Source organism: Bubalus bubalis, chromosome 6 (assembly GCF_019923935.1).
Source record: "Bubalus bubalis isolate 160015118507 breed Murrah chromosome 6, NDDB_SH_1, whole genome shotgun sequence".
NCBI classification, from domain to species: Eukaryota; Metazoa; Chordata; class Mammalia; order Artiodactyla; family Bovidae; genus Bubalus; species Bubalus bubalis.
In genome coordinates, this window is record NC_059162.1 from 113,211,185 (window position 1) to 113,345,639 (window position 134,455).

General features: G+C 45.6%; 1 protein-coding gene across 2 annotated transcripts; it reads left to right on the forward strand.

The window, feature by feature from the left end:
* Window positions 1-17,934: 17,934 nt before the first annotated feature.
* TRPM8 (transient receptor potential cation channel subfamily M member 8) lies at window positions 17,935-109,671 on the forward strand. Of its 2 annotated transcripts, XM_006053728.4 has the most exons (25): window positions 17,935-18,114; window positions 21,980-22,053; window positions 27,359-27,515; window positions 29,664-29,841; window positions 33,732-33,904; window positions 34,740-34,914; window positions 36,462-36,529; window positions 38,169-38,366; window positions 47,181-47,283; window positions 48,600-48,718; window positions 52,986-53,276; window positions 55,077-55,172; window positions 56,176-56,305; window positions 57,742-57,887; window positions 58,678-58,790; window positions 59,671-59,887; window positions 67,658-67,749; window positions 72,887-73,028; window positions 74,299-74,470; window positions 76,304-76,481; window positions 87,500-87,690; window positions 96,264-96,363; window positions 97,445-97,478; window positions 103,823-103,915; window positions 106,946-109,671. In XM_006053728.4, exons 1-24 carry the CDS (start codon window positions 17,998-18,000, stop codon window positions 103,871-103,873), a joined length of 3,315 nt encoding a protein of 1,104 aa, XP_006053790.4. In that variant the 5' UTR covers window positions 17,935-17,997; the 3' UTR covers window positions 103,874-103,915; window positions 106,946-109,671. The 2 variants fall into 2 exon arrangements, with proteins under 2 accessions (XP_006053790.4, XP_044801259.2); XM_044945324.2 differs by lacking the exons at window positions 17,935-18,114; window positions 21,980-22,053; window positions 27,359-27,515; ... (1 more) ...; window positions 97,445-97,478; window positions 103,823-103,915 and having other exon boundaries at window positions 29,493-29,841.
* The last annotated feature ends 24,784 nt before the right edge of the window (window positions 109,672-134,455 follow it).

A 134,455-nucleotide genomic window follows, 5' to 3' on the forward strand; every position in this document is an offset into this window, starting at 1 on the left:
TTCAGGTTGTACTGAAAACATTTGAATAGAACTTGTTTAGGCCAAGTGATATTTTATTTGCTGTGGATATAAGTTTGGAATTACGATGAAAATTGGGATAGAGCAAAGAACTTGATGGTTTAATAATCAGAAAATAAAGGAGAAAAGTCCTTTGTTGCTTCATTAATCTCACTCTGAGACCAAGACAGGGTTACTTGGCCCCCAGTACTCCTATCGGTTACGATAAAAGCCCATATTAGCTCTCCTCAGAAGGACATGCTTGCTGTACAGTGCTGAAGATGGAGACTGGAGGTGCGGGAGCCCCAGAGTCTCCCCTGGGAGTTCTCTGGTCTTTCTATGGGTATCTGCAGTGGTCCTGGCTTTCCCCAGGGAAGGATTGACAAGTCCTCCTACATCTGGCCTGTAGGAGTTTGCTGGGGCTGCCTGAACAAACCGCTCCAGGCTGGGGGGCTTAAATAACACATTTCTTCAGTTGTGAAGGCTGGAAGCCCAGGGTTAAGTCTGCAGGTTTGATTTCCTCTGAGGTCTCTCCTTGACGTGTTTTTTTTTCTGAGTCTTCACATGGCTTTCCCTCTGTGTCTGTCTGTGTCCTCATCTCCCCTTCTTATAAGGACACCAGTTGATTAGGGTCCACCCTAACAACTTCATTTTAACCTGATTAATTCTGCAGAGATCGTATATCCAAATACAGTCACATTCGGAGGTCCTGGGAAAGTGAAAAATACTCAGTCGTGTCTGACTCTTTGTGACCCCATGGACTATACAGTCCATGGAATTCTCCAGGCCAGCGTACTGGAGTGGGTAGCCTTTCCCTTCTCCAGGGGATCTTCCTGATTCAGGAACTGAACTGGGGTCTCCTGCATTGCAGGTGGATTCTTGACCTGCTGAGCTATCAGGGAAGCCCCAGGGTCCTGAGAGGTAGAAGTTTAACAAAGATTTGGAGGGAGACACGATTCAGCCAATAACAGGGGTAGGCAGCGTCCAGGCCTGTCTTGCCCTCTTCATGCTCAGAGAGCCTGGCTTGTCCGAGACCTCAGAGGGCCTGCGTTTATTTGCCTGGGGACTCTCGTCTCCTCTGGTCTCGACCCCTCCAGCTCCTGCTTCTGTGACTCTCGCTGTCACTGTCGAGGACCACAGGAGATTGCCCTGCAAACCCAGAAAACCCAAGTCTAAGCCCTGCAGCCTGGCGCTCAAAGCCAGGTCATTCTTTGATTCCTCAGGACCATGACATTCCTGCAGTGTCAGCCCGGTTGGTTCTCCAAACACAGTCCCCCTCTTTCTAGCATCAAGGTAGCCTCCTTCTCTTTTGGTTCTTTCTCCCTCAGTTCAGTTCAGTTGCTCAGTCATGTCTGACTCTTTGAGACTGGACTGCAACACGCCAGGCCTTCCTGTCCATCACCAACTCCCGGAGCTTACTCAAACTCATGTCCATCAAGTTGGTGATGCCATTCAACCGTCTTATCCTCTGTCATCCCCTTCTCCTCCTGCCTTCAATCTTTCTCCCTAGGTATATTTTAAACCCCAGATGTAATTGTACACCCTGTTTTGTAACTCACACCAATTACTTGGCAGCATGTATATATATATACATTTTTTTTAGAGTTTTTTTAATGTGGACCATTTAAAAAGTCTTTATTGAATTTGCTACAATACTGCTTTTGTTATATGTTTTGGTTTTTTAGCCTCAAGGCATGTGGGATCTCAGCTCTCCAACAAGGGATCCAACCAGCACTCCCTGTGTTGAGAGGTGAAGTCTTAACTGGACCATCAGGAAAGTGCTGGCAACACATATTTTGAACCTTTCCCCGCAAACACAGCTCTACATCCCCACGTGCAATGGCTCTACGATGGTTCACCTGAGGAGCGCCTCCTCCTTCCCCCCATCTCTCTCATCTCCCCCGACTCTGCGCTCATCCCCCTCTGCTCTCAGCTTTCCTTCTGCCAGCCTGGGGTCTCTGCTTCTCCACCTTGACAAGGATTATTCCTCCACAGCAGAGCAGTATGCAGTTGGTACTTCAGTCTCTGTAATTTCCTAGCTTTGTGGCCTTTTTCAGTTCATAGCTTGGTTTTCAAACTAAATGTTAGGCTCTGCTTTCCAATTCCTTTGCATCTCTAAAAATACCGGGAAGGATGCTGTGCAGATTGCAGTCTGAGGACAGAGAGGAGCAGATCCATGGCCTTGTCTGTATGTGCGTCTACATGGGTTGTATGTCAGGAAGGAAATTGTGGGGGTTAAGGGTGTTAAGAGTCTTTAGTCCTAGGGTCCACATTTATGGCGATTTTGAGATTTCTCTGATTCTCTCTCTGCTTCTGGCTAGATCTCTTCTTACATGGGTCCTCATTCAGATGCGACCCCAATGTTCCCAGTTTTCCACAGTCCTCACCCTTCCCTATTGCTTCACACTAGGTCACATTATTCATTACCTGTCTGACCCTTGGAGTATTTGTGGCCTCATCTTAAGCTTTTTCTTAAAGATTTTCTTTGTCAACAGGATTTCCTCCCTGAATTGAATAAGCTTTTTCTAGGAGTTACCACTATAATTAATTATGTCATATCCCTCCTTTCACATCTTGATCAAACCCCTCTGTCTTTACAAAATTGCCCCTTGACTTCCATTATATTTAATCTCTAGCCTCTTGGCATTCGTTTGACCCTTTAATCAAATTTTAAATTATACCATCCTGTTTCTACTTACCTGAAATGTATACTTCATATATGACTACATAACAGAATCTCTCAGTTGATAAAGAATCCACCTGCAATGCAGGAGACCCCACAATGCAGGAGATTCCTGGGTTGGGAAGATCCGCTGGAGAAGGGGTAGGCTACCCACTCCGGTATCCTTGGGCTTCCCTGTTGCTCAGCTGGTACAGAATCTGCCTGTATGTGGAAGACCTGGGTTCAATCCCTTGGTTGGGAACATCCCCTAGAGAAGGGAAAAGTAACCCACTCCAGTATTTCTGGCCTAGAGAATTCCATGGACTGTAGTCTATGGGGTTGCAAAGAGTCGGACACGACTGAGCGGCTTTCACTTCACTTTTCAAGGAACATTAACTATATCAAAACTGTTTAAATTGTGCTTGTGGTACATCATTTAAATAAAATACTGAGAATTGTCCACCATTGATTATTATTTTATTTCTCCTAGTGGAGCTGCCACAAAGACAAAGTACAGTTTAAAGGGGATGTGGAAACGACTATGAATTAATAAAGCCAGCCTTGCTGAGTTTTTAAAGAATATTTATTTATTTATTTGACTCTTGCAGCATGCAAGTGTGGCATGTGGGATCGAGTTCTGTGACCAGAGATGGAACCCAGGCCCCTGCATTCAGAGCAGGGAGCCTTACCCACTGGGCTGGCTGGGGAGCCCCCGGCCTTGCTGAGATCTCTTGTGACTTGCACCTCAGCCCTGCCAGCCATCCTGAAACTGAAGATATGTCGGTGTGGAGAAAGTTAACAAAACCGACGAAAATACATGTGTTAAGTTTCCTCTACTTAAGAAATTTTCTTAATCTTGATCATTAGCTCTTAATCTATTAATTAATCTTGTCATGACTTTCCATAATGAGCATTTCCTATTTCATTTGTGGTTTTTCAAATGTGCCATAATTGTAGAAATTCAGCTTTAGTGTGTTTAATACTATGATACAATTGGCAAGCCAAGAGTGGGGATTTGGTATTCCGCTCTATGAGCATTTAAAATACTCTGTTCTGTGAATATAAATTCTTTACTCCAAGTCAATGACTACACTTCCATTGTATTTGGTGCCTGGAGGTTTTTTTTTTTTTTTGGTTCCTCCTCTTAAAAGAACTTCAGAGAAGAGGGCGGGGCTGAGAAGGCTCAAGTTATAAAAAGCCTCTTCCTTTTGCAAGTGTATCAGAGGAGCAGGATCCTTGGAGTAAAGCAAATCCTGTCTGATAAACTTCCAGGGGTAAGGTACCAACTTTTGCTTTTCATCTTTCCATAAGTGTTGCAATTGTGTAGCTTGTAGAATTGATGTGAGTTTAGTGTCTCTGAGGAGGATACCCTTTGTTTTTTGTATGAAGGTAAGAAACTGAAGGAAGATGAAATTGGAAATTTCTCAAAGATCTGCGTGGATAAGCAAAATGCTAGTGCGCAGGTGTCTTTAGTCTCATTCGGGTTTATTTAGAAATGTAGAAATCTGTGCTGGATTTTTGAGTGATTTAAAATAGATCTGCAGTATTTTCCCCTCTGATCGGCAGAGTCAGAAACGTCCTCAGATGAGTTTTACTAAAAAGTTGCCAGCTTCTTACATCTGCAATTGACTACCTTAACCAATCCTATGTTTCCAAACCTATTGGGAGCTAAACAGGTTGTTCTTATTTTTTTTAATTTTTATGACTTCAATTTTTTAAAACTTTTTATTTTGTATTGGAGTATAGCTTATTAACAAAGTTGTGATAGTTTCAGGTGAACAGGGAAGGGACTCAGCCATGCATATACCTGTATCCATCCTCCCCCAGACTCCCTTCCCATCCAGCCTGCCTTATAACATTGAGCAGAATTCTCTGTGATATACGGTAGGTCCTTAAAACAGGCTGTTCTTAAATTTAGACTATGGTGACATATCAATGAACATTCAGAAAGTTTGCATTCAGATGGTCAATGGTCTTGATAATAAAAGGAGAAAGGTATGTCTGACTTACTTTTACACACTGTGGTTCCTTTAGTTTTTTTTTTTTTTCAGCTTCTGAAACATGCTCATTGCTTGTCTCATTTAGAAGCAAGAAAGAAACTGAGGAGTTGTATGAATAATTAAAGCTTTTATTTCTGCTTAATTTTGAAGCCATTATTGCTAGTGCTGACTTTTTCGGTGTAAAAATTCTTAAGCAGAAAGTAAGAGAATGGTTATTCCTCAGGTCTGTTCTATATGTATGCCTACAAATATGCTTATTATGGCAGGAGTTTTAGCTTGTCAGTATCGTAGAGGATAAAGAAATTTCTTCCAAGGTTAGGGCTTTGGATGTACAATTGTTTAAAATTTGGAACAAAGTTGTTATCATCCATTATTAATTTTTTTTGGTTTTGCCTAAGAACTGATGTGATTCTTGGCATCACATCAGACAACAGTTCCAGGCACCACAGGGACCCTCTGCCTGTCTCCTTCAAGCATCATCTGCTGCCCTGTCCTGCCTCCTGTCTCTTTCCTATTACCTTTGCTTCAGAACATGTGGGGCTTCCCGGATGGCTCAGATGGTGAAGAATCTGCCTGCAATGCAGGAGATGCGGGTTCAGTCCCTGGGTGGGGAAGATCCCCTGGAGAAGGGAATGGCTACCCACACCAGTGTTCTTGCCTGGAGAATCCCAGGGACAGAGGAGCCTGGTGGGCTACAGTCCACGGGGTTGGATAAGAGTCAGGCTTACCTGAGCGACTAACACTATTATTTCCCTTCACATGAGATTGATGACTTTAGGAGCCTCATTGGCTTCTGCCATTTCCCCAGTTTTTAGCCATCTATTCAAATCACAAAACATATGGTCGACAGAGGCAATTAGAAAAGCAGGACAATTCCTGTAACCAAACAAACCTCAGTTCTCCTCTAAGGGGGAACGAGGCGTGGAGACAGAGCTGTGGACAGACCTTGCAGGCCACTGTAGCTTTGCAGGCATCGCTGCAGCACTGTTGCCCAAATGAGAATTAAGGAGATTTCTCTGGATGGTGTCATTTATATTTGAAGCCTCTGCAAATGTCACACTCGTCATTACAATGAATAATTGACGGGAGGGAAGAGTGGAGACGGCTGGGCTTTGGTTGGGGCCTTTTGGGACATTTTCAACAGAACATGAACAGTTTACTTCCTCTCTCATTCAGGGTTAGTAAGGAGAAATTCTTCTTCTTCTTTTTCTTTCTGTTCTTTTAGAAATCAGAGAGAGACTTCGAACTTGAAAATGGCATCTTAGAACTGGTTTGAACATGGTGATAGGCACGCTGAAACACAATTTTAAAAACATGCCAAAAGCCACTCATGTGTTAGAACAATAACATAGCAAGTTGATTTTTGTTTTCGTTTTGGGCTCACAGGACGAAAAGAGTGTTCTGTTGTTGATGGGTGACCATTTGAAATTTCTAGACTATTTGAAATTATCGTGATTGTCAGCGATAAAAGTAATGTCAGCCTACTCCCCTCCATCAACAAAACAAGGTTTTTAATTCTTTAAATTTTGATAGGGTGTTGATACAGTAAATGTGACAATCTTTTCTTTCACAAGGGCTTAGTAAAGTGGTCAAAGGAGCTTAAATTTTAAGGATTAGATTCCTAGGCCAGGCTGCTTTGGTGTGAATGTTGTATACCCTACTTATCAGCTGTGTGACTTTGGGGAAGTTACTTTACCTCCCTGTGCCTTGGTTTCCTCATTCATTTAAGAGGGAAAATAATAATCCGTATAATGCATGGGAGGATTAGAAAAGTTGACTCATGTGAAGAGTGTAGCACTGTGCCTGGCACGTAACCAGCTTCACATAAGACAAAGCTGTTATTTATTCTGAGCTTCATGAAGATATATGTGTCATATGCCGTCAGGACAAATCGTGTCGTTTATAAACTCAACTTGCAACCACGAAAGAACACTCAGCCCAAGTTTTCTTGAGAATAATTTTATTTTTTTCTAGTCAAAGATTCTTTTATTTTCTAAAATTTCTGTACCATATTTCATTTAGTCATATACCCGGAATATTTTCATTTTAACATGTAACCAATATAACAATTATAAATGCCATGTTTTACGTTATTTTTTTTTTCATTTTAAATCTTCAAAATCCACTGTGTATTATACACTCACAGAGTATCTGTTACACCAGCCGCATGTCACATGAGCCCCAGGCACAAGTGGCTTGAGCCTGCTGGACTGAACCACTCAGGTCTAGAGCCTGTGCTTCTTAGCAATGCAGTGTTTAGTAGAAGCTTCCAGACAAAAATGCTAGGATTATTGTTTGTAAAAATGTTATAACTGACCATAGAACTTTAATGGATAGAGCCAACATAACAAAATTAAAGGTTGAAACAGGATGAAAAGAGGAGGGTTATTGGATTTCTTAATTCCAGACTATTTCCAGAGAGGTAAAAATCTCTTTCTTAGGCTTCTCCACGTCTTGCTCCAAAAAGTCCCTCTTCCCCTTCCCAGGTCTCCTTTTTTTGTGTGTGAATGAAAAGAGGTGGCAGAAGGTGGATGAATACACTTTTGCACCCAAGGCTTATGAATCTAAGGTTTCTCTAAATACAGACTGAGGGCTTTCCTGATGGTTCAGTGGTAAAGAATCTGCCTCCCAATGCAGGAGATGTGGTTTGATCCCTGGATTGGTAAGACCCTCTGGAGGAGGAAATGGCAACCCACTGCAATATTCTTGCCTGGAGAATCCCATGGACAGAGGACCCTGGTTGGCTACAGTTCATAGGGTCGCAAAAGATTCAGACACGGCTGAGCGACTCAACAACAAAAATACGCACTGAATACATAACACACGACCTCCTCTGAAGTGTCTAGCCAATTCCATGCTTGTGCTTGAAAAAGATTCCAGTACAAGCTCTGATTGGTGTTATTGGTTGCCTCCTGGCTGAGCTGAGCGGTTCTGCAGCAGCCTCAGCAGCCTCAGGAAACATGTTAGAATTGCTGAATCTGCGTCCCACCCCAAATCTGTGGGGTCCCTGTGGGTGGGGCCCACAAGTCTGAGTTTGAGTGAGGCCCCCAGTGATTTTATTGCCCAGTGATCATGTGTTTTCATGTGGGAAATTGGAGAAAGTGGGCAGTGGTTAGCACAGAGCTGCTGCTATCCTGATGTGGATGGTAAGCAGTATCTTCACAATCTATTGTAAAGCTGGAAACCATGAATGCTGGTTCAGAATCCACTGTGACTTTAATTGTCACTGAGATAATCTTCTTGGTGGGTATTAGGACTCCATTAATTTAATAAGAGTCATCTGCAATCTGAGAATAAGGACCATAAGTAAAAATAATTGAGATATTAATGAAAACAAGAAAGATTTTACATCATTCCACAAGTAACAAGGAAATCAAACCTAAAAGAAATCAACCCTGAATACTCATTGGAAGGACTGATGCTAAAGCTGAAGCTCCAGCACTTTTGCCACCTGATGCAAAGAGCCAACTCATGGGAAAAGACCCTGATGCTGGGAAAGATTGAGGGCAGGAGGAGAAGGGGACAACAGAGGATGAGATGGCTGGATGGCATCACCAACTCCATGGACGTGAGTTTGAGCAAACTCAGGGAGACAGTGAAGGACAGGGAAGCCTGGTGTGCTGCAGTCCATGGGGTCACAAAGAGTCACACACGACTGAGCGACTGAACAAGAAGTAAGTCCTAAATCTGGCCAAACTCTCAGACATTTCTCTGCTGCAGCCACCATTAGTGCCTACAGAATTGCCTGCACTGAATCTTACCTTAGTCATGCGTCTTCCACTGGCATTCGGGACTTTCCACCAGACGGCCACACAGTTTGGTGCTGTGGGTATTACAGGGTTATATCAAGAGGTCTCCTCGCGTGTGGCCCGGGGTTCTTTTTATACAGGTTTATTTCCTTTAACTTATTATTTTGAGATAATAACAGACTCAGAGTAGCGCACCAGTCAGAGTCAAATTGCTGCCTCTGAGGCCCTCTTAAATTGTAGTTTGGAAACTGTCACTGCTTTTCCACATGCTAAGAGTCAAATTGCTGCCTTTCATGCATACTCAAATATGTATGAAACAGTCACAGAGGATTATCCATTTGAAATTGCAAAAATAGTACACAGAGATCCCAGGTCACCTTCACCTGCTTCCCCACAAAGGTTACATCACACATAACCAGAGTATAATATCAAAACCAGGAAACTGACCCTGGTATACTCTGCAGCCTTTATTTATTCAGATTTTTCTCACTTGCATGTGCAGTGTGTGCCTGCGTGCTCATTCATGTCTGACTCTTTGTGGCCCCATGGACTGTAGCCTGCCAGGCTCTTCTGTCCATGGGAAAAGCCAGGGTATCGTCCCATCCTGGGGATCGAACCCTCTCCTGCACTGGCAGGTGGATTCTTGGCCACTGAACCACCTAGGAAGCAGGTGTAGAGTTTTATGCAATTTTAGCATGAGTGGACTTGTGTAACCACCACCACAATCACGTTGTGGAACTGTTCTACTGCTACTGCTGGAAAAATACCCCCCATGCTGCTCCTTCACAGTCTCGCCGTCTGCCCCATCCCACCCAAACTGCAGGAGCTGTTTGTATACTGGACTCTGGATCAGGGAATATGGGTTTGATCTTGCTTTATGGACTCTGTGAAACGTGAAATGGACTGTGTTCCCTTGCTTTCAGTTCGGTTCAGTTGCTTAGTCATGTCTGACTCTTTGCAACCCCATGAACCACAGCACTCCAGGCCTCCCTGTCCATCACCAACTCCCGGAGTCCACCCAAACCCATGTCCATCGAGTCGGTGATGCCATCCAACTATCTCATCCTCTGTCGTCCCCTTCTCCTCCTGCCCTCAATCTTTCCCAGCATCAGGGTCTTTGCAAATGAGTCAGCTCTACGCATGAGGTGGCCAAAGTACTGGAGTTTCAGCTTCAACATCAGTCCTTCCAATGAACACCCAGGACTGATCTCCTTTAGGATAGACTGGCTGGATCTCCTTGCAGTCCAAGGGATTCTCAAGAGTCTTCTCCAACACCACAGTTCAAAAGCATCAATTCTTCAGCACTCAGCTTTCTTTATAGTCCAACTTTCACATCCATACATGACCACTGGAGAAACCATAGCCTTGACTAGACTGACTGTTGTTGGCTAAATAATGTCTCTGCTTTTTAATATGCTGTCTAGGTTGGTCATAACTTTCCTTCCAAGGAGTAAGCATCTTTTAATTTCATGGCTGCAGTCACCATCTGCAGTGATTTTGGAGCCCAGAAAAATAAAGTCAGCCACTTTTCCACTGTTTCCCTACCTGTTTGCCATGAAGCTATGGGACCAGATGCCATGATCTTAGTTGTCTGAATGTTGAGCTTTAAGCCAACTTTTTCACTCTCCTCTTTCACTTTCATCAAGAGGCTCTTTGGTTCTTCACTTTCTGCCATAAGGGTGGTATCATCTGCATATCTGAGGGTATTGATATTTCTCCCGGCAATCTTGATTCCAGTGTGTGCTTCCTCCAACCCAGCGTTTCTCATGATGTACTCTGCATAGAAGTTAAATAAGCAGGGTGACAATGTCTCTTGCAATTAGGTTGCAATTTCTAGCCATGCCCCACAAGCAGGCTTTCCATCCTCTGCAGGAGCCCTTCGCCTTACGAGTTTCTCTTTCATTTTAATCTCTGCTCACCTCTTTCTCTCTGGTTCCTTTGTTTTCAATAATATCTTAGTAAGTCTCTTCAAATATTTGTGTACTGAGATAGAATACGAAAAAACTAAAGTGCAAAAAAAAAATAAAGTTCCAATATCTTCTCCATTTATTCTTTAAACTCATCACTCCCTTCAAAACCCTTTTTTTGAATGGCTGCAAGTTGTGTGGGTGCCTTCTGACCTCCTCCTCCCATTCCTGAGGGTGCTTTCTGCTGCATTCACATTTGTATTGGCTGAGGATGCAATTCCTACATCGCAATCTTTCCCCTTATATGCAATGCTTTTTGTTATCTTGAATGCTATAACCAATAACAAACTTAATTAGAGGAAGAGACAGAGGGAAATTTCAGATACTGATATGGATTTCTGGGCAGATTTAAAACCTTTAAGGGTTGTTCACAATGTCTTTTTTTTAGATGTAGGGCTTTCCTCTCACTGGGCAATTTTCACTTAACAGTCCTTACATTGTGAAGTTCAACCAGAGTCTTATGCCTGTAAAGTTTCCAAGAACATCTGTGTACATGTATCTGCTGCTGCTGCTGCTAAGTCGCTTCAGTCATGTATGACTCTGTGCGACCCCATAGACGGCAGCCCACCAGGCTCCCCCACCCCTGGGATTCTCCAGGCAAGAACACTGAGTGGGTTGCCATTTCCTTCTCCACATGTATCTGGGTCATTTTTAAAGCTACTGTAACCTTTAATTCAAAAAAATTCATTGTCTTGAACATTTTTAAAAGTAAAAAATCAAGACATCCTTAATAAAGTTTCAAATTTAGACATTAAAATGTATGTGAAAGTACAAAGAACACAAACCATTCCTAACATCCATACATACCAAAGAAATTTTCTATTTTAGCTGATTGTATGGCTTTATCTTTTTATCCTTAAATAATTTCACTGGGTACCTTTAAGCCTATTAATTTCACCTGGCATGAGACTTTGGTTTTTTTTTTTTAATATTGAAGACTTAGTTGGCAACCCACTCCACTATTCTTGCCTGGAAAACTCCATGGACGGAGGAGGCTGGTGGGTTACAGTCCATGGGGTCGCAAAGAGTCGGACACAACTGAACGACTTCACTTTCAGTTCTTTCCCTACTCCAGGGAAGAAGATTTATCCTATTGACTTTTGCTACATCTGCTGTGTGGAACTTTTTCTTCTTTTCTTTTTTTAAACAACTGATTATCAATTTATTAAAAAGGTTGATTTAGACATTGGCAATGGCAGCTTCCACCTTGACTTCTGGCTCAGTCTTGATAGAAGGGATCTGCTTGACAATCTCAGAATTGTGGGTCCATGAGTCACTTGTGGATCCTCATCTGGAATCAATCCCAAGTCTTAGAACCATCATGACAAGGAGTTTTCCTTGTAGTTATTCTCCGAGTCTTGGGAGGCATTCAAACAGGTCCTTTCACTTTGAGATTCTTTTCCTTCATGCCTCTGCAGGTCAGCACATGCCTTCTTCAGAGACTTCACATTGAAGCTGGTGAGGGTGATCCTACAGGAATCAACATCTGGGCTTCCTGGTGGCTCAGTGGTAAAGAATCCACCCACAACGCAGGAGATGTGAGTTCGATCCCTGGGTTGGGAAGATCCCCTGGAGAAGGGAATGGCAACCCTTTCCAGTATTCCTGCCAGGGAAATCCCATGGACAGAGGAGCCTAGTGGGCTCGTGGAGTCCATGGAGTCACTAAGAGTCGGACACAGCTGAGCATGCACGCTTGGTGTGTTTATGTGAATTCCTCTTGACATTATATGTTTCATTATTGAAGAAAAGTACATCTTTCATTTTTTTGCCTGAACTTTTGGTAAAGAATCCGCCTGCAATGCAGGAGACCCCAGTTCAATTCCTGGGTTGGGAGGATCCCCTGGAGAAGGGAAAGGCTACCCACTCCAGTATTCTGGCCTGCAGAATCCCATGGACTGTGTAGTCCGTGGGGTCACAAAGAGTCGCATTCAACTTGCACTTTCACTTTCACACTTTCACTTTTGAAATTCTGGCCTGTGTTATGAAGCCAGTGCTTTCCTGATGCATTGGCCAACCCTACAGTTTTTTAAGAAGTAGAATAATAAACTATGTGTGTGAATACATGAAATCCACCTTATCGGACACCATACCCACATTACGGAGCATGTTTGGTGTCATTTTACTGGCGGGTTCTTACTTGGGGAGGTCCCCGGGTGGCGTCAGTCCACATCTGGTGCTATCACTTTCCTGACTCCATTTTCCTTCTCCTCAGTGAGAATTTCATTAATTTAGAGAACTACACCCAGATAAAGCAAAAAGATGGTCCTAGGCTTGAAACTCATGCTTGACAACATTATACTCCACTGCCCTCCAAGGAGGTGGAATGTGTCTTTCATGTGGATACCAAATATCTCATTAAAAAAAAATAATTTATTTACTTTACTTTTGGTTGCTCTGGGTCTTCACTGCTGCATGCAGGCCTTATTGCTGTGAGCGGGAGCTAGACTTCCTTGCGGTGGGAGGGCTTATTGAAGTGGCTTCTCGTTGCTGAGCACACAGGCTCAGTAGTTGCGGCTCACGGGCTTAGTTGCTCCTCGGAACCAGGGATGGAACCTGTGTCCTCTCCATTAGCAGGCGAATTACCACTGGACCACCATACCTCATTTCTGAAGTCCCAAACATCTCACTTCTGACCCAGAGAAAGCAATATCCAAGAGAGAACTTTGGCTAGGCTTTAAGACCATAAGAGTTACATATCATGCTTATGTCGTGTGCCTCTGTGTTGTGTTACAGTTTGGGAGGTACCTGGTCATGTATTCCAAGACGTATGTGAAACTCCGACCCCTAAGTGTTGGGGTTTTGGGGAATCAGCCCATCACCTTTAACTTCTGGAGCTTGGCAAACCATTTACAAACTCACTTCTCCTCGAGTAAAGTTGTTCTTTCTTCTCCATTCCAAGAGACGGAATCCGCAGACGTCTCCTGGCTGCCCGTGTGGTTGGGTGACCGGGAGCAAGTGTGCAGCCAAGCTCCAGAGCAGATGTGTGCAGATGCTTTTGGGCAGCACAAACGCTTCCCCAGAGGGAGCCTGTTAGGACCCTGAAGATACAAATCTGAAGGAGCAGCACTCTTCCCACAGGTGTGGGGAGGGGTCCTTGAGCCCCTCACTGCTGGGAAGCCCTAAGCTCCACCTTTGAGACCACCACTCTAAACTTGGCTTTTTAAACGACTGCTCTAGAGTTTCATAGTGTGCAGTTTCACATGCGTGCAGTGTCCCCAGCCAGCCTCCTGTCTGGGGCAGACTTGGCATTTCTTCTCTGGAGTATGTGTCAGACAGTCCAGTTGAGACCAAGGACCTGGGGCCATAGGAAGTTAGCGTTATGTCCAGGAATAACTTCAAAAAATACGATGCGAGAGGGGAAAAATAGAGATCCCCCAAATTGTCATCAGCATTTATTATGTTATTCTCGACTCTGTTTTCCTTTTATCTTCGATTTATCATTTACCCTCAGTTGATCAGTTTCCATCTGATAATCTTACTGCTCCCAACTACCCCACAAAGTCCTACTCTGTGCTCTATATTGTCATAACTGTTTCTCTCTCTGCTAGTTTTCATCCCCCAAGATTTAAACACGACCCCACCCCTTTGGAGTTAACAAGTCAGCCTGTGACCTCCGCTCCCCTGTGGCTAACCCCACCCATGTGCTCTTGTGGATGGAGAGGTCTGTCCCATGGTCCTCAGTCTCTCACCCCCACTTACTGAAACGTTATCACTAAGGTCATCGGTTATCTTTGCCTTACCCAGTCTCTAGACACGTTTCCTGTTTATTAAGTGTGTTTTCAGGATTATGTAAGGAATACGTTTAATTTTCCCAAATATAAAAAGTGAAAGGATACAATTAAAGTCACTCAGTCCCACCCACACATATAGCAGTGGTTACCATCTTGGTGCATTTGCTTCCATGTGCCTTATACACGGCACCCCACTCCAGTGCTCTTGCCTGGAAAATCCCATGGACGGAGGAGCCTGGTGGGCTGCAGTCCATGGGGTCGCTAAGAGTCGGACACGACTGAGCGACTTCACTTTCACTTTTCCCTTTCATGCATTGGAGAAGGAAATGGCAACCCACTCCAGTGTTCTTGCCTAGAGAATCCCAGGGACAGGGGAGCCTGGTGGGCCGCCACTCAGTGGTGTCGGACTCTGCGACCCCATGGACTGCAGCACGCCAGGTTTCCCTGTCCTTCAGTATCTCCCAGAGTTTGCTCAGACTCATGTCCTTTGAATCGGTGATGCCATCCAACCTTCTCATCCTCTGTCATCCCCTTCTCCTCCTGCCTTCAACTTTATAGGGAAGCCGAGAGGGTGGAAGGCCCACTAAAGGTCACAGGGTGAGTGATTGAACCCAAGCTGACTGTCTAAGGTCAGAGCTCCTGACCACTGGGATTTCTTGCCTCCTGCTTTTCTTCTGCTCACAATAAATCTTATTAATTTTTCTGTGTCATTAAAATACACCTCATTCATGGCACCATCTTCTTATTCCTTCTGCATGTAATGTTCTCCTATTATTGGAACTTTAGGTCATTTCTAATTTATTCTATGAAATGAAGATCTTCTGAGTATACCCTTTAATGTCTTTCTGATGATTTATTCTAGAATTTTCCAGAGCCAATTCACTAGGTCAACAAGGATAATATTTGAATTTTTGCTACATTGTTGCCATGTTGCTTTGCAGACTGGAAAATGACTTTTACCTCCCTCAGCCCCTCAACCATATGAGAGAGTTTGCACTAAGCTCTTTTCAGCATCAAACGCTGTCATCTGAGACTGTCTCCCCTGGATGCTTCATTGTCCCTGGAGGTTTATTGTTTGTATTACTAGGAAGGCATAGCATATGTTTGTGTTTATTAGTGACTTGTGTTTCCTTGTTTGATGGCTTTGGATTCTTTCACCCATTTTTCTACAGGGTTTTGTATTGTTCGACCTGGTGGTATGACTTTATGGCTTTTCCTTAGTATTTGATGCATTAACTGGTTTCTCCCTGGTGTGACTTTCACTTTCTCCTCCTCGTGGCTGTCATTTTGCTTTTCCAGTTCACCCCCTTTCAGGGGTGGATGACCCTCTTTCCAAGGATCCTGGGGGTCCCTGTAGACCCTCTCCTCTCCTCTCCTCTTCAGACCTCCCTAGAAGCCCTTGGTCCTTGACCCTATGTCCCCTCTCCTAATACCCCTTTCACACCCAAGCCTTAACTCCCAACTGTGTTTAGGAGACGGATAAACGGTGTACCTGGAATACCTGGCATGTGAGGCAGTGTGAAGGTGGTCCAGACCCATAATTAGTCACCTAGAATATCAGCTGACCTCAGAAAACCAATTAGAAACTAACATGGAATAAAGGCCCCTGAAATGTCAGAACAGGACTGCTTCCTGCCCTTTTTACACAGCCTTCCCATTTCTTATTTGAACTGTGATTAAAAAGCAAAAATAGACATTTTCTGCTGCAATGAAATAAGCAGTTTTTTCATTGCAAGCAAATGAAATCACTTGCTGACTGTTGGTGCCCTACTTAGAAGCCATTTGCTGCTGTATGGGAATCGCAGTAAATCCCTGGCAGGATTGATTTGTGGTTTTACAATAATGTATGTAAAGTACCAATTAATACTCCGAGTCTCTCTGTAAAACACCTAGAGAGAGAAGTAAAAGAAGCGCTTGTTGTTTTAAACAGCCTGGCCTGAGGGTTCTCAGCGGGCTTTAAAGAGGCGTCCAATCTCTGTGGCATGGGAGGGTTTTGAGGCTGGAACTGGCGATTTGGGAGGAAGAGCCAGGCTGAGAAGTCAGGAGCCGAGTGGCTGAGCCGTGGGTCTCAGCCTTTCCACTTACAGGGTGTGTGTAAGGTGAGGTGGAAGTAATTTGCAAACTAAAGGAGGATTTTGGGGGTGGGGGGAGTGTTATATAATTGCTTATGTATTCCCTCAGTCTCGGTATTAATACATTCTGCTTTGGGCTCTGTGCCAGGCTCTGGGAATACAGTTGGTGTTCAGTCACTCAGTTGTGTCCAACTCTTTGAGACCCGATGGACTGCAGCATGCCAGACTCCTCTGTCCTCCAGTATCTCCTGGACTTTGCCCAAATTCATGTCCACTGAGTCGGTGACGCTGTTTAACTATCTCATCCTCTGTTGCCCCCTTCTCTTCCTGCCTTCAATCTTTCCCAGCATCAAGGTCTTTTCCAATGAGTGGGATCTTCGCATCCAGGGGCCAAAGTATTAGAGCTTCAACTTCAGCATCAGTTCTTCCTATGAATATTCAGGGTTGATCTCCTTTAGGGTTGACTGGTTTGAGCTCTTTGCTGAACAGATAGATCTGGTTTTAGTCTTAAGTAGACAGACAGGGGGCCAAACAGATCATGAAACATATCAGGGTACTCATGTCTTGGTGGAGAGTAGACGGTGCTTCCAGAATAGGCCACTGGGCACCTGTGCCAGCCTGGGCATCATTGGTACATCCCTGAAGAGATGGTGCATAAGATTGGCAGGATGAGCAGGATATAACTAGCTGGATGTAGGGGGAGTTGGGGAAGAGGGCTGCAGACAGACTGTGGGACTCACACGGCTAAGTCGGGGCCCAGTGAGGAGCCTGGCCCAGAAGGAGAGGGAGGCAAGTGAGGTCAGGCTGAGGTACCTGGGTCTGGGGGCCAGCTGTGGGCCACTGGAAGAGCTAGAGAGGGGTGAAGGGGTGGGACTACCCCTTGGATGTGGTGATGACAGAGGCGAGGGTGGTGGGGGGAGGTCACGGGAAGCTGGGGGAGCTTGGTCCCAGGAGCAGACAGAGGGCCGGGGTGGGGGTGGAGGGAGAAGGCTGATGCCTTTGTTCTAGGAACCCCATGTTTGCTGTGTCTGCTCGACCGCCCAGGGATGTGGTGTAGCTGTTGGTGAATACAGGTCTGAGATAATGTTCGAGAGACAAGAGAGACAGGTTGCTCCTGCAGCTGGGATGGGAGACTCGGATCCCCAGAAGAGGAGAGGTACCCCAGAAGAGGAGTGGTATCCGGGGACATCTCCATGGCAACCGAGGCTTCTATGATACCCCGGGCTCAAGGCCTGCTCCTGGAGCCTGGGAGGAAATTGTCAGGGGTCCCTGGGACTCATGTGCTGGCTCCAAGTGTCGGGGTGACCCGGAGCTCGCTGGTCCTCAGGCCCTACTGCCTTGTCGATCAAAGTCCTCCTCCCCCTTTCTGTGACTGGATCATGGCAGGAGTCCTCTCTCCTGCCTGTCAGCTGGTCTTCTTGCTGCAAGCCGCTGGTTACAGCTCTCTCCAAAGCCATCAGCTTGAAAGGAGCCATCCTTTCCCCTCTTATGTGGTGGTCAGGGATGCTGGATCCCACCCCCCAGACAAGAGGGTGCACCCAGAGGGGCCCTGCCCACGAGGGAAGGGCCAGGGAAAGCATACGGAGGGACTGAACTCAGGCTGGGTCCCGGAGGAGAGATGAAGCGAGGAGAGCAGAGGCGGGGGGACAACTACCCCGTTAGGGGGGCCGGGGTGGGGGCGGGTAGGGATGGGGCTCTGGGGGCAGCAGATGGCGAGACTGGAGGGGCTCGGGGAGGGCACTGCGGTGAAGCCTTCAGTGAAGCCTGTCCACGTTGGTGACCCCATCTTCCCCACTCCGCTTTGTTCACAGGAGAAGAGATGTCTTTCAAGGGCGCACGGTTCAGCATGAGGAACAGAAGGAACGGCACCCCGGACAGCACCCGGACCCTGTACTCCAGCGCGTCCCGGAGCACCGACGTGTCCTACGCCGAGAGCGTGAGTTAACCGCGTCCCCTCCAACACGCAGTTAAGGTTCTTTGGGGACCCGTACTCCTTCTTTAAAAAGTTCATGTCTCATCTCACTCTTGTCTGTGGATTACTTTTGTCGAACGCAGAGATGTTTTCTTTTCTGTGTTGTTTGTCAAGCATTCCTGTTTTAAAGTTTGTAACTGTAACCTTACGTTGTTAAAGAATGCATTTCTTTTGGCCTTTTAAAAATAGATTTTATTGAAGTGTAGTTGATTGACAATGTGTTAATTTTTGCTGTACAGCACAGTGATTCAGTTAACACACACACACACACAAACACATATATGCACCTTTTCATATTTTTCATTATGGTTTATTACAAGATATTGCATATAGTTCTCTGTACTATACAATAGGACCTTGTTTATCCATTCAAGAGTGCACCTATTAACTGACTTATATAACATTTTAAATACTGCACTTTAAAAAATATTTATTTTTAATTGGAGGATAATTGCTTTACAATATTGTGTTGGTTTCTGCCATACAGCAACATGATTCAACCATAGGTACATATGTCCCCTGGCTCTGGAACCTCCCTCCCACCTCCCACCCCATCCCACCCCTCTAGGTTGTCACAGAGCACCTGTTTGAGCTCCCTGAGTCGTGCAGCAAATTCTCACTGGCCATTTTATATATGGTATCTATTTTACACATGATATACACACATGATATTCATACTATGAATATTTGTTTGTTACTACTTAATGCTTGGTGTTTTTGCTTCCAGCCCTGTGGGTTCACCTTAGAAGTGAGTTTTGAAGTCCTTTTATTTAATTCCGTGGTGGGTGGCTCATTCTGTGTCTGCGTTTGTTCTGGCTGTAGCTCCCTTCTCTTTGGTACCCGTCTCACCTCTCGCCATTCTGTGTCCCTGTACACTGAGTTGCTGCTTAGGACTCAGGGTGGGGAGGGGTGACTGGGCAGAAGGCTCCTCTCTGCATGCCCCTCCCATCCAGTCCCACCTGCAGCTCCAGTGATGCCTGCAGGCTTTCCGCTCACTCTCAGGTCCTAGCGAACACGCTCATGTGTCAGGAAATAAAGACAACATTCCAGTCTGATACCAAGGTCCCCCTCAGCCAGAGTGATAAAAGTCGGGGTGGTGGCTGACTCTGGAAAAGGGAAGGGGGAGGAGGGACTGGGCTGGGGCTTCTGGGGTGCTGGGCATGTCAGTATTTTTTTTTTTTAAGCTATTTATTTATTTATTTTGGCCTACCCCCTGGACATGTGCGATCTTATTTCCCTCCCCCAGGGATTGAATCTGTGCTCTTTGCATTGGATGCTCAGAGTCTTAACCACTGGACCACCAGGAAAGTCCCCATGCGAGTATTTTGATCTACGGGGTGAGGTTCTCTGGGCACCCAGGCTCTTGCCATTCCCACCACCCAATGCCCACTTAGATTTTTGTAACTGCTGCGGTCACCCTGGCCCTGTGAGAATTACACCATGGGCAGAGGACCCTGGTGGCTTCTCCAGTGCCCTCTTCTCTAGCCTCCAGCAGTGTGAGACCCCTGGGAGGGCAGAAAAGGTCTTTCCGGATCCCACGTGGAGGCAGGCATGGGTGCTGTTGGCAGTCGGAGACTGACTCTTTCCTGTTTTGCTCCTCTGGGTTCCCCCAGAATTTCTGGATGGATTTCCCACTCTGCTCAGAGATGCCAGCAGTCATGTGGGTAGGATTTCTGAGACCACACAGGTACATCCCAGTTCTGAGGGTCCTTTTTATCCCTGAGAACACACACCTCTGCAAAGTACATTTTTCAGAGGGAATTATTAGCAACAAGATAGTTTTTATCCCCAACCCTTCTCCATCGATTTAAAAAGCTTATACATATAAGCTTATATATACTGTGGAGTTTTCTTTATCTGTGTGAAGTAGACTTAAAACTAGTGAAGAGCTAGAAAAAATTATGAGGAGGAAAGGACATCACAGGGCTTCAAAACTTATTCATTCTGAGGATATAAGATTTATTTTTGCTTTCTACATTTTTATCATTAATACTGGTAGAAAAGAACTTACAAACCTAAATTCCCAGCCTAAGGAAAAACAATACAACTAACACTCTTGCACCCATCGCCAGCACTTTTCAGGAGACTCCCATGTGCACCCCATGTCAAAGCCCTCCACGCTCTCCTGAGTTTTGTGTTCCCCATTCCTTGCTTTTATTCATAAGCTTATGGTTTGAATATACGTGTGTAAATGGTGGATGGTTCCGTTTCGTCTGTTTTGACATTTGTGGAGCCCCACCATCAGCTCCTCTGTGGGTTCGGTTTCTTGCTAGCGTCCTGTGTTCGTGGTTCTCTGAGTGACCAGGTGTAGTGGCTGTTGATTTAATCCTGCTGGGCTGGGCTTTCTCTCGAGCTCCTTTGTCCAGCTTAAATGGGATGAACATTTGAGTTTCTGATTTTGCCCTTAGGAGCAGGGCCATTCTGAACCTTCCTGGATGTGTGAGGTGGTCCCTGGAGAAGGTTCTCTGGGTTGAGGCTGCTGGGTGAAGGTGAACACCTCTCCCTAAGGGGAGTTGGGGTTAAGACACAGGATTTATGGCGAAACATCATTTAAAGGGCCAGGTAAAGGGGGCATGTGGTTCCCATTCTCTGATGTCTCAGAATGTACAGTGGTGGGCGCCAGATGGCTGAGGAGACTGCTGAAGGCACGGTGGGCCTTTTCCCAGGACAGGGACTGTCCCTTCCCTTTTTGTGGTGGCCTCGCTGTGGGGGATGAGGAGTCAGGCTTGGCTTTGCTGCAAAGACAGGAGGAAAACCCACAGGACACTGTCTGAGAACTGTGGGTGCCCAGTGACCTGACGGAAGTGGGTTTGGGCTGCCAACCCCACCTCCATGGGGCAAGATAGTCCCCTAAAGCTGACAGCCCTGTGCCAGGCATCTGAGCGTGCAGGGCATTCCCAGGACACAGGGACTATTTCGAGGGGACAGCGGTGGCCAGTTTCTCAGAGTTGTGCCAATTTGCTCACTGCCCACAGTGGGTCTGAGGCCCCCTGCCTAGCCCTTCCCAGGCCTTTGGCGTCAATACTTTCTTAATTTTTCCAGCCTGGTGCGAGTGTCGTGGGCATCATTATGGTTTCCCTTCATGTTTGCCTCATTTCTGAGAAGGCTGAGCACCTTCTCACACATTTATGGTTGTATATCCACTTTTATTTAATGCCTGTTCTCGTCTCCTTCTGTTCTCTTATGACGTTGTCTGTCTTATTCTTGGTGTCTCATCGTCCTTTATATTTTCGATTTACCAAGCCTGTGGTGATCAATACATGTTGCAAATATCTTCTCCCACTCTGAGGAGTATACATATTTTCAAAGTAGTTTTCAACCTTTGCCAATTGGTTTGCTTCTGCCACCTAAAGGGAAGTTTTCCATCATGTGTCAGAATTAGGTCCTGGATATGCCTGACCACCTGCCCGTGGGGAGACAAATGAAAGTCTGGAAAGAGCATTTGTACTTTATCCTCTTTGGAAAAGCAAGCATTAGAGGAATGGGAATCTGCAGTAATACATTATTTACGCTAAGCTACCAACAGATCCTTATTTTCCCCTGGTTGTTTTAGAGTTGAAAAAACATACTTTGCATGTGTGACATTTGTTACAAGATAATGCCAAGTAACTGTTAGAAAAATTTACATTCAGTTATAAAAATTTAAATGTATACCTCTTTTTTACAAGCTCTGTATGCTCTAAAGGTATGACGGGATACTGGGTGCTACTGATCTGCAATGAATCAATGAATCCTTAAACCCTTTGAAGTAGGTTTAGTTCATTCATGAAGAGCAGCAGGGGTTAAGAGCAAATTAGTGACGTGTTGTTCCCATGTTCTCTCTCCAAAGGACTTGGTGAGTTTCATCGAAGCAAATTTTAAGAAACGGGAGTGTGTCTTCTTTACCAAAGATTCCAAGGCCACGTAAGCACCTCTTTTGCCTCCGATTTTGCTAGTATGTTCAAAGATAAATTATTAACAACCACAACAACAGACTAGTTCATTATTCAAGTTATTTGCATCTTGCAGTTCTCAGAAATGGTGTGCGAGCAGGAAGAATTTGGCAAGCAGCTTGTCCCTAGAGAGGTATCATTTCATATTTTAAGCTTTGGCAGGAGTGGGTGAAGGTTCCAAGACAGGCTGTCAGTCTCTTGGTATTCCCATGGGCCTGGGAGTCCACCCGAGTGGCTGTGGCAATCAACCTTGTTATTTCATAGCCGTTGGCAGGCGACAGCAGGCATGCGCACTCATGGCAATCTGACTGGCTCCTCTGTCTGGCTGTTGACTGTGGCTATACTGTAGGACTTTGTTGTTTATCCTTTCTCTATATAGTAGTCTAGTTATTAATTGATTGTTTAGTTGCTGCCATAGTTTATGTTTAAAGACTGACTCTCTGTTGACCAGAGGCAGTTACAGCAAGATCAGGAGTGTTACGATCAGCCTTAGATCCAACCTTGGCTTGGCTGCCTGTTCGCTGCATGAACTTGAACTAATTATTATCTTCTGAACTGAATTTTCTTATCCTAGAAATCCAGCACAGTATACATTCTGGGTTGTGGTAAGGATTCAGTGGGATGTTTCGTAAAATCCCTACTCTAGTAAGTTCTCAGTCAGTGTGCTTTCTTTCTTTGTATAAGTTAGAAAACGAACATCAGAAAAAATAAGAGATTTCTATTTTGTCATTGGTATAAACTTAGTCATTATGAAGCATTTTGACAGAGTATAAATTCTGTGAGTCAGCTATCTACCCCCCATATTTCCCTGAAAGATTTTGTGTTAATTTGTTTGACTGGTAGAACACACCATTTGGATTCATTCACTCATTCAATCAATATTTATTGAGCATCAGCTGTATCAAGGGGACTTTACATACTTGATCATGAATTCTACAACTGCCCTGCAAGGTAGCTGTTATCATTTGACTGACAAGTCAAGTGAGGCCTGGAGAGGCTCAGTATTTTACCCAGGGTCTCATCACTGGGCTTCTCTTGTGACTCAGATGGTTAAGAATCGACCTGCAATGCAGGAGATGCGGGTTTGATTCCTGGGTTGGGGAGATCCCCTGGTTGGAAATGGCAACTCACTCCAGTATTCTTGCCTGGAGAATCCCATGGACAGAGGAGCCTGGCAGGCTACAGTCCATGGGTGGCAAAGAGTCAGACACCGCTGAGGGACGAACACTTTCACTTTCATATTGCTGGTAGGAGAGAAATAAAGGATTGAACCCAGTTTTCTAATCTTCTTTGTGCATTTTTTAAAATTATTTTTAAATTGGGAGAAAATTGCTTTACAATGTGATGGTTTCTGTCATACAGCAATGCAAATCAGCCATAATTATGCTTATATCACCTCCTCTTGAGCTTCCCTCGCCTGCCTCCAGACCACCCCGCTGGATCAGCACTATTTGTAATAGCTAGGACATGGAAGCAACCATGTGTGCATTCTTTTTGGGCCCAGCTCCTGCCCCTTCTAAGAACGACCCTGCCTTGGCCTGACTATATTCATCAGTACCTTGTCATTTGCAGATATCCAATCTAATTGGCTGAAATGAGTGGTGATTGTAATGGGACCTCATGGCTGGAAAGCACAGCCAGATCCAGGGCTTAATATTACCAAGACCTTGCCTCTTTTTTTACCTGTGAGTCTGTCCTTCTCTGGGTGTGAAGTCTCCTCCTTTGTAACGCAAAATGGACACCACAGCTCTGGCTGATACCATTTCAGCTTACCACTGAGGGGAAAGAGGGCCTGGTACCTAGCAATTCTCCCCAAAGTCCTGGAACCTTGATCTTGGAGTTCATGGCTCTTATTGGCCTGGCATGGGCCATGGACCAGCTCTAATCCTTGGGAAGGTGATGGAATATGTAATTGGCCAGTCTTGGGTCATTGGAAGGACTGATGCTGAAGCTGAAACTCCAATACTCTGGCCACCTGATGCGAAGAACTGACTCATTTGAAAAGACCCTGATGCTGGGAAAGATTGAAGGCAGGAGAAGAAGGGGACAACACAGGATGAGACGGTTGGATGGCATCACTGACTCAATGGACATGAGCTTGAGTAAACTCCGGGAGTTGGTGATGGACAGGCAAGCCTGGTGTGCTGCAGTTCATGGGGTTGCAAAGAGTCGGACACAACTGAGTGACTGAACTGACTGACTGGGTGTTGTGTCCATATGGACCTGGTGTGGGAAGGATGGGTCCTCAAAGGAAAGACAGGGTGTTTCTACTAGCTGCAGCAGAAGTGGATGGAGGATAGGGAAATCTACAACTGCCCAGCTGATGGTGTCTGACTGCAGCTCAGGTCTGACCCCAAACGAAGGGACTTGCTGTGAGTAGCTCTCACCCTCCACAACACCAGCTGAGGACAGGAACACCTCGGGGTCTCCCAATGCCTATCTCAGAGGAGACCCAAAGTTACAGACCAGAGTCAAGACTCCATAAGCTTTTTGACTTCTCATATTTGTTATTTTCATCTGTCTATCGGCAGCGGGGATGCTCTGTGTAATCTAAATTACTCATCAGACAAAGGAATCAAGGGAAGTGACTGGTAACAGTGATACTGTAATTTTGCTGCTGCTTGGCACACCAGCTGATGTAAGCTACTGCAAATCTCCCCAGAGTTGTCCCTTATATGCTAAGCCCAGACCATTCATGTTTTTCTTCTTTAACCCCTTTCGGATGTCTGTTTCTTGTGTGGTCACAGGAAAGTGATGCCTGACTATGGCCCCTGTTGCTGAGGGTACCCTCTGAAACACTGCTGCCCAGTTAGGGGTCGCCTCCTGGCACTCCCGAAGCTGTAGGTCCCTGAATCTGGGTTTGTTCTCTTCAGTTCTCACTGCCTCAGCTATCCTGGATTCTAGGTAGAGATAGGAAGAACTTTGTTTTTGCTGTAATGGGCTCTGTGCGATGGACCTTTCTACTATAATGGGAATATTCTTTATCTGCATCAGCCCATATGAGCATTTGAAATTGGCTAGTGCAACCAAGGAGCTGAATTTTCAAATTAAATTAAATAGTCACACATGGCTAGCGGCTACTATATTAACAGTGTAGTTCTGTAGGCTTCTGACTTGTCCCAAGGGGTAGAACTAGCATGCTGACTCTCTCCTAATCCTCTCCATCTCCCTTGTCTGTCACTTCTATGCCTCCTCCAAGTATCTATGCTCTTAACGCCTTCCTAGCATTCTTCCCACCTCCTCTCCATTTGTAGACCAATTTACGTACATTGGTGCTCAGATATGCAGATGACACCACCCTTATGGCAGAAACTGAAGAAGAATCAAAAAGCCTCTTGATGAAAGTGAAAGAAGAGAGTGAAAAAGTTGGCTTAAAGCTCAACATTCAGAAAACTAAAATCATGGCATCCGGTCTCATCACTTCATGGCAAATAGATGGGGAAACAGTGGAAACAGTGGCTGACTTTATTTTTCTGGGCTCCAAAGTCACTGTGGATGGTGATTGCAGCCATGAAATTAAAAGACGCTTGCTCCTTGGAAGGAAAGTTATGACCAACCTAGACAGCATGTTAAAAAGCAGAGACATTACTTTGCCAACAAAGGTCCATCTAGTCAAGGCTATGGTTTTTCCAGTAGTCATGTATGGATGTGAGAATTGGACTCTAAAGAAAGCTGAGCACAGAAGAATTGATGCTTTTGAACTGTGGTGTTGGAGAAGACGCTTGAGAGTCCCTTGGACTGCAAAGAGATCCAACCAGTCCATCCTAAAGGAGATTAGTCCTGGGTGTTCTTTGGAAGGACTGATGCTGAAGCTGAAACTCCAATACTTTGGCCACCTGATGTGGAGAGCTGACTCATTTGAAAAGACCCTGATGCTGGGAAAGATTGAAGGCGGGAAGAGAAGGGGATGACAGACAATGAGATGGTTGGATGGCATCACCGACACAATGGATATGGGTTTGGGTGGACTCCGGGAGTTGGTGGTGGACAGGGAGGCCTGGCGTGCTGTGATAACATGGGGTTGCAAAAAGTCGGACACAACTGAGTGACTGAACTGAACTGAACCCAATCATCAAGATGGAGCCAGGCAAGCTTCTTATTCGAGGTCACCCAAAACACACCCCTCTTCTTGGAAGGGAAAAGGGTTCGAGAGTCACTCTTCAGTTGTAGCAAAGACAGATGGGACAGGGGCTTCCCTCCCCAGTTCTGCAATGAACTCGGGGGGGGGGGTTGTGTGGAAGGACCCCAAAGGATAGTGGCACAGAAACAGCTAAAGAGAGAGGGGAGGAAGCCACCTTGGACCACAACAGTGGGGAGGATCCTGAAACCACCAGGAGCAGCCTCAGCTCAGGAAGTGCTCCAGGGCTAGTCAGAGAAAAGCCTAAAGCAACTGCAATCAAGTCCAGTTGACTTTTTAAAATTTTTCTTGGCCAAACTGAGTGATGCCTGAGAGACCTGTTCCAAAAAGAGAGGCAAGGTTACTGGTGGAGGAGTGATTTTGGATTCTAGGTTCTAGCTCAATTTTTATAACTCTAGAAAATAGCGAATGTTATGATATCAATACAGCTAATTTCTATACCCTAAAGTAATTAAGATTTGGGCTTCCATGGTGGCTCAGTGGTAAAGAATCCACCTGCAATACAGGAGACATGGGTTTGATTCCTGGGTCGGGAAGGTCTTGGGGAGCAGGAAATGGCAACCCACTCTAGTATTGTTGCCTGGGAAATCCCATGGACCGAGGACCCTGGCAAGCTCCAGTCCACGGGGTCGCAAGAGTCGGATGTTACTGAGCGACTGAACATACGTGTGCACACACACATACACAGTGTTAGTAGTTAAGACTTTCAGTTACAAGGAACCCAAGTTATTTTAACCTAAATGAAGAAATTTACTCTAAAGAAAAGGAAGTGCCTTGCAGAACCTGAGAGATAAGTGGCTGGGATCTAGAATAGATAGGGCTATGGCCAGAGTGTGTGAAGGCTCAAGAAGTCTTCTCTGTTGTCATTTATTCCATGCCTCACTACATTCCTGCTTTCTTCTTTCTCAGTGGAGATGCAAGTGAAGTGTATTGCCTGAATCTTCCACGTCACAGGGATAAAACATCAAGATAGTTTTTAAACAACCAAGATGATGAAAACAGTCTGGAAATTAGATGTGATGCTAAAATCTCTTTTTGTGTTGATTTAAGCTAATCATGTGTGGTCTACGAGACGTGATGAAACATTAAAGTAGGTTTAATGAAATCTGTTCCTTCCTGTCAATATCCTCCTGCTCAGGGAGAATGTGTGCAAGTGTGGCTACGCCCAGAACCAACACATAGAAGGCACCCAGATCAACCAAAACGAGAAATGGAATTACAAGAAACATACCAAGGAATTTCCCACCGATGCTTTTGGAGATGTTCAGTTTGAGACTCAGGGGAAGAAAGGGAAGGTAAGCAATGGTTTTCTACTTGAACTAGCTAATCCATATGCTAACATGGTAGGTTACTGAAGTACCTTGAGTTACTTCAAATTGTCTGATAGTATGTATGAAAGCAGAAGAGATGGGTTGTCACCCAAAACATGATTGCAGAAAAAGATAAATCTTGTGAAAAATCAAGCGCTGTGATTAGATCACGTACCATGGCAACACTCCTCAGGTGATTGTTAAGGCAGTAGTGAGTAGCGAGGAAAGAGCAGAATGAGTTCCATCTGTAAGGTGTTGGTAACGCCAAGGTGGCGGGTTCAGTTCCCATATGGGCCACCAAATGTTATGACTGTCTGGGCATGTGCTGGAAAAGAATTTCCAGACACAGAATATTTTAGAAGAGAGGATTCATTGAGAACAAAGGACTGAGGTAGTGAGAGGTGCTGCAAAGACAGCAGGCCGGCTTTCTGACAGACCAGGGAGAGATGACCACCAAAGAGAGAATAGAGCGGAAGATGCAATTAGACCAGCAGGCCGATCCTGAGGTGTTTTCAAGGGAGAGCTGATGCTTTTGTGGGCTTGCAGCCAGTTTTTATAGCCTCAGGACAAAGAAAATTCCTAAGGGAAGGGTTGGCATTAAGCCATTGGTTCTATATGGTACACGTGTTATTTAATATAGAGATGGGAGCTGGCTGGTTAGGGACAGGCTGGCTCTTGACAAACAAGATGGCTTTTGACAATGGTGGTCGTGGAGCTTGGCTCATTCTGGAAATATTGGCCTGTGACTCAGGATGGCTGGCTTGTCACCCAGTGTCCTTTCTCCAGGCACAGCGCAGGCTCATGTGATATCCTTGTTGACCCTCCCTGCTACAGACAAATGCATTTATGGTTTAGTTTGGCATATGACATTCTTGACAGTAAATGTGGCCTTGAATAAGGCAGCATTTTCCTTTGCACACTCACACTGCAGGCTCTTACACAGCATTTTACAAAGCTGTTTAATGGATTGTGTCGAATGGAAACAAAAAGGATAATGTGAGAGTTGTGAGTTAAGTTTTATTGGGGGCAAATGAGGACTATAGCCAAGGAGACAGCATCTCAGATAGCTCTGAGGAGCTGCTCCAAAGAGGTAGGGGGGCAAAGTCAGTGTTACCTATGATTTTAGTGAAGGGGGTACGTGCAGTCAGGCACCCACTTTGGTAGATGCTTGCTGCTGGTCATGAGAAGCAGGTGTCTTCCATGAATGATTTTAGTGCTTTTGTAGATATGAGAAGATGCAAGAATTTGGGCTCATATAATATGCTGAAAATACCTAACTGTCTGAAGCCCAGTTCTGTGCGTTTTCCCCAGAGCACGAGAGTTTTATTCTTGATCTCCACCCTGAACTCATTTCATGATGTGTGGAATGTCACTGAGGACAGTGATTGATTGCATCCTTGTAAAGGCAGCTCCCTGGTGGTTAGGATCCGGTGCTCTCACCGCTGCGGCCGGGGTTTGATTCCCCATCAGGGAAGCCTTTCTTCTTCCTCTCCCCCTGCCACCTACCGACCTCCCCGGTAGGTCCCTTTAGGTCTTGAATCTGCCTGCAATGCAGGAGACCTGGGTTCGATCCCTGGGTTGGGAAGATCCTCTGGAGAAGGGAATGGCAACCCACTCCAATATTCTTGCCTGGAGAATTCCAAGAACAGAGGAGCCTGGCGGGCTATAGTCCATGGGGTCACAGAGTCGGATACGACTGAGCGACTAATATTTTCCCTTTCAGAGGCAGATGGCAGGTGACCGTTTTCAGTTGGCCATTATTAACAGTTTCCTTAAATTCTCTTCTGTCCACTCTGTCTCTTCCCAAGGCCTCTGTCTCGGAATGGGCCACCACTGTCTTGCCTCCCTGCCTGTCTTGGCTCACAGTCTGTAGTTAGCACTCCTGCTGGAGGGCTCCCTAAAATGTAAATCCCTTCTGGCTTCTACTCTGCTTAGAACACCTGACGGGTGCTCCACTGCCTTTAGGACGAAGTCTCCAGCTCTCCAGCTGGCTTGGGTGTCCCCTTCCACTGCCCCAAGGGGACCTTCCTCACCTGCCATGCGCTCCCGTCCCAAAGGCACAGGTAGACTGGGCCACGCCCCCGCCATCAGGAGAGCACCTGCGGATCCTGATGCTTCTGTCCTTCCCCACAGTATATCCGACTGTCCTGCGACACGGACGCGGAGACGCTGTACGAGCTGCTGACCCAGCACTGGCACCTGAAAACACCCAACCTGGTCATTTCCGTGACTGGCGGCGCCAGAAACTTCGCCCTGAAGCCGCGCATGCGCAAGATCTTCAGCCGCCTGATCTACATCGCGCAGTCGAAAGGTGCGCGGGTCCCGCGGTGGCCGAGGGGACCGGCCCGGGTGGGGACGTGGCGCCCGCGGGTTTGTCCTTCCAGGCTGCGCCACGTCTTTAGAGACTGAACGAAATTGTCCTCTGCCATTCATGCGCAAGACTGCAGATACTCTAGGGCTGTATGATTAATCCTGATCTTAATTAGAAACAAGATCCTTAAATGAGGAAACAGATCCGGAACTCTGGAGGGTGGGATGGGGTCGGGGAGGGAGGGAGGATTTCCTTAATCAGAGCTCAGGAAATTGCATGTGGGTAGTTGCATGTTTCTCTTAACCTAACGTTTTCATTTAGTCGTTTTTACATAAAACACTCAGAGTATTCTGGCCAATCAAAAAAAGAAAGTTTAATTTTTGCTGTTTCATTTGGGGACCATTCACTTTCATGCATTGGAGAAGGCAATGGCAACCCACTCCAGTGTTCTTGCCTGGAGAATCCCAGGGATGGGGGAGCCTGGTGGGCTGCCATCTATGGGGTCCCACAGAGTCGGACACGACTGAAGTGATTTAGCAATAGCAATAGCAATATGCTTTGAAAAAAGTGACCGTGCCTGGCAGGTTGTGAGCGCCAGGTGAGTGTCTGATAGGGATCAAAACACAGAACCCTGGCTTTGTTATTTGAAATATTTTGCTTATTTTTTTCTATTTTGATTTTTTGTTATGATAAATTTTAAACCTACAGAAGAGTTGTAAGAATAATCTAGTGAATATCTGTACAGCCTTCACTTAAATTCACCAGTTGTTAACAATTTCTCATGTTTGTCTTCTCCCTCTCTCTAGATATTCACATATTATGATTTTAAAAATCGTTTGACGGATTCCCTGGTAGTCCAGTGGTTATTGTTGTTATTGCTCAGTTGCTAAGTCATAGCCGACTCTTTGCAATCCCATGGACTGCAGCATGCCAGGCTTCCTTGTCCTCTGTTATCTCCCGGAATTTGCCCAGGTTCTTGTTAATTGAGTTTTGTTCTTGTTCAGTTGCTCGGTTGTGTCTGACTCTTTGGTAATGCTATCTAACCATCTCATACAGTGGTTCAGTTCAGTTCAGTCACTCAGTCGTGTCCCACTCTTTGCAACCGCATGAATCGCAGCACGCCAGGCCTCCCTGTCATCACCAACTCTTGGAGTTCACTCAGACTCACGTCCATCGAGTCAGTGATGCCATCCAGCCATCTCATCCTCTGTCATCCCCTTCTCCTCCTGCCCCCAATCCCTACCAGCATCAGAGTCTTTTCCAATGAGTCAACTCTTCACATGAGGTGGCCAAAGTACTGGAGTTTCAGCTTTAGCATCATTCCTTCCAAAGAAATCCCAGGGCTGATCTCCTTCAGAATGGACTGGTTGGATCTCCTTGCAGTCCAGGGGCCTCTCAAGAGTCTTCTCCAACACCATAGTTCAAAAGCATCAATTCTTCAGCACTCAGCTTTCTTCACAGTTCAACTCTCACATCCATACATGACCACTGGAAAAACCATAGCCTTGACTAGATGGACCTTTGTTGGCTGCTTATCAATATGCTATCTAGGTTGGTCATAACTTTTCTTCCAAGGAGTAAGAGTGGTTAGGATTCTGAATTTCCACTGTAGGGGGCACAGATTCAACCTCTAGTCAGGGCATTAAGATCCCCCAAACCGTGGGGCGCAATAGCCAAAAAAAAAAAAAATCCTTTGCAAGTAAATTTTAGGTATCATGAGCTTTAGCCCTTAAGCACACACATTAGCACATGTCTCTGAAGAACAAGCCTGTTTTCTCATGTAACTGGTATAACTTTCAAACCCGAGGAAGTTCACGCCGACCAATACAGTCATCTAACAAAAGGTTCTTGTTTTAATTTTGCTAAGTTTCCCAACAATGTTCTTCAGAGCAAAAAAATGTTTTTTGTTTTTTTTCTCCACCTGGATTCCAATCCATTTAGCTTTTCATATCATTGAAAGCTGAAAAGCTTTCTTTGCTCTGGAAATGTTCTTTAATCTTTTTGGCCTTTCAGGACATTTTTGAAGACTATAGGCAACTTTTTTTTTTTTTCCAGAATTGCTTTCATTTGAGCTTGACTGATATTTCCTTTAGTTTTGATTCTGTTTATCAAAGTCTAATATTTATTTTATTAGTTTATCTAATGCTAAGATTTTAAAAACTTAATTTTTTTCATCATGGATTTTTTGGCATCAATTTTTGCATTTATTTATTTATCGGCCATGCTGCATAGCATGCAGATCTTAGTTCCCCACCTGACCAGGGATTGAACCCTTGCTCCCTGCAGTGGAAACTTGGAGACTTAACCCCTGGACCACCAGGGAAGTCCCTTGAAAACAATTTTATTAAGAATATTGGTTGACAGAACTAAGGTAGCATGTCTTATTCTAAATATGCTTTTTCTTAAAATCAAGAAGAAAGGATGGTTTCTCCCCATATTTATTCTTAATTTCCTGATCAACCAGATGGGACCACAGTAGATACTTTGTTATGAAACCCAGCAGCTGACTTCCTCACCACTAAATCCGAACATGCATAATGCATTCCTTCAGCAAATACTTCTTAAATGCCTGCCATGTGTCAGAAATTGTTTTAGGTACTGGGAATACATAAAGTAGAACAAAGCAGACAAAAGCGCGCAGGCCGGGATTCTTCTTAGATGAAGTGAATGGCCGGAGCTGGGGGTTCATTGTCTTCTTGTACTCTGGGTCAGCCATGTGGAGAGCTGCTTTGTCTCCTATTGCCTCATTTGAAATGGGGGTATTGACAACTGAAATCTGTCTGCAGGAAGGAGACTGGGTGCCAGGGGGTCTGGAATTCACATCTTGTGAGAACTGGCCAAAGGAATGGGATCTGAATGTTCTAGGGACTACATCACATTTACCGTAAAATATTGGAAGGACTTTTCTGTGGGAGATGACTAAAGTAGCTCCCTGTCGGGAAGTCAGTAACAAAATTGGAGAATGGAGACAACAATGAACAAAAGGACTTTCTAACAGTTGGGGGAGGGGGCTGCCTCAGGACTCCTCAGAATTCAGGGAAACTGGTGGCCAAGCCTCAGGCTAGATTCCTGCCTGGGTGGCACACTGGCCTAGGCACATTTTCAGCTTTAGATGCCATTATTACGTGAAATCATATTTTTAGGTATTTTGTTTACTACAGTTTTGAAAACAAAACTGTGAAAAATTCTTGGCCTTGCAAAGATCATCAAATAAAAACCTTCAAACACCAGTGTGCAAGCTTGTGCAATTTTAAAGTTAAATTGTAGGCACCAGGGTCATGCTAGAAGACCCCATGGCCTGTAGCCCACTAGGCTCCCCTGTCCACGGGATTCTCCAGGCAACCTGGAGTCGGTTGCCATTCTCTTCTCCTGGGGATCTTCCTGACCCATGGATCAAACCCAGGTCTCCCACATTGCAGGCCGATTCTTTACCATCTGAGCCACTAGGGAAGCCCAAAGTTAAATGGTAGGCACCAGGGTCCTGCTAGGAAGATCACTCCAGATCCATGGGGCGGGAGGTGTGGGAGCAGAGCGTTCCACCGTCCATGATGACATTGCTTAACTTGCTCAACAGCTAAGGGCAGGTGCTTATTAGCCCTGAAAAGATTTACCTGAGAGATGATTAAAGGGACAGATTTCTTGGCCCCACTCCCCAGAGAGTCTGATGATGTGAGTCTAGAGTCGGGTCTAGAATCTGTATCTTTTTAAGCAGCATCTCTTAGACACGCGGACATCCTCTTCTCTTTCCTAAGTCCATGTCTTAGGTTGAACATAGTCCAAAGTGTGGCCAGCGATGCTGGGTCCTGGTGCTCACGGGTGGGGCTTCTTTAGGGATTGAGCACAGGATGAAAAACTTATTCAGAGCCTCTGTTCTCCTCTCTTGTTGGCAGGTGCCTGGATTCTCACTGGAGGCACCCACTATGGGCTGATGAAGTTCATCGGGGAGGTGGTGAGAGATAACACCATTAGCAGGAATTCGGAGGAGAACATTGTGGCCATTGGCATCGCCGCTTGGGGCATGGTCTCCAATAGGGACACCCTTATCAGGAATTGTGATGTGGAGGTACGGGCAGGACATGAGGAGGTCTGCGGGGTCACGGGGGAGAGTGGCCCTGGCATGGGGCTCTGGGATGCCATCAACTTGTAGAAAGTTGGCCTTACAAGGTTCCTTTGGAACCTCAGGAATTAAAAACAAGGATGACATAATCAAAGCGATTCTGTGAAGGAATTACCAATAGATGTGTTTTGTTCATGAAAATTTGTTCCTGGCAAATCCTGTTAGAGTCAGTTCTTTAGTTTTTTATTCTCTGGAACTAAGTCTTATGACAAAGTATATGTTTAATTACCTCTTTTCATAATCCTGTAACTATGTGCTCCTCAAGAGCTAAGACTCCATTTTATTCATTTTCTAATCCCTAGACCCTGGCATAGGTCTTGGCATATGATGGAGTCTAGACAAATATGTGTATATCAATATCTACCTCTACCATATCCACACGTACACAAATATGTATGTCTGGACACACACACACACACACATACACACACACACTCTTTACCGAATGCTTCAGGGTGATGGAACAAGAACTGGATTGGGAATCTGATTCTTACACTGCCACCAGTCATTTATGTGACAATAGGCAAGTGATCCAACTATTTTGAACCTTCATTTCCTCAAACTAATACAATTATGTAAAGTTTAAAAATAAAATTAAAAAAAAAATAAAATGATGGCCTGAACTATAAGATTTTTAAGACCCTTCTGCACTTAGGAATCTGGAAAGAGGCATCAATATAGTTGAACCCAAAGAGTCAGCCTTTCGTGAACCCATAAAGATGTCATCAGGCATTTTGGCCAACAAGCAAGTCTCAAAGACAAGTTGCTGTGTGCCCTTCAGGGATATTTTTCAGCTCAGTACATTATGGATGACTTCAAGAGAGACCCTCTGTACATCCTGGACAACAACCACACCCACCTGCTGCTCGTGGACAATGGCTGCCATGGGCACCCCACGGTGGAGGCAAAGCTCCGGAATCAGCTGGAGAAGTACATCTCCGAGCGCACGATTCAAGGTCAGTGCTTACGAGATGGGACGTTAGAAAAACATATGAACAAAAGCAGCAGCAGCATCAACAATAGCTCCAATTATTGAGTGAAGCGTGGTAAACCCATCCTATCAGATGCTCTACTGCCAAAGAAGAGCCGTTGTATCTCTTCTTTAATATACTAGAAATGCCTCTGCTCGTATGATAGGTACCCTCCAGTGTGCTAGAACATTGATGAATGCTGCCTTGTCCCACTCTGGATTGGCAATAAAGAGACCTGCTGTCCATTCTGCTTGACAACATTTAAGACCTGGTAAAATTCACGGTAGCAAATTGCACTGATGAAGCAATGGGGTTTGCTAGAGTAGAAGTGATAAAAAACCAACCTGCTAGCTTCACAGTTAGATGATTTATTTCTTTGACTATTGGCTACTTCTCTATACCATTTTAGTTATTTAGTTGCTAAGTCCCGTCCAACTCTTTTGTGACCCCATAGACTGTAGAATGCCAGTCTCCTCTTGCCCATGGAATTTTCCAGGCAAGAATACTGGAATGAGTTGCCATTTCCTTCTCTAAGTGATTTTCCTGACCCAGGGATTGAACTCGTGTCTCCTACTCTTTACTACTGAGCCAACTAAAACCTCCTAAAACATTGGTTTCAGGGGGAGAATGCAACCATGGAGTGAAAGCCTTTATTTCCTATGGAAAGTGATAAATAATGTCTTCCTACTGCTGAGATGTTGGTGTTGAGATGTGTCCTGTTGTGGAACCGGATTACCACATCATCTAGTGACAGTCTCCATCACAGAGACTTGTTGGAGATAATCTCAATCTTTTCTTTTCTCAATGGGAAGTCTGTGGAGGAAGACATTTGTATATGCAGTCATCTCTCTGGAGAAGACACATAGTTATGCAAAATTTTCATGCATAGATTATGCAAATGAGTGAAAGTATAATTATTGTCAGGATAAATTTGAACCTGGCTTAATATATTCAGGTCAGTTCAGTTCAGTTACTCAGTTGTGTCCGACTCTTTGCAACCCCATGGACTGCAGCACGCCAGGCCTCCCTGTCCATCACCAACTCCCGGAGTTTACTCAAACTCATGTCCATTGAGTCGGTGATGCCATTCAACCATCTCATCCTCTGTCTTCCCCTTCTCCTCCTGCCTTCAATCTTTCCCAGCATCAGGGTCTTTTCAAATGAGTCAGTTCATTGCATCAGGTGGCCAAAGTATTGGAGCTTCAGCTTCAGCATCAGTCCTTCCAATGAATATTCAGGACTGATTTCCTTTAGGATTCACTGGTTTGATCTCCATGCAGTCCAAAATATTTATTAACAAGAGTCAATCATTCACAGACTTTAGCATTTTAAATAAATGTCATGCAGTGTGACTCATGTCATGCTACTGCTGGTTTGGAGCCCAGAGATGATCCATTGTGATCAACTGATTGTCAGGTTCATTAGGTCTGCAGCCAGCACCCCCACCCTGGGCTCAAGGGGCAGAAGTTCCCTTGAGGTAGGTGAGTATTTCTGATGAGCCCAAAATATATTTTATGTTTTATATTTTACAGAGTCCAACTACGGTGGCAAGATCCCCATTGTGTGTTTTGCCCAAGGAGGTGGGAAAGAGACTTTGAAAGTGAGTCTTGGTTTGGTTTTCTAGAAGATTGGTCAACAAGTTTGCTCAACCAGTTTGTATTTTCATGGCTTTTGGGGCTCACCTAACCTAATCTGGTTGCTTTCTTTTCTACAGCAAGTAAGTAGCATTTTTCCAATCACACAGCCTGTTGCCCTAACAGACTTATGTTGTCTCCTCAGCTGAGAAGATTTAGGAAGAGACTTTGTAGCAACACGAATAGTCTGTGTACTCACTGTTGGCTTTGGCCATCAACCAGCCAAATAGAAGGGCTTGACCTGAACTCAAAACACTCAGGGATGGTAATCAACACGTATGTTGGAAAACCATGGCCACCCTGTGATCACACACACTTAGAATTACATGAAATTTCTGGCAGAGTTAGTTGGAATCATAATCTGATGCTTCTCTTTGTTTATTATTTTCTGTAACAATGATCCTTACATTTATTCCTTCATCAGCAGGTATTTATTATGTACCTTCTATGAGACCTACTGTTGAAAACATTATTAAATAAAGATTTTTCAGGGAAAGACTTTTCAGAGAAAAATTAGAGATTTTTTTCAGGGTGAAATAGTCAGTATGGAAATGCTTGAAGAGGCAGTCACATTAAAGAGGAAGAGAGATGGAGAAAAAGTAATTGAAGATGGTTGCCTCTATTATCACTCAGATTTTAGATTTAGAATTAAGGTTTCCAGCGAGGTGCTGCCGGTCTAGAGTATCGTATTTCTGTAGCATTTCCCTCAAAGTCTGTTCAGGCAATTCACAACCCACAGATGCTACAGGAGAGAGGAGAAAGGGAAGAGAAACTACCCACTGAGCTCTTCATCCTTCAGCTCACTCTCCTATACCCTCACTCCCGCCCAAGCACAGCCCCAACACCCACCTTTGGCCCAGGTAGGGAGGTGAAGATGGATCCCAGCCTGATCTGGTGAAGGCTCCGCACTCTGTGGGCAACGTCTTCTGTAAGGGGGACAGCACTCCTGGCTAAAGGAAGGGGCTGTGCTCACATGTACATTACTTTGTCTTGTCAAGTGATTAAAATTCTTAAGACCTGATTCCCCTATGCTGGTCTCTGTGGGTTTTATTGGGGGAAATAAAACTGTGGTACGTGTTTATCCAGAAAACAAATATATTTTTCTTTTCTTTTCATAAAAGGAGAAAAGAAAATTATTTGAGGAGGGAAATATGTGAGTCAAAAAAGTGTGCCAGCTTCTGGGAAGGTATTTTCATGCCTTAAATCTATGCATATTATTCACCTCTGGCAGATAAGCCATCAATGACAATGTTGGGTACCATCTTAAGAGTTGTCATTTAAATCTATGATGTCAATATTTGGAATGATCAGTTTTGTATAGAGGGATATTTTGAAGCACTTATTTATGGAAAACTTGCCAGCTGCACATGTCCTTACTATCGAATTTGATACTAACACAGGATGTAAGACAACTGGCTTACATTTTTGATTCTTAAACGGTTGCAAGTATTTGGTTTGCTTCTGATTGAAAATGAACCTCCCCTGCCCCCACAGAAGGATACAGTGCAGAGATATGTCCATGTGATTAGTTCACCAGCTTGATTAGAGCCTCGGCCCCGGGCCGGGTTCTGTTCATCTGGTCGACTCTTACCTCCCTTCTCGCAGGCCATCAATACCTCCGTCAAAAGTAAGATCCCCTGCGTGGTGGTGGAAGGCTCGGGGCAGATCGCCGATGTGATCGCGAGCCTGGTGGAGGTGGAGGATGTCCTGACGTCATCCATCATCAAGGAGAAGCTGGTGCGCTTCTTGCCCCGCACGGTGTCCCGGCTGCCTGAGGAGGAGACCGAGAGTTGGATCAGATGGGTGAGTTGCAGGGGGGGCAAGTTCATGGGAAGGGAGGGGGCGGGCGCCGCCACTGCCAGCCTCTGCTAGCAGCTCGGGCGTTTATACTTTCTCGGGACTTGGAAACTGCACTCCAGCCCAAACAGGTTTTTCCTTGGAAACTGAGGCTCACATACATTAAATGACTTGCCTAGTCTCCATACCTCAGGAGGTGTAGCAGATGGGGCTTAAATTCCAGTCCGCCTGTTTTCAAAGCTGATACTCCTTCTTTCATACCCTGATGATAGGCGTTGAGCTTCTGTGTCTCGTATCAGCAGTGGGGGGTGAGGGGGTGGGGGGTGAAATCCCTGTGATGATGTTTTAGGAATGCAGATTCTAAATTGAATCTGTATCTAGTGGAGAAGCTGTTACTACAGAAAGATTGCCTTTCTAAGTTAACTGGCCTGTGATTCATTCACAATCTCTCCTCTTTCCTATTGGATCATGTAAGAAATGTGTACTGATTGAAATACCTCCGGCTTCTTGTTGCTAAGCCTGTAAAGCATTTTAACATAGTGCTGTGCTTTCTCACCTTTCTCTCTGAATCATGACTGCTGTTGATCTGAAATGACATTCATCCTGTTGACTGTTCAGTTTGTGATAGAGTTCACATTGGCAGGAGTGGGAACGTTCCCATCAGCTCCTCTGAAAGTGGCCTTCGATGTTTGGGTATTCTTAGGAGTGTGTGTTGCCACTTGGAAAGTTTGCCATAAAGGAAATAACAGGATGTAGACAGCAAGAGTTATTTTAATCATGGAACCCATTTCATCATTAGAGTGAAAGGTTGAATTTAGTATAAATAATTTTAATAAGTCTTTTAATTAACTTCAGCAGCATTTCATTATAGAAGAATCTCGAAGTGTCAAATTTGGCAAAATTTGACACTAAAATCTTGGAGTAGTGAAGACAATCTTGCTCATGGTAGCATTTGTCATTATGTTTTTTCTTTTATCTAAGTGTAGTTGATTTGCAATATTGTGTTCATTTCAGGTATACAGCAAAGTGATTCATATATACATGTATGTATGTGCATACACACATGTGCACACATGCATACATATATATGCACGTGTATGTATATGTATGCACATATATATGTATATGTATACATATATGTATATATATGCATATGTATGCATATATATATATACACATATATATGTGCTGTGCCCATTTACTCAGTCATGTCTGACTCTTTTGTGACCTCATGGATTGTAGCTCACCAGGTTCCTCTGTCCATGGGATTTTCCAAGCAAGAATACTGGAGTGGGTTGCCATTCCCTTCTCCAGGGGATCTTCTAAACCCAGGGATCAAACCCTCATCTCCTACATTGGCAGGCAGATTCTTTACCACTGAGCCACAGGGGAAGCCCATATATTAAATCAGATCAGCTCAGTCGCTCAGTCATGTCCGACTCTTTGCGACCCCATGAATCGCAGCACGCCAGGCCTCCCTGTCCATCACCAACTCCCGGAGTTCACTCAGACTCATGTCCATCGAGTCAGTGATGCCATCCAGCCATCTCACCTCTGTCGTCCCCTTCTCCTCCTGCCCCCAATCCCTCCCAGCATCAGGGTCTTTTCCAATGAGTCAACTCTTCCCATGAGGTGGCCAAAGTACTGGAGTTTCAGCTTTAGCATCATTCCTTCCAAAGAAATCCCAGGGCTGATCTCCTTCAGAATGGACTGGTTGGATCTCTTTGCAGTCCAGGGGACTCTCAAGAGTCTTCTCCAACACCACAGTTCAAAAGCATCAATTCTTCAGCACTCAGCCTTCTTCACAGTCCAACTTTCACATCCATATATGACCACAGGAAAAACCATAGCTTTGACTAGATGAATCTTTGTTGGCAAAGTAATATCTCTGCTTTTGAATATGCTATCTAGGTTGGTCATAACTTTCCTTCCAAGGAGTAAGCGTCTTTTAATGGCTGCAGTGATTTTGGAGCCCAGAAAAATCAAGTCTGACACTGTTTCCACTGTTTCCCCATCTATTTCCCATGAAGTGATGGGACCGGATGCCATGATCTTCGTTTTCTGAATGTTGAGCTTTAAGCCAACTTTTTCACTTTCCACTTTCACTTTCATCAAGAGGCTCTTTAGTTCCTCTTCACTTTCTGCCATAAGGGTGGTGTCATCTGCATATCTGAGGTTATTAACATCTCTCCTGGCAATCTTGATTCCAGCTTGTGTTTCTTCCAGTCCAACATTTCTCATGATGTACTCTGCATATAAGTTAAATAAACAGGGTGACAATATACAGCCTTGACGAACTCCTTTTCCTATTTGGAACCAGTCTGATGTTCCATGTCCAGTTCCAACTGTTGCTTCCTGACCTGCATACAAATTTCTCAAGAGGCAGATCAGGTGGTCTGGTATTCCCATCTCTTTCAGAATTTTCCACAGTTTATTGTGATCCACACAGTCAAAGGCTTTGGCATAGTCAATAAAGCAGAAATAGATGTTTTTCTGGAACTCTCTCGCTTTTTCCGTGATCCAGCAGATGTTGACAATTTGATCTCTGGTTCCTCTGCCTTTTCTAAAACCAGCTTGAACATCTGGAAGTTCATGGTTCACATATTGCTAAAGCCTGGCTTGGAGAATTCTGAGCATTACTTTACTAGCATGTGAGATGAGTGCAATTGTGTGGTAGTTTGAGCATTCTTTGGCATTGCCTTTCTTTGGGATTGGAATGAAAACTGACCTTTTCCAGTCCTGTGGCCACTGCTGAGTTTTCCAAATTTGCTGGCATATTGAGTGCAGCACTTTCACAGCATCATCTTTCAGGATTTGGAATAGCTCAACTGGAATTCCATCACCTCCACTAGGTTTGTTCATAGTGATGCTTTCTAAGGCCCACTTGACTTCACATTCCAGGATGTCTGGCTCTAGGTGAGTGATCACACCATCATGATTATCTGGGTCATGAAGATCTTTTTTGTACAGTTCTTCTGTGTATTCTTGCCATCTCTTCTTAATGTCTTCTGCTTCTGTTAGGTCCATACCATTTCTGTCCTTTATCGAGCCTGTCTTTGCATGAAATGTTCCTTTGGTATCTCTGATTTTCTTGAAGAGATCTCTAGTCTTTCCCATTCTGTTGTTTTCCTCTATTTCTTTGCATTGATCGCTGAAGAAGGCTTTCTTATTTCTTCTTGCTATTTTTTGGAACTCTGCATTCAGATGCTTATATCTTTCCTTTTCCCCTTTGCTTTTCGCTTCTCTTCTTTTCACGGCTATTTGTAAGGCCTCCCCAGACAGCCATTTTGCTTTTTTGCATTTCTTTTCCATGGGGATGGTCTTGATTCCTGTCACCTGTACAATGTCAGGAACCTGATTCCATAGTTCATCAGGCACTCTGTCTATCATATCTAGGCCCTTAAATCTATTTTTCACTTCCACTGTATAATCATGATGGATTTGATTTAGGTCATACCTGAATGGTCTAGTGTTTTTCCCTACTTTCTTCAATTTAAGTCTGAATTTGGCAATAAGGAGTTCATGGTCTGAGCCACAGTCAGGTCCTGGTCTTGTTTTTGCTGACTGTATAGAGCTTCTCCATCTTTGGCTGCAAAGAATATAATCAATCTGATTTTGGTGTTGACCATCTGGTGATATCCATGTGTAGAGTCTTCTCTTGTGTTGTTGGAAGAGGGTGTTTGTTATGACCAGTGCATTTTCTTGGCAAAACTCTATTAGTCTTTGCCCTGCTTCATTCTGTATTCCGAGGCCAAATTTGCCTGTTACTCCAGGTGTTTCTTGACTTCCTACTTTTGCATTCCAGTCGCCTATAATGAAAAGGATATCTTTTTGGGGTGTTAGTTCTAAAAGGTCCTGTAGGTCTTCATAGAACCGTTCAACTTCAGCTTCTTCAGCATTACTGGTTGGGGCATAGACTTGGATCACTGTGATATTGAATGGTTTGCCTTGGAAACGAACAGAGATCATTCTGTCGTTTTTGAGATTGCATCCAAGTACTGCATTTCGGACTCTTTTGTTGACCATGATGGCCACTCCATTTCTTCTGAGGGATTCCTGCCCGCAGTAGTAGGTATAATGGTCATCTGAGTTAAATTCACCCATTCCAGTCCATTTCAGTTTGCTGATTCTTAGAATGTCGACATTTACTCTTGCCATCTCTTGTTTGACCACTTCCAGTTTGCCTTGATTCATGGACATGACATTCCAGGTTCCTATGCAATATTGCTCTTTACAGCATCAGACCTTGCTTCTATCACCAGTCACATCCACAGCTGGGTGTTCTTTTTGCTTTGGCTCCATCCCTTCATTCTTTCTGGAGTTATTTCTCCACTGATCTCCAGTAGCATATTGGGCACCTACCGACCTGGGGAGTTCCTCTTTCAGTATCCTATCATTTTGCTTTTTCATACTGTTCATGGGGTTCTCAAGGCAAGAATACTGAAGTGGTTTGCCATTCCCTTCTCCAGTGGACCACATTCTGTCAGATCTCTCCATCATGACCCGCCCATCTTGGGTTGCCCCACGGGCATGGCTTAGTTTCATTGAGTTAGACAAGGCTGTGGTCCTAGTGTGATTAGATTGACTAGTTTTCTGTGCGTATGGTTTCAGTGTGTTTGCCCTCTGATGCCCTCTTGCAACACCTACCATCTTACTCGGGTTTCCCTTACCTTGGGCGTGGGGTATCTCTTCACGGCTGCTCCAGCAAGGCGCAGCCGCTGCTCTTTACCTTGGACGAGGGGCATCTCCTCACCGCCGCCCTCCCTGGCCTTCAACGTGGGACGGCTCCTCCAGGCCCTCCCGCGCCCGGGCAGCCACTACAGCACTACCCCTGCAAGGAGCAGATCCCAGTGAAGAGGCGGGAAGGGGCTGGCTGGGCACGGCCGAAGTGGTCAGTTGCCTACGTCACTCCCCAACCCCAAGCCAATCGAGGGAGTGGTGAAGAATCCACCTGCCAGTGCAGGAGACGCAGGAAACATGGATTTGATCCCTGGGTTGGGAAGATACTGTGGAGAAGGAAATGGCAACCCACTCCAGTATTCTTGCCTGGAGAATCCCTTGGACAGAGGAGCCTGGCAGGCTACAGTTCATGGGATTGGAAAGAGTTGGACATGGTTGAACATGCATACACACAAACACCCTGAATACCCAGGAGCCCGATTTGAATAGAGTGCCCTCTGGCTGAAAATATGTGGGTGAGAGAAATACGTATAACCCACAGTGGTCATTTCTGTTCCCCATATATTCAGACCTAAACAGCTTAAGTCTTTGCAAACGTATCAAGGGAGCAACCCCAAAGCACAGATAGAAACCTAAGACTTCGTGTGTTGAGCAGTGTCGTCAAGACACTTTCCTGTGATGGATGGAAGAAATCCAGCGGTCAGTTCAAGGATGCTCGCAGACAAAGGAACAAACAACTCTTAACTCACCCATCAAAAATGGCCCTGGGTCCATTCCAGTGACTATCCTCTTATTCCTTATGCACATTGCTTGTAGAGTCCAGACAAGGTCATGTCCAAAGGGCCATGCCACCATATGGGTCCCCATACCCTTTATAAAGGATATTAAAATTTTTTTTATGTGGGCCATTTTTTAAAAAGTCTTTATTGAATTTTTTATAATATTGTTTCTGTTTTATGTTTTGGGTTTTTGGCTGTGAGGCATGTGGGATCTTAGCTACCCAACCAGGGATTGAATTGGCTCCCCTTACATTGGAAGGTGAAGTTTTAACCACTGGACCACCAGGGAAGTCCCTTTATGACGGGTTTTGATTTTCTGCTTCAAGAAAACTGCTACAGGAAAGTCACGTGAAGCAGGCTAAATGTCAGACACATTTCACTTTCTATGATTATATTGCCCTTTCTGGGATGCGTATCTAATTCGTATTCATATGCTAATGATTTATCATAATTATAATCATGTCAATCAGAAGACATACATCAATAATAAAAATTAGCCTGGCATTTTAATTGTGCATTTATATGGGGTTTGGCAGTTGGTAGAGATTTCCCAAAAGACAAAGCTCAAGAGTGGAATTATTAATGAATGAACGTATACATTCAGTCAGACATTCGTTGAGCAAGCTCTCGGGGGAGTTGCAGGTGGCCTCACTGGCCATGTGGACAAGCAGCCCCTAAGCCTGGCGTCACAGTTTCTCATCCTCCTCAAGAGACCCCATATGCTTGCCCACTGGGCCCAGGCCCTCCTCCCAACCAGGGCTCTCATAGTTCCCCACTCTGCCCACTCCCACCTTCTCAAGAGCTTGACCCTTCAGCGTCTCCCAGCCAGCCAACCTGGTATCATTCATTTCCAACACTTGCATTTATTCAGTAGTAATTTATTGAGCACATACTGATGCCTGATCCTGCAACAGACATTTCAGAAAGGAAAATACACAACAGGGAGTGCCTGTCTTCAGAAAGAAAATGGAAATTAAAAAAAAAAAAATTCCTGTTGAGTGATTACAGTACAGGGCACTGTTTAATTTCCTACCAGAAAAGGGAGTTTTGAAGAAAATTAGTAGTGTGGATACACGGGGCTTGAGCCAAGGGAGCCTGGCCTGGTGTGGGAGGGCCTTTCAGCAGAGGGCTTCTCAGAGGAGGTGACGTGGGACCTGAGATCTGAGTGATGGGTGAGGGTCAAGGGTGAGGGCTGGGCTTGTTTGGGGCACAGCTCCTGAGACTTGAGATAAGCCCAGCTCCCCAAGGGACTGAAAGATGAAGGTGAGGGTGGACGCGTTGGGGTGGAGACTGTGGGACTTAGGAGGGGCCAGGCCAGGGAGCTCTTTGAACACTGTCTAGAGCTTTTGGTCTTGTTCAGGTGTGTCAGGAAGTCACCGAGGAGTTTGAGGCAGGGCGAGGTGTGATCTGAGACTGTTGCAGTTGAGCTCACATGGGCTGCAGTTGGGGGTCAGGATCCTAGGGGGATGGAGTACTGGTGGGCGCCCCTACAGAGTCTCTGAGTTCCATCCATTTGCTCTGTATCCATGTTCATCTTCTCCTTCTTCCTTTTAATTCCAAAGGAAAAGTTGTCTTGGCCCTTCTGTGCTGCCCACCCCCAGCTGGCCCCAGAATCCTGGGACCTAGACCCCTCCTCACCTGTCATTTCTGGCCAGACCCCTTTCCTTTGCGTGAACAAAGGCTGCCAGCGTGGTGGGAGGACCCTTCCCTTCCTGCCGTCAGGCCCTCTCCCTCTCCATCAAACTCACTGTGGTCTGTGCCTTCCTGCAGTTTTCATCTATTTCCTCGTCACCCTCAGATGCCTCTTGAATGAAGCCCTTGGACACCACCCTTCCCAGGAAACTGCAACCTTAAGGTCACCTCTTAAAATCAAAATTCAAGGGCGCTCCTTTTTTCTTTTAAAAAATTGAACTCAAGTTTTAATACTGTGTTCTATCAGGTGTACAGCCAAGTGATTCAAATATATATATGCATATATAAATAAATGTACTTACTGTTGTTGTTGTTCAGTTGCCCAGTTGTGTCTGACTCTTTGTGACCCCATGGACTGCAGCATGCCAAGCCTCTCTGTCCCTCACCATCTTCTGGAGTTTGCCCAAGTTCATGTTCATTTCATCGGTGAAGCTGTCGAGTCATCTCATCTTTTGACCTCCCTTCTCTTTCTGACCTCAATCTTTCCTAGCATCGGGTACTTTTCCAATGAGTCAGCTGTTCGAATCAGATGACCAAAATACTGGAGCTTCAGCCTCAGCATCAGTCCTTCCAGGGAATATTCAGGGTTGATCTCCCTTAAGATCAACTGGTTTGATCCCCTTGCTGTCCAAGGGACTCTCAAGGGTCTGCTCCAGCAACATGATCTGAAGGCATCAATTCTTTGGTGTTCTGCCTTCTTTGTGTCCAGCTCTTACAACCGTGCGTGACCACTGGGAAGACCATAGCCTTGACTCTGTGGACCTTTGTCGGTAGAGCAGCGTCCCTGCTTTTCTAGGTTTGTCATCGCTTTCCTGCCAAGAAGCCACCGTCTTCTGATTTCACGGCTGCAGTCACTGTCCTCAGTGGTTTTGGAGCCCAGGAAGAGGGAATCTGTCACTGCTTCCACCTTCTCCCCTTCTATTTGCCATGCGGTAATGGGGCTGGATGCCATGATCTTAGATTTTTAAATATTTAGTCTTAAGCCGGCTCTTTCACTCTCCTCCCTCACCCTCACCAAGAGGCTCTTTAGTTCCTCTTCGATTTCTGCGATTGGAGTGCTATATCTGAAGTTGTTGATGTTTTTCCCTCCTGTCTTGATTCCGGCTTGTAACTCACCCAGCCCGGCATTTCTCATGATGTGCTCAGCGTATAGGTTAAACAAACAGGGTGACAGCAGACAGCCCTGTCGTATTCGTTTGTCGATCTTGAACCGATCAGTTGTTCCATACAGGGTTCTAACGGCTGCTTCTTGACCCACATATGGGTTTCTCGGGAGACAGGTAGGATGGTCTGGTATTCCCATCTCTCAGCTTTCCGTAGTTTGTCATGATCTACATGGTCAAAAGCTTTAGCAGAGTTGATGAACAGAGACAGGTGTTTTTCTGTACGTATATATGTGTGTGTCTATATATAAGAATAAGAATATATGTACACACATATTTTTATGTGTCACATACACACACTCACACTCACCCCTAGTCATTTTATCTTGCAGCTTTCTGATAGGTTCTTTTAGATATACGTGTCCTTATAGAAGTAGTGCTTTATGCTCTATAGGTGGTCTTTACAAAAAATGGAACAAGACATTCCTCACCAAAAGAGAGAGAAGTTTATACTCCTCGGGCCTGAAATCAGTTGGCTGACAATTCTGCTCTTTAAATCTTGCCAGCTCAAAGAAATTGTCGAAAGTTCTCACCTATTAACAGTTATTAAAATGGAAGAAGCAGGGGATGAAATTGTGAGCAATGCGATCTCCTATGCGTTGTACAAAGGTGAGTAAAAATAGCTCTTCTAGAAATGTGACTTTCTGTGGCTTTTAATGGCTGGCATTTATTTTTTAAACAGCCTTACTGGAAATATAGTCTTGCATTTAATTTTGATTATCATAGGTTGAAAGTTATAATAACTATTATTGACCTCCTTGGATGTATGTATTTAATAGAACAAGAATTTTTATGTCATTAAAATACTGGTTAAATATGATCACAGTGCTTTCCAAAGAATTGTCTCTAGTAGTGGTTTAAAATCTTTTTCTGAGCCTCAGACACCTGGGAGAATGTGATAAAAGCTGTGGACTTTTGTCCTAGTATTCCACATCTGTGTACACATGTGCACACACACTTCACACACAGATGATTCTGCATTCAGTTTCAGGGGCTAACACATCTCCTGAAGCTTGTGAATGAACCTTAGTTTTAAATTCTCATGTGTGAACTTTGCTTCCTGAGAATCCCATCCAGGTGGAATTACCTGAAGCAAATAGATCCTTGACAAAGACCGTGCGGAGTTGAGCCGCCTGATTAATATCTGTAAGGTATGCAGAGCAGCGCAAGGCACCTCGGAAGTGCATGTTAAGCACTAACTATTTATTAGAAACATTCTTGTCGTACTTGTCAGAAATTTGGTTTAAAAGATATTTATTGAAATGGGGCTACATCTGTAGAGATACGCAGATACAGAAAATAATAGCTCTGGAAAAGACAAGTAGAACATTGTTATAATATAGCTCTTTATTTCATAGATTTAGATATAGTATAAGTCAGATGTGGCCCTGGAAATGTAATATTTATGGAATCTGAATCTATAGGAAAATATCAATATGCCATAGTTACACTGTTAGGATATGGAATGGAAAGATATTATCACCTAAATTGATCCTCATCATATACTTTGGGACATAGAGAATATGGATAAGAATCAGTGAAAATAAAGTGTCAGTGAAACGACAGCTCTGAATGTCTGATTCCTTTTTTCTTAAAGATTTTTTTTTTTGATCTGGACCATTTTTTAAAAACCTTTAATGAATATATCACAATATTGTTTCTGCTTGTTATGTTTTGGTTTTTCGGCTGCAAAGCATGTGGGAATCTTAGCTTCTTGTCCGGGGATTGAACCCACACCCCCTGCACTGGAAGATAAAGTCTGAACCACTGGACTACCAGTGAAGTCCCTCTAAGTGTTTGATTCTAAGAGAACATGTTCAGAATCTCCTTTGACAAATGGCTCTGATAGTTGGCCATATGGAATGGTTCTGATGCTCTTGTTTCTGGGTGTTTGGTAAGTTGACTTTTTCCCTGTCCTCTTACAGCCTTTAGCACCAATGAACAAGATAAGGATAACTGGAATGGGCAGCTTAAGCTTCTACTGGAGTGGAACCAGCTGGACATAGCCAATGATGAGATTTTCACCAATGACCGCCGATGGGAGGTAAATAAGAAGCCCTCCTCAGGGCTTCCAGTGGCAGGTCTAGTCCGTTTCTAAGAAGGCCTTTGATACTGAATCTTGAAATGGACGTTCTGTCTGGTGCATCTGTGTTGCTAGGCCTCATTTTCTTCATCTGTTCTTGCTGTTGTTCAGTCGCTAAGTTGTGTCCGACTCTTCTCGACCTCATGGACTGCAGCATGCCAAGCTTCCCTGTCCATCACCATCTCCCGGAGTTTGCCCAAACTCATGTCCATTGAGTCAGTGATGCCATCCAACCATCTCGTCCTCTGTCACCTCCTTCTCCTTCTGCCCTCAATCTTTCCCAGCATCAGGGTCTTTTCCAATGAGTTGACTCTTCACATCAGGTGGCCAAAGTATTGGAGCTTCAGCATCAGTCCTTCCAATGAAAGTTCAGGATTGATTTCCTTTAGGATTGGCTGGTTTGATCTCCTTGCTATTTGAGGGACTCTCAAGAGTCTTCTCCAGCACTTCTTCATCTGCAGTATGGGATAATAACATTGACTTCGTAGGTTGGTTGTAAAGAGATAATAAAACTAAATACACTAATGTAAGGTAGCATCAAGCCACCAATATCATCTAAAGTTTACAGCTTTTCAGCTATGATGTGAGAGGCAATTCTCCATCTGGGTGTAGAGGTGAAGATTTCCTCTTGGGGGAAATATATGCTTGACAGTGGTACTCATTTTGTGCCCTACTCTACCTTCCTAGCCAAATTTTAATGAGAAAACTGTCAGACGTGAGATGCATAAGAGACAAATAGAACAAGTTGATTGAAGACGTACAATGAATATCATAGAAAATCGGGCCTCCCCCAGGCAAACCGGTGCCTCCAATATGGAAGTTGTACGTCCAGGAAATCTGTAATTTTTCCCCAGTAAGCTGACTTTTCTCATTTAGAATTAATTTTTTCACATTTATTCAGCTGCACCGAGTCTTGGTTGCAGTAGGCGGGGTCTTACATGGGAACTCTTAGTTGCAGGATCTAGTTCCCTGACCAGGGGTCAGACTCGGGCCCCCTGCATTGGGAGCACAGAATCTTAGCCACTGGCCTGCTAGGGAAGTCCCTCTCACTTTGAATTTGATGACAGCTGTAAGGCTACACTTTCCAGCAGCATCCTCTTGTATACAACTCAACTGAGATCCACTTCAGGAATTCTGTTTCATAGGAACAATTATAAAATGTCACACTTGGATCCACATAGCAAGGGCTTCTTTGTTTTCAGCTCTTCAGTCACTGGTGGGCAGTGAGAATTTCATTTTATATGTGTATAACAGTATAAGGCATGTGTATTTCATAACTGTGTATCCTTCCCAGTCAGACTCAGAAAACACTTTTAGGCCCATCATCATATAATCAAAGATGAAGAATTCATTTATACTAACGTGATCAATTTTAATAATAGAATACAAATAAAGTCATGGCTTATGGACATTTAAATTATTCATTTCTTTAGCAAACACTATCTTTGTTTGGTTTTTGCAGTATAATGAGCCCTATCTCATATGGCAAGCCTTGAGTTAGTTGAGGGAAAGTAGAATTGCAAGTAGATTTAGCTAATTGATTCATAAATGAACCCATGTGTGTGAACTGTCCTATTTAAGTGAGGTTAGATGGTACAAATACACATAAAGTTGGGCACATATTGAATTGATCACTTAATTTTTCTAACTTAGATAAAGATAGTTAAGCATGAAGGGTCTAATGGTTGAGAGAATGGACTCTGGAGCCACTTCCTCTGCATGACTTAACCTCTGCAAGTTACTTAACTTTTCCATGCCTCCATTTCCTTGCACAGTGGTGAGTTGGGGTCAGCTCATACTGTTTTTGGAGAAGGCAATGGCAACCCACTCCAGTACTCTTGCCTGGAAAATCCCATGGACAGAGGAGCCTGGTAGGCTGCAGTCCACGGGGTCGCTGGGAGTCGGACATAACTGAGCGACTTCACTTTCACTTTTCACTTTCATGCATTGGAGAAGGAAATGGCAACCTACTCTAGTGTTCTTGCCTGGAGAATCCCAGGGATGGGGGAGCCTGGTGGGCTGCTGTCTCTGGGGTCGCACAGAGTCGGACACGACTGAAGTGACTTAGCAGCAGCAGTAGCAGCCATGGGTACCACGGGGGCAGGGTGGGGGTGGCATTCTGATGGCATTTTGGGAGCCTGTTCTGAACTTGAATCTCTAAAGGCATCTTGACCTGTGTTACCTCATTTCATCCCCACAAACACCTATTTTACAGATGAGAAAAATGAGGTTCAGAGACACAGTCTCATTCAAGGTTGCACATAAGGTAAGGTAATGGTAAAACCAAGGTGTGGAGACAAAGGTGTGTCTGACTTTGAAGCTGTTCTCTTTCCCTGTGTGCCAGGGGTTCTCAAAGAGTGATCCCTGGACCGGGGGTAGCATGGGCTTAACCTGGAAGCTGGTTAGCAGTGCAGATCATCAGGTCAGCCACCGCTTTTTGCCTCTGTCCCACTGGGAGCCACAGAGTGGGAACTGAAGGGCCCCTTGCCAGTTCCCTCTGCAGGCAATGTGTGATCTTCCTGAGACCAACATCAGACAGAAACAGAAACCGCTAATGCTGCCCTTGGCCGGGGATATTCCCCTGAACTGGGGCTCAGACACGTCCAGTGAGGAGAGTGGATTGGGTGGGCGGCAAGGAGATGTGTGTGGGTTCGGCGCTGCAGTGCCCAGGCTCCTGGAACTGCCCCCACTGGCTCCAGCTGATGGTTCTCCATGGTATCAGATCTTCTGGTGTTTACTCGTGAGTGTTATTTGCTCCGTCATGTCTGACTCTTTGCGACCCCATGGACTGTATGTAGCCCGCCAGGCTCCTCTGTCCATGGGATTCTCCAGGCAAGAATACTGGAACGGGTTGCCATTCCTTGTTCCAGGGGATCTTCCTGACCCTGGGATTGAACCTAGGTCTCCTGCATTGCAGGTGGATTCTTCACTGTCTGAGGCATCTGGATTTTAATGCTGGAATTGTGGATTTTTATGAACCATCTAATTTTTAATTAATTTTTATTACAGTATAGTTGCTTTATAGGACTTTATAGTGGTTTTGTAGGACTTCCCTGTAGCTCAAATGGTAAAGAATCTGCCTGTAATGCAGGAGACCAGGGTTCAATCCCTGGGTCGGGAAGATCCTTTGGAGAATGGAATGGCAACCCCCTCCAGTATTCTTGCCTGGAGAATCCCATGGACAGAGGAGGCTGGTGGGCTACAGTGCATGGGGTTGAAAAGAGTCGGACACTACTGAGCGACTAACACACACACATAGTTGCTTTAGAGTGTTGTGTTAGTTTCTGCTGCACGGCAAAATGAATCAGCCGTACATATGCATATGTCCCCTCCCTTCCAGATTTCCTTCCCATTTAGGACACCATGGTGCATTGAGTTCCCTGTGTTATACAGTATATTCGTATCAGTTTTCTATTTTATACATAGTCTAATTGTTAATGTTGGCAACTGAATCAAACTGTAAAAAATATTGGGTTGGCCAAAATATTCATTCAGGTGTTGAAACACATGAGTGAACTTTTGGGCAACCCAGTACTAAGGAGGACATTGGGAACCAGTGGTGTGATCTGTGGACCACTGGTTTGTGCCTGAAGAATGTATTAATTATTAAGATTTTCAATAAGCTTCTATGGGATAAGACTTAAGGAGCCCAGACAGTAGAGAGAAAGGGAAATAATAACTGGGTATCACTGTCAGGTGTTCCAGTAACTCATGGTTTTTGAACATGGGCAGGCGTTTCCTCATGGTGTGTGAAGGGCAGCAGGGTGACCCCACGGCACAGACGGAAGAGTTGGTTGGTGGTTGGCTCATAATGGTGTCTACTGTAGACCTCAGAGAAATGGTGTGAGCTGGATGGCAAGTTCCCTGCCCCGTAACAGAGTCAGTGCTTCTGTACGAGACATTGGGATCAATTCTTGGTCAATGTCATCCCACATGGTGCCATCGTCTCCACTTTACCATAGCACAAGGCCAAGTCCCATCCAAACCCACGTCTGGCTGAGTTCAGATCCCACCATGCTGCTTCCTTCTCCTGCCTCAATGCTTGAGCTAAAATCCAACATTGTGTTACAACTGAAAAGATAAATTTTATTTCCAAGGCAGAACTGAAAGAGAATCTGATAATCCTGTTACTTTGTGGTTGAAAATGCAATGTAAGCTGAGGAAGAAAATGGCTTGCTTCTTTAATTGGATTTAGGGTGTGCGTCCTCTCTCTGCTCTTTCTCCTCAGTCCGCTGACCTTCAGGAAGTCATGTTTACAGCTCTTATAAAGGACAGACCCAAGTTTGTCCGCCTCTTTCTGGAGAACGGCTTGAACCTGCGGAAGTTCCTCACCAACGACGTCCTCACGGAGCTCTTCTCCAATCACTTCAGCTCCCTGGTGTATCGAAACCTGCAGATCGCCAAGAATTCCTATAATGATGCCCTCCTCACCTTTGTCTGGAAACTGGTTGCTAACTTCCGAAGAGGCTTCCGGAAGGAAGACAGGAATAGCAGAGATGAAATAGACATAGAGCTCCATGTATGTACTGGGATGGTTGTCTGCCTGAATTCTCTGATCTCTTGAGTCTTCCTTCAGAAAAATCTCTCTACCTCTCTAGATTCCTACTCCCTACCTCATCACCATCATGTAGTCAACATATTGGGTTTGTTAATTTTCTTGCCCTACTTCATTTATTTAAGCTAGCAAATCCTACTGAGATAATAAATGGTGCATTTTCTTGCTTTATTCTTTGTGTTATATTTATAACTAGTTATTGCAGTGTTTATTAATTGCAAAGGTTGGTGTGATGCACTTTCTGAAGGCATCTAACAGAGAACAGGGGCAAACAAATGGCAACCTGTTCATGCCTTAGCCTTTTGGACGTAATCTGCCTAAAATAGTTCTGTGCTATCCGTGCAAAGGACTGGAGAACTACCAAGTTTTCCTTTGTGAATGAAAAGGGAAGCAAATCTTTCCAAAAGGATAATCCTGGTTTCCACTTGAGAGGATGTTATGGATGTACCACTTATATTCTTTCAAGATTTTCTACTTAAAGGACAGGCAGGGCCAGTTTCCTGCACCTGCAACTCTTTGCTGAAGGCTTGCTCTGCTCAGAGCCCCCTGAGGGTCATGTTGGTGTATAAATACCCCAGCAACCTTCCTACTCAGAGGGGATAATTCTGAGGCCTGTGTCCTACACTGGCCCCTAGAGTGGCCTAGTGGGACTGTTGTTGTTTAGTCGCTAAGTCATGTCTGGCTCTTTGCAGCCCCATGGACTACAGCCCGCCAGTCTCCTTTGTCCATGGGATTCTCCAGGCAAGAATACTGTAGTGGGTTGCCATTTCCTTCTCCAGGGGATCTTCCTGACCCAGGGACTGAACCCACATCTCCTGCATTGGCAGGCAGATTCCCACTGAGCCACCAGGGAAGCCCCACCTAGTGGGATTAGTTTCTGGTTATTTACCATGATCACCTGTTGGTCCGTCCTTTTCTAATTTCGTTTCCTCAACCTCCGAGTGGTTTTCCTGGAATCACTTCTCAAATAAAATGCTTGTCTCAAATCCTTTTACTTCTGGGAAAACTCAAGCTAGGTCATTATCTCTTATAGTTCTAGAATTTTAATATATGTGTGTGTTGTAAAAATCTAAATGAGCTAGGTGTTTGAAGAAGTTGGAAGTGTTTAAAAAGCTGTTTGATTCTATTTATAGTGAAACTCTCCACAGCATCCATAACTGTGCCAGAAACATTTTGTATCTTGGTAAAACTTGTAGGAAAGATTAAAAGGAATCTATACATAGAGTTGTTTTTCTATCTGAAAAAGATTCTCTTGGGCCGCTAAATGAAGCTGGGATTCTAGCTGAAACATTAGGAATTGAAACTTTGAATAACACTCCAAAGAAATAAATATAGTTTTACATTGTGATAATTGAACTTTAACTATCGGAAAGTCGGAATTTAGATTGAGCATTTTTCTAGATGAGAAGGAGATTTATATGGTGAGAAGGAATTGCTTTCTCTTCCGGCTGTCAGAGTCATTCAGGTTTTAAATTGCTGTCAGTCAGCACATTTTCCCCACCCTTTATACTTTTCCATCTACTTGTACATTGCCTTTTGTGATAGATCAAAGATTCCGTGTCAGATTATACCACCTGGTGCATTGTGGAGATGAAACGCTCATCTGTATTCTGTGAAAATGGATTCAGGCACCGAGTTACAGAGCCCTCCAAACACGGGGTGCTCCCTAGGGCATCCTGACCCCATTTTCATTCTCACACTAGTGTGTCTGCTAAAGTGGTGTTCCAGCTGCAGGTGCTGACTCCCTGCTCTAACCCCTCCCAGGATGTGTCTCCTATTACTCGGCACCCCCTGCAAGCACTCTTCATCTGGGCCATTCTTCAGAACAAGAAGGAACTCTCCAAAGTCATCTGGGAGCAGGTAAATGCCCATTTCCTTGGCAAATGTGTGCTTTGCTGTGGTTGTTCTGACCCTCTCAGAACTCACACATGTGTGCGCATGTGTGTCCACGCTCAGTCCTGTCTGACTATTTGCTACCCCAGCGAGTGTAGCCCACCAGGCTCCTCTATCCTTAAAATTTTCCAGGCAAGTATACTGGAGCGAGTTGCCATTTCCTTCTCCAGGGGATCTTCCTGATCCAGGCTTTGAAGCTCTGTGTCTTGGATCTCCTGGATTGGTAGATGGATTCTTTACCACTGCACCACCTGGGGAGCCTAATCTTAAAGCATCATTAATGAAATGAAATTTTTGATGTAACGAAAATGATTGTGGCTTGTTTTTAATGTGAACAGAGGTGTGTTTGGGAGGGGAGGTCTCTGGAAAGTCCTGGGCTTTGTGGGCAATCCAGGAAGCACTTACTTCTTAGGTGTGTGTGGATGTGCGATTGTTTTCCAAGTGGATGAGGTTTTTAAGTTTAGTTTAAAAATTAATTTCTAGCTTTATCACATTATAGACAGGAAGGTAGGACCTGTACAAAATCTGCTCTGGGAAATGATTGATATTTTTCTCTGTGATTCCATACATAATGATTTTTCTAAATGATTTATGAGCAGTTGAAAAGCAGTTACCTTCTCTGCTAAATATTAATTCACACACAGTCTTACTAACTACATTGTCAGATCTTTGTGTCCTTGGCCACTTTCCCACCTGAGCTCTTACAGCATGGGGGTGGGTCTTCAGACCTCCCACTGCCCCATCGAACTATCAGCTTGTCCTACATTGATCCTGATACTGTCTTTTTGTCTGTTAATTCCGTGTTCAAGACTGTGAGTATATTCAGGTTCAGGACTCTTGGTGCACATTGCACATCTTGTTGGGAATCCATTTCCTGCTTTTGCCACAATTTTTTTCCTTGTCTGACTTTGACGTTGGCTTGACCACAAGGGATTTAGAATTAACGGCAGCATGCTCACTTCTCTGAAAGACCAGGGGCTGTACTCTGGCCGCCCTGGGGGCCAGCAAACTTCTGAAGACTCTGGCTAAGGTGAAGAATGACATCAACGCTGCGGGGGAGTCGGAGGAGCTGGCAAACGAGTACGAGACCCGGGCAGTGGGTAAGCCTCCTGGAATGGGACCCGGGGGTGGCATAGGCACGCTAGGGGGCATTTACTGACTTTCCTAAGATTTAAGGTGGGGAAAAATGGGGGCTTCCTCACCCCACAGCCTCCCAGAGCCATATCCAGGTCAAGTCTAAGTAACTCAGCACCGTAGGGGAGCCTTGGAGTGTTGCTATTCAGAAACCGTGACAGGTCTGAGGTTTCACCTGACATGTGAGCTAATGGGTTAGCCTGCCAGTCTCCCATACCCATACCTAGGGAAGACCCCAGAGCCCTAGTTAGGGGCCACAGATAGTTTATTACTGTGGGAAAGGCAGCATTCAGAACAGCATCCAGGGTTGTTCCTCATGCCTCGATTCCCCACAGGGTGATGTGAATAAGAGCTGGTGTTGACAGTCCCACAGCTCCCCAAAATCAGGAGACTCAGGGCCTCTATAATATAAGACGACAGACGAGCTGCCCAGCGCCCTCCAGGGGGAGGTTTCTCATCACCAGGAACAGACGTGGGCAGAGACCTTGCTGAGTCTGATGCTCCCGGAACATCTGTCCTCCGTTTACTTCACCTGCCCTTGAACAAAGCTTATCAGTGCCCCTGCTCAGAAGGCCCGGGCCATGCGAGGTGTGAGAAATCCAGGACCAAGTTGCCTCCCAGCAATGCAGAATGTTAGGCCAGTTCTATTTTTTTTCCCCCCCAACTTGGGAGTTTTAAGTTTGCAGTTTGGCACATTGCCAACTGCAGCCGTGTTTATCTGTTGTCTTATGTAATGAAGAAATCCTCATGAGTTGCTTCTCTGCATTGGAAAAAAAGGTGTCTGATTTTTTTCTTCTAATATATTTAAAATTTGAAGATACCATGTTGATTTCAGATTGACCTAGCTAGCCAATGAATCCTAACATTTTGACTTTTAAAATAGTTCCTCTGAGGATCAACACACCAATCTCTTTGTCATAAGAGCACAAAATATGAACTCTTACATGTCAAAATACGAGACATCCTCAATGCAATTGGTCAGTGTTTTTTTTATTACATCATTTTGGCTTTTTTTTTTGGCCCTGTGCCTTAACTGCAGAGACCCTCACCAAGAAAGCACAAAAGGTAGATGAGATAGCCGAGGGTCTGAACCCTCCCCACTGTGGCTGAGCCCCATCAAAGCGGGGGGGCTCCCTGTGTTCACTGCAGCTCAATGGGCATTTCTGACACGTGCCACCAGGCGGTGCTGTAATGGGCATGGGGTGCCCAAAGAAGACCCCTTGCCCTGTGGAGAATTCTCTTCTGTTGGCCTTATCTCTGCCTTTTATAAACCAGGATAGTCACAGCCGGGGTTTTGTGGAAGTCGGGGCTTGACTGGGGCAGAGGGGGCAGGGTGAGAAAGTGCTATGTATTGGCCAGCGCTGCCTCCCTCTTCCCTCTCTCTGGGGATGCTGTCGCTTAGAGCTGTTCACAGAGTGTTACAGCAGCGATGAGGACTTGGCGGAACAACTCCTGGTCTATTCCTGTGAAGCCTGGGGTGGAAGCAGCTGTTTGGAGCTGGCGGTGGAGGCAACCGACCAGCATTTCATTGCCCAGCCCGGGGTCCAGGTGAGCAGCACGCCGTCACCAAACAGCATGCCTAGAAATGGGCCTTTCCCATCAGCAGGGTCTCGGGACCCAGTGTTACCTCTAGCTCGGTGTAGGGATGGGCCAGTTACACAATCTCTCTGAGCCTTAGTTTCCTTATCTGTAAAATGGGCAGAGTAGGGGGTAGAGAAAGGCTTGCTATGAGGATTCAGTGAGGCAGTCTGTGAGTGGAGCCGGCCCTTTATGGGAGCAGTTACTGTTACAGCCATTATCAATAGTACTGGGAGCAGAGAATTGAGTATGAAGTGGGCTCAGCCACTGTCGGTGCTTTCTGCCTGAATTACACTCACAGCAATCTGTGTCTTGTGCCTCAGGTTTGGGAGGGGAGATACTTCACCCACCATCCCAGCTGGAGGAAAGGGAGGAAGGTAGGGAAGAGGACAGACTGACACTCATCTACACACTCCTTGTACACACAGTCACGCTTTATCTTCACAGCATGCGTGCACGTCAACATCATCCTGTTTTACTGATGAAGGCTTGCACAATAAGAATTACAGTTGGTTAAGGTTCATAGGTTTAGTGAATTTGGACTCATACAGCCTCTATTTTAAAGTCCACAGAACTGAAAATCAAGCAGAAGTTTCAGTGGTTTAATCATAGCCCCTTAGAATCCAGGTAACCAATATAAAAGAATAAGGATCTCAATTCAGAGAGTGAGGGGAGGTTTGAGGGCTGGGAAGAAAGGTTGCACACCATCCAGCAAGTCATCGCACTGATAAGGACTGGTTCCTTTGTCTGTTTCTTCTAGAATTTTCTTTCCAAGCAGTGGTATGGAGAGATTTCCCGAGACACCAAGAACTGGAAGATTATCCTGTGTCTGTTTATTATACCCTTGGTTGGCTGTGGCTTTGTATCATTTAGGTATGAAACCAAGGCAACAATAGTGTGTGTGTGTGCACATGCATCTGTGAATGTGTGAGCACGTGTGTGTGTACATGCATCTGTGTGTGTATATGCATCTGTGTGTGTAGACATACTTGCGTGTGTACAAGCATACGTGTGTGTGCACATGCACCTGTGGGTGTGTAAGCATCTGTGTGTATACATATATCTGAGGGTGTAGATGTACTTGTGTGTGTACAAGCATCTGTGTGTGTGTATATGCACCTGTGGGTGTATAAGCGTCTGTGTATATACAGACATCTGTGTGTATAGATGTACTTATGTGTGTACAAACATCTGTGTGTGTACAAACATTTCTCTGTGTGTACATACATCTCTGTGTGTATAGATGTACTTGTGTGTGTACAAGCATGTGTGTACAAGTGTCTGTGTGTAGATGTACTTGTGTGTTTATAAGCATCTATGTATGTACATGCACCTGTCGGTGTATGAGCATCTGTGTGTACATGCATATGTGAGTGTACATTCTTCTGTGTGTGTACAAGCATCTGTGTCTGTACAAGTGTCTGTGTCTGTGCACACATCTCTCTCTGTGTGCTCTTGTGTAAAGAAAGCATTGTAAGGCCTGGAATTTATGACGTCCACTCTAGTGCCTGCACACATTAGGTCTGGGATCTCTGTGGGTTTTCCCTGGGTTTGAAACAGGCAGAAGTGGGGTCATGTCCTTATATCTGAGGCAGAATTTGGATCTGGTAGGCAAGCAACGCCAAGGCTGAATTCTGGCTACCTGGCCCCAGCCCGGCTGTGGGTCAGTGTTCATCTGTGTTCAGCAGGGGAGATGAGGCCCACACAGCGACGCTGGCTGGGATGGTGACAGGGCTCTCCCCTCTCGGTCCAGGAAGAAGCCCCTGGACAAGCACAGGAGGCTCCTGTGGTACTACGTGGCCTTCTTCACCTCCCCGTTCGTGGTCTTCTCCTGGAACGTGGTCTTCTACATCGCCTTCCTCCTGCTCTTCGCCTACGTGCTGCTCATGGATTTCCACTCTGTGCCCCACGCCCCGGAGCTAGTCCTCTACGCTCTCGTCTTCGTCCTGTTCTGTGATGAAGTGAGACAGGTGGGTCAGCCCTCACGTGCGTGCCCCCTCTTTTCCTCAGTGGGCGGTGGCTTCCTAATGCCAAGGAGGAACAGAAGCTGCTCCTGAAGTTCCAAAGTCACTATGTCCCCCAAACAAATGTTCTCATTAGGTGACCACCCGTGAACACGAAGACACACTTCCGTGAGATCTCTTAGCCCCAGGCCCATGCTTTGCTCAGTAATTAATGTTAATGGAGATTAATTACTTGGGATCAGGAATGTGTTCAAAGAGCAGGTTGACCTTGGACTCTAAACCCACTCCTGTGTTTGGGGATTAGGAGCTATTTGTGGCCCTGTCAGTACCATCGCCGGGGGAGGCGGCACCATGCGTGGCAGGGGGACCGGAAGGACTTTCCATTTAAGAGCATCTCAATGTGCAATGTGTCAGATTGACAGTGCTGGGAATTCATGTTCATTCTTGTGAATTTCAGGGAGTTCGTTTCAATTATTCATGGTGCTTTTCTGTAGTTTCTTGGGATCTGCATTGTTTGGCGTGCTCTTTCCACCCTTGAATCCAAACTTGGCCCAGGCTGGGCATGTAGCAGTGCTCAGTTAATAGTTGTTGAATAAATAGATGTTGATGTTGAAGGTCAGTGTTGTCCTTAAACCATCATAAAAAGTCATCCAGAAAACCCTTTTAAAATGGTAATTTGTAAAGTGTATGAGAATTGCTCTTGCCATCACTCTCGTCCCATATGAGCCCAAATGCAAGAACATATCCATTCAACAAGTACGGCCTAGGTGCCTGTAGTTTGTGAAGTGTTATGCCAAGTGATACAAGATGTTTGGAGGGGCAAAGGATACTGGTCTTGACCTCACAGAGTCACTGCCTAGAATGGGAATCCTAAATTGGTTTCAACTATCATGCCAACTCTAATAGATTCTTTTTGGTGGCTTCTAGAATCCCTGGGTTGAGAAAGACTCTGAGGCTCTGTTTTCAGCAGGAGCGCAACATAATGAATTAGCAGCATCTGCCATGGGCACAAGGGATGGCAGAAGTCCTGGCACCAGTGCCCTGAATCTGCCTTTGCTTGTCCAGTAGGTGGGAGTTGCAGGTGTGGACTGGAGATGGGGTACAGGTGGAAGTGTGTTGAGCATGGTGAGATTATCAGGCTTCTGGTCTGATAATCTCCCCCAGCAGGTCTCCCCCAGGACCTGGTCCTGCTAATGTGCAAAAGGCTTCTGTGATTTCAGATCAGCCTCATGGGAGCCCCAGCACTGGTTCAGGAGGTCACAGTTCAGCCTGGGGCCCTTCTGTATGAGTCCGTGAGGGCCAGGGCTGCGATGATGGCAGGGCTAGAGCAGGCTGCAATGATGAAGCACCACCAGGTGGCTGAAACAGCGCAAGTTCATCATCTCATTGTTCTGAAGGTCAGAAGTCTGAGATCAGGTTGGGGGCAAGGTTGGTTCCTTCTGAGAACGCAAGGGAGAGCCTGTTTGAGGCCCCTCCCTGGTTCCTGGAGACTTGCTGGCCATCTTTGCTGCTCCTCTGCTGGCGATGTGTTGTTTGATCCCTGTCCTCATGCCCACACCACCTTCTCCCCATGTGCGTGTCTCTGTCCCAGCCTCCCTTTGTCATGAGGATACTAATCGTTGGGTCAGGGGCCCATCCTGCTCCAGTATGACTTCATTTTAGCTAATCCACACCTGCAAGGACTCTACTTCCAAACAAGGTGCTGGGGGGTATTCCTTAGAAGTATCAATTTGGAGGGGACATGGTTTGACCCACAACTCCTTCCATGCAGTCTATCAGTGCTGTCTTTACTTGCTAGTTCTCTCTCTCTTTTTTGGACTTAACTGCATATCAGCAGCCAGGGTAGGAAAATACCTGCATGAGAGAATCAGAGAAAGATGGAGAGTCAACAATTAGAAATGGGCCATCGTGAGAGTTAACTAAGTTAAACTAGCACCTCTTGAGTTATGTTGTCATGGGAGTTGGCACTGCCCAGGATCACACATGCTTCCTCCTAGACCAGTGGGGTCGGGGCTGGGGCCCTGCCTCCCTGCCTTTGCTCCACTCCCGGGCATGGTTGACTACCTTTCAAAGCCACATCAAAGAGAAAGCTTAGCTACTGCAGAGAAAGACGATGAAAGGGTGAGTTTGAGGGACTTTGGCTGGCTGCGGGGGGAAAGCCCTGAGTCTCACACCATCTTGGAGGCTAGCAGACCTCTTGTCCTCTGTGGGTGGGGGATGCCCAGCAGGGAAATAAGTCATGAGCCCAAAGAAGTGGAGAGGGAGAGAGAAAGAGAAAACCAGCAGGAATTGCAAACAGCATGGTTGTTGTTCAGTTGTTCAGTTGTGTCTGATTCTTTGTGACCCCATGGACTGCAACATACCAGGATTCCCCGTCCTTCACTATCTCCCAGAGTTTGCTCAAACTCATGTCCATTGAATCGGTGATACCATCCAACCATGTCATCCTCTGTCATCCTCTTCTCCTCTGGCCCTCAATCTTTCTCAGCATCAAGGTCTCTTCCAATGAGTCAGCTCTTTGCATCAGGTGGCCAAAGTACTGGAGTTTAAGCTTCAGCACCAGTCCTTGCAATGACTATTCAGGCTTGATTTCCTTTAGGATGCACTGGTTGGATCTCCTTGCAGTCCAAGGGACTCTCAATAGCATGGTAGTAACTGAATTTCTTTGATCTTCTGGTTTCCTGTCCTTAAATGGGCATCTTTCCTACTGTAAGCGGTAATTTCTTTCTGTTTTATTGAAATATTGTTGACATAGCCCTGTATCCATTCCAGGTGTGTAGTATAATGACTTAACGTACATAGAACTGTGAAATGATAGCCACAGGAAATCCCCGAGAGGAGCCACAGGACCGGATGCCTTGTGAGGCAACCTCGCCTGTCTCATCCGCATCAACTCTACTGGGGAGTTCCAGCTCCTCGCCCAAACTCTGCTCCTGACCAGAAGTGGGTGGCAGGGGAATGACTTCATTCAGACATTTGGTTTTTATTCACATTTAATCCGTGGTTACTAGCATAGGAGCTGGCGCTATTGTGTTTCCGGCAAGCGTGTGTATCTTTTTAATAAAGGAACTGAGAAGGCAGGGTCTTCCTGACTGAACCCCAGAGCTGTGCTCTGACTGAGAATAAGTGGGGAGCCCTGAAGCCACAGCCAGGCTTTGGGGAGGAAGCTCGCAGGAAGGGCTCAGGGGTAGCTTTTTGGGCAGTGGGTGCTGTTGGCAGCTGCTTCTTAGAACAATTGATAAAAAGTTCTTTTCCTGCTCTTAACTACCCCTTACTCACACTCCCAACATTTCTCCCCTAGTCCCACTCCTGACCCTGCCTCCTGGCTGCATTTCATCACAGAGCCTGGGATGTGATTCCCAAGGTCATCTGTATCCTCCAGGCACCTAAAGGAGCATCAGGTCCAGAGAGAGGGCTTCTCCTGGACTGCTTCAGGGGCAGAGCTGGACCTGAATGGAGGACGCAGGGAGAGTCATCCTGGCTCAAGCCAACACACTTCATCCACACCCTCCTTCTTTGAACAGATATTTATTGAGCACCTACTAGGTGCCAGGCGGTGTTTGGACCCCAGGGATGAACCAAGCAGGCGAACATCTCTGTCCTCATAGACTTTTTACCAGTTAGAGATGACCGTCAGGGTCACTTCTGAGAGCTTTCAAGGAGAGGAGGTGAGCATAGCAGATAGTGTAGAATGAGCGAGTTTTGAGTTGATGGGGAGGTTGGCGGAGAGGACCCAAGAGAGTGAAATTCTAAGTCCTCTCAGCACAAGTGTGTCCCTTCAGATTCGGATGCGTATCAACTGCTCGTCACTGATTCGGGTCATGCAGGAAGGAGCCTCAGGACAGGTGTGTTTAGCTTGGAGAGGGGCTCTGGGCAGGCGGAGTGCGTGGAGAGTTGCCCAGGAGAGACACGGCGGGGACTCTGCGTGGGAGGACGGCGGGCTAGTGTGCTCCCAGTTATTCCCCAGGCCTGACGTGATGCCCACAGTGTCCGACTGGGTCCCAGCTGTCCTGCCTTCCAAATGGGGGATATTTGACCGTGTGTAGCTCTGTCCAAGTTGATATTTGACCACATGTAGCTCTGTCCCATGGACGGAGGAGCCCGGTAGGCTGCAGTCCATGGGGTCGCACAGAGTCGGACACGACTGAAGCGACTTAGCAGCAGCAGCAGCAGCTCTGTCCAAGTTTGTCCTCTCTTTCTCTGTAAAAAGTTATTCTTTTGAATTTATTTTTAGTTGGAGGATAATTGCTTTCCAATGTCGTGTTGGTTTCTGCCGTACAACAACGTGAATCAGCTATCAGTATAAATACATTCCCTCCCTTTCGAGCCTCCCTCCTACCTGCCCATCCCACCCCTCTAGGTCATCACAGAGCACCGAGCTGACCTCCCCGTGTTACACGGCAGCTTCCCACTAGCTGTCTGTTTCACGCGTGCTGGTGTATGCCTGTCAATGCTGCCCTCTCAGTTTGTACCCCGTCCTTCCCCAGCTGTGCCCTCAAGTCTGTTCTCCATGTCTGAGTCTCCATTCCTGTCCTGTGATAGAATTCATCAGTATCATATCTCTAGATTCCACATGTATGCATTGTATGTGTGCATGTTCAGTCACGTCATGTCTGACTCTGCGACCCCCATGAACTGTAGCCCTCCAGGCTCCTCTGTCCATGGAATTCTCCAGGCAAGAGTACTGGAGTGGGTTGCCATTTCCTCCTCCAGGGGATCTTCCTGACCCTGGGATTGAACTCACATCCCCTGTGTCTCCTTCATTGCAGGCAGATTCTTTTACTACTGAACCATCAGGGAAGGCCTATATATATGCATTAATATACGATACTTGTTTTTATCTTTCTGACTTACTTCATTCTGTATAACAGGCTCTAGGTTCATCCTGTAAAAATTCTTCTTGAAGGGGCAGTTTGAATCCAGCAACCTTGCGTATTAGGGCAATGGTGAAGGACATGCTTAAGGTCGGGAGCGTGGGGCCCAGGCCAGCCCTGCCATCCGAGAGCCTTTCTGACTGTGTGGTCTGTGAGCCAGTCTGCGATGCCAGCCAGCCTTGCAGATTCTTGTCATTACAAGACTCTGACACTAGAGGTCGCTGTTTTCCCTCAGGTGTGCAGTCTCAGGCCTTTGGAATCCTCCATGCGGTTGGTTTCCTCAAACCATCAGTTCTGCCAGCCTGGTACTGTCTTAATTAACCCAATTCACACTTGTTAGCGAAAAGCAAAACCAGGAGGGATGCTACCTGTTTCAGATCGTGTCTGGGTGTCAAACGCATGCTCCTCGGTGTCTGCCTGGGTCCCCTTGCCCGTGGGGGGATGGTGGTGGCAGAGGTTGCTCTGTTAATTGGAGTTTTTAACCAAGGCAATCAATGAGAACAAACAGAGTTAGTTGCTAAATAGCTCTTAGGTCTGTTAAGCAGTCTGTGAATGTTTATTTAAAATGAGGCAAGTCCCAGCATCCCTTCATGGAGAGCACACTCATTCTTCAGGCCCTCGAATCCCCCAGTCCTGAGAAAAATGGTGAAATATGGTGTTTTATGAATGTAGCCTGACCCTGGCATTCCATTCAGAAAAGAGACTGCTGTTCCTTTTTAAAAATGTCTTCTTACTGTAACAGTGTCTCCCAGCCGCAGAATTGATCTACTTACTGTTCCTCCCATCACGGGTTCAGAGGCTGAGCCAGGCTGGTGCTGTCCGGTTGCCCTGTGCCTACCTGCCTCGCAGGCCAAGGTCTCAGAGAGGGAAGTAGGTGGCAGGTAGGGCCTGTCCCAACTGCCCTCATCTTGCCCTGGGTGGGTGGGGTCCACGTCACTGGGGCCACCCAATGGACCGTTCTGAGCCCATGAGATCCGCCACCCACAGGGGAACAGGGTCAGATCAGGCTGCTTAAATCTGGGGGATTTTTTTTTCTTGTTTTTTTTCTTTTTAATTAAGGTTTTTGTTTTGTATTGGGGTATAGACAATTAAGGGCTTCCCCGGTGGCTCACTGGTAAAGAACCCACCAGCCAAATGCAGGAAATGTAGGAGACCCGGGTTCAGTCCCTGGGTTGGGAAGATCCCCTGGAGAAGAGACGGCAACCCACTCCACTGTTCTTGCCTGGAGAATCCCATGGGCAGAGGAGCCTGGCGGGCTACAGTCCATGAGGTCGCAGAGTCAGACACGACTGAATCGGCTGAGCATGCACGCACATAGCCGACTAACAATGTCGTGATGGTTTCAGCTGAACAGTGAAGGGACTCAGCCCTACGTATACATGTATCCATTCTCACCCAAACTCCCTCCCATCCAGGCTGCCACACAACATTGAGCAGAGTTCCATGTGCTGTATGGTAGGTCCTTGTTGGTTATCCATTTTAAATATAGCAGTGTGTACCTGTCCATCCCAAACTCCCTAACCACCCCTTCCCCGGTACACCTGGGGCATTGTAATACTTTCTTGGTGCTTGATTTCATAATGTTCTCACCACCTTGCCCACTAAAGTTGCCATTTGCATTTATCAAAGAGTGAAGAGAAGGGCTTCTTGAGAAACTGATGCTGTTTCTTGAATCTCTTCCAAGTCTAAGACTGGAGGATCCCCATGGACTGTAAAGAAGCAGGGTGATGCTGGAGAGAGGAAACTGGATTTCAGAACCCCGAGACCCCCCACTTGATGCCTTTCTGTCCTTGGGCGAGTTCTTTGCTTCTTTTTCTCAGGCCCTGGTTTCAGGTGTAGAATAGGAAAGGAGATATCTGGATAGCGGGTGGCCCATGGTGGTGAGTTCATGTAGTAGATTTGAAAAGTGCCATGTTCCTTTGATGACGCGTTTGTTATTTTCCTCCTCCCTGAGTAAGGCAGGTACGTGGTTTCCTTATCTGAGCTCACTGGGACCTTTGGTCTTACCTCCCCTCTGACCCTTATCACATTTCATTTTAAACATGTTTAACATCTATCTTTCCCACGGGCCAGTGGATTCCTTCAGAGTCCACGTTGCACCCAATCTGATGTCTTTGTGTCTTAGGAGCCCACCACAGGTATTTGCAATCCTGTGGACTCTCAGTAAATATGTTCTGACTGGATGAGCAAATGACAGGTGAGATGACCTCCCTGGAATCACCAAAATCTAGTGGACGGATTGCCAGAGAGGCTGTCCAGATGCAGCCTCTTCTAATGGATAATCTTATCCCTCTTCAAGTGTTTTCTTGACATGCTTTCTTCTGAGAAATCATGACTGATATATACACATCATGACAAAAAGATCCTTATGACACATTGTTCACATCCGTCATTTCTGTGACCACATCTGTTCCCTTAGGTGCCATGTATAGCACCTGCGTGCAAAAAAGGGTTTTGAAAACTTCTAAAAAAATGTTCCCTTTTTAAAGACGTTTTATTGTCATGTGTCAGAAAATATTTATAGTAAACACACAAATCTGTGATGACGGCAGTATGGGTAACAGCCTTGAAGACTTGTCCAGTGCGCAGCCTACACCACTGGACATGGCGGTTGGGGGAGGGTCCAACTTGGCCCACACAGGCTCTGCAGGTTCCTTCTTAAAGAACAGTAAGGATCTGTGTGTCTTTTTTTCCTTGACTTTGTTAGCAACATATGAGCAACAGAACAGCAGGCATGTGACCTTACTTTCCAATCCCCCGGGAATCACAGGGGTCAGTTGCAGGGTGTACTTGGTACATCACGGACTCAAAATGGATCTGGAGAGAAATGTGTGAGCGTGAATAAACCTGGACGCAGCTGATGTTCCAGCTGCTGTGTCCTTTCTGTCCCTCTGCTCTGCAGTGGTGCGTGAACGGCGTGAATTACTTTACCGATCTGTGGAACGTCATGGATTCACTCGGGCTTTTCTACTTCATAGCGGGGATTGTCTTTCGGTAAGTAGTCCTCAGCACATCTTCAAGTGTCAGTGTGCGGATTCTCTCAGGTGGAAAGGTGGAGGAGAGACATTTCAAGCCCAAGGTAAGTGAGATAGGGTGAAATATGGTCCTGATATTTTATGAATACAGGGCTTCCCTGGTGGCTCAGTGCTAAAGAATCCACCTGCCAATGCAGGAGACAGGGGTTCGATCCCTGGGTCAGGAAAATCCCCTGGAGGGGGAAATGGCAATCCACTTCAGTATTCTTGTCTGGGAAATTCCATGGACAGAGGAGCTTGTGGGCTACAGTCCATGGGATCACAAAGAGTCAAATACGACTTAGCGACTAAACAGCAACAGCAACAACGTTATGAGTATGGTGGTGGTTGTTTAGTCGCTAAGTCGTGTCCGACTCTTGCGATCCTGTGGACTGTAGCCTGCCAGGCTCCTCTGTCCATGGGACTCTCCAGGCAAGAATACTGGAGTGGGTTGCCATTTCCTTCTCCAGGGGATCTTCCACCCACTCAGATCTAGGAATCGAACTCAGGTCTCCTGCATTGCAGGCAGATGATTTACCAACTGAGCTATGAGGGAATAGACTATCTCCAGAACACCATTTAGAAAAGCGGTGGCTATTCCTTTTAAAAAATGTTTTCTTACTACAGCAGTCCCTCTGAACCCCAGAACTGGTTTGCTTACGGTTCTTCCCATCACGTGGCTGGAGGGTGAGCTGGTCTGGGGCTGCCCAGTTGCTATGTATCCTCCCTGTCCCCCTCATTTAGAGATTATTACAAATGCCTGTTGTCTCTGCCTCTTAGAGACACAGTCTGGTTGATATAAAGTTGTGTCTCCTCTCATCCCCCCTCTTGGTGATCTGTAATTGGAAAGGGGTTCTTCATGGTTTTTCTCTTTGTGCTTGTAGAATTTGGGGAGAGGAAATTAGAAATTGAGGGCCCTAGAGAATGATGAGGGTGTAAATATCACACAGCGTTTTGCTTTGAGGCCATATAATCTAACATGCATTTAACTTCAACTCGAATGTTGGTTCTGGAGCCTGCCCTCCCAGCTGCAAGGTTTCCTCAATCTCAGAGCTCATGATTGGAAAAACCAGTTGGAAATTGTGTTTGGAGGGAAAAAGCAACATGACTCCACCTGATAGGGATATTGGGGTGCACCCAAACTGTGAACCCCCTTGCCGAGTCCTGCTCCTTGCAGACCTGCCTCCCCAGTAGCTTCAAGGTGAAATTCGTGGTTCTGATGGAGCAGAGAAGCTTTTCTATTTGTATTTACACCCACCTAAATCAAATCCCTTATGATTATACAGTGGAAGTGAGAAATAGATTTAAGGGCCTAGATCTGATAGATAGAGTGCCTGATGAACTATGGAATCAGGTTCATGACATTGTACAGGAGACAGGGATCAAGACCATCCCCATGGAAAAGAAATGCAAAAAAGCAAAATGGCTGTCTGGGGAGGCCTTACAAATAGCTGTGAAAAGAAGAGAAGCAAAAAGCAAAGGAGAAAAGGAAAGATATAAGCATCTGAATGCAGAGTTCCAAAGAACAGCAAGAAGAGATAAGAAAGCCTTCTTCAGTGATCAATGCAAAGAAATAGAGGAAAACAACAGAATGGGAAAGACTAGGGATCTCTTCAAGAAAATCAGAGATACCAAAGGAACATTTCATGCAAAGACGGGCTCGATAAAGGACAGAAATGGTATGGACCTAACAGAAGCAGAAGATATTAAGAAGAGGTGGCAAGAATACACAGAAGAACTGTACAAAAAAGATCTTCATGACCCAGATAATCACGATGGTGTGATCACTCACCTAGAGCCAGACATCCTGGAATGTGAAGTCAAGTGGGCCTTAGAAGGCATCACTACGAACAAACCTAGTGGAGGTGATAGAATTCCAGTTGAACTATTCGAAATCCTGAAAGATGATGCTGTGAAAGTGCTGCACTCAATATGCCAGCAAATTTGGAAAACTCAGCAGTGGCCACAGGACTGGAAAAGGTCAGTTTTCATTCCAATCCCAAAGAAAGGCAATGCCAAAGAATGCTCAAACTACCACACAATTGCACTCATCTCACACGCCAGTAAAGTGATGCTCAAAATTCTCCAAGCCAGGCTTCAGCAATATGTGAACCGTGAACTTCCTGATGTTCAATCTGGTTTTAGAAAAGGAAGAGGAACCAGAGATCAAATTGCCAACATCCACTGGATCATGGAAAAAGCAAGAGAGTTCCAGAAAAACATCTATTTCTGCTTTATTGACTATGCCAAAGCCTTTGACTGTGGATCACAATAAACTGTGGAAAATTCTGAAACAGATGGGCATACCAGACCACCTGACCTGTCTCTTGAGAAATTTGTATGCAGGTCAGGAAGCAATAGTTAGAACTGGACATGGAACAACAGACTGGTTCCAAATAGGAAAAGGAGTTTGTCAAGGCTGTATATTGTCACCCTGTTTATTTAACTTATATGCAGAGTACATCATGAGAAACGCTGGACTGGAAGAAACACAAGCTGGAATCAAGATTGCCAGGAGAAATATCAATAACCTCAGATATGCAGATGACACCACCCTTATGGCAGAAAGTGAAGAGGAACTAAAGAGCCTCTTGATGAAAGTGAAAGTGGAGAGTGAAAAAGTTGGCTTAAAGCTCAACATTCAGAAAACAAAGATCATGGCATCCTATCCCATCACTTCATGGGAACTAGATGGGGAAACAGTGGAAACAGTGTCAGACTTGATTTTTCTGGGCTCCAAAATCACTGCAGATGGTGATTGCAGCCATGAAATTAAAAGATGCTTACTCCTTGGAAGGAAAGTTACGACCAACCTAGATAGCATATTCAAAAGCAGAGAGATTACTTTGCCAACAAAGGTCCATCTAATCAAGGCTATGGTTTTTCCTGTGGTCATGTATGGATGTGAGAGTTGGACTGTGAAGAAGGCTGAGCGCTGAAGAATTGATGCTTTTGAACTGTGGTGTTGGAGAAGACTTCTGAGAGTCCCTTGGACTGCAAGAAGATCCAGCCAGTCCATTCTGAAGGAGATCAGTCCTGGGATTTCTTTGGAAGAAATGATGCTAAAGCTGAAACTCCAGTATTTTGGCCACGTCATGCGTAGAGTTGACTCATTGGAAAAGACTCTGATGCTGGGAGGGATTGGGGACAAGAAGAGAAGGGGACAACAGAGGATGAGATGGCTGGATGGCATCACTGACTCGATGGACGTGAGTCTGAGTGAACTCCAAGAGTTGGTGATGGACAGGGAGGCCTGGTGTGCTGCGATTCATGGGGTCGCAAAGAGTTGGACACAACTGAGCGACTGGTCTGATCTGATCTGAGAATGAGAAGCTTTATAGTGAGTGCTCACACTATGATGTGAACTGGGTAAAGCTAAATTTCCTCCTTCAAAACCTCCCTTTCTGCTTGGGTTAAAGGCTCAGCTTTTGTATCATGGTTGGACGTGATTTCTGGATCATTCCAGTTAGAAAGCACATAAGGTTTTCAATGAACATGTTAGCAGATGGTTAGTTAATCAAATAATCTGGTGCAAATGAGGTAAGTTTCACTGGGGGGAACCTGGCAGGCTCAGGTGCCAAGTGGTTGGCATCATTGTGGAAGCCTTGTGAGCCGGGAAGTTAGCGACAACAGGATTGGGTCCTACAGTAGTACAATAAATCCCCTATGGTCGAACGTGTAATGTTAGGGGAGTGTGTTCATTAAGTCTGACAAAGCCTAGGGACCCATGTAACACAATCTGCTATATAGTACCGTACTGTAATAGATTGATAGTACTTTTCACTCAAATAATACATTAAAAACAAACACAAAAATGTAACATTTTTGATCTTACAATATGGTACCTTGAAAAGTATAGTTCAGTTCAGTTCAGTCGCTCAGTCATGTCCGACTCTTTGCGACCCCATGAATCGCAGCACGCCAGGCCTCCCTGTCCATCACCAACTCTTGGAGTTCACTCAGACTCACATCCATCGAGTCAGTGATGCCATCCAGCCATCTCATCCTCTGTCGTCCCCTTCTCCTCCTGCCCCCAATCCCTCCCAGCATCAGAGTCTTTTCCAATGAGTCAACTCTACGCATGAGGTGGCCAAAGTACTGGAGTTTCAGCTTTAGCATCATTCCTTCCAAAGAAATCCCAGGGCCGATCTCCTTCAGAATGGACTGGCTGGATCTCCTTGAAGTCCAAGGGACTCTCAAGAGTCTTCTCCAACACCACCATTCAAAAGCATCAATTCTTCAGCGCTCAGCCTTCTTCACAGTCCAGCTTGAACCAGCTACATCACTGCTCCTTTTGCGCTTGCTTCCAGACATCCTGGGCTTGAAATGGAGTCGCAGGACTACTGTACCCGACACTGTGGTTTAGCCTCTGAGTCGTGTCTGGCTCTCGTCGGCCCCGTGGGCTGTAGCCCACCAGGCTCCTCTGTCCACGAGATTTCCCAGGCAAGAATACTGGAGCGGCTTGCTTTTCCAGGGAATCTTCCCTGGAAAGATGCTGGAGTGGGTTCCTTTTCCAGGGAATCTTCCTGACCCAGGGATCAAACTTGCACCTCCTGTGTTGGCAGGCGGATTCTTTGCTGCTGAGCTGCTTGGGAAGCCCACGCTAGACAGAACTGTGCAGTGCGGTACACAAAGCCCAATCTACAGGATGCGTGGTCTTGACAGTGCACACCAGACAGCTGCACTCACTCACATAACTGGACGTGGGAACCCATATTTGCATCTTTGGAAGTTCACATCTTGAAGGTCCATGTGGAGGGGACTTACTGTACTTAGGCTGAAGGGCTGAAGTGTCGGGAGTCTTGGGAGCTCTGCTGTGTGCGATGTCCTCATCTCTCCTGGAGTCACGAGGGCAGTACACGTGGCCCTTGGTGTTGAGTGGCTGAAGGGCGGGTGCAGACCCTGGTCTATTTCCACTTTCAGTTCCCAGGCTTTTGGCTGTTTCTTTGCATTTGGTTATTTTTAAAACGAAAACTTTGATTATAAATCAACTACACTTCAGTAAAACTAAAAGACAATATAGCAAATAAAATCCAGAAATAAATAAAAGTGATACAAAAGCACAGCTTTGAAATGTTTTGTCAGCGTCTCACAAAGTCTTTCCCTTCTTTCCACAGGCTCCACCCCGCTAACAAAACCTCACTGTACTCTGGACGAGTGATTTTTTGCCTGGATTACATTATCTTCACCCTAAGGTTGATTCACATTTTCACAGTCAGCAGAAATTTAGGACCCAAGATTATAATGTTGCAGAGGATGGTAAGAATAAAGAGTATCTGTGGTTAGTTGTCCTTCTTCTGACTATACCCAGAGTTCCTTTCGTTGCCGAGAGGAACTTTTTCTCCACAGAGGGATGGTGGCATTTCATAATCAGCAGTGTTTGTTTTTTTTGATCTGTTTTCCTCAGGGGCCCCTTCCAGGTTAAAATTTAATGAAAGATGACTGTTGGGAGCAAACTGCATAACTCAGCACATTACTAGTAAAGATCTCTATTTAGACCGTCCATGTTACCAAGTGCTTTCACTTGAGTCTTAAGTATTCACTAGGGGTGGCACAGTGGTAAGGAATCCACATGCCAATGCAGGAGATGCAAGAAACTCAGATTCAATCCCTGTGTGGAAAAGATCCCCTGGAATAGAAAATGGCAACCCACTCCAGTATTCTTGCCTGGAGAATCCCATGGACAGAGGAGGCTGGTGGGCTACGGTCCACGGGGTCACAGAGTCGGACACGACTGAGCACGCGTGCGTGGGCAGGATAGGGACTTTTACACCCATTTCATAGATGTGGACAATTGGGTTCAGGAGGTTCACATGTTTGTCTGGAGACATGCAGTGAGCTAGGAGCACAGCGAGGTCTGGAACTTTAATCTTATAACCACGTAATACAGACCTCAGGGAAGCACCACCAGACCCATCTCATGGGGCCAGAGAACAGAAAGATAATTATACACTGACCACGTTGCTTCTCCCAGCTTGTTTTCCACGTGACCCAAACCTCTGTGTTTTTGTCTTTAAATCAGATGGGCATTTGAATGAGCTCATCTCGAGGTTCCTTTCCAGGGCTGAGCTCCTCTGAGTTTGTGGTTTTAATTCAAAGCATATCTGGGGCATCGAGTCACCATGAAGTCATGCTGTGTGTGCAGAACATTAAAAACAATAAAATGGTGCATTGTTGTTTAAAAAGGAGAGCTTGTATTTTCCTTAAAAAAAAAAAAAAGCAATAGCTCAGGGGTTGGCTGGAGGGGAGGGGGGCACTGCAGAGTTGGGGCCCTCTTCTGCTCCCAGGTGGGTCTCATTCAGAAAGTCTCTGCTCTGAGATGGCCTGGGAACCTGCAAGCAAAGATGCATCCATCGGCGCATGCCCCGAGACCCCGGGGTGATGATGAGCATGTTTAAAAATTGGTGGGTGGATGATGCTGGCTGCCTCAGGTCCCTGGGGCCCCTCTGCCCTTCTCCATGGTCAGCGGAGCAGTCGAGCCGCCCTGGTGCAGTCCTGACGCTGCTCTCCTGTCCTCCTCCCTCGACAGCTGATCGACGTGTTCTTCTTCCTGTTCCTCTTTGCTGTGTGGATGGTGGCCTTCGGTGTGGCCAGGCAGGGGATCCTTAGACAGAACGAGCATCGCTGGAGGTGGATCTTCCGCTCAGTCATCTATGAGCCCTACCTGGCCATGTTTGGCCAAGTGCCCAGCGATGTGGACGGTGAGCCTGACATGGTCCGGGTGGGGACAGCTGGGAGGCAGAAGATGCTTCCAGAACCAGCTCCCAGGGAGCCTCCAGGGCTTCCTGGTTTGATCCTGAGACCTGTCCTAGGAACAGGCTGCTGGAGTCCGGCCAACATCAGGCAGTGGACACTAACCCTCAAAGCCTTTTCCTTCTCCTGAGCAAGATCTTATGTACCCTGGCAAGCTTGTCCCCAGCATCTCAGCCTGCAATTTTTAAACCTTCTTAAAAAGAGTGTTTCTCAAACTTCTGACAGCAGCATGGCCGATGCCAGCCAGAATCCTCACTGGTGTAGAAAAGAGTGTTGTGGGTCTGTCCAGAGTGACAGGGTGCCCATTTATTTCAAAAAGTGCAATAGTGAAAAATTTTGCCCTGGAACCTGGGATTTAAGCTTCTGGTATGAGTTCACTGCCAACTGTCTGGAGGCAGGTTAATGGTAGCAGAGATGGCATTAATTTGATCACAGCCAGTTGGCATGAGGAAAGCATGGCGCGTGTGCAAGCTGGGTGTGTTTTGGATAAACTGTAGAACATCTTTGTGACGCTGGCAGTAGCTTGGGCTCATCGCGTTCTGTCCTGCCACAAGAAAACCCCCGATGTTCGCCCAGGCCTAGGCTTGTATTTCCTAGCTCCTTGGTGTTTTCTCCATTATCCCCATGGCCTCATGTGGTCTTTCTGGTGTCTTCTGCTGCAGTCTCTTCCAAGACCTTAGAGACAGCTCTTTTCCATGCGCCGATGGAAAGGCGCCTTGTTATTATTATTCCCCAATCTGCACTCTGCACTTGCCATTTTACATAAGTGGGTGTGTTTTCCTCCCAACAGTCCTACATGTTGGTGGCCTTAGTCCCACGGGAGGCGGTTCATGGTGACCTAAAGAGTCAGTGACAGGTAGTGTTCAAATCCTGGTTCTGTCACTCGTGTGCTGTGTGACCTAGGATGCAGTTGGCATCTCAGCCTCTAAGTTCTGCTGCAGGTAACATGGGTGCGGCACCATCTTCTCTGACAGGCGTCTCACCAACCATCAGGGCCAAACTCTCACGCTCAGCGGAAGGTCTCGAGTCCAGAGGGACTCCTGGAGGGCCAGAAGCTTACATCCACTGCCTTCTCTAAGATTCCCAGGAAAAACTCTTCATCCTCTCTTCCAGATCCAGACTTTCTCCATGGCCCCCATTCTAGGCTGTTGCCCCTGGTCACACAGATGCGTATCAGCCTCTCAATTTACCACACACCCCCTCCCCACACCATTTCTTCCCTGGTAGCCATGTTCGTTTTCTACACCTGTGACTATCTCTGTTTTGTAGATAAGTTCATTTTTTACCATTTTTTAGATTCCATATATAAGTGATAGGGTTTCCCTTGTGGCTCAGCTGGTAAAGAGTCTGCCTGCAATGTGGGAGACTTGGGTTCGATCCCTGGGTTGGGAAGATCCCCTTGAGAAGGGAACGGCTACCCACTCCAGTATTCTGGCCTGGAGAGTTCCATGGACTGTATAGTCCGTGGGTCGCAAAGACTCAGACACGACTGAGTGACTTTCACTATAAGTGATATCATATGATATTTGTCTTTCTCTTTCTGACTTATTTCACTTACTGTGATAATCTCTAGGTCCATCCATGTTGCTACAAATGGCGTTATTTCAGTGAAATATTAGTCAGTGAATGAAGTGTGATTCTGAGGCTTATGCCTGGTTGGGTAGAGTGTCTTGGAAAAGTGCCCAGCACAATGCAAGATCTTCACCTCGTGGCCCGCTGGGGTGCCTTAGTGCCGCCCTTCCAAGTGTCCTCACCTTGCCTGTTGGTTGCTGCATCCTCAGGTACCACGTACGACTTCTCCCACTGCACCTTCACTGGGAACGAGTCCAAGCCCCTGTGCGTGGAGCTGGATGAGCACAACCTGCCCCGCTTCCCCGAGTGGATCACCATCCCCCTGGTGTGCATCTACATGCTGTCCACCAACATCCTGCTGGTCAACCTGCTGGTCGCCATGTTCGGGTATGTGCTCGGAGATGCACTGGACGTGCTCGGAGACGCACTGGACGTGCTCGGTGATGCACTGGCTGGGTGTCCACGCGATTCCAGGCCCCGTGCTGGGCTGGGCTGGAGGCAGTAGGAGGGAGGCAGCAAAGGTCTCCCTTGAGGAGCACATGATAGAGGTCTCTAGGGCACTGGTGGTCTAGGGTAGGAAGGGGCCTTGAAGGGAATATATTACAAATATAGTGTGTCCCTGTAAGCTATAACCTGAGTTTATTTGACACCAAAGACAGATGACTGTGACCCCCTCCGGCATGCTCAGACTGTTAGATATCCTCTTAGCTACCTCCCCTGAGCATCGCGATGCTGGCCTGCCGGTGACTGCATCCCAGCTCAGCTCAAGGTCCTCACTTTCTATGGACTCAGATGGATGGTTTCCAGGGCTTAAGGGACTCAGCTGTTAGGTAATCACTGCTTTAAAATGTTGAGTTTAAGTACAAGTCCAGAGCACAGGGTCAGGAGAGTGATTCTCTTTGGGGCTTGTGTCTAATGAGGTTGGCTTGAGAACTCGATGGGACTCTGAAACATTTTTATTGCCTTTGGCCATTCTCTTTACTACATTTAGAAATTCATGTTTGTCTCACCCCTTATTCTTTCTTAAGAGGGTTTCAGAGAGCCTCATGTGTCGGTTACAGTGGAGGTACCTTGGTTTTCTATGCTGTTGCTGTGAAGTAGCTGGCTATATTGAGTACATGAATCCTGGCACACAGAGAGACACATAGTTTAGAAACAAAATATAAATTAAAAAATTATTTGTTAAACCTTGGAGTGAATGAAAACTATAGTTGAACCCCCAAACTAGGAAACTATGACAGACAAGAAATACGTTTGATTTCATTAAACAAATGTTTTAGGTACAGGGGACCACAGATAGAGTCACGTGATAAATGATAGCCTGGGGGCAAGCTTCGCCTAAATGTGAGCAGAGGCTTCTAGTTCTTAAGATAGAATGGGCTCCTGCACACTGGTAAAAGAAAGATGAGCCAGTAGAAAATGGGCATTTCAGTTCAGTTCAGTCGCTCAGTCGTGTCCAACTCTTTGCGACCCCATGAATCGCAGCACGCCAGGCCTCCCTGTCCATCACCAACTCCCGGAGTTCACTCAGACTCATGTCCATCGAGTCAGTGATGCCATCCAGCCATCTCATCCTCTGTCGTCCCCTTCTCCTCCTGCCCCCAATCCCTCCCAGCATCAGAGTCTTTTCCAATGAGTCAACTCTTCGCATGAGGTGGCCAAAGTACTGGAGTTTCAGCTTTAGCATCATTCCTTCCAAAGAAATCCCAGGACTGATCTCCTTCAGAATGGACTGGTTGGATCTCCTTGCAGTCCGAGGGACTCTCAAGAGTCTTCTCCAACACCACAGCTCAAAAGCATCAATTCTTCGGCACTCAGCCTTCTTCACAGTCCAACTCTCACATCCATACATGACCATAGGAAAAACAATAGCCTTGACTAGATGGACCTTTGTTGGCAATGGGTAAGGGGAATGCAATTCAGAGAAATTTAAATGGTCCCTAATCATATGGAAAGGGGCTCACCCTTGTTGTGGGAAAGGTCAGATGAAACCAAGAACGACGTGCTGCTTTAGGATCCGTCAGATGAACAGACATCACAAGAAGGCTTGGGGGTGGTTCTGGGAGTCTGAATTGTCTCCAACTTTTGGGAGAGTGATCTGAAAATAGCTATTAAAAATATACAAACCTTTGGCCTAACTCCTTCACGTCTGGGAATCTTTACAAAAGGTACATATGTGAGAGCATTTATTAGATCATCATTTGATGCCTGTCAATAAGGTGATGAGAGGACAAAACATGTTCTAGCCACACCATGGAATATTATGCAGCCCTTAAAAAGAAAAGGCAGGGTCTCTGTTTATTGACTTGGAAGGATATTTTGTTAAATATAAAAAGCAAAGTGCAGGCTTATTTTAGGGTATAATCTTATTTTCTAACAATAAAAAAGCAAGACATTTTAAAAAATCAAGTATATATTTCCCTCATCACAATGATCACATATTACTTCTATAATTACAAAAAAAATCAGTCAGTTGTCACACAGAGCCGTGAGGGGCACCAGGATTGTAATCGAGGGTCATCTTTCTCTGTTGGTCAGTGGCCCGCCCTTGAGTGAGGCTGGGTGGGGGATATGTGCCTCTGGGGACATCATGCGTCCATGGCACTGGGCAGCGAGTGGTCATCTGGCCTTCAGGTGCACAGAGACATCTGCCTCTAGTCCAGGTGCTTCCAAAATGTCACTGCTTTGCTTGAAATTCTGGAAATATTTTAGTATTTCCCCACAGTGTTCGGGGTAAATTTCAACCTCCTCCAAGGCCGTCTGTGACCTGAACTTTGAAAACACCTTCAGGATTCTGTCCGCAGGCATCCCACCTGTTCATCCCTGAGCGAGGTGATCTGTCCTGCCTGACACTTCTGCAGATGTCACCACTCTGTCGCATCACCTGTTCCATCTTGACGGCTCCCTCCCCCTTCCTCCTTGTCCTCTAAGGAGCCCAGCAGCATTCTTGGCCTGAGTGGTCCATGCGCCCTCCCTTCTGTGCATAGCGACCCCATGTGCCCCCTTCACAGCCACAGCCTCCTCTCCTTCCAGACTGTAGCTCTGGAGGGCAGAGACTGTGTCTGTCTCAGCGCTGGCCCTTCCTGGGTTTGTTCCACAGATGAAAAGAACAGAATTCGTTCTGCTTTTAGTTCATTATTTGGTCACCACTGAGGAGCTTAGCTTCCTCTTCTGTTAGTCAAGCAAGCGTTAATAGTGAAGTCGCTCAGTCGTGTCCGACTCTGCGACCCCATGGACTGTAGCCCACCAGGCTCCTCTGTCCATGGGATTTTCCAGGCAAGGGTACTGGAGTGGGTCGCCATGTCCTTCTCCAGGGGATCTTCCCGACCCAGGGATCAAACCCAAGTCTCCCGCATTGCAAGCAAATGCTTTACCGACTGAGCCACTAGGGAAGCCACTAGGGAAGTGTTAATGGTGAATGTCAAACTAGAGACAGGTTCATCACATAGATAACATCTGTTCTGTGTCAGGTGTGTGGGCCATGGAGGTCACGTGGCCATTGGTCCCGCTTGGCCTTAAAGAGGGAATGTGCAACCACTCCCCTCCCTCAACCATCACTGGTTCTAACGGGGTCCTGAAAAGGACTTAGGGATCCAGATACCTGTATTGCGTAAGGGAAGCTGGACCATGTCAGGCTGCCGAACGTCCCCAAGTCTGAGCTTGCAGAGAGAGATGGCAAGAGGAGTGATTATGTATCCATGTGAGGGCAGAGAAGGGAAGACCAAGTCCCAGACTTGAAGCAAGAGTGGGGAGGAAATGAGATGACTGGGATTCTATTTGACAGTGATAGCCTCTCCTATCAACCTTTATGTTGAACACTGGGCTGCCCCTGTAAAAACCAACCACTGATATAACATCTACAACCATTCAACAAAAAGGCTGACAGCTCCCAGTGCTGTGGACTCTGAGTGACGTGAATTCAGTAGATCTCAAGAGGCAAAGTGGAATAGTGCTTAGAGCTTGCCTGAGTCTGTGGGCTGTGTGTGTGTGTGTGTGTGTGCGGGCGCTCAGTTGTGTCCAACTCTTTATGACCCCGTGGACTATAGCCTATGGCGGACGTCTCTGTGACCAGGCTCCTCTGGCCATGGGATTCTCCAGGCAAGAATACCAGAGTGGGTTGCCATTTCTTCCTCTAGGTGTTCCAAAGCCATTCTTCAGGATTGTATCAGTTTGTAATTCATTATGTCCTTGACAATCATAAAATGATAGAATTTGGAGCTGAGAGGGACAGGAGTCTGGCCTGTTTTTTTGGGTCAAGGAAGTGGAAGATGGGCAGCTCAGCATCCGCTGTGCTGGCCACACTGCCGTCCAGTTTGCTGTGTCCATTCGAGACTTGAACCTGAGTGTTTTCCCCACGAGACCTGAACCGTTGGGCTGGGCTGCAGCCCACTGTTGCCTCATTCAGTGCTTAAGTGTAAAAGCTGGAGGAGTTCCCTTCCCAGGGGGGCTTCCTGGATTCCTCTTGGGCTCAAGCAGAGGCCTTTTCTTTGTTAATCCCTGTCTGGGCACTTGAGAACAGTCCCCTTGCTAACCTTAGGCTAACGGATCAGAACACTGTCTTGGAAGATGGTTGTAATGGTTGTTCTGGGCTTCCTTGATAGCTCAGCTGGTAAAGAATCTGCCTGCAATGCAGGAGACCCTATTTTGATTCCTGGATTGGGAAGATCCCCTGGAGAAAGGACATGCTACCCACTCCAGTATTCTGGCCTGGAGAATTCCATGGATTGCATAGTCCATGGGGTCGCAAAGAGTCAGACATGACTGAGCGACTTTCACTTTCACTTTTTGAGCCCACAGCTCTGGGCTATGACCCCCATCTGGCTTCACATCAAAATATTCATGTAACAGCTTAACTATACACAATGGCAGCCTTTTGAACTCAAAGTAAATGAACACTTGGGATTTTAAAGCGATATTGGAGTGTTCTCTAGATGGTATTCAGCGGGGAAAGGAAGTGGATGTGAACATCTGTGATTATTCCACATTAAAATTATTGATCACAGGCCGTGTGGGGCTTATCAGAGCACGGAGTGAACTTAATTGTCAGTAGATGACTCGGGGTCACGCTAACACACAGCTGAGGCGCCTGCACGTGCTGGGTCCTGAAGATCAGTCCACCAGAGGCTTTTCTGCTGAAACGGACCCACCAGACATGCCCTGTCTGGGTGATTTCTAAGAATGATTTTTTAGTTTTAGGACTAATGTATGTTTGTTACAAATATGGAGCAGAATAGGAAAAAAAAATATCGTGTGGTACAGACTTAAGCATTGGGGTGACTTCATTAGTCCCAGGCAGGCTATTGAATCAGGATGAAAAGGGAGCAGATAATGGTAACGATAATAATAGCTAATATTTATTGACACTTTATTGGGGTAGGCACATCCAAGTGCTTCACATGTGTGGCCTTATGTAAATTATTCATCATTTTTGTGTAGGCGTGGCTTTAGAACCATTTATAAATGAGGAGTTGGAGGCAGAGAGAGGTTAAAATCTCTGCTATTTGAGACGTAGAGAATGGACATGTGGAGATGGGGATGTGCGGTGGAAGGGGAGGCTGGGACAAATTGATAGAGTGGCGCTGACATGTATGCCCTGCCATGTGTGTAACAGCTAGCAGGTGGGAAGCTGCTGTCTAACACAAAGAGCTCAGTTTGCTGTGCTCTGATGACCTAAGGGAGCAGGGAGATGGGGACCGAGTAGGGAGGGAAGCTGAAGAGGGAGGGGATGTATGCTTACCTATGGCTGAGTCATGTTGTTCAGCAGAAGCTATCACAGCACTGGAAAGCAATTATATTCAAAAAAAAAAAAGAGAAAGAAATCTCTGCTCTTTGAAGGTGATGGGCACGAGGCATAGTGATATAAGATGGTGTGATGTGATACAAACAATATAAACAGCACGAAAAGGCTCTTGACAAAGGCTCATGGTGCTGAGTGGGGGTCATAACTTGCAACAGATCCTGGGTGGGCAGCAGTGAGTGGATGAGACCTTTGCCCTTTGAGGTTGGGTTGGAGAGGGAGAGGTAGAGGAGATAAATCGGTCTGGGGAGGACCAGCGACTACAGAGGGGAGGAAGTTGAAGCGGTAGGTTATGGAGTCTTTTCTGCCATGGCAAAAAATTTGGAGTTTTTCCTGCAGGTGAAGGGAGATTTTCATGGGTCTCTACACAGGCAAGCAGCATAATCTTAGTTGTGTTACTTTGACAAAAACAAACTCAACGTTTAGCATCACAAAAACCAGTGCCATGAAATCGCTGACTGTCTCTTACTGTTCGCTTTGATGCATTTTTGGTGCTGCAGAGTCAGAGGGGAGCCTGGATGTGCGGAAACATTTTAACACACCCGCTGGGGCACTGCATGGGTGCAAAACGTCAGGGTGATCCAGGGTCCTTGGATATGGCTAGTGTGTCAGGCAAAGAAGGGCAGATGGAAAATGCCTGAAATCTGTGAAAAGCTTGGAAGAGAGGTTGATCTGCTTGCAGTCTAGCTGGCAAGTTTTTTGTATTGCAAGTTTTTCTAGATTCTGACATCATTTTAGTGTCTACTTTTTCTTTGTGAATTTTTTGCAGACTTTCCATTCTGCTCTGTGGATTGGTCTTTCTTTTTTTGTTTTTACTACCAAACGGCTTTAATTACTGATTTTTAAAAATCATTTTAACATCTGTTGTATGAAGGCCCTTCATTAGTCTTACTCAGACTTTTCCTGGCTTTTCTTGTATGTTTAATCAGATGGAGGGCCTAAGGCTTATCTTCTGAAATCCGTTTTTCTTTCCTATTCCAAAAATTTTGTTAATGAATTTTATTGTGCTGATGTTAACTTTGTAGATTCATTTAGGGGAAGCTGAAAATCTAAAAGAAGTGCCAGAAAAAAAAAAAGGGTTTTTCTCCACTTAATTAAATACATATAGTTCCTCAGGTTTATGGACTTTTTTCCACATGGATATGGTCAATGTTCTGTACATTTTTTCCTAGCCATTTGTGGTTGTGAGTGATATAGTTTTTCTATTATGTTTTTTCGATAACTGTTTTTTGATGTGTAGGGAGGTTATGAAATATAACTTATTTTGGAATAAGTCTCTTTTGTTATTGTTGTTCAGCTGCTAAGTCATGTCTGGCTCTTTGCGACCCCATGGACTGCAGCATGCCAGGCTTCCCTGTCCTGCAGTATCTCCTGGAGTTTGCCAAACTCATGTCCACTGAGTTGGTGATGCCATCCAACCATCTCATCCTCTGTCGCCCTCTTCTCCTCCTGCCCTCAATCTTTCCCAGCATCAGGGTCTTTTCCAATGAGTTTAATAAATAAGAAACAGGAGGAAACTTCCATGATGTGATGAAAAGAAAAGAGAGAGAGAAAAAAATAATTCCATGTCTCCTTACTGAATTCTTTTTTTTCTCTCTCTTTTCTTTTTATCATGTCATGGAAGTTTCCTCCTATTACATATTTATTAAGCTCCTTCTTTCTTCTACTTCTTTCTTCCCCCTCCTAATCAGAAATGGATGTTGCATGTTGCCAGAAAACTTTCTAGCAATAATTGAAATGGTATATTTTCTTTTGATCTATGATGTATTACAAAAATGATGAATTACATAAGTGACCTTAATATTTAGTCATCCTTTTGTTCTTTGGTCAGGCACATTACTCTTTTAACGTAATGCTGAATTTCAGCCATGTGTATTACAAGGCTATCTGAATCCTAGACATTTATCTCTCAGTAACATTTTCACTGTCAAGGGATGTCTGAGAGTTCGTCTGTCCTGTCTCTTCATCCTCTCGTCCTCAGCTGCTCCTAGGGGACAGAGATCCTGCCGGCTGGGTAGCTGAGGGCACAAGATATCACGAGAGATGTTTAGTAAAAGGGGACCATGCTCAGATTTCCTTGGTGGTCCAGTTGTTAAGATTCTGTGCTTCCAATACAGGGGGCGTGGGTTCCATCCCTGGCTGGGGAACTAAGATCCCACATTTAGCATGATTCAGCTAAATGTTTTTTTTTTAAAGGTGGAGACCTTGCAGAATTTCTCCCAAGGAAGACACTAGATGGCCAGTGCTTGGCAGGGAGAGTGAGGACCATCAGAGTTGGGTGGATGAGAGCCTGAACCTGAGGGAGGGGCCCTGAGCTGCTCTGGACAGTTGGGTTTGCTGAGGGGGTTGAGATGCATCGACAGCAGAACTCAGCCCCCTCCTCTACGGAAATGGAAAACCATGTCTAAAGAACATCAAAATCATTCGAGCAAAGTGCTTTGAAGCAGTGCCCAGTTATTAGCCTCCCCTGGGGAGTCCTTATGTCTTTTTGGCGGAGGCTGGGGCTGACTCGAGAGAAGAAGAGCAATCTGGAAGGTCTAGGGTGGGATTTGGCCCCGGGTCACATGTGTCCTTTTCTACTGCTCTCTGGGAGAAGGTGGGCCTGAGTAAAGGTGGACTTCAGCATGGTCAGCCCTGGAAATGTGTGACTTCTGCAAAGCGGCCTTTGGGTATTCATGTTCAGTAATCAGCCAGCTTGTCCACAACCTCTGGGATGTGGATCAGGGCTTTTACTGCTTGCCCAGGAGAAGAACGCCGCTCACTGGATCCACCTGGACCCTGAAGTGCAGAGGAAGCAGTGGTTCCAGCTGGGGCTCCATGGAGCCTACTGGGTTGTCCTGAGGAGCACGTGGGGCAGAGACGGGAGGCAGAGTTCTTCAAGGTGAAGAGTGCTACGAACACCAGCGTCTGTTGTGGGCACTGGTCTAAGTGCATTTTAGACCAGGGCTTGGCAGCCTTTTCTGTATGTGCCGGCCAGGGTCTGGCTTCGACCAGAAATGCGGAAAGAAGCCATGCCTCATGACCCCGCACCATCCCCTCCTCTCTGCTCATGGCCCCTTACAGAGCAGTTTTGGCCCCTGGGTCACATTGCCAATTCCTTTTCTAGATGATCTGGGAGGCTTAAGATGTTTTCCGTTGCCTGAGTGACTGGTGAAGCTAAGATGCCAATCTCTTCCCACTAGGAAGGACCCTTCTCGGCCATAGTTCCACTCAAAGCTTACCAGGAAGAGAGGGAGGGTTCACGTTCTCCAGCTCTAGGCATCCTGAGTGTTCCTCCCTTCGATAGGAATGAATAATTCCTTTTGGATAAAACTTAAGAAGACAACATTTGATGCATGACAACGGATGCAATTTTTTTTTTTTTAATTTGGGCATTGCAATAGCAATTGGCAGACACCATTTTTGGGTGCATAGGTAGGAATTTAAGATGCTGCTCCCAGGGCATTACCATTTGAATGGTGATACTGGTTCTGGCATAAAGAATAGAGTAAAACGTGATTCCTGGCAGGCTGCCCGCCTGGACTTCGTTAACCCGGGCGTGCCTGCCGTCCTCTCTCATTGCAGCGACAGAAGCTGGCGGTGTCCTTTGCAGACGCAGAATCAGCAGGGACTGGCCAGGACAGATAATGATGCTGGGTGTTCGTCTCCGAGCAACCTGACCTACATTTGGAAGAAGCGGCAGCTTCCCTGCCGGGTTCAGTTTGCTGCACGCTCACGCATCACAGTCCTGTCTGCTTTTCACCTAGAGAATCTATCACGTAGAGATGACACATAATCAATCAAGAAACCGTTTTACATGCCTAGTCTGGGAGGTTACGGATAGTAGATACTCAGTAAATGTGAATTCCCTCCACTTTAAAAACCACCCCCTATTGAAGAGGCATTCCCTGCAAAAGCCTGCCCCGCACAGACCCCAGGGCCTGGAGGAGTCTGATTCATCAGTCAATGCCAAGATAAGAGGAGCTGAACTTACAGGCAAAGCCACAACCATGCTCCGTGTAGGTTAGGGCTTTGCTTGTGTGTATGACCATCACTTGCCTGAAGATATTTAAGTCTTAGGTGGTAGTGTGGCAGAGAGCAAGAGTGAGGTCTCACAACAAATGTATCCCATTTGGTCTGCCTGAGAAGGTTGGCCTCTGAAGTTTTTACCCAGAGTTTGGAGAATTTCATCTATCTGCAATCAGGGTTTGCTTGGAGGTGATTTCTAAGCATTCACTGCTACTTCTTTGGCTCTTAATGGGGTGGTTTGGTGTTAGCAGTAAAACTGTCTTGGATGATTGAACTTCAGTGAATGGTAGAATGCTTCACAGTAATCTTTTACTAAGTAGTCCAAGCAGATCAGCGATTCAATGGACATGAACTTGGGCAAACTCTGGGAGATGGTGAGGGACAGGGAAGTCTGCTGTGCTGCAGTCCATGGGGTCACAAAGAGTCGGACACGACTTGGTGACTAAACAACCACCACCACCAAGCAGGTCCTTTTGAAACAAGCATAACTCAGAACACTCATGCACCATGTCAAGCGATGGCATCAGGCAGTGACAGGGCAAACAGGCTCTGGAGTGGGTCGCAAGGTCCAAATTTTGGCTTCCTCACTTCCCAGTTGGGCGACTCAGACAATTTACTTACCCTGCTTTTGCCTCTGTTTCCTGATCTGTTAGTCATAGCACTTATATGCTACAGAGTTGTTTGCAGATTAAATCAACTAATATAAATAGACTGCTGACAACAGGGTCTGGTAGATACAAGTGTTGGCTACCTTGCAATCTTGGTTTAATTTGCAACCGATAAGTCAGTAGTATAATCAGACATTTTCCCAATAAATAGACATCCTAATTTTCCTTATTGGGATCTCTTTCTCCCTATGAACTGTGATTTACACAGTGGGATGGGATTGTAAGTAAAAATCCAAGCCTTATTATTTTCACTCACATATAAGCATTTCCCCAAAGTATAAAAGTTAGTTTTAACCGTAATTTTTAATGACTGCATAATGTAATCATATGGATTAGCCATAATTTGTGGTAAATTTTCTTAGTGTTGAACATTTTGGTTGTTCCATGCTGCTGGGTGGATGGTGGGGGCACCAGACACCCATGAATGTATAACCGTTTCTATATTCTCTTTTCTCAGTGTCTCCTTATTCTTAGGTTAGATTTCCAGAAATAAAATCAATGGGTCAAAGGGATAAATATTTTTAAGGCCCTTGATAAATATTAACAAACGGCTCTCCCAGATCGTTTATAATTAAACTCCCACAATGACATAGGCAAGTTATTCCTATGAGAGTCATCCCCTTGGGCCTCTCAATATGAAACATGATACCGGACTAACGGACAAAGAGGACCCTTGAGAGGTCTTGAAATAGGAGTCATTTTAAAGTTCATTGGACAATCTTTTGTGATTAGCAACAACAACAAGACAAAAGCCAGATCTAATTTTGACCCAGCATGAACGAAAGAGTGCCTGGGTTGTTCAGGCTCTGATACCAGCATGGATTTTTCTCTCCTGTGTCAGTGAGAGCTTGATACCAATGTTGCCGTATTCGGCACTGGAACAGCCAGGCCTGTGGAAGGCTGAGTCTCGACTTTCTCTCCCCTCCCGCCAGCTACACCGTGGGCACCGTCCAGGAAAACAACGACCAGGTCTGGAAGTTCCAGAGGTACTTCCTGGTGCAGGAATACTGCAGCCGCCTCAACATCCCCTTCCCCTTTGTGGTCTTCGCCTACTTCTACAAGGTGGTCAAGAAGTGCTTCCGGTGCTGCTGCAAAGAGAAGAACATGGAGCCCTCCGCCTGCTGTGAGTGGCTCAACCCTTGTGCTGGGGCCCAGAGGCAAGGGTTCATTTCTGGGAGGGTGTCTGGTCCACATCTCAACAGTGGGGTTAGTCACAGTTATTTCAGCACTCACAGTGGTGTGTCCTGAGACTTCTCTGATGGCCCAGTGGTTGAGACTGAGCTCCCAAGGCAGGGGCGGGGGGCCTGAGTTTGATCCTTAGTCGGAGAACTGAGTGAGATCCCACGTGCCACACAACCGAAAAAAAAAAAAACCCAAGTGTTCGTCTGTGAAGGTCAGGCATCGTGTCCCCTAGTGACTTAACTCAGGAGGAAGAGTAGATTAAGAAAGACATCTAGATCTGCTGGGACAGCCTTGTTCCAAGGGGCTCGCTTTTGGACGGACATCATAATGGTGTAAGTAGGATGTTGAACAAACACAATGGGTGGGATAGTGTCAAAATGTGACTTGGTTCTTGCTCTCTGTTGCTTCCGTGACATTTATTCTCTGAGAAACCTTAGGTCTGATTCTGGCAAGGCTCATTGTTGCAGAAGCCAGTACTCGAGAAATCAAGCACCACACTCGGAGAGTTGGAGAATTCAGGTTTATTACGCTGATGGGCCCAGAGGAGTTAACACTCCAAGCTCTGAGCCCCGAACAAAGGGATTACAGAGTTATAGACACAGACTGTGGTGGGCAACACTAGCTGTTAATAGGCTGGTTTAAACTAAGGGGTTTCATGCATGCAGGAAGAGCAGTCAAGATGGGGAAGGGGATGCCTGGCCTGGACAGGCATGATTAAGCAGGCCTGCAGGGGCTGGGCGATTGCAAAGAGCAGGAACAAGAGTGAGTGAGATAAACTCAAGTTCCTAGTATTGCAAGTCCCCACTTTCTGAGATTACGTGACCTATGTGATCTAGTCTTTGCAAGGGGCAAACTGAGTTACAGAGGCAGAACGAGAAGGAGGTTATGTCAAATTTTAACTTTTCCTCTTCATTCATGACTTTTCTGGTTGCTCTTAGAGAAAATCTTCCGATGACCTTACTTGGTTAAAGAATCTCAGTTTAGGAATTGAGACCCGCTGTCCAATAGATTAACCAGCCCGTTCTCCATCTTCCAGAGGGGAGGCCTCCCCTTAGCACCCTTCTCAGCTGGTGGACTCGTCAGGAAGGGTGGGCCACTGGCTTTCCTCTCTCCCTGCCTCCTGCCCACTCACTCATCAGCTGCCCTAACTGACCTTCTGTGGGTTGGAGCATGGGAGAAGGGAGAGGAAAGAGCAGAAACCCTCTGTGGAAACAATGGTGCTGCCCTGGGCTGGCTCTGTGCCCCCTGGCCTGTGCGTGTTTCCAGCTGACCCACGATCATGTGGCGCATGGTGGGTCCTTCAGCTGAACCCTGCCCGACCCCTTCACACCAACCACCGCTCCTGGGGTCTGGCAATGCTTTCTCTGGGGGCTGCTCCCTGACCCAAGCCTCTGGTCTCCAGGGGTGTCTTCTGCACACTCTCCCACACTGCCTTCTGGAAGGCAAGAGTCCACACGGCCGTAGGGTTTGCTCTGTCTCTCTTGCATGCTTGCCCACCTCCTCAGCCCTATTAGACTCGAGGCAGGCAGTTCCCCACCAGCCCCTCTGCTCGCCCCGGCTGTGGGAGCTGGACTCTGACCCTTGACCCTCGGTCACACCGGGTTCCACCATCTTTTTGGCTGCAGAGAACCCACATTCAGCTCTCTCCCCCGAGACCCTAGGGTTTCCTAACGCCCCTTCTTCGAGCCACTAAGCTGGGCAAGTGTTCCTCACCCACAATGTGTTTCTATCAGATTCAGCCCAAAGGAGAGAGAGGCCTAGTTTCATTCCTCCGGATGTTTGGACGTGAAGAAAGAGTGGGAAAGAGCACCACCAGCTCCTGTAGCTTGTCCTCTAGCCTCAGGCTTAAGTGGGGGCTCCATCTCGGGGTGGGAGTGGGGCGCAGCTGCAGGGCAGACATCTGCACATTGACGGGGCCCAGACCCTTTGGGGTCCACACGGATCTTTCCATTTCTTTTAAAAGTCAGAAGGAAAAGCAATAATTTTTAGGTGACAGAAAATCTATTGGTACATGTGTGGGAAGCCACCACTTCCCTGGTGACTCAGACGGTAAAGTTCTGCCAAAGGTGCGGGAGACCCAGGTTCAGTCCTTGGATCAGGAAGATTCCCCTGGAGAAGGAAATGGCAACCCACTCTAGTACTTTTGCCTAGAAGATCCCATGGTCGGAGGAGCCTGGTAGGCTACAGTCCATGGGGTCGCCAAGAGTTGGACACAATTTCACTTTTACTTTCATATATGTGGGTGCATGTTCAGTTATGTCCAACTCTCTGTGACCCCATGGACTGTAGCCTGCCAGGTTCCTCTGTCTTCATGGAATTTTCCAGGCAAGAATGCTGGAGTGAGTTGCCTTTTCCTTCTCCAGGGGATCTTCCTGACCCAGGGATCCAACCTGTGTCTCCCATGCCTCCTGCATTGGCAGGTGGATTCTTTACCACTGAGCTGCCCGGGAGACCCCTATTGATATATACTTGTCTTTATACCAACCCAGTCATATAATCTTTTAAATATTTTCTTCATCCAGGAAGGGGCCCATGATGGCAGACGTGCCAGTGCTGAGGGCCTGGGGTGACTGACTTATCTCAGTTGCCACAGACCAGCCCTACAGTAAAATTAGAAGTCCTGTATCCCAGGGACTCCATCAGTTCAGGGACTCACAGAGGTCATCAGTGGCTCTGTGTGCTGCTTAGGGATGCAGAGTTGATGACCCAGATTGGACTCAGCCCTAGAACCTGTGAGATTTCCATTCTCTCTCTCTCTTTTTTTTTTTTTTGAGGAAAAGCCAAGAAGGGTCTCACTGAGTCTCTAAGAAGATCTCTTGTATCTTATCTAACAACTCCACGAGACCTGGTTGCTTGAAACAGCTACTATTTATCTGCTCACTGACTGGACTTCCCCAGTGGCTCGGACAGTAAAGAATCTGCCTGCAATGTGGGAGACCTAGGTTTGATCCCTGGGTTGGGAAGATCCCCTGGAGGAGGGCATGGCAACCCACTCCAGTATTCTTGTCTGGAGAATCCCCGTGGACAGAAGAGCCTGGCAGGCTGCAGTCCATGGGGTTGCAAAGAGTTAGACACGACTGAGTGACTAAGAATGCACGACTACCATCATGGGATTCATGTTTCATTTTGGGCCAATCATTCCTGTCTTTCTAGTATATCCCAAATATTTTGATGATTCAGAAAGTAAAAACATGAATTTTACTAACCTAGATATGATAATTGGCTGTAATTAAGAAAAATTTAATTTGCCAAGAACCATCATTTTTTTGTTTGATTCCTGCAAAGAGAAATGGGGGAAAGATACTCAGGAATATGACTTTCAGTATTGTTCATAATTTGCTTCTGTGTTACCCCTGCAGCCATGATCCCCTAAAGTCTGGCTTTCAGAATGTAAATGTACAAGGACCCCCATCTCATGTCACAGTTTAAAGAATCCTCATTGTCGACTCTTTTAACAGCATTATTTCAAGATGTTCAATGTCACTTTGGGGATGTCATTAGCTATCGCATGTGTGTAATTGCCTTTCCTAATGAGGAAAAGTGTTTTGACAATTTGGATAAGTTACCATCTTTCTTCTCATTGTTTTGCTGTGGAAGACAGAGTGAGTCATTTCTAACCAAAAGAATGAGAAGTCTTTATATCAGGGATGGGAATTGAAAGCTGAGACCTGGAATTTGTACTCAAAGACTACACCCAAAGATCAGGGGCATGTCATGAAGCATCTCAGAACTACCTTTGAGTCTGTTTTGAAGCCATGTCATGGATGAATGTCTGTAGAACCTGTGGGAGGGCTCAGGGGACCAAACCAAGCCTGCAGACTTGGAGGCAAATGCAAAGTAAATTTAGGAAATGTGTTGCCAACTAAAGTCTTTGGCAACAAGTTTCATACTTCTTCCTGAATGGTTACAGAGAAAAAACAAATGATGGAGAAAGGTTGTGGGGAGGAAGGTTTGATGAAGTATAAAGGCAAGTGAAAATGAAAGTAAAAGTCACCCAGTCGTGTCTGACTCTTTGTGACCCCCTGGACTATACAGCCCATGGAATTCTCCAGACCAGAATACTGGGTAGCCTTTCCCTTCTCCAGGGGATCTTCCCAACCCAGAGATCGAACCCAGGTCTCCCGCATTGATTGTTTGCCAGTTGAGCCACAGGGGAAGCCCAAGAATACTGGAGTGTGTAATCTATCCCTTCTCAGGGGATCTTCCCCACCCAGGAATCAAACCAGGGTCTCCTGCATTGCAGGCAGATTCTTTACCAACTGAGCTATAAAAGCCATGTCTAACAGTTAGTGCTGTCTGGAAATAATGTGGTACCTTGTGAGGTAGGGAATTCCTCATCACCAGTGGGATTCCAGCTGGGGGTGGGGAGGTAGAGGGGCTCCATGGGAGGAAGGTCTGCTCTCCAGCCCAGAATCAATAGAATCAGGAGACGTGATGTATGGGTGAGGACAAATCAGTGCTTTGGATTCAGGATGGGCTGAGAAGGCAGGATAAGATGCAGATATCCTCCCCAAACTTATTTGTGATTAAGCATAATAAGAACGTAAATGTAGAAAACAGGCATGTGGACACCGGGGGCCGAGGAAGGTGAGGGTGGGGTGAATTGGAGATGAGCTGTCTGGTGGCGTCCCATTCCCGTTCCATTTCTGTATTCTTCCTGAGACTAAGAGCTGTCTGGAGAAAGCGTTGTTGGCTCACTGTTCCTCCAATTGTGGTGAGCCCTTCAAGAAGACAGGTACAGAATAATACCGCTCATTCTGACGTGTTGCTTTCTCTAGTTGATGCTCCTGTCCACTTGCTGGCCAGGTTTGGGGATGTTCATTCATTCATTCATTTATTTTTTATTGGAGTATAATTGCTTTACAATGCTGTGTTGGTTTCTTGGTGAGCACACACACACTACCCTGTGTAAAATAGAAAACTAGTGGAGAACCTGCTACAAAGCACAGGAAGCTAGTTCAGCACTCTGTGACGACCTAGAGGGGTGGGAGGGAGGCCCAAGAGGGAGGGGATACATGTATGCGTATGGCCGATTCACTTTGTTGTACAACAGAAGCCAGTACAACATTGTAAAGCAACAAAGCAACATTTGTTGGTCAGTTGCTCAGTCGTGTTTGACTGTTTGTGGCCCCATGGACTGCAGCACGCCAGGCTTCCCTGTCTTTTACCATCTCCCAGAGCTGGCTCAAACTCATGTCCATCAAGTCGGTGATGCCATCCAACCATCTCATCCTCTGTCATCCCCTTCTCCTCCTGCCTTCTGTTTTTCCCAGCATCAGGATCTTTTCCAATGAGTTGGCTCTTCTCATCAGGTGGCCAAAGTATTGGGGTTTCAGCTTTAGCATCAGTCCTTCCAATGAATATTGAGTGTTGATTTCCTTTAGGATGGACTGGTTTGATCTCCCTGCAGTCCAAGGGACTCTCCAGTCTTCTCCAATTAAAATAGATAAATAGACAAAGTGAAAACAAATCCCCCAACCTGGCCAGCAAGTGGACAGGAACTTCAACTAGGGAAAGCAAAGAAGGCAGAAATGAGCTGTGTTCATCTGCACCTGTCTCCTTGAAGGGCTCATCACAATTGGAGAAACAGTGAGCCAACGACGCCTTCTCCACACAGTTCTTAGTTTCAGGAAGGAATAAAGACATAATGGGGGATGGGGTGGAGGACAGGGTCCTCCAGCCACTGTGCAATGATGACAGAAGACAGGGAGCCAAGAGCCTCTTTACTCCCTGGAGATTTTGGGGCATCTGGTCACCACCTGCCCTCTTGTCTTTCTTTTGGGATGGCTAATTCCTGAACCACAGCATTCTGTGGCCGTCGACTCCCCTTACGGTAACTCATTTCCTACATTTGCTTTGCATTTGCCTCCAGTGATAGGAGAATCATGGGGTTTAAGCTTCACATGGCTCTTCTTTAGAGAAAAATGCAAGATTTTTCAAATAACTTTTCAGAAAAGGTAGACTCCAAGCTTCCCTCTTTAGTACTTTTGGGGCGATAATTTCAAGTGATGGTAAAATGTATGCTACCCAGTGATTACAGTTTTATAAAACCCATCATTTTTCATGAATGAAAAAGTATTTATTTATAGAGCATTTGAAAAATACAGAAAAGCTCAACTGAGGGTAAGAGCAGATGGGCTTCAGACGGTGAAGAATCTACCTGCAATGCAGGAGACCTGGGTTCGATCCCTGGGTTGGGAAGATCCCCTGGAGGAGGACATGACAACCCACTCCAGTATTTTTGCCTGGAGAATCCCCATGGATAGAGGGACCTGGCGGGCTGCAGTCCATGGGGTCACACACAGTTGGACACAACTGAGTGACTAAGCACAGCAGCACAGCACATCTAGAGATAAATATTGATAGCATATTGGTATTGATTCTGTTTTCCTTAGGTGGTTGTATGATAATTTGATTGCTGTGTACATACATATTCAAAATATAATTTGCTCATTTAACTAATAACCTCCCATAGAACATCTCCCATCACCATAAATATATACCTTTATGACAATTTTTAGCTGTGGAATATTCCAGCCTGTAAATATACTGTACTTCATTAAACCAATCCCTTGTTAAGCATGTATGGTTTCTCCTCTTTGGTTACTATGTCACACTATGATAAGCAGTTTTATATATTCATTTTTGAGTGCATCAGTGACTTTTTTTCCCTTTGAATTCTTTCCAGAGGAGAAATTTCTAGATACAGTGTATGTACATGTTGAAGTCTTTTGATATGTTTTTTCCCATCCCATCCCTCATTCCCTAAGGCTGTAACAGTTCACAAATTTTTCCCAGTATATGGGAAACCTGTTTACTCACCTCTTTGCCAACACACGGTACAGTCATTATTGTAGACCCTGCTCAGTTTCCAGTTTTGTTATGAAAATGCTATGTTATTGTCTCAGTCAACATTTCCTTGACTCTTAGAGAGGTTGGACATTTAGTCATTGGCCATTTTTGCTGTCTAGCCACCTAGTTCAGGAGCATCTATCCTTTTCCAGTTGATTATTAAGTTCTCCTATTGGGCTTCCACATACCTTTAGTTTGTGGAAAACAAATTGAGAATGACTTTGCTTGGAAAAATCCAGTTAAGAGGAATTCAGTTAGGAATTATTTTTTTAAGTGAATGACCACCATTGAAAAATAAATCTGGATTTGCTATCTGTGATCTGCTTCAATTCTGCCCCTTGCGTATTGGTTCTGCCTTTGACTCCCAATTAATTCTGTTTATACCTAGGAAAATCTTATAACAATTCCTAAACTCTAACATCTTGAAGAACAAATTTAAAACTAAACACTGCTGCTGCTGCTGCTAAGTCGCTTCAGTCGTGTCTGACTCTGTGACCCCGTAGACGGCAGCCCACCAGGCTCCCCCATCCCTGGGATTCTCCACGAAAGAACACTGGAGTGGGTTGCCATTTCCTTCTCCAATGCATGAAAGTGAAAAGTGAAAGTGAAATAGCTCAGTCGTGTCCAACTCTTAGCAACCCCATGGACTGCAGCCTACCAGGCTCCTCAATCCATGGGATTTATCTTATCTCAGAATAAGATAAAGTGCATGAACGTATGCACTTTTCTTTCCCCACAAATTCATATAGAGGATTGCTGTCCATTGCACTAGTCCTGGAAACACAGGTGACACGTTGATCTGTTCTTTTGTTTGCATGCCATCTGAAAAGCTAAGTCACTGTAAAAAGTGTTAGTTGCTCAGTTGTGTCTGACTCTTTCTGACCCCATGGACTGTAGCCCCGGACTCCTTAGTCCATGGAATTCTCCAGGCAAGAATACTGGAGTGGGTTGCCATTTCCTTCTCCAGGGGAACTTCCCAACCCAGGGATCGAACCTGGGTCTGCTGCATTGCAGGCAGACTCTTTACTGTCTGAGCCACCAGGGAAGCCTTACTGTTAAAAAAAAAAAAAAATGAAGTAAAAATCTTGCTGGAACATTCCCCAGGCCAATTTTGCAGCACACCTGGGTTAGGTGAGAGGAAAAGACTAAACATAAGATTTTCCTTGAGGTCTACACCCAGATTGCATATTTCAAGAGGATAGGAATGAAGTCCAGGGATGATTCTCCTCTCCTCCAAAGTTTCTACCCCAGCATTAGGTTGAGAATAGACAATCCATCAGTAATTATCCAACTGAATAATCAGTGTAGCATTCTGATGTCATCAAAATGGGATGTAGGAAATGTGAGAACCAAATCGACTAGTGAAATGATTTTGTTAAGTCACAAGACACACAGATGGACTATGGCTGGATCTCGGTTTAGAATGAAAATTACATTCCTATTTCATGCAAGCTCCAATTCCTCATTGTTACCAAGAAATTCATTACTCTTCCATTGCTCTGCTGCAGTCACTAGTGAGTAACATTAGTCAGATCAGCCTGTGCAGGACGAATCCAATTCCTTTGGTTCCAGAGTATGGCAAAATGCCTAGCAGGTGTTGATTTAGAAGGGAAGTGGGTAAGTGAAACAATTTGAATGTTTTTCTTTGTCTCATTATTCAAGGTTTCAGAAATGAAGACAACATGACTCTGGCATGGGAGGGTGTCATGAAAGAAAATTACCTTGTCAAGATCAACACAAAAGCCAGCGACCCGTCAGAGGAGTATGTCAGCTGTTTATTCCTGCTTTGTGAGGCTCCCCTTGTGTAGGGAACCTAGCAGATCACAGGCAGCTTACTTGAACAAACTCTGTGTAAAGAAAATCTGCACCAGAGAGCAGCAGCATAAGGCTCAGACAGCCAAAGGTGACAAACAGAAGGGTGTGTCAGCCTTCCAGGAAGGGCAAAACCTCCCCACCTGCTATCTGATGGCCCTCCTGATTGCAGGGGAGAAAGAGGTGTTGATATTTGGAACTTGCAAGGCAACGCCATGGACCGGGTGCCCAGAGCATGGGTCCCTGTGCCATAGCTGCAGAGGTGAATACTGGGAAGATCCACAGATCATGGGCAGCAGTCATTACTTCACAGGGTCCACACATGTATCTCTGCGAGGAAGAAACAGAGAGATTAGAAGATGGCAAAGCCCTTGGGTTGATCTGTCACAGACTTTTGTCCCTGAGAAGTCCTGAGCATCCTCTATGAGGCACATGGAGTTGCTGTAAACATCCCATAGAACTAGACACATAACTCCCTCCATAGATGGTCCACGAAGAATGTGGGCTGCAGGGTCTCCAGGAGCATGCCCTTTGAACTTAAAGTGGGGTTAACAGGGTTAATAGTCAAAGTGTAATTCTAACGGACAGCTCCAGACACACCTCGGAATTCGTCTAAGGAAGGGTAAACATAAGAGCAACTACTCCCTTTGTTAGGCTTAACACAGCTATCGGGAGCATGGGACGTGAGGCATACTTTTCTCTTTGAGCAATTAGCAGAGGCCTCTATCCTCCTCCGTCCCTGGACTCAGAGATCTTAGTTTTGGAAGGAAGGAATGGACATTACGTGTCATCTTCCACCCCCCACCCACATCAACAAAGGTTGCATCAATTTGCTGTCCTTCCAACTGGGACAAGAATGCAATTCTGCTTTGATTGGGTATTTGGAAGAAAGTAAAAATGATAAAAGCAGCTGATGTTAATTTAGTTGAAGATGAAAATGATCTGTATTTTGTTCTTTAAAATGGAGCCTAATAACCCTTTTTTTTTTCTCCCTCTCTCTCTGTTCTCTCTCTTTTTAAACATCTTTGAAGAATAAGGCATCGTTTTAGACAGCTGGATACAAAGGTAGGGTCCTGTTTATAGTTTGGGAAATATTTTTTAAACTCTATTATCTTTGAGCTTTCAGCTAGAGGCCAGTGTCCAAAAATAAATGAAGTTAATTGTTTTGAAAAATGGATATGACCCTCTTCTGTGTTCAGTTGTCTTCGTTCACTGTGTAAAGTCTGACTGCTGGGACAAAATTGCTTCTCAGACGTTCCTAGCCCACGTGGGAATAATCCTGAATCCCATTTCTACAACGTCTGAAATTTCTCCTGCTTCTGTCTAACCCAGGACCCCATTTCTCTTTTTCTCTCAAGAGAAAGATGCTTGCAATGACAAGGAGCACCAGGCAGGCTCAGAAAAGCAGCTTGGGAGCCTGGGAGCCTCTATGCCAGTCTTTGTTGCCATTCTAATTTGTCACCTACTGAATTTGAATTATGAATGCGTGAATACACACATAAATGTCAAGCCTAGAGAGGGAATGCCCACCTCCATCCTGAGCTGGGCAGCTGGAAATTATGATTTGGTTCAGGAGAAGTGGCATTCGATTCATAAATACTGGCTCCCTGTTAGACTCTGAGGAGGAGGTGGTGTCTCTCTTATCGTGGCGTTTTGAGGATGGGCCCTGGGTGTTGCAGTCACATGTCACATTTGCTGCTTCCTGCCTTGCTGCCCCCAGGATGTGCCGTTTCACTGCTGATAATACCCCATCAGGGGTGGCAGGGTCTCCAGTACCCAAATCCCCTCCTGTAGGAGGGTCTCAAGGAACATTGAATAAATGAACCAAAAGTGCTCTTTTCAGAGCTCTAACTGATGATGTATCCAGTCCACAATTCCTTGCATATGTATTTCTGTGTTAGTTATCAGCAGCATGTAAAACATCTGAGGCCATGTGTCCGTGGGTCTCCCTTCCTGCGCTCTGGTCCCGTGCAGGATGCTGAACTGATGCCTGGAAGCTTCCTACCTGTGCCCCCTGCCCCCATGGCTTGTCTCTTCCTTCATCTCCTTCCCTCCCCTGGAGCCGCCTGCTCCATACATTGGTGTCAACCACTCAGGATGATGGTACATTCTGTGTAGAATGTTTTTGTCACAATAAGCTTTACTTCCCTACAGTTTAGGGACTTCAAACAACCATCTTATTTCCCTCTTGCTTTTCTGGATCAGGAGTTTGGAAAGGGAACAGCTGGGCAGTTCTTCTGCTTCTTGTCGTCTCAGCTGGGTTTACGGGGCTGGATTCAACTGGCAGTAAGGCCGACACCTGGCCCCTTGGTGCTCCTCCTCATTGCTTTTCTCCCCACATGACCTCTGATCTATGTAGCTTGGGCATCTTGGGTCAGTTCCCTTTGTTCCTTAGGGGCTGGCTTCCAAGACTGAGGAAGCGCTCCCCAAGGTGGGACCTGGACCTGGCATGACATTGAGTAAAGAAGCCCCAGGCCAACTGAGATCTAGCTGGGGGAAGAGTTAATGCCACGCGTCCATCCTCTACCCCTTGAGATGGGAGTGACGCATAGACATGGAGAGATGTGACAGCTATCTTTGGAACCACACCATCACACAAGAGTATATCCTGTTTCAACTGCTCTCCTTCTGATGTTGTACTATTGCTGGTTTTTAATTGAGTGACTAGGAAGACCCCTAGTATGCTAAGGCTGTATATCGTCACCCTGCTCATTTAACTTCTATGCAGAGTACATTATGAGAAATGCCAGACTGGATGAAGCACAAGCTAGAATCAAGATTGCTGGGAGAAATATCAATAACCTCAGATATGCAGATAACACCACCCTTATGATAGAAAGTGAAGAGGAACTAAGTGAAGGAAGAAGAGGAAAGTGAAGAAGAGCCTCTTGACGAAGGTGAAAGAGGAGAGTGAAAAAGCTGGCTTAAAACTCAACATTCAGAAAACTAAGGTCATGGCATCCAGTCCCATCACTTTATGGCAAATAGATGGGGAAACAATGGAAACAGTGACAGCTTTTATTTTCTTGGGCTCCAAAATTACTCTAGATGGTGAAGCAGCCATGAAATGAAAAGATTGCTTGCTCCTCAGAAGAAAAGCTGTTACAAACCCAGACAGCATATTAAAAAGCACAGCATTGCTTTGCCAACAAAGGTCCGTCTAGTTAAAGCTATGGCTTTTCTGGTAGCCATGTATGGATGTGAGAAATGGACCATAAAGAAGGCTGAGGGCCAAAGAATTGATGTTTTTGAACTGTAGTATTGGAGAAGACTCTTGAGAGTCCCTTGGACTGCAAGGAGATCCAATCAGTCCATCCTAAAGGAAATCAATCCTGAATATTCATTGGAAGGACTGATGCTGAAGCAGAAATTCCAATCCTTTGGCCACCTGATGTGAAGAGCTGACTCATTGGAAAAGTCCCTGATGCTGGGAAAGATTGAAGATGGGAGGAGAAGGGGACAACAGAGGATGAGATGGTTGGATGGCATCACTAACTCAATGCATGAGTTTGAGCAAACTCCAAGAGATGGTGAGGGACAGGGAAGCCTGGTATGCTGTGGTCTGTGGGATCTCAAAGAGTTGGAGATGACTGAGCCATTGAACAGGGAAGACACCATTGGGCTAAGTGCCATCAAAGCAGACATGGCCCCCAAATTTCATGAATGGACCCTTTGTTGAATGTTTTGAGTGTGGGAGCATTTTCAGGCAGAATTATGTAGGATTAAGTAGGAATAACATTTTGCAGTATCAGGCGTGTTTTCCAGATTGCCTGAGTCTACAGTATCAGGGAACAAGGTCAGCAGCTGTGAAGATCCTCAGTCCAGAGAGGCATGGAATGTTCTAGACTAGAGAGGGACAGTGTGAACGAGGGGGAACCCCGAGTGGGAAGAAGGGGGAAGTTATTCGTCCTGTGAGGGAACTTGTTGGCCTCTTTTAGGGATGTGTTTTATTCCCCCACAAACCTCTGGGGACACTCCCTTCAAAGAGCCCTCTGAGCAGTCAGAGTGGCCACATAAGAGGGACTTAAACAGTTTGGCTTGGGAATAGAGGTATGAGGCATGTGTCTAGATGTGTGTGTCTGTATGTAGAGAAAACGGGCTATTTTTGGTTATTCTGTTGCTTTACTTGTGAGTCCATTTGAGGTGGCTTTGGAGAGAGTCAATGGAAAGTGGACTTGGGGTTGAACTCAACCTTCTGTGTGCCTTGCTGGGGGGCATTGCAGAACCTGGGCAGGATGGCAACATGGGGATGGAGCAGAGTGGGACTGGGGTCAGAGGTCAGCCGGACATCTGGGCACTGGTCCAGCTGAACTGATTCCCAGGGTTCAGGGAGGCCTCCTAGTCGGTGAGCTTCTGGGAGGGTTGGGGTGATCCGGTGGTGGGGGCGGTGGGCCTGAGCAGTGGGGGCTGTGGGGGCTGCTGAGGGGGTCCCAGATGGTTGCAGTCACAGTTGGGGGCTGTCCACACATACGTGTGAGCCTGGGTTCTGTGGGGCCTTCAGGGGAGGGCCTTGGGTCAAGGCCCCTTGGCGTCTCTCTGGCTGTGGAGCTCAGCCTCTTTGTGGCTCTTATAAGAAGCCCCCCACATGCTGCATTTTGCAGGTTTTGGTAGAATTTAGGCAGATCCCTTCAGTGTTCTTGCCTGGAGAATCCCAGGGATGGAGGAGCCTGGTGGGCTGCTGTCTATGGGGTCGCACGGAGTTGGACACGACTGAAGCGACTTAGCAGCAGCAGCAGCAGCAGCAGGCAGATCCCTGGGAAATCATAAACCACACAACACAGAGCCCTCGGCCCCACCCACGGATTTCACTGCCTCTCTCCCCTCTCTTGGGGCTTCCCTGGTGGCTCAGACGGTAAAGCGTCTGCCTGCAATGCGGGAGACCTGGGTTCGATTCCTGGGTTGGGAAGATCCCCCGGAGAAGGAAATGGCAATCCACTCAGCAGCACTCTTGCCTGGAAAATCTCATGGACAGACGAGCCTGATAAGCTACAGTCCATGGGGTCGCAAAGAGTCAGACACGACTTCACTTTCACTTTCACTTTCTCCCCTCTCTAGTCCTGCCACCACCCTCTCTCCTTTTTATCTCCTCCCCCATCCTCTGTGCCTTCTCCTCTGAACAACAAAAAGTTTCTCCTTCATATCCGAAGAGAATTTTAGGGCTGGCCACTTGTTTCTTGAGCAAGCTCTTGATGTCTTCAGTTCAGTTCAGTTCAGTCACTCAGTCATGTCTGACTCTTTGCGACCCCATGAATCGCAGCACGCCAGGCCTCTCTGTCCATCACCAACTCCCGGAGTTCACTCAAACTCACATCCATTGAGTCGGTGATGCCATCCAGCCATCTCATCCTCTGTCATCCCCTTCTCCTCCTGCCCCCAATCCCTCCCAGCATCAGAGTTTTTTCCAATGAGTCAACTCTACGCATGAGGTGGCCAAAGTATTGGAGTTTCAGCATTAGCATCATTCCTTCCAAAGAACACCCAGGGCTGATCTCCTTTAGAATGGACTGGTTGGGTCTTCTTGCAGTCCAAGGGACTCTCAGGAGTCTTCTCCAACACCACAGTTCAAAAGCATCAATTCTTCGGCGCTCAGCCTTCTTCACAGTCCAACTCTCACATCCATACATGACCACTGAAAAAAACATAGCCTTGACTAGATGGACCTTTGTTGGCAAAGTAATGTCTCTGCTTTTGAATATGCTATCTAGGTTGGTCATAACTTTCCTTCCAAGGAGTAAGCGTCTTTTAATTTCATGACTGCAATCACCATCTGCAGTGATTTTGGAGCCCCCCAAAATAAAGTCTGACACTGTTTCCACTGTTTTCTCATCTATTTCCCATGAAGTGATGGGACTGGATGCCATGATCTTCATTTTCTGAATGTTGAGCTTTAAGCCAACTTTTTCACTTTCCTCTTTCACTTTCATCAAGAGGCTTTTTAGTTCCTCTTCACTTTCTGCCATAAGGGTGGTGTCATCTGCATATCTGAGGTTATTGATATTTCTCCCGGCAATCTTGATTCCAGCTTGTGCTTCTTCCAGCCCAGCATTTCTCATGATGTACTCTGCATAGAAGTTAAATAAGCAAGGTGACAATATATAGCCTTGACATACTCCTTTTCCTATTTGGAACCAGTCTGTTGTTCCATGTCCAGTTCTAACTGTTGCTTCCTGACCTGCATACAGGTTTCTCAAGAGGCAGGTCAGGTGGTCTGGTATTCCCATCTCTTTCAGAATTTTCCACAGTGTAAACCATACTAAACAGTGTATTGAAGTGGTTTTACTGCAACAAATATAGAGATTTCTCCAAAGCCCTCCAGTAAAAAAAAACAAAAACAAAAACTCCATCTCATTCTTACACCAGAAAACAAAGTCATTCCTTGACCTTAAATCTGTAAGTAGGAATCTTACTATGCCTTCTTTAGTTTAGGCAGCCCTCATGGTTTCTTTTTGTCCTTTTCTAACCTCACAGTTAAATTATGAGGTTAATACTGGAAAGAAGCCATAGTTAAACTGAGAGTTTTCCTTGAGTGAATGATATAGCACGTTGGAAACCAACTGTACAGAGATTGCTTTATGTCTATAGCTTTTATCAAGTGTAACAATATGGCTTGTAATTTGAAGTGATCTTTATCATCTTCATGTATCTTGTGTAAAAACTTGTGAAATATGCATGTATTGAAAATAATTTTATCATACCTTTTACCTAAATTTGTTTTGCTATTTATACTGTGTTTTTGGTGAGGGGAGACACTTTATTTGCAAAAACTTGATTAATATTATATTATTTTCATTAGTGTTATGCTTTTATCAAAGCAAAGCTTTATTGATATCATTTATTGGCATTAGTTACATATACCATTATGATTTATATGTGTAAATTTATATCTATATATAGGTTATATATTATTTCTGTGTTGTTAAAAATCTCTCATTTCCATGTGGGAATCACTAGTGATTAAGATCTGTGCTTCCCTGATGACTCGGCGGTAAAGAATCTGCCTGTAGTGTAGGAGACACAGGTTGGATCCCTGGTTTGGGAAGATCCCCTGGAGAAGGGAATGGCAACCCACTCCAGTATTCTTGCCTGGAAAATCCCACAGAGAAGCCTGGTGGGCTACAGGCCATGGGGTCGCAAAGGAGTTGGGCATGACTTAGTGACTAAACAACAATAGCAAAAACTAATCCTAATTGGTGCTAATGCTTATTTACTAGTGATTTGATTTCAGAAAGTCTGTAGTGAACAAGCTCTGAAATATCACCTGTCTGGTATTCTGCCGTACTCCAGGCATGGGCCATACTTCTTATTTCATGTACAGTTAATCTGTTTCATGGAAAAGCCTTAGAGTTAAGATTTAAAATTTAAGTTGGAAAATTGATCTTAAGACTGGTTCTGTTTTTCCCCTTTCCAAGCTTAATGACCTCAAAGGTATTCTGAAAGAGATTGCTAATAAAATCAAATAAAACCGCATGGACTCTGATGGAGAAAAATTTAATTCTAGCAAGGTAAGTCATTTTAATAGCTTTCTTTTTTTTTTGATCTGAAAATTTACATATTTTGAGACTAATTCAAAATCATTATATTTTCTCAGTCATTTTATTTTCACATGTGATCAGATTTGCAAAATAACACTGGTGTAAAAAAAACAATCAAGGGATATAGAAAGGATAAAGGTGGAAACCCACCTCCCATAACTCCCCCTCATGCCCCCACTCCAAGACTGTTCCCTGGTCCAAGGTGAGCACTGATAGCATCCTTTTGAAACTCTAAAAAAAAACTTGCAAATTGTATAGCTATTTTGACATTAATTGAATCAAGATCAGACTATTCAAAGAGTTGGCCTTTTTTTTTTTTTCTTTAACTTAACTCTAGATCATGAGTGTCTTTACAGATCTGTGCTTCAAATATGTACCTCATTCTCATGGTGCATCATTGATGATTATTGCTGTAGGGGATACACAGAAGTCTGGGTCTTTTGGTTGGTTTATTTTCTCTCAACAAATTCATGTTGATCACATCTTACTACCAAAAATGTTTTAGTAAAGCTTTTAGATTTGGGGGGCTTCCCTGATAATTCAGACAGGTAAAGAATCTCCCTGCAATGTTGGGAGACCCTGGGTCAGGAAGATGCCCTGGAGAAGGGAATGGCTACCCACTCCAGGATTCTTCCTTGGAGAATTCCATGGATAGAGGAGCCTGGCAGGTTACAGTCCATGGGATCACAAAGAGTCGACTGAGCCACTAACGCTTTCTTTCACTTTCAAGGTTTTTAGCAATAGCTCATTTACACAATAAAAATGTAATTCAGTTAACTGGCAAAATTGAGCCCAAGGCTTTGCACCATGATCTGAGCATTTACTTTAATTAAGTTTTCTCAATACCTGTCCAAATGCTGAAACCAAATGTTAACAATGTTGTTAGGGAGTTGTAGAGCTAGGAGGAAACAGCTATGAGCATTCCATTTGATTAGAATTTTTTTGAGAAAGTGAATTGCATGGAATGGAAACACAATTAAGGCTCCCTTCCACCTTCCCTCTTCCCCTTCGTGTTTACTGAGCACCTTCTAAGTGCTGAGGCTCAGACTCTGATTTCTACCTTTGCATACATCCTCTCACAGCAGAATTTCTATTCACAGAGTGGCTGTGTTATAAGGGTAACTGTATTAGGACCTATTTGGTTTATCTGGTCACTCAACACTTTTCCTTGGGTTCTGACAATTACAGATCATATTCTAAGCCCTCTATCCTGGAAGATTTTGTAAGGGCAAGATTGGCGCATATTTTATTTGCATATTTATTTTGTGTGGAAGCAGGGATAGCCTCACAAGTTGCTCAAGAAAACAAACCTTGTACATTTAGGAAGAATGCATTTCAACTCTTCCATCATGGTGTTTCACGAACACAGTGTCATACTTTACAGTAAATTATAATTCGAGTTTTGAAGCATTTGTTATTTTGTTTATGAGCTGAGCCATAGAAAGAGCAATTAGGAAGTGATGAAACAATCCAAAATGATTAAAAAATCCATAGAGGTGTAACAATCAGAAAAGATGTACTCATCCACCTCTTAAAGCTCTAATCTCATCTCTTTTTTTTTTTCCAAAAGTGTTGACTATGAGGAAAATGAGCGCATAGACTGGTTTCTTAGCAACCTGCTCTTTGCTTAGACTTAATTTTTTTTAAGGTAGGGAGAGTTAATTCATTGGTGAATGAAGATGAATCGGGAGAAGGACATTACTTCATGTCCGTGTGGGCATCTGTGAACCTGGAGATGAGAAGAGCGTGAGAACACAGAGGCCTGAGATAGTCTTAACCACAGATATCTTTAGAAACAGTGCGCTTGGCACGTCCAGCTTGTTGGTATACTTTTTACTTCTGGGTAGAAGATCCATTTTCTTTTTTTGATGTCGTCTGTCTGGCATGTCCTTAAGAAGTTCGCAGAAAATGTAATTTTATAGGCAACCACCTACATGCTGCTAAAATATATATTTTTTGATTTTTTAAATTGAAGTATTGTTGCTATAAAATATTATATGTTATAAGTGTAGAGTATAGTGATTTGCAATTTTAAAGGTTAATTCTTTAAAAGTTAACTCTATTTATAGTAATTATAAAATGTTGGCTACATTCCCCGTGTTGTATAATATATCCGTGTAGGTTATTTTCTACCAATAGTTTGTACCTCTTACTCCCCTCCCCATATCCTGCCCCTCTCTCTTACCTCTCCCCACTGGTACATGGGGCTGAAATATTATTATTGTAGTGTCTCTCTGATACTGCTTTCTCTAGAGAGGTGAGGATATCTTTCCTAGGAGTAGGGTCAAGGAAGTGAATGCCAACTCAAGCGGGTCTAGGCTGGGCACCAGTGAAGGCAGGGCAGAAGGGGACACCTGGGGACAAGTCTTTATCAATTTGCCCATCGGGGCTCTCCATCTTGAATCAGCCTTTGATCCAATAACTTGGGATGAGATGTTTGGGTATAAATATTTCTTCCTCCCATGCTAAAATGGAAAGGAAGTAAGAACCAGGGTGAGAGAAAGCTATTTGTTTTCTCGTACCCTAACACCTTCCCTGAGGACGGGATGGAGTGAAGGTGGGGTGGGGAGTACTTCCTTTGGGTACCAGAAATCGTTTGGTCCTTCCATAATCATCCATCGGTTCTTGTGTTGGCCGCACTTAAACTCTAGCTCATCTCTTCGGTACATTATTGCAGTTCTTAATGTTGTTATCAACTCATCCTTGTGCAGAAATCACTCAGCAAATAGGGCACTTGGAAGCTTTCTGGGTCTTTTCTTTGAGTTGAGTCTTAACTATAGTCATTTTGTTTACATTGGCAAAGTGGTCAGAACTCACCTCTTTAAGGGAGGAAAAATGGTCATGTACTCGCTCCAGTGCTGAAAGGCAACGTCTCAGTGCCTGGTTTAGGCACTTAGGCCCTCTGTCAGTATGTTGCCAGTGTGTTTTGGAGCCAACAGTGTCCTGAGAACAGAAGAGGGAGATGGCTCTTAAGGCAGTGCTCTCCCTTTGTTTTCACAGGTCGCATCAGATGTCTGCATGGAGAAGATTTGAGGGATCCTGCTGAACAGTTGCATCTTGACAACAGCTGTGTTTCTGACTAAGCGAGAATTGTTCAGGCCCCTGGGTGCACCTTGATGGCTTTAATCACTCCAGTGTGCTCAGTCTGAGGAGAAAATGTGTCCCCGATTTCACTCAAGAAAATGGATGTAAAGGAAGAACATTTCCTGCTTCCCCCAGGCCGCCCTGTTGCTCTCCACGTCTCCGGGGCCAGAGCCCTCTGTGGATGGTCTGAGCTGCCCTGTGTTCTCCCGTTTCCTCCTCTTGTCCTCCTTGGACCCATGCATGCTAGGGAATGTCTCTCCTAGGAATAGCAACCTGGTCCTGCTTTCTCTCCTGGATCCTTACTTTGTCTTCAACTGATTCTCTTTTGTTTCCTTTTTTTTTTTTTTTTGTAATATGTGACTAGCTGTCACAGTGTTAAACGTTTCTGCAGTCAGGTCAGATTCTAAGATGTGCTACAGCTAGAGGACTCTGGTTTTTTTCAGGAGAAACTCTTATCATTGCTCTCTATGATTTTAATCATTAAAGCAGGTGATAAAGCATCGTCTTCCTGGACGTGCCCCAGGAACCCCACTTGACGGAAGTACCCTCTTCCTAGCAGTGTGAAAAGGCACCTGAAGGTGACCTCCCCAGAGGCGCGTCTGATTTTGTTTTCACTGAGTGTCCCCCTGCTTATTATTTTCCCATTATAAATAATTCATGGGTATGATAGGAAATTCCTGGGTATTGTACAAAACGTAGACTATGAGGAAAGTAGAAAATATAAACAGTCTCATTATCTGAAGATAATCACTGCTAACAAGTCAGGGTGTTTTTCCTTTTTTTTTTTCTATGCATGTTTTATGTCTCTTTTAAAATTTTATATAAAGTCAGCATACCACATATACATTTTACATAAGCTTTTTCACTTAATATTTTATCCAAAATGTACTCCTTATATACAGGGTCTTAAACTTTATATTAACACTTGCTTGCTATTCAGTCTCTAGTGATTTCTGCTATGTTGGTCATTAAAGGTGGTTTCTTGTTGCCCAATGGGGTGAGCATCTATGCGTATGAATCTTTTTCCACAGTTGGGAAAATTTCCCATGGCTAGATTCCCAGGAATATGTACTTCTTATTAAACTATTTATAAGTTTTTTTCCAGAAATGTTTAGCAAATACGAATTGTTAGCTTGATATCAGTTCAGTTCAGTTGCTCAGTTGTGTCCAACTCTTTGTGACCCCGTGGACTGTGGCATGCCAGGCCTCCCTGTCCATCACCAATTCCCGGAGTGCCAGGCCTCCCTGTCCATCACCAATTCCCGGAGTTTACTCAAATTCATGTACATTGAGTCAGTGATGCCATCCAACCATCTCATCCTCTGTCATCCCCTTCTCCTCCCGCCTTCAATATAAGTCTTATCAAACTATTTATAAGGCTTTTTCAGAAATGTTTAGCAAATGGGAATTATTAACATGATACAGAACCTAGAACTCCTAAGATAAAATATTGCATTTAATCCTTAGTTTAGGAAGAAACCAGTATACTTATTTCAGTATTATAGAGGGTGAGGGCATTGGTATAGAATTCAAGGTATTATGTTATTGAATGCCTGTAGTCCTAGCTTTGTCTGGAAGTGGTGTTTTCTTTGCACAAAAGAAGTACATAAAGTTATTTTAACATTCGTGATTAGTTTTTCCACTTTGAATAGAATGTACTCAGTGGCTAAAGAAGAAAATTTTAGAAGGAAGCTATTAAATGATTATCTCATTAGAAAAACTACAAAAGCATGAACCAAAAAAATGTTTTTCTGTTTTGTCTGGGCAGTAGTTAAAATGACTCCTCACAACACTCATGATGTTTGTAGGGAATGAACACAAATAAAAGGTGTCTTTTTACCTAAACTTCTTTAATGACCTGACAAGGAATCTTAGTGGTGGGGATGATCAATTCATGGTTTTGGATTCTGAAAGGTGGAATAAAATTTACTTGGCAAAAATTGTCGATGAATCGAATTTTCAAGTTTTCTCTGTTAGCGAGAGAATTTTGTTTTTGTTTCACCATGGCAACTAGAAGAACTGCCTTTTCTGAATCCACCAAGACGAGGCTTGTGTTATCGCCATAGTGACTGGAAAAAAAAACAAAGTATTTGGCCCTGTCCATAAGACCACGTAGAGAATGACAACCATCCCAACCTTTTATCCTCAATTCAAATGGTGAATGTGAATAAAATCAGTAACTTGAAAACCTCCTAGAAGATGAAACTTAGCATAACTCTTGGCTGATCTCCTTAAATGTGCTTGTCCCTGTGTTCACGTTTTCACAGACTGTGCTTTTGTTAGTGTAAGAAATAGGCCGTGTGCACATCAATATCGTGAGTAAAAGCAACTGCTCCGTTGACGCTAATGACGGAGAACTTGAACGACGCGCGGAGTTCACTTGGGGGAGCTGCCCAGTTGTTTCCAGCTCGGCTTGCCTGGCGGAGGTTTTCGCGTGGTTCCTCTCCGTGATCTCTGTGCAGGACAAGTCCTTGTTTTGGGTGCAGCTCATGAAAACAGCACGTGTCTTGGCTGCACCTCTAATCAAAGGTGCTGTCTTTGTATCTGGTACTGAAGGTGTCCTGGGCGTGTGTACACGGCTGCTGTTAGCCTTGCGGCTTGGTTCAAATGACTGTGTTGAATTAAATGAGGAGGAAATGTCATGGGTTGCCTTTGTCATTCTTCTGAGAATGGAAAAAAAATACAGTCCCTCCCTTCAGATTTATTTCTATGGGGATCTGACTCGCAGAGTTACATGAGCTGACTTTGATAAGCAGATAACTCGAGCATTCTGATCGCATGCAAGCAGAAGGCTGTCCCCCATGGTTCTGATTCTTGCCATCAGGGCCAGGTTTGGATTCATGGTCACTTTTTGGTGCCCCCGGTTGGGCACCCATCTATACCCCCAGGGTCTCCAGCTTCTGTGACTTGGTGACACCCTGCTAGGTCACCACCCTTCAGATACGTGTGGCTGTTTCTGAACTTACAGGGTCTCCTGTGGGCTCAGGATCTGTCTTGGGGCCAAGATGGTGCCTTATGTCCACAACCCCACGTGCTCATGGAGGCTGGGGCCCAGACCCTGTTTCCTTGCGAAGGCAGAGTCCTCCAAAGCCACCTTGGTTCCAGACACAACTGGGGAATGTGTCTCCCACCTGCCGCCCCACCCCTTCATGGTCCATGTGGTGGACTGAACTCGGTGGTTGTTATGGACACAGCCTCTGCCCACAGCCTCCACCTCAAAAAGAAAAGGCTTAGGAGTTGGCCCTTCTGTTGAGCTGGGGCTGGATTTTGGACACAAACATCCCATTGCCTTCCCTGACCCACCCCAACCCAGGCACACGTGGACTGGACAGGTCTCTATTCTCCTGAAGATGGAAAACATGAGGGGCAAAACGGCCTTCAGTGGCCTGTGCCATTCATCCGTCAGACCTCGGTGGATGTTTCTGAACCATAGTTTAGGATCAAGCTGGGGCTTTGGGACTCCATGGGCTCATTTATAGCCTCAAATTTTTAATCAATGTTTTTGCCCCTGCAGAAGTCTTGTTTGACTAGGAGCAGTTTCCCTTATTTTTCTCATAATGTGCAATGTGTTGTCAGTAAGTGGCCACTGTGAATACTTCCTGGGGATTAAGAATAAAATAAAAAATAAAAATAAATCAAAATAAGAAAGGAACAGGAGGCCCTGCTCTCCACCATCTTACAATCCATTAGAGGAGATGAAAGTGAAGTCGCTCAGTTGTGTCAGACTGTTTGAGATCCCAAGGACTGTAGCCCACCAGGCTCCTCCGTCCATGGAATTTTCCAGGCAAGAGTACTGGAGTGGATTGCCATTTTCTTCTCCAGGGGATAGTCCCGACCCAGGGATCAAACCCAGGTCTCCTGCATTGCAGGCAAACGCTTTACTGTCTGAGCCACCAGGGAGACAAGATTGATTTAAGATAAACAGGGACTTGATGCTTCCTGGTGCTGCTGCTGCTAAGTCACTTCAGTTGTGTCTGACTCTGTGCGACCCCACAGACGGCAGCCCACCAGGCTCCCCCGTCCCTGGGATTCTCCAGGCAAGAACACTGGAGGGGGTTGCCATTTCCTTCTCCAATGCATGAAAGTGAAAAGTGAAAGCTTCCTGGTGGCTCAGTGGCAAAGAATCCACCTGCCAATGCAGGAGACCTGGGTTTGATCCTTGGGTCGAGAAGGTCCCCTGGAGTAGGAGATGACTACCCACTCCAGTATTCTTGTGGAGAATTCCAGGGACAGAGGAGCCTGGTGGGCTACATTCCATGAGGTTGCAAAGAGTCAGACATGACTGAATGACTAAGCATGCATGCATGCATGATGCTGCAGGCAGTAAGCTGAGTGCAAAGGCCATGAGTGTGGACCCAGGAGGGACTGTGTGGGGTGAAGGGTCCAAGAGACACCTGATCTTGCGGCAGATGGAGGAGACTGGCTTCCCTTAAATCCCTCTGTGTTTGTATCAAAGAAATGCCTTGAGAAGCTCCCTGGGGTAGACAGCAAGACCCAAGTAGCTAAAGCCAGTCACTGACTGCTGTTCACCAGCAGGGCTGAGGTGTTTGAAGTTGTTGGAGGTGGGGTGGATTGTGGCAGGATTATTGAGATGGGGACAGAGAAGAAAGATGAAGGCCAGGAGGGGTGTATTAAGGGGTGTGTAGGGTGTTGTTCTTGGGAGTGCCTCTTTATGATGGTACCAATCATCAGGAAAGAAATACAAACCAGGAAGGAATCATGGCAGCAGACAGAGAACACGTGCAGGGACCATATCGCACCTAGAGCCACCCACGGGCTCACATCACACTGGACCACTGCAACATCCTTCTATGTGTCTCCGTCACAGCACCCCCTCCTCCCGATCCTTGGCCCTGCCTGAGAGTCATCTTCCTGACACTCCCCACTGAGCATCCCGTGCCCCGCTCATGAGTCTCCAATGGTTCCCCACTGAATTCCTGCCCAAATCCCAGAAAGGGAGCTTATGACTGGGGCAGTCTGGCCCCCACCCACCTCTGCAGACACACGATGTGACCTCCTGGCCTAGTCCCCAACCTCCAGGAACAGCTGTCCATGTAGCTCTCCTGGTCTGAGTCAAATGCTGTGTCTTCCTCCCAGCCTGTTTCTTACCACTGACCATCCAGTATCCTATATCCCAGGAAAGCCACACGCCTTCTGTGGTTTTGCTATGTGCCTCAATGGATCATTTACTAGGGAACAGAAATCTGGGACACATTAACCTTGCTGTGAATCCTAGTTTCACTGCTTTCTGGCTATGTGACTTTGGGAAGGTTACTTAAATTTTCTGTGCCTCAATTTCAGTTCAGTTCAGTTGCTCAGTTGTGTCCGACTCTTTGCGACCCCATGAACTGCAGCACACCAGGTGTCCCTGTCCATCACCAACTGCCGGAGTCTACCCAAACCCATGTCAATTGAGTTGGTGATGCCATCCAACCATCTCATCTGCTGTCATCCCCTTCTCCTCCTGCCCTCAATCTTTCCCAGCATCAGAATCTTTTCAAATCCATCAGCTCTTCACATCAAGTGGCCAAAGTATTGGAGTTTCAGCTTCAACATCAGTCCTTCCAATGAACACCCAGGACTGATATCCTTAGGATGGACTGGTTGGATCTCCTTGCAGTCCAAGGGGTGCTCAGGAGTCTTCTCCAACACCACAGTTCAAAAGCATCAATTCTTCTGTGCTCAGCATTCTTTATAGTCCAACTCTCACATCCATACATGATCACTGGAAAAGCCATAGCTTGACTAAACGGGCCTTTGTTGGCAAAGTAATGTCTCTGCTTTTTAATTTGCTGTCTAGGTTGGTCATAACTTTCCTTCCAAGGAGTAAGCATCTTTTAATTTCATGGCTGCAATCACCATCTGCAGTGATTTTGGAGCCCAAAAAACTAAAGTCAGCCACTGTTTCCCCATCTATTTGCCATGAAGTGATGGGACTGGATGCCACGATCTGAGTTTTCTGAATGTTGAACTTTAAGCCAATTTTTTCACTCTCCTCTTTCACTTTCATCAAGAGGCTCATTAGTTCTTCTTCACTTTCTGCCATAAGGGTGGTGTTATCTGCATATTTGAGGTTATTGATATTTCTCCCGGCAATCTTGGTTCTAGCTTGTGCTTCCTCCAGCCCAGTGTTTCTCATGATGTACTCTGCATATAAGTTAAATAAGCAGGGTGACAATATATAGCCTTGATGTACTCCTTTTCCTATTTGGAACCAGTCTGTTGTTCCATGTCTAGTTCTAACTGTTGCTTCCTGACCTGTAAACAGGTTTCTCAAGAGGCAGGTCAGGTGGTCTGGTATTTCCATCTCCTTCATAATTTTCCACAGTTTATTGTGATCCACAGTCAAAGGCTTTGGCATAGTCAATAAAGCAGAAATAGATGTTTTTCTGGAACTCTCTTGCTTTTTCAGTGATCCAGTGCCTCAATTTACTCATGTGTAAAATGACCTTCTTCCCTTCAGAGAGGTGGGAGGGTTAAATGAGGTAAGTTTAGAGGTGCTTAGGTCCAGGCTGGCGCTTCTTTACTGCTCAGTGAAGGCTTGTTGTTTTCCAGTCACTAAGTCGTGTCCGACTCTTTGTGACCCCACGAACTGCAGCATGCCAGGATTCCCTGTCCTCCTCTATCTCCCAGAGTTTGCTCAAACTCATGCCCATTGAGTCAGTGATGGTATCCAATCGCCTTATCTTCTGCCACCCCCTTCTCCTTTGACCTTCAATAATTCCCTGCATCAGAGTCTTTTCCGATGAGTTGGCTCTTTGCATCAGGTAGCCAAAGTATTGGAGCTTCAGCTTCAGCATCAGTCCTTCCAATGAATGTTCAGGGTTGATTTTCTTTAGAATTGACTTTTTTCCCTTCTATTTACCATGAAGTGATTCAATGAAGATTAGCACTCTTTATTGTCACCACTCTTAGTTTGTTCCTTTGTTCAAAATCTCTCTACCTCTCCTACTCTATTGTCAGGGCCCAACTTGGGAATCACCTCCTCCAGAAAGTCTGCCTTGACCCTGCACTCCCAGGGAAGCTCTGTCCTGAGAGAGTTTCCCAGCTTTTCTACCTCCTGGCCGTGTGGAAGATATGAGTACCAACGGGTCACCAGAGTGCTAGAGGGGACTTCTCGAGGCCACAGGCCCTGGCCATGTCCCCACCCAGCCACCCAGGAGCTGGAGGGTGAGCACCTCACTCACTGACCCCCTGCTTGGATGGGCATCTTGGCCAGGAACCTGTGGTTAATAGTTTCCAGCATGGTCCATTGTGGGTCTCACTCCCTCCCTCGCTGTGACCTTCCAGAGGGAAGGGCTTTGTGTTCCCCCTGTGTTTGGCTCACTGCATCTGGACAATGCCCGATCTATTGTGGGAGCTCAATTAGTCACCATTTTCCATGTGCCCTGTGGTCTCCTTATCAGTCTGTTCCTCCTCCCTTCTTGGCTGGTTAGAATGACTCATCCCTTCCCAGGTGGGCTCAGTGGTAAATAATCCACCTACCAACGCAGGAGATGCAAGAGACGTGGGTTTGATCACTGGGTTGGGAAGATCCCATGAAGTAGGAGATGGCAACCTGCTCTTGCAGGGAGGTCCCATGGGTGGAGGACCCTGGTGGTTCATGGGGTTGCAAAACAGCCAGACGTGACTGGGCAACTGAGCACATACACACACACCCCTAATTAAGTGCCATCCTGCCCTTGCCTTGCACCGCAGGCAGAAGTCACCAGTCCTTCCCATGTGAGTTTGGAACATGATTTGTAAACTTGACTGCAGCCCTCCCAGCCTGTTCATGAGGTGTCATGGTTGTTCTGTAGAAATCTGTCCTCCCACGGGTTTAGGAGCTCTTGTAGGACAAAGATCTGGTCTTTTATACGATTTCATTCATTTGTGCTCACAGACACACTCGCTGTGTGCCTCACCATGCCTGGATATTACAGAAACCCTGTCCCCAGGGATCTTACTGTCTGCAGGGAGTCCTGAGACTTGGGGGCTGATGGGGGCTGTAGTACAGGGGTCCAGGGGGCAGGTATGAGGGCCTCTCAACCTAGCTCTGGGGGAGAGGCAGGAGGGATTCCTCAGAACCAGCAAAGCGATAGAGAGGGTTAATCCAGGAGAGGAGGGGAGTGTCTGAAGCAGAGGGAACACACACAGCAGCAGGGACATGGTGGAAAGCAGGAACTTGAACCAGCTCGAGTATGCGTGCTAAGTTGCTTCAGGTGTATCTGACTCTATGTGACCCCATGGACTGTAGCCCACCAGACTCTTCTGTCCATGGGGATTCTTCGGACAAGAATAATGGAGTGGGCTGCCATTTCCTTCTCAAGGGGAATCTTCCTGACCCAGGGATCGAACACTCATCTCTTCTGTCTACTGCATTGTCAGGCAGGGAAGCCTGGGAAGCGCCGCCTGGGAAGCCCTTGAACCAGCTCACCTGGGCTCAAATCCTGATCCCAGAGTACACTTAGACCTGACCTGGCAAGAAGCCCTGACCCGCAGGATGTTAGCCTTGAACCTGTGGGTCCCTTATTAACTTCCTTTAAATTCTGGATTCTGTATTCTCCGCAAAACACTTCACCATGTGGTATGGGAAATTCACCCTTACATGTCGGGAAAGTTTAGCTGGGGAAGACAGCGACTAGCAGACACCTCCAGGGAGCCATGCTCACACAGGCAGAGAGGAGGGGGCTTCCTGCAGGGCACAGGGCACCGGCGTGGGGGCCACTGCGACACGTCTCCTTTCCACACTCAGCCAGAGTGCGTTCTTCACACAGACACACAGAGGAGCACTTGCTTTTATTTTGTGTGTTCATATTTTGTGTGTTCATTCGCTCAGTCACGTCCAACTCTTTGCTACGGACTGTAGCCCGCCAGGCTCCTCTGTCCATGGGATTCTCTAGGCAAGAATACTGCAGTGGGTTGCCATTTCCTACTTCAGGGGGGTTTATTTTAAAAATAAGCCAAAAAGGATGTAGCTCCCAAATTGAGATTTAATATATGTGTACACACACACACACACACACACACACACATATATACATCGTTCTGAGGTAGGAGAATAGTGTTTGCAGTAATTTTGTGTGCATGAATGTAAAACCTCATGTGCTCCTTTGTCTTCCTGCTGTTGTGTTAGTATTAGTCGCTTAGACGTGTCTGACTCTTTGCGACCCTATGGACTGTAGCCCACCAGTCTCCTCTGTCCATGGGGTTTCGCAGGCAAGGATACTGGAGTAGGTAGCCATTCCCTTCTCCAGGAGATGTTCTTGACCCAGGAATCGAACTCAGATCCTCAGGCAGATTCTTTACCATCTGAGCCGAGTACAAAAGAACAAATTGTGTTACGGTGCTGCAGTGACCCCAGCTGAATAGATGTTAAGCAGCAATGGTCTCTGTCCCCATTTCCTGTCCCCCTACCTCCTCCCCTGCACCCCCGCCCTAAGCCTCCTCCAGCCTTTCCCTTTCTCACTCTCTCCCTCCTTCCAGTTCAGCGCTGGCAGATGACTTTGATGTCTACTTAATTTTTCTTGGAGATGGGTGAAGAACAAGAGCGAAGCTGCCCTTCCACACTGACAGAGAGGCTTTTCGCCTCCAATTTCACCTCTCATGTCCCCTGGTTCAACCTCCGGGCACAGACAGCCCCCACCCCCCACCCCTTGCAAAGTGAAAATCCCCCGGGCGCCCTCAGCTTTGCCTTGAATCTGCTCGCAGAAGCTGCCAAGCTCTCTTATTATTCCAGAAATGGATTTTCTTTCAAGCTCCACTGTCAGTTTCTTTCAGGCAGATCAGGCGATTTATGGATGCTTAAGGAGCCGTGTGCCTTCAGTGACCCAGAACAGAAGACTCTCAGGAGTCCTGGCTCTGGTGGCAGGAGGGCGGGGGTCGTCAGCACACTCACGGGGTTTCCCTAACAGCCCACCTCCTCGGGGAGATCCTGGGCACAGCCTGCATTCTCTCTCCCTGCAGACCCCACGCTGTCTACCCACCATAGCCACAGTCTCTGACCCCTGCTGTCCTTGGAGAGTCTGGAAACAAGAGACTCTCATGGCAAATGAGGGTTGTTTCCAGGTCAGGAGAGTCATTTCCTTTCCACTTCGGAGAGCACTCGGCCTTCCGGCTCCAGAATCCTGGGCCATGTTCTTTCCTCTTGAGCTTTCCTCTGATCCGTCTGAAATGAGGCGACACCGTTTCTCCCCTGATTAAGCAAAGAGAGGCTTTCATTTTCAGACTTGTGGTGCATTTGACTTGGAGGGAAGCATTTGGGGGTTTGGTGAGGGGGAGATAAACTTACTTTCGTCAAGCACTCACTGCCTGCCTCTGGATGCAGTGTGCCCAGATTAATTCTCAAAGAACGAGGACACCTGTGGGTGAGCAGCTGCCTTTAAACCTCTCTGGGCTTTGGGCTCCTCATTAGAGGGAGGAGAAGTTGAGCTTCATCTCTCCCCAGGCCCTCCCCTCTCTGAAACACCAGCCTTCGCGGCTCCCTGGGTAGATGAGCAGAGCTTGGCTTTGGCCAGAATGCTGATGGATTTTCTCTTCTGGGTCATTTCGATGGCTTTGAGCTTATTTCTGTAAATGTGTCTTGGACGAGAGGGTGGATATGAACTGAGGAGTGCTGGCAATGATCTTCCCTCTCACCAGCCTGCCAGGCTTCAGAGGCTTCCTCAGGCCACCTCTTGTAGGAATGCTTATGGTGACAGGACTATGCGGGGATGGACACAGGCAGGCTAGTGGAAGGGAGAAGGGAGCCCAGATGTGAGGGAGTGTTTACAGAGAGTGGAGAGACTGAGGTCCTGGCCTGTGTGTATGTGTTTGTGTGTATGAATATGTGTGAAGCATGTGAACGCATATGTATGCATATGTGTTCATGTGAACATGTGCATATGTGAGTGTGCTTGTGTGTATGTCTGCATATGTGTGTGCACATATGTGTGTGCATGTGTGTGAAGCATATGCACACACGAGTGTGCATTGCACACATGTGTGAGTGTGTGCCTGTATGTGGGCACTGTGTGCACGTGTATGCATGCAATGTGTGCATGTGTGTGAACACACATGCACACATGCATGTGTGAGTGTGTGCGAGAGCACATGCATGTGGGAACACACATTCACATGTGTGCACATGTGTATGTGTGAACATTGTGTGTGCACACGTGTATACATATGTGCACGTGTTCATGCACGTGTGGACATGTGCTTGTGCATATGCACATTTGTAGGTATGTGTGCCCGTGCATGTGTGTGAGCACACATGCGTGTTCGTGTGTGTGCGTGCACACACAAACCATCTGGCACCCTCCTTGTTTTCCTCTGTCCCACTTGTTCTCTGCAGTGGCTGCCTCCAGACACATTATCCTGGAAACCTCTGGCTCCCCCTTGACTCCATCTCCTTCTTTGCCCTTGGTCAATAACCTTGCTTCCTCCTCCCACCCGCATTCCCATGGGCTCACTCGGCCACCCTCTTCCAGATTTGCGGGCACCCTGACACCCACTGAGGGGCCTTCCTTCCCGCTGCCCTTTGTCTTCTCCAAGTCAGTTCCTTCCTCCTGTGCTTTGGACTCCATCCTATGCTTGTGCTTCTCAGGAACTTTCTAGGGCTGGTTACTCTTCTTCCTCACTTTCCTTTTATCCCTTCTCTTCTCAAGGGGATTCTCCCCACTGGAAGTGTTTCTGCTTGCTTCCATATTTTCCATCCTCAGAATCGAGCTCTGCTGCCCTCCACCTTCCGTGGCCCTTCTGTCTCCTCCCTCTTACCACCTGAAACCTCACAGAGGTGCCGGGACTCTTGGGCTCCATTCCCCCGCCGCCCCCCACCACACACACGTGGCTGAGTCTTCTCCAGTCGCCTCCACACCCCTCTGCTTGCATGGACCACCAGTGCGCTCCAGTTCTGTCCATAGGTGTTTGCCAGTCTTCCTGTGACCTCTCTCCTCCAGGCTTTCTGGAACCCCAGTCTGGGCTTCTCCGACTTGATAAGCACTCTCTCAGTTGCCTTTGAGACTTGCCCTGCTCTGCTCATCTGTCCATGCTGGCTTTCCCAGGCTCCATCCTTGGCTCTCTCCTCCTGTACTTGGGTTCCCTCCTTCACACTCCGGCTTCAGTTAGCATCCAGATGATGTCAGTGCCCAGGTGTATGGCTCCAGCCTGTATTTCCCACCTGAGCTCATACCTGCTCATCCCACTGCCTAGCTAGCATTTCTCCTTACCTTCACTAATATTTCCTGTGATAGTGCCAGACAGAAATTCTAGCGTCATCACTGATGATCTATTTACTCCCAAGTCATAGCCTGTCCTTTGTACCCCCTAAGTGTCTGTTGTCATGTCCCTTCTTCACCAATTAAATCCAACTTCTTCTCGCTTTACCATTCTCATCCAAGCCACTGTTTTCTTTGTCTGAACCACAGTCATAGATTCTGATGACCTGATCATCTCCTCTAAATCCTTCTCTGCATCGACACCAAAATGATCTCTTCAGAATGAAAACCTGCTCATGTGATGCTCTTGTTCAAAACCCTCATGTAGCACCCCGTTGCTCTTGGGATAATGACCCAAGTTGTTAGCAGTGCCCGCAAAGCTCAGCATGCTCTGGTCCCATTTATCTTTGTAGAGCAGCATCTGAAACATGCTGCCCTCACCCTGAACTCTGAACCTCTCAAATCCTCAGATGGCACTATTGAAAATATTGGAGTATAGTTGCTTTACTATGTTGTGTTATTTTTTGTTCTCCCACAAAGTGAATCAGCCATATGTATACACATATCCCTTCTTTTTTTGGATTTCCTTCCCATTTAGGTCACCACAGAGCACTGAGTAGAGTTCCCTGTGCTGTGCAGTAGGTTCTCATTACTTATCTAGTTTATACATATACATAGTAGTGTGCATATGTCAATCCCTTGTCCCCCCTTTCCATCCTCGGTGTTCATACATTTGTTCTCTATATCTGTGCCTCTATTTCTGCTTTGCAGATAGGTTCACCTGTAGCATTTTTCTAGAGGGAAGAGGGATGCAATTAATGATCAGTCTGCAGCAACTGGCTTGAAAGAGACAACAGTCGTGGGAAAACTGTACTATTCACCCACTCACAGGGGACATCTGCCCTCTGACTCCGGGGCCTTTGCTCGTTCTGTCTCATCTGCCTGGGAGTCTCTTTCTTGCTACATCACACTTTTGTAGTATCCACTATGATACGTCTCTGTGGTGGCATAAGCCCTCCTCAAAGGGTCTTCATCACTGTTGCCATTTTGCATGTCTTTTTGTGATCCTGAATGTATGATTACCTTCCTGGCTAAAAGTGTAAGCTCCCTGCAGTCAGGAACCATGTCAAGGTTTGCTCCCAGATGTATATCCAGCAAGCAGCTCAGTGCCTGGCATATAATTGCTAAGTGATGTCTAGTGTGTGAGTCAATGGATCAATCAGGTAATTTCTGGCAGACACCAATGGATACACTGGTTTCTCACGAGTCAGCACATTTGCCTCTGTTTCTATTTGTTCAAGGATTTTCGCATGAGGAACAGCCTTGGAGATAGAAGTAATTTCTCCCTATAGAAAAAAGAACAGGCCCACTAACACTCCATATAATAAAGATAATATCTTCCTCTGGAAAAAAAAATGGCAGGCATGCTCACTGCCACTTAGAAAAGCCTAGGATTCTCTAAGGTCTTCTTCTGTAATGTGGTTGACCATGTGTGCAGGTATCACGGCTCTTTTTCATGTTGCCTTTGGGAATCAGGGCTCAGGTAACCAAAGCAACAGATGCAGATACCCTGGCTACTGCTGTGAGTGATGGAGCCTCATCTCTTTCACAGGAGTATTGGGTCTTCTCTCAGCGTCCACGTCAGCTACACGTTGGGAAAAATTTCAGGCTTTTCCCAGGGCCTGACATTAACTAGAGTCCCAGGTGGCGCAGTAGTAAAGAATCTGCCTGCCATTGCAGGAGATGCAGGAGACACAGGTTTGAGCCCTGGATTGGGAAGATTTCTTGGAGTAAGAAATGTCAACCCACTCCAGTATTCTTGCCTGGGAAATCCTGGGGACAGAGGATCCTGACAGGCTACAGTCCATAGGGTCACAAAAGAGTTGGATACAACTAAGCATATCCTATTCTAGGCATAATGAACATGAAAAGCAATTCTATTTTATCCATTTTGCATGTTTCTTGGATTTCAGTATCAAGATGTGAAGAAATGAAATGTGAATGCTTTGAGGGCCATCCCTTTATTCCTTCCACACAAATAATATCCTTGAAATACCCTCTGAGCCAACAAAGGTCCATCTAGTCAAAGCTATGGTTTTTCCAGTAGTCATGTATGGATGTGAGAGTTGGACTATAAAGAAGGCTGAGCGCTAAAGAATTGATGCTTTTGAACTGTGGTGTTGGAGAAGACTCTTGAGAGTCCCTTGGACTGCAAGGAGATCCAACCAGTCCATCCTAAAGGAAATCAGTCCTGAATATTCATTGAAAGGACTGATGCTGAAGCTGAAACTCCAATACTTTGGCTACCTGATGCAAAGAACTGACTCATTGGAAAAGACCCTGATGCTGGGAAAGACTGAAGGCAGGAAGAGAAGGGGACAACAGTGGATGAGATGGTTGGATGGCATCCCCAACTCAATGGACATGAGTTTGGGTGAATCTGGGAGTTGGCGATGGACAGGGAGGCCTGGAGTGCTGCAGTCCATGGGGTCTCAAAGAGTTGGACATGACAGAGTGACTGAACTGTTCTGAATTGAGACCCTCTGAAGCCACCAATGGTTTTCATCTCTTTCTTACATGTTTTCTTTTTCTCCTTCTAATTTTGCAATTTTTTCCCTCCTAGGTCTTTAGTCTCTATTCTCTTCCAAGTGGTTAAACTAATTTCTCCCACACTGCTATCCAGATTTTATAGAGGACTCTGAAAGAGGACATACAATCAGGGTTTAATAAAGCATCAAAGAAAAAGCTCTGGGCCAGAAGTTAGGAGACAACTTTTACATTCATTAGGAGTGATTGGTTATGGACAACTGGGCAGGCTACAAAACTTGTTTCCTCATCTGAACTCCCTCCCTCACTCAACAAGTCACTTATCGAATTATTTGCAATAAATGATTTTGTTGCTGCCTTCAGAGGACTCACTGTCTAATGAGGCAGACAGGAGAACTCAAGGTCTTCCCACGGTGAACAGTGTGACATCAGAGGAAATCCTGGAGAGCCACTGCAGAGCCCTGCAGTGGGCAGAGGAAGGTGATCTGTCAGAGTGAGCCGGGGCCTGAGCCCAGTCTGCTCGGGCAACTGGCCATGAAGAAGGCCAGGACAGGGGTTTTAGTCAAAGGAAGCAGTCCCTACAATTTCTACTGAGTCTTTCCCTTACCATCCTTGCTTGCCAGGCTCTGGCTCTATGATCAAACCTCTAGTGCTAATCTCCCTCCCAGGGGAGAATCTTTATCACCCCCAGGGCCACGTGTACCCCGTGGACAGCAGTGTGAGGTTTCTGTGAAGGGCCCAGCCCCCCTCCGCCATAAGCCTACTGTCTGGACCCAGCCTTCTTGTCTGCCTAAAGGGGATCCTATTAGCATCCCCCATGGGGTGGTCATGCTTCACTGATAGCTCAGCCGTAAAGAATTAGCCTGCAACACAGGAGATGCAGGTTTGATCCCTGGTCTGGGAAGATGCTCTGGAGGTGGAAATGGCAACTCACTCCAATATTCTTTCCATGAACCCAGGAGGCTGGTGGGATACAGTTCATGGGGTCAAGAAAGAGTCGGACATGACTGAGAGACTGAGCACGCACACGACAGGTGGTTGTGGGACCTGAGGGCTTGACACAGACCTTGGCGAAAGGCAAGCATCCAAGTGCCTGCATCCAGATGGGGGCAGGGAAACTTGGAAATTATTCATGGCCTCTAGTCCCATCACTTCATGGCAAATAGAAGAAGGAATCATAGAAGCAGTGACAGATTTTCTTTTCTTGGGCTCCAAAATTACTGCAGATGGTGACTGCAGCTATGAAATTAAAAGGTGCTTGCTCCTTGGAAGGAAAGTTATGACCAACCTAGACAGCATATTAAAAAGCACAAATATCACTTTACCAACAGAGGTCTGTATAGTCAAAGCTAAGGTTTGACTATGTAGTAGTCATATATGGATGTGAGATTTGGACCATAAAGAAGACTGAGCACTGAAGAATTGATGCCTTCCAATTTTGTTGCTGGAGACGACTCTTGAGAGTCCCTTGGACTGCAAGGAGATCAAACCAGTCAATCCTAAAGAAAGTCAAGCCTGAATATTCACTGGAAGGACTGATGCTGAAGTTAAAGCTCCAATACTTTGCCACCTGATGCAAAGAGCTGACTTATTGTAAAAGACCCTGATGATGGGAAAAATAGAGGGGAGGAAGAGAAGGGGCGACAGAGGATGAGATGGTCAGATAACATCACTGACTCAATGAACATGAATTTGAGCAAACTCTGGGAGATGGTGGAGGACAGAGGAGCCTGGCATTCTGCAGTCCACGCGGTTGCAAAGAGCTGGACAGGACTTAGCCACTGAACAAAAACAACGTTCTTTTTTGCCTCTTTGAGAACACATACATTTCCCCAGTTGGCCTAGCATTTCCATCTGCCTGGGGTGGGAGGAGGGAGCCCAGATCAGAAACATATCAGCATCCTGCAGGGAGGCAGAGATAATTCCCAGTTTCTAACATGCATAATAGGATTAGGGAGTAAGCAGTTAGGCTTGGAAGGCAGAATATTGTCTAGAGGTGGAATTTACAAACTCTATTATTCTCCTGTCCTGAGTCTTCTCCCCACCAGTCTTTAGAAGGAAGACAAGAGTGATTCAGGGCATCTGGTGAGAATATGCAAGACTGCCAGTATTATTTACACCTATGTGAGTCAATAAAAAGAGTTTAACAGCCTCAGTCACCTGGTGTTGGCTGACCTGCCAGGAACCAGCAGGGAGACAGAGCCATGCTGGCCCCAAAAAGGTCCCATTCCTTCGGTCCTTCAAACAAGCATATGCTTGGAAAATGGCTGTCATGAAACTATCCATATCTTATCAGGTAGAAAAAAAATTAATATTTCTAATTCATTTCAGAGGGTACAAACAATCTCAAGAATTTGGAAAAATCACAGAAGCTTTTAAATAAATCTTTGGAGTGCATTCAGTGATTGAGCCTGCAAACAGGTCCTCTGATTTACATTTTTAAAATAAAAGTGTGCTATTTTAAAATTAGCTTTATTCCAGTCTCATGGAAATGGCATTGTGCTTCCAGGGGGTTGGAACATGCCTAGATGTGGTTAATGGAAGAGTTCAGTTCAGTTCAGTTCAGTCACTCAGTCATGTCTGACTCTTTGTGACCCCATGAATTGCAGCACGCCAGGCCTCCCTTTCCATCACCAACTCCCGGAGTTCACTCAAACTCACGTCCATCAAGTCAGGGATGCCATCCAGCCATCTCATCCTCTGTCGTCCCCTTCTCCTCCTGCCCCCAATCCCTCCCAACATCAGGGTCTTTTCCAATGAGTCAACTCTTCACATGAGGTGGCCAAAGTACTGGAGTTTCAGCTTCAGCATCAGTCCTTCCAATGAACACCCAGGACTGATCTCCTTTAGAATGGACTGGTTGGATCTCCTTGCAGTCCAAGGGACTCTCAAGAATCTTCTCCAACACCACAGTTTAAAAGCATCAATTCTTCAGTGCTCAGCCTCCTTCACAGTCCAACTCTCACATCCATACATGACTACTGGAAAAATGGAAGGGTAAAAGCTTGCAAATCATTCTTTGTTGGGGATTACTGAGTTCTTTAGTTTTCTTTGCTTTTAAGTGATGCTTATTTGTTGGTTGTGAAAATGGAAACAGACTCAGGATTTGCTCCAGGGCTGAACACTTGGAGTTGTGTGGCAAAGATGCCAGTAATGCAAATCATCTCTCTCTTCCCTTTTCTGCAGAGAAAGATGACATGGAGGAGAACATGGCAACCCACTCCAGTACTCTTGCCTGGAGAATCCCACGGACGGAGGAGCCTGGTGGGCTACAGTCCACAGGGTCACAAAGTCAGACATGACTGAGAGACTTCACTTTCTTTCACTTTCTCTTTGGGACTCTCCATTAAAGGGTTGCCCTCCAGCATGCCCCACTGCCAACACACACAGAATTGTCATCCTGGAGATCCCCTTTATCTCAAAACTTTGGAACATTAAACCCCTGGTTCCTGCAACTCAACTTGGCAAAGATTATTATCCCTACCTCTATAACTATCGTCCTAACTAGTGGATTGTATTTCCCGGCCTTCTTTGCAATAGGTGCGCTCTATAACTTATTTTTGGCCAGTGAGATACAAACAATAATGTATGTTAACTTTGGAAAGTGTCCTTAAAGAGAAGAGGCTCACCCTTTTCTGTCTTTTTCTTCATCAAACTGCACGTAATAGAATGTGATGGCTGGAGCTTCAGCAGGCATTTTGGATCATAATGACAAGGATATTTTGCAGAGGTCTAAGCCCCTAATAATTACAGCACCACAGAACAAGCACCATTCTGTTCACTGCCACATCTTTATTTTTTAGTGTGAGAAATATACTTTCATCTGGCATTCAATCTAGTATTAAGCTTTTGGTCACATGAGGTTGAAACTGATTCAAACTGGTCTTTTTGCTCAGTTAATTCCTTTGTTTTGGTGGAGCACATCCTCTTAGCTGTGGCTCGGTCAGGAAATAGAAGCAATTCGTATCCATGTATGAAGACTTTTAATACAGTAAAGAAACTGTTAAAACTTCACAACTTTTATGAAAATTAATTCCAAATGGATTAACGAAGTATAAAAAAGGAAATCTAACACATAGGTAAACATTGATGTGATTCTAAGCTGGAGGAAGACTGTCTGAAGATGACACTAACAGAAATCATGTTGAGTGGGCTTGAAATAAAAGTAAGAAATGAAAAGTAAAATCATCTGTGATACGTGGAACACCAAAAATAAAATAATAAATAAAAATGAATAGGAGACATTAAAACTCGGAGTTGCTCATCAGAGTTCTTTCCTTTCACCATGGTTTCTCAGCCTTGGAGCTATTAACATTTTGGACTTGGATTCTCTGTTATGGGAATCTGTCCTGTGCCCTGTAAGGTGTTCAACAGAATCTTTTGCTTCTATCCACTAGATGCCCACTACAACCTCTCCGCTAGTTGTTGACAACTAAAAATGTCTCCAGATGTTGTGAAATGCCCTGGGGGTAGGGAGGCAAGCTGACTCCCAACTGAGAACCACTTGAGTGTTCATCAGAATCCCCTGGAGGGTTTCTGGGACACTGATGGCTGGTTCTTCTCCCTAGGGTGGCTGACATAGTAGATCTGGGTTGGGGGTTGAGAATTTACATTTGCAGTAAGTTGCCATGTGATGCTGAAACTGCTGGCCCAGGGAACACCCTTTGAGAACTTCTGATTTCTGCCACTTTGATTGCAAATAAACATGCCATCCCCTATAAAATAAAAGTAACAATAATACTGACGTTTTGAGAACATGGAAAAAGACAGCAGAGTTCAGGAGTTTAGAAACCAGGCTATTACAATAAATTGGAAGACAGCTGCAAAATTTGTGATTTATGGATTGGATGAGGAAATGGTTTATGCTTGGTCTTCCCAGGCGGTGCTAGTGGTAAAGAACCCACCTGCCGATGCAGGAGACATAAGAGACATGGGTTCGAGCCCTGGGTCAGGAAGATCCCCTGGAGTAGGGCATGGCAATGCACTTCAGTATTCTTGCTTGGAGAATCCCATGGACAGAGAAGCCTGGTGAGCTCTAGTCCATGGGGTCACAAGCAGTTGAACATGATTGAAGCAACTTAGCATGTACACACATGGTTTATGCTTGCTCTAAATTTAGTGATTTTTCTCAAATAATATTACTGTAAGGATGACCACAATGAAAAGAAACTGTCTCAAGAGAAATGATAAAGGTAATAACAATGAATTATTAGTCTATGATGGGTGTCATACATCTTTATTCATCTTTTCCAAATTTCTCATTAGGCTTCTGATGATAAGTTTTATATAAATTTCCAGAGGCCACATAAGAAAAGTTACACTGTACTCTTCCCTTAGTGACACAGAACTTTTAATACCTTAACTAAATACTTTTTGTTGAAACAGCAGGAAACTGCTGGAATTATTGCTGTGTACATTTCTGCCATTCAGAAAAAGAACAATGAAAGAAATCATTGTGGCTTGAATTTAAGTGGTTGGCTTCTATTTAATCTTCTAGGTTTACCAGACATGATGGAACTCTGCAGAGACATTTTTAGTAGTAATCGCTCTTTAACACTAATCAGTGGCTGCCCTGCATGCCCAGTGTCAATGTTTATTGTAAACAAATGAATCTGAGAAATAAAATGATTTATCCTCCGCACCAGCAGGATACAAACAAAATCAATAGCCCTGTGCTGGCAACGTTATTTTATTGTTGTCTCCTTAATCTTCTCTACTTTTTGCAATTACTTTTATTATTACTGCTCATTTAATGAGACCCTGGAGTTTGGAGCCAGATGGTGCAGTCAGTTAAATCTGGAGGGCCATAATAGAGTTGAGTTCAAACCAGGTTAAGAGTAACAGAATCAAAAACCTTAGCGGTCATCATCTCATAGGGAATTGTTTTGTGTACATTTTGTGCACCAGAAATCGGTGCAGGCTTCAAACAGAAAGACTTGGATTGAGGTTCAGAGAGACCAACGGGGCTCACTCACTCACTCATTCATTCATTTACGCATTCATTCAACAAATATTTAATCATGTTTCTACCTGGATGCTTTAGCATCACGATTCATAGGGTCGCAAAGAGTCGGACATGACTGAGCAACTGAACTGAACTGAACTGAACTGAGCTACCTGGATGCTGCACTTTGACATCAACAAGACAGGTGTGGATCCTGCCCTATGGAACTTACAGTCTACTACGAAAGTGAAAGTCGCTCAGTTGTGGCCGACTTTTTTCGACCCCATGGACTGTAGTCCATCGATTTCGCCAGGCCAGGATACTGGAGTGGGTAGCCCTTCCCTTCTCCAGGGGATCTTCCCAACCCAGGAATTGAACCGGGGCCTCCTGCATTGTGGGTGGATTCTTTACCAACCGAGCTATCAGGGAAGCTCACAGTCTATCAGTTCAGTTCAGTTCAGTTCAGTCACTCAGTCATGTCCGATTCTTTGCGACCCCATGAACCTCAGCACTCCAGGCCTCCCTGTCTATCACCAACTCCCCGAGTCCACCCAAACCCATGTCCATTGAGTTGGTGATGCCATCCACCCATCTCATCCTCCATTGTCCCCTTCTCCTCCTGCCCTCAATCTTTCCCAGCATTAGGGTCTTTTCAAATGAGTCAGCTCTCCTCATCAGGTGGCCAAAGTATTGGAGCTTCAGATTCAACATCAGGCCCTCCAAAGAACACCCAGGATTGATCTCCTTTAGGGTGGACTGGTTGGATCTCCTTGCAGTCCAAGGGACTCTCAAGAGTCTTCTCCAACACCACAGTTCAAAAACATCAATTCTTCTGTACTCAGCTTTCTTCACAGTCCAACTCTCATATCCATACATGACCACTGGAAAAACCATAGCCTTGACTAGATGGGCCTTTGTTGGCAAAGTAGTCTCTGCTTTTTAATATGGTGTCTAGGTTGGTCATAACTTTCCTTCCAAGGAGCAAGTGTCTTTTAATTTCAGGGCTGCAATCACCATCTGCAGTGATTTTTGGAGCCCAGAAAAATAAAGTCAGCCACTGTTTCCACTGTTTCCCCATCTATTTCCCATGAAGTGGTGAGACCAGATGCCACAATCTAAGTTTTCTGAATGTTGAGCTTTAAGCCAACTTTTTCACTCTCCTCTTTCACTTTCATCAAGAGGCTCTTTAGTTCTTCTTCACTTTCTGCCCTAAGGGTGGTGTCATCTGCATATATGAGGTTATTGATATTTCTCCCAGCAATCTTGGTTCCAGCTTATGCTTCCTCCAGCCCAGCGTTTCTCATGATGTACTCTGCATGTAAGTTAAATAAGCAGGGTGACAATATACAGCCCTGAAGTACTCCTTTTCCTATTTGGAACTAGTCTGTTGTTCCATGTCCAGTTCTAACTGTTGCTTCCTGACCTGTAAACAGATTTCTCAAGAGGCAGGTCAGGTGGTCTGGTATTCCCATCTCTTGAAGAATTTCCCACAGTTTATTGTGATCCACATAGTCAAAGGCTTTGGCATAGTCAATAAAGGAGAAATAGATATTTTTGTGGAACTCTCTTGCTTTTTCAATGATCCAGCGCATGTTGGCAATTTGGTCTCTGGTTCCTCTGCCTTTTCTAAAACTAGCTTGAACATCTGGAAATTCACAGTTCACATATTGCTGAAGCCTGGCTTGGAGAATTTTGAGCATTACTTTACTGGCGTGTGAGATGAGTGCAATTGTGTGGTAGTTTGAGCATTCTTTGACATTGCCTTTCTTTGGGATTGGAATGAAAACTGACTTTTTCCAGTCCTGTGGCCACTGCTGTGTTCTCCAAATTTGCTGGCATATTAAGTGCAGCACTTTCACAGCATCATCTTTCAGGATTTGAAATAGCTCAACTGGAATTCCATCACCTCCACTAGCTTTGTTCATAGTGATGCTTCCTAAGGCCCACCTGACTTCACATTCCAGGATGTCCGGCTCTGGGTGAGTGTGAAAGATCACACCTTCATGATTATCTGGGTCGTGAAGATCTTTTTTGTACACCTCTTCTATGTATTCTTGCCACCTCTTCTTAATATCTTCTGCTTCTGTTAGGTCCATACCATTTCTGTCCTTTATCGAGCCCATCTTTGCATGAAATGTTCCGTTGGTATCTCTAATTTTCTTGAAGACATCTCTAGTCTTTTCCATTCTATTGTTTTCTTCTATTTCTTTGCATTGATTGCTGAGGAAGACTTTCTTATCTCTCCTTGCTATTCTTTGGAACTCTGCATTCAAATGGGTATATCTTTCCTTTTCTCCTTTGCTTTTCACTTCTCTTCTTTTCACAGCTATTTGTAAGGCCTCCCCAGACAGCCATTTTGCTTTTTTGCGTTTCTTTTTCTTGGAGATGGTCTTGCTCTCTGTCGTGTGTACAATGTCACGAACCTCTGTCCATAGTTTATCAGGCACTCTGTCTATCAGATCTAGTCTCTTGAATCTATTTCTCACTCCCACTGTATAGTCATAAGGAATTTGATTTAGGTCTATAGGAGAAAGAAAATATCAAACAAACAAGCAAAATTACTACCCCTTGTGTTAAGTGCTAGGAGGGAAGAAGCAGACAGCTGAAGTAGGGGCAAAGGATGTGTGACCTTCAGGTGGGTGGTTAGAGAAGCTCTCCTGGGAGGTGCTATTTAAGCTGAAACCCACATGATAGGAAGATGTGCAGGTGAGGAAGCAAGAGAAATGTCCATGTCCTGTTGGAAGGAGTGGCACAAGCAAAGGTCAAGGAATGGAAGTCGCTTGTCTTGGAGGAACTTTAAGGATACCGGTGTGGCTGGAACCTAGTGCAGGAAGGAGGGTGGCCCAACAGGAGGCCAGGAGCTGGGGGACTCAAGGATGATGTGTGTGTGGGGAGGGTGGAGGGCAATGGGTATTTAGGCACTGGGATTTTCTGGGGATTTTAGACACAGGCTTTGTGCCAATGTGCTGATGACTAAGACTTACGAGAAGAACACTTTTTGGGTGGGAGCAGTAAGTATTCATGATCCAGACGGTATGTAAAGTCAGAAGCGCGAGTTTAACCCCTTGTGCAGAGGGCAGGGAAAGCAGAGGGAACATTTTGGTTAATAAATTTGCCTTGTGTAGTAGCAACAATTAGGATTTTGCATCGCTGCACTTCCCTTTAAGGCACATCTTTCCTGTTGAATCTACCCAGTGTTCCTGCTTCCGTCCCCCCGCCCCCTTTCCTCCTCTGTGTTGATAACAAGGCCTGGCCTGCCTCTGGCAAACATCACCTCCTCACATCAATTACACCTTTGGAAAATGGCTGCAGCCTTCTCCCCGTGGTTTCCTGTCTGTTCTTTTTCTTCTTGGTCTGAGTCTCCATCTCTCCTGTTGGATACTTCTGCATCTGTCAACCAAAGTGACACACAACCATCTGGGAACTAAAGTCAGGAAGACTGAGCAAATTGCCAAAGACCCCAGTATCTCTAAGAACTCTCATAGCAATTTATGCTTCCCTGTTGGCACTGACATGTGCCTTGTTTAAGCAGGGTGAGCTACATGATTCTTTATTTAGATATTCTCTGGATGCTGATAATTCTTCAGTGCTCAGCTTTCTTTATAGTCCAACTCTCACATCCATATATGACTACTGGAAAAGTCTTTTACATAGCAGATTCTAAAAAAATATTTATCGAATTAAATTCTTGTCAGCAGTTCCTATTTATTGAGCAATTAATTTGGCAAGCATTCTCTCTAGGGTTTGTTATTTAATTTTTATGTGATGATTGATTTTATGTGTCACCTTGGCCATGAGTGAGTGAAGTCATGAAGTGCCCAGATATTTGGTCAAGCATTATTATAGATGTTTCTTTTATATCAGTCAGTCATCAGTTCAGTCAATCAGTCATGTCTGACTCTTTGTGACCCCATGAACCACAGCACGCCAGGCCTCCTTGTCCATCACCAACTCATGGAGTTTACTCAAACTCATGTCCATCGAGTCGGTGATGCCATCCAGCCATCTCATCCTCCATTGTCCCCTTCTCCTCCTGCCCTCAATATTTCCCAGCTTTGCATCAGGTGGCCAAAGTATTGGAGCTTCAGCTTCAACATCAGTCCTTCCAATAAACACGCAGAACTGATTTCCTTTAGGATGGACTGGTTGGATCTCTTTGCAGTCCAAGGGACTCTCAAGAGTCTTCTCCAATGCCACAGTTCAAAAGCATCAATTCTTCAGCGCTCAGCTTTCTTTAGAGTCCAACTCTCACATTCATACATGACTACTGGAAAAGTCTTTTACATAGCAGATTCTAAAAAATAATTTATCGAATTAAATTCTTTCCAGCAGTTCCTATTTATTGAGCAATTAATTGGCCAAGCATTCTCTCTAGGGTTTGTTATTTAATTTTTAAGTGATGGTTGATTTTATGTGTCACCTTGGCCATGGTGCCCAGATATTTGATCAAGCATTATTATGGATGTTTCTGTGATAATTTTTAGTGAGATTAACTCTTAAATCAGTGGACTCTGAAGAAGTCAGATTGCTCTCTGTATTGTGTGCGGGCCTCATCCAATTAGTTGAAAGCCTGAATAAACAAAGACTGTTCTCCCCACGAACAGAAAGGAGTCATGGCAATAGATGGCTTTTGGAGTTGAGCTGTAACTTTCCTAGGTCTTTAGCCTGCTACCCATCCTGCAGATTTTGAATTTTCAACACTCCCCCACCATTGCATGTACCAACTCCTTAAAATCAATCTCTCTCTGTGCCTTCCTGAATAATAACACGCCTTTACATCTAAACATTTATGCCCATTTTATGGATGAGGAAGCTGAGGTTCAGAGGTGCTGAGTTCATGCCCAAGGATACATATCTGACAAGCATGGAACCAGAATTCTGGTCCAGGTGTTTCTGAGCCCCAGAACAGTACAGCTTCTAAAGCATGAAGTCAAGTACTGAGAATACCATGAATTACAAGTAACACAACATGTATTTACTGTAAAAAGTCTCTTCTTTTTATTGATTCACAAACTACCTTGGAATCTTATAGTGCATGAGACTCATCAGCATGCAAATACCTTGTCATCCAGGTGAGATGTGACAACAACCATTAGCAGAGAAGTTTGGTGGACATGATGGCACGTCACTGCTTTTTATTGCATGTGAACCTGCTGGGCATATTTACATTCTGAAGGTTAGGTTCTCTACTTTAAAGTCATAATTTCCAGTGAGATTGTGAAATAACCACACATTTTTTATGAACAGTCATCTTTAGGAATATGAGAGGGAACGAAACAGATAACATTTTAAAATTAACCACTTTGTGGAGATGCAAACATAGAGAACAGACTTATGGACAAGGTAGGGGGGAAGGAGAGGGTGGGGTGAATGGAGACAGTAGCATGGAAACATGTATACTACCATATGTAAAATAGACAACTAATGGGAATTTGCTGTAGGACTCAGGGAACACAAATTGGGGCTCTGTAACAACCTAGAGGTGTGGGATGGAATGGGAAGTGGGAGGAGTTTCAAGAGGGAGAGTTTCATATGTATACCTGTGGTTGATTTACAGTGATGTATGGCAGGTCAGGAAGCAACAGTTAGAACTGGACATGGAACAACAAACTGGTTCCAAATAGGAAAAGGAGTTCATCAAGGCTTTATATTGTCACCCTGTTTATTTAACTTATATGCAGAGTACATCATGAGAAACGCTGGACTGGAAGAAACACAAGCTGGAATCAAGATTGCCGGGAGAAATATCAATAATCTCAGATGTGCAGATGACACCACCCTTATGGCAGAAAGTGAAGAGGAACTAAAAAGCCTCTTGAAAGTGAAAGTGGAGAGTGAAAAAGTTGGCTTAAAGCTCAACATTCAGAAAACGATCATGGCATCCAGTCCCATCACTTCATGGGAAATAGATGGGGAAACAGTGGACACAGTGTCAGACTTTATTTTTTTGGGCTCCAAAATCACTGCAGATGGTGACTGCAGGCATGAAATTAAAAGACGCTTACTCCTTGGAAGGAAAGTTATGACCAACCTAGATAGCATGTTCAAAAGCAGACATTACTTTGCCAACAAAGGTTGGTCTAGTCAAGGCTATGGTTTTTCCTGTGGTCATGTATGGATGTGAGAGTTGGACTGTGAAGAAGGCTGAGCACCGAAGAATTGATGCTTTTGAACTGTGGTGTTGGAGAAGACTCTTGAGAGTCCCTTGGACTGCAAGGAGATCCAACCAGTCCATTCTGAAGGAGATCAGCCCTGGGATTTCTTTGGAAGGACTGATGCTAAAGCTGAAACTCCAGTACTTTGGCCAGCTCATGCGAAGAGTTGACTCATTGGAAAAGACTCTGATGCTGGGAGGGATTGGGGGCAGGAGGAGAAGGGGACGACAGAGGATGAGATGGCTGGATGGCATCACTGACTCGATGGACATGAGTCTGAGGGAACTCCGGGAGTTGGTGATGGACAGGGAGGCCTGGTGTGCTGCGATTCATGGGGTCGCAAAGAGTCGGACACAACTGAGTGACTGATCTGATCTGATCTGATCTCTGATGGCAGAAACCAATACTGTAAAGCAATTACCCTTCTATTACACATGAATAAATTTAAAAAATTAACATGGAAGCAACCTAGATGTCCATCAGCAGATGAATGGATAAGAAAGCTGTGGTACATATACACAATGGAGTATTACTCAGCCATTAAAAAGAATACATTTGAATCAGTTCTAATGAGGTGGATGAAACTGGAGCCTATTATACAGAG

Excerpts from the sequence above, each read along its gene's own strand:
- TRPM8 (XM_006053728.4), top strand. The coding sequence starts at position 17,998 with ATGTCTTTCAAGGGCGCACGGTTCAGCATGAGGAACAGAAGGAACGGC. Across the intron at positions 29,842-33,731 it reads CTACATCGCGCAGTCGAAAG|GTGCCTGGATTCTCACTGGA; the intron begins GTGCGCGGGTCC and ends TCTTGTTGGCAG. Across the intron at positions 73,029-74,298 it reads TTATAATGTTGCAGAGGATG|CTGATCGACGTGTTCTTCTT; the intron begins GTAAGAATAAAG and ends CTCCCTCGACAG.